The 143,961-nt window shown below is 40.4% G+C and overlaps 1 protein-coding gene and 2 pseudogenes across 1 annotated transcript; 2 read left to right on the top strand and 1 right to left on the bottom strand.

Moving 5' to 3' along the window:
* Positions 1 to 2,277, bottom strand: part of LOC147463115 (putative serine/threonine-protein kinase PBL23) — a 2,777-nt pseudogene extending 500 nt beyond the window's left edge.
* A 20,348-nt stretch (positions 2,278 to 22,625) lies between these two features.
* LOC147463114 (uncharacterized) lies at positions 22,626 to 92,525 on the top strand (annotated as a pseudogene).
* A 26,719-nt stretch (positions 92,526 to 119,244) lies between these two features.
* Positions 119,245 to 121,013, top strand: LOC147463113 (putative UPF0481 protein At3g02645). Its single transcript, XM_086528053.1, has one exon. The coding sequence runs from the start codon at positions 119,260 to 119,262 to the stop codon at positions 120,826 to 120,828; it is 1,569 nt and encodes a 522-aa protein (XP_086384179.1). The 5' UTR covers positions 119,245 to 119,259; the 3' UTR covers positions 120,829 to 121,013.
* Positions 121,014 to 143,961: the final 22,948 nt, after the last annotated feature.

Below are 143,961 nucleotides of genomic sequence, written 5' to 3'. Positions count from 1 at the left end.
ATGTCAACTGGGACGCGTCCTGTGAGAAGTTCCTGTAAAACCACGCCATAGCTATATACATCGGACTTGGTTGTCAAATGCCCCGTTAGTGCATACCTTCGGAGACATTGGAGCACATCAAGAAACTCTAAAAGAGCTCAAAGACCTACAAAGCCTATACATAATTTCTCTTCATTCTTACTTTGGGGCAACATAGCCGTGGGCTTCCAAAACACGAGTTGAAACCAGACCTCCAACCTTGTTAGATCCAAGCTTAGCTAAACCGAAGTCGGACACTTTGGCATTGAAATTGGAATCTAGAAGTATGTTGCTGCTTTTGAAATCGTGATGTATTACCGGAGGACTCACGCACTCATGGAGGTACTCAAGACCCTTTGCAGAGTCTAGAGCTATTCTCATGCGAGTTTCCCAGTTGAGAATTGGAGGATTGCCAGATGTTCCTGCACCATTTAACGATAAGTTGAGAGCAAAACATGGAAAATTGACGTATGTTTGTTAAAACATGTCGGGAGCTAACACATCATGAGCCTCAGATTGGCTGCATTAGTGAACACAATCTCCGCGCTTTTCGTTTCTTGTGAAGGACATAAGTTCAGGAAAACACGAGGGCCCACACCATTTGAATACAAGTGTTCTTGAAGGTTTCCATTCGGCATGTACTCATAGACCAGTAACTGGTGATCTTGATCGGCGCAACAACCAAGCAAACCAACAAGGTATGGAGAATGAAGGTGGCTGAGCATGTCAACCTGTCCCACAATTAGGAAAGGTCACCACTTCGGTAAATTTGATCACAAAATCACTTTTTGATAAGTGCTAAGACTGCAATTTTGCTCATACAGAATATCTTCCATCTTCCATCTTCCATAAACCTATAGCTAGCTTCACATAGAATGCCAGCATTCAACATATGTCCACTCACACCCACATGAACCGTACTCCACATGTAGACAGACATGTTTTACATCGAATACAAGAATATGCACCTCTATGCGAAACTCATGATCGCCTTGCTTGCTTGACCGATCTAGCTGCTTGATGACAGCTTATCGCCTGTCTGGAAGCACTCCTCGGAAAACAGATCCAAATCCACCATGACCGACTACATTGCCCTGATTGAAATTACAGGTAGCTCCCTGTAATTTTTGAAGGTAAACAATTGAGACTCTCTCTGCTCCAAGCTTACAGTTGAGACCGTGGTAGAATTTGGCAATTGCACATTCTTGCTCTTGAACCCTACTCATGCAGAGAATTACATAATCAGGAAGGCAATCTTGATATAAACCAAATAGGCATCGCATAACAACAAAGAAACTAGTATCAAAGTGCGTTCTCTATCTTTGTTAATGCATGAAATGGAAACACACACACAAAAAGCTTGGTACCATATGGTAACGTACACACACAATTAACCTATTACATAGTTAAGAGCCTACACTAAACACATGCATATTAGTGTATGCTTGTGAATAAAATTATTGAAAAAACTCTTCGTAGCTCTTTGTCTTATAAAGGTAATCAAAACAATACACTGCACTCTAATTTACAAAGCAGTTATGTACATACATTATTGATTGAAGCAATTACTAGCTCTTGTTGCTCAAACCTCATAAAGGGAAAACCCAAAAAATGGAAAAGGCACATCAATGAGAAGACAAATTAGCTATCCCAAACTCCCATCATCACTTTGATTGTGCACATGACTCTGTATTCCTCCAACCATTACTGGACTCTATATGGGATCATCGTCATTTCGGTCGGTCCTGTCAATGCCATCTTGAGAGATTTTACTAGAGAATATCCAAAAACATCCTTAACCAAATAATTTTTTTGCCTACCTTTGTCCTCTATATCCACAAATTGACTGGTTCCCTTTACAGGACACTCTCTCTTTATTGAGAAGCCTCGCTCAATTTTTCGGAACACTACTGGCATGATCTCTCTCTCTCTCTCTCTCTCTCTCTCTCTCTCTCTCTCTCTCTCTCTCTCTCTCTCTCTCTCTCTCTCTCTCTCTCTCTCTCTCTCTCTCTCTCACACACACACACACACACACACACACACACACACACAGTCTGAGACTCTGCATCTAATTGCGTCAACAACCCTGTACGAACCCTTGCGGACTACGGAGTGCCATGTAGCTGCAGCCAGTTACTGTGTAGAGGTACTACTAGAGAGAGAGATCGAGGAACTCATGCTCTCCAGCCGTGATTCCGACAACCAGAGAGAGGCCTTTGTCGCCCTCCGCAACCCAGTCACTAGCTCCACGGCACGCATCGACTATCGAGCTTGAGTTGGACGCAGTCGCCGAGTACAGCAGTAGACTCCCACACGCACACGAACTTCTAAGTTCTAAGGCTCGATTGTCCAAGTTGAACTCCGCACACAAATCGCAGGCTCTACAAACTTGGTGGTCATCCAGGTGGACGTCATCGATTGAAGGATGCCCAAGCAAGCCCAACACTAAGGCCTTTCCTTAGCAGGCCAATAAGAAGAAGGTTTGATTGTACTTTTCCAGACTTTACTTTTCCTTTTGAAAGCCAATTGAGGGTGGCTCAATTTTGCTTTTGAACAGCCAATGGACATAAAAGTTCAAAATTTAAGAAAATTGTTCGTATGTACACTAGCAAGATTTTACGAGTTTACTTCAAGGAAAACTTGGAATCTAGCTAAGATTTTTCAATTAATACACTAAACTCTAATTTTAATTGAATATCGATCTTGAATAGCCTCAAAATGGAAGGGTGTGCATGCGTGCGTGCGTGCGTGTATGAGAGAGAGAGAGAGAGAGAGAGAGAGGTCTCAAAAAGAGTGCCAAATCTTTTTTCCTTGATCGAAATAATTTTAAAGTAAATCTATCTATTCTATCTCTTTATGGAATTCTCAAGCTCTTATCCATGCCACACGTCAAAGAATAGAGAACCTCTCAAATGTGTGCACACACGTAGTTGATTTATGGCAACAGAAGCTTGGAGAAGCTGATGCAATTCCATGGCCTACCTATAGAGAGAGAGAGAGAGAGAGAGAGAGAGAGAGAGAGAGAGAGAGAGAGAGTTGCTCCACGTCAATTGCAAACATGGTAGCACACGCCAATCAAAGCATATGTGTGTGTGTGTGTGGGTTGGAGAGAGAGAGAGAGAGAGAGAGAGAGAGAGAGAGAGAGAGAGAGAGAGAGAGAGATGTGGCATTAAGTTGGATTGTAAAGAGCAATAGCTTAGGTAGGAACCATTCAGACACTAGGTGCTCTCCCTCATGAGCCTATCTAGTGCTCACGTGGGCAATCTATCCTGTGTGAGTCGAGCAAGAAATCTTAGGGGTGGGAAATGGGCGTTTAGTGGTGTCAAGAGTGGCAGGGCTAGTCATCATATTGTGGGCTACCCTATTTGTTGGCTTGGCAACGTTCAATAGTTTGAGTGACATGTCATCATGTCGGCTCCCTTTGTTTAACCATGAGATGTAACTCTTCACTTAGCTAGCTTGTTTATGTAGCCAAACTGCATTGCAAATTGAGGGGGGGGGGGGGGGGGGGGGGGGGGGGGGGGGGGGGAGGGGGAGAGAGAGAGAGAGAGAGAGAGAGAAGACTTTTATTGATGTGTATGTGGGTATGAGGGCGTGAGTGTGTGATAGGAGAGAGAGATAGGGAGATAGATAGAGAATTTCATTAAGGTGTGTGTGGGTGTGAGGGGTCGTCTGTGTATGTGGAGAGAGAGAGAGAGAGAGAGAGAGAGAGAGAGAGAGAGAGAGAGAGAGAGAGAGGAAGCTAGGTGCATCCATGCTTCTCTCCTCTACCATTTCCAGAGATGGAGATGTGTGATCTATTCTGCAAGAGAGGTTAATTATGTGTGCATTGTCTACCTTCTTTTTTCTCAAGAAAATCTTGGCTAGATTCTAAGCTTGCGATCAAGAAAATCGACAAAATTTTACAAGTTTTAGTGTGAACATCAGAAAATGCTTCAAATTTGGACCAAAAAAATTGAAAGAATTTCAAGGGTGTTCTTATTTTAAAAATGATTTTGGCAAGCATTGGGAGCGGCATAATAACACCATGGACAAACATTACTCACAAAAGTTAGATATTTCACCAGATACAAAAATTGAAGCAAAGAAGAAAGAGCTTGGAGAGGCTAAATATAAGTCTATGGACACAACTAGAGAGAGAGAGAGAGAGAGAGAGAGGTTAGATAAATAGAGAAGGTTGAAGTTTTGTTTCACCAAAGGCTTTGGGAGGCATATGTGGAACCAATGTATCAAGGGTTGGAAACACCATTCTCAAACCTTCGTGCTACACCTCCTTTTGTATTGAACTCTTCACACCTCCCATGGAACCTGCTGAAGGCTCTTTTACTATACCTACAACAACAATATTATGCATTTTTTGATACTATTATAGATTTAAAAATCCCTCTTTATACCTCAACTTCAACTTGATGTTCTACTACAGAATTTGCTATCTAGAGTAGATCATTCTAGAGATGATCACCTCTTAGGATCTAAAAACTAAAGCCACCCAAAAAAATAAAGGCAAAGGATGATGACACTCCATTGTTCAAGAGTCTTAGGCCTTTTCACTCCTCTTTCTGTTTAATCACAGTTCATTATCCCAACTTTTTCACAAGTAGATGTATAGTTCTATTGCATGGCCATACCACAAAAAGAGGGAGAGACAAAGAGAGAAGAGAGTTCTTCTCTTTTGTTAAAATAATCCAAGAGACCCTATAGGTTTATCAACAACAAGTCATCAATTCAAGACGAGTAACTCAAAATAAAATTGAGAGAACCAATCTATTGCACTTAGTTTAGAGAGAGAGAGAGAGAGAGAGATAGAGAGAGAAATCATATTGTCTCTTCAAATATCAAGTATGACCTATGGAGCCAAATAAAGCATGTCACATACAATTTTGAGCTTATCAAAGACTCTCAAACTTGCAAGGGCATATTGTGCATAAACTAAGGGGCTCAGCACACTAATGCCCTATCTCGCACCAAAGAGTGTGGGAGATGAGTCAGATTGTTACCATGATGTGGATTACAAATAAGGGGATATGCTCAAGCATATATACGTATGCGAGAGAGAGAGAGAGAGAGAGAGAGAGAGATTCCATACAACAATAAGAGAAAAAAGAAGAAGAGGGGAAATTTTTAATGTCAGAAGAGCAATCGAAAGAGACCTCAAAGCTTGAGGAGAAAAAGCCTGAACTCAAAACGGTGATACTCAATGTGGATACTCCACATGGATACCAAAAAGGTAGGTTTGATCTTAGTCACCGCGGCAATACGCCGGTCACATACTAGTTACATTTGAAAAGGCTTGTCAGTTCTTACATTCTGCAAAGTGCAAAGGCTGTCATCTCTTACAATCTTACCTTTTACTTTTGCATTTTAGATTAGACTAGTACGTGATCCACGCATTGCTGCGGCATAAAAAAAGTGGTTTTTTTTCTTATGAAACTAATTTCTTTTTCAAAGAACAAAAATATCAATGTTGGATTTATGTTCATGTCGTGCAATTTGAATTATAAATTGGGTGGTGCATCAATATATCAATTTTTTATCATATACGATAATACATTTTTTAATCTACTAATGACGGTAACACCAACACGAAGAAGGAATTAAGGTGGACTTATGTACCATTGCATGCACTCAAGTACGCTATAAGGTCACCTTTGATGAATATCGTAGAAGACTCTCTGCCTCTCTTTCTATCTCTCTCTCTCTCTCTCTCTCTCCCTCTCTCTCTCTCTCTCTCTCTCTCCACATAACCTTGAGTTGAAGACTCCTCACATAAGTCTTGAGGTCTATTTGGAAGTGTTCATATAAATCTCGTTCTCTCGTTCTCCCTCTCTCTCTCTCTCTCTCTCTCTCTCTCTCTCTCTCTCTCTCTCTCTCTCTCTCTCTCTCCACACACACACACACACGCACACATCTTGAGTTAAAAAAGACTTGTTGCCTAGATCTTTAAGGTCACTTGTAACAACTCTTAATTTTAACACTTATCAGATAAAACATAAGCTCTATTAGGAATTTCCAAATGAATCTCTCTCTCTCTCTCTCTCTCTCTCTCTCTCTCTCTCACACACACACACACACACACACACACACACACACACAACACAACACACCACACAACAAAAATTGTGCTCAACTTGTGCGCATCATCCCTTGTGTTGATCCAATTTTATCATCTCTCTCTCTCTCTCTCTCTCTCTCTCTCTCTCTCTCTCTCTCTCTCTCTCATTCTCTTTCCCATCCAAAACTTGAGTTCAAGTTTTATCCAGTGGATCTTAAGATCTTTGGATTGTTCCAACTATGTTGTAATATCTTTTCTCCTCCTCCTCCTCTCTCTCTCTCTCTCTCTCTCTCTCTCTCTCTCTCTCTCTCTCTCTCTCTCTCACACACACACACACACACACACACACATACTGTTAGCAGCAAGCTAACGTGGACACCATTTTTCGGAGTTCTCCTTGTAAAACAATTATTATTATGATAAATCGAGAATATTGTAACTCTTGTTTTCTTGATAAACCTTGTAATTAATGAGCCAGGGCTACAAGCTTCCAGATAGTATGAGCCATTCAATACCCAGCTTTGGTAGAACTCCAGATTATTACTTTTGACTACTCAAAAACCTTGGCTAATGTATAAAAGCCAATTTTTGTAAGTTTTTAACAAGCTTTTGGATAAGAAATACACAGCGTGAGCTAACAGCGGTCACTTCTCTCCTTCTCGCACTTCCTACTCCCTCTCCGGTTGTCACATTACGAATGCGTTTGTTGCATTGCAACCACAGGTAAGAGCTCTACGCATTAACATAAGCCATTCACAGTATTTCGTAGTTTTTAGCGTCGCCAACCTGCGGCCTAATTTCATCATAACTAGAAATTTATACTTTTAAAACAAAAACTAAGCATAGGCGGGGTATTGGGGCATCATTGCTAAACATTTAGATGTATTCTGCGTCGAAAATCATTAGGTCAAAAATCCATTACTGTTATTAATCATGATTTTGAAACTTGACCTAAAGTGGGATTTGAGGCAATAGGCATGTGTGCTTAGGTCTTGTAAACTTGTCCTAGAAGTTTTGTTACGTTTCGATGTCATTTGATGCTGTAACGGATGTGATTTACTTGCCAATGAGCGATTGGCTTTTGGTGATTTCAGTCACTTGAGTGTAGTCTGAGTTAGATGCGAGTTGTTAGTTGTTTTCTGAGAGATTGAAAACCTCTTGTAGCCTCTATGCACTAGTAGAGTCAGCTTCATCCCATGGTTTGACAAATTAATCGTGGTTCTCGCTAGTACTGCAATAAGATAGTATGGTGAGGTTAGACATGCATCCCACATTTGGCGCCGTTGCTGGGGATCGAAGAAACCTAAACTATGGAAAAACACGAGCGTCTTCTGTAATTGTCCTTTAATTTCCTATTTTCGCCTAGAGTTCAAAACTCTCTTTTAGAAACTGCATAGCTTAAGATTGCCGTCTTTTGCTGTGTAGAGGTAGCTTGGAGGTAAGTTGTACTTGCCGAATTTGTAGATTTAGATTAGGATTTGAAGAATGATTGGTAGACGAGACAAGTCTTAAGATCAAGACTCTGAAAAACATAAAAAAAACACAAGAAAACAAATGTTTGTGAACACTTTCCACAACTCCATTGCATGAGAAATTAGGAGTAGGGGTAAGTAGGATCCCAGGTGGATTTCATAGCATTGCTCTCTCTGCAAGAATCAAGTGTGAGTTGTTATATAAAGTTGCAGAATTTGAGGTCTACGGCTAGAAATAGCATGAAAAGACTTGAATTCACTCAATCGAACTGGGGAGTAAGCCTAAGAGTTGTCTGAACCAGTGGATAAGCTCAAGGACACTTCAAGGTAAAAATTTCAAGAAGTTGACCAAAACTCAGATTATTTACTTTTTTTTGACATTTTAGGCCAAATTAAGTTTTGACTTGATTTATGGGCTTAAAAAACATTATAGAAGGACTGTCTTTGAGAAAATTGTAAAAAAGTGCTCATTTCAAGCTTCAAGTTAATAATCGCGATTATTAACTTTTTGCTCTAAATTAGCCAAGACTCATATCATTGACTCATTGCATGTGTACAAACAACTTTTGTAAAGACCTAAGAGATTTGGATTACTAAACTAACAAAAAACGGGGTGAAAACTAAAGTTTGTACTGACTTTTTGAATCTTGAGTGTGAATTGAGGAAAAATTTATCCAAACTTGTTGAAAATTGGTTCATAGGCTTATATTGATGTAATAAACATGTGTATATGCTCAATTGACCAAAAACTTACAAAATTTTGACAAAAGTAAATAATCGCGATTATTTACTTCTGCCCTGTTTTTGCACTTTTTGACCAAGTTGGCATACCACTAGCTTTACGTTGTAATAAGCCCACAAACCAAATTTGGTAAGATTTGGATCACTGGAGTGAAAACTATGACAAAAAATGCAAAGTTAGTCTGCGGACAGATAATTGATGATCATTTGACCAAAAATTATCCTAACTTGATGAAAATTGGCTGGTGACCTTAACATAAGGTGCCTAACAGATCTGTGTCAAAGTTGGGATAGAAATTTGTAAAAAAATTATCAAGAGTAAATAATAGTGATTATTTACATTTACTTCAAAACTTGGTAATTTTGAAAATTTGAGTATATCACAAGGTTAAGCACATCAAGTAGACCCCACAAATCAATTTTGGTGAAATTTGGACCACAAAAGTGAGACTTAAGCCAAATTCTCGAAATCCGAGTCTGCGGACACGGAACAGTGGGTAAACTTGATCAAATTTTGTCCAAACTTGTTGAAACTTGCCCAAGGGCTATAACAAGTTGTATACTTGCCAAACCAATCCAAAAAGTGGAAAAAAGTGACAAAAGTAAATAATCGCTATTACTTACTTCTTCCATCTAGAGACTTCAATTTTGATCTTTGGGCTTATACAATGTTACACCAGCATAATATAAGGCCACAGGGAAATTTTGGGTTCAATTGGATCAAAATTGGTACAGATACACTCAGTTTACAGATTGCAGATTAGAACTTTGATTTTGTTAAGCTGAATCTGAAAGTCAAAATTTTGACTTCCATAGCACGAATTGAAGTGAAATATAGAGACCAGTCACTGGAGTTCTCAAGAGATCTACTGTCCTTATAGAAAAATAGCTAATTTGATAAATTTTGTATAGGAATCGGGTTGCCGACGAGGAATCAGTGGCTTGACAGAACTTGTAATTGAATCAAGCGGACATTGACGACAAGTCAATCCCAGGTGAGTACTCTATCATGGGCTTCATACGTCTATATAAACCTTAGATCCGGTCGTGTAATAGGAAATCAAGGCCTATTCGGGGAAAACACCAGTAGAGTATCCACTGAAGAAAGCGTGAATCAAGGCAATTCCTTGCACACAATTCCTGAAGAAGTCTCGGACACTTTTTCAGATTCAACATCCGAAATGTCTTCTTACTCAACTCACTCGAGAACCGGAACGACAATGCGCTATAAGCATATACTCTCTTTTTACAAGACTAATCGTCATGGAGCCCAGGTTTACTTGGATCCTAATGAAAAGTATGCTATTCGCATTGATGATCATGGTATTGAGTTAGAAGAAGAGGTTAGGGCAAATAAACAAGGAAAATTATACATAGATTGAAATGGAACTCAATATGTACAGGTTGAAAATCCAGATGTGATAGACAAATGGGGCTTAGAAGTAAACACTATAATCCCAAATATGTCAACAAAAGAAGGACCACCAACTTTGGAATTCGAGAGATACGATCAAGTAGACCTCAAGCCTTTGAAACGGCTTAGTACGGATAATCCTACGATCGGAGTCTATTGTTGGGAAGATAGAAACATAAAAGATCTTTTGTGGACTTCTCATGCTAGACCAGGGAAATTAACGGCCATGAAGATCATCTATATCTTCAAAATCAAATATAAAGGATCTGTGGATCTACCAACTTACTTGTTTAGGGATTGTTATAACAACAATTTTGCTATGATGACTTTTGAGGAAGTAGAACAAACCAAATACTAGGGGTATTCCATACACAATTGGATATTGGTTCAAGGACCAGAAACCACTACAAGATACAAAAATTGTGAGGGATCATCTGAGAGTAATGTGAAGAAACCAGAAACCACCTCATCACGTAGAAAAATGGGTGACACTAAGGCCAGCCCAGGGCTACACGAGTCACTATTTTCGATAGACTAGTTTGAAGGACTCGAAACAAGATCAACTCCTAGAAGAACTGGAGTTGAACCAAATAGACGTGTCAGACCAGCTGATTTTCAAAAATGGGTCAGAAAATACAGTGGGTCAGGGGATCCATATGACCACTTAGCAAGCTTCAAGCAAGTGCTAAGAGCAGAGCGTATGTTAGACTTCCACACTCAATTCGAGGGGTTTGAAATGACATTAGAACGAAAAGCTTTGACATGGTTCCAAAACATCCCACCAAGGTCAATCATGGATTTGAATACATTAGCTCACGGATTTGTAGCTGCTTGTTCTAAAACAGGGATTAAACATAATACGGTAGCTCAAATCTACAGCTTCAAACAGAAACATGGTGAGTCTATTAGGGATTATGCAACTCGAATGAAACAATACATTGCCAGATGCCCAGAGATGGAGATACCGAGATACCTGTAGAGGAGCGACTTGTATCATTGTTTCTGGAGGGATTGCTAAACAAAGAACTTCATGCTATACTCTATAGTAAGAAGCATACAACCCTAGAAGTGTGTGTGTCTAATGCTATCGACCTAGGAGACAATTGTGAGATCTTTAATGAAGGGGATGTCCCTAAGGATAACCAAAGAGAGAAGACTACATCCACAAAACCAGCACAAGTGGGAACGGCTGTTGTGGCACCACTCTCAGCCATAGAAGATATGCTAAAAAGGATGAATGACATGATGAACAATATGCAAAAAGCACCTATGAGAGGACCAGGACAGGGGATATCCCCACAAGGACAACCAATTAGGCTGCAAAAATGGTGTGCAATCGAGGGTAAATGGACCAACCACGAGACCCACGAGTGCTACTTCAGACCAAAGTATGATGGGAATGTTCAGTACTTGCCCATGAGGCCACCAGGACAACCCATGTACAGATATCAACCTAATATGGCTCAAGTTCAAAGACCACCAATGGGTATGGAGAGACCTCAACCTGTGTTGGGACAACAACCTCCTTATTTAGGACATAATGCGGTGCCTATAAAGTACATGCACTCAGAAGGAGTCATAGATGAACAAGCATTAGTGCCTGTTACAACCTATGCAGAGTCTAGTCCATCTACAATAATGATAGAGGGAGATTGGTATAGTCCATAACCACCACCAATGGAGGAAACAATGAATTATTCTCCACAAGAGCTCGCACCAATGTATTATGTAGCTAATCAAGGTGTCAGACCTCCCATGGGAAGACCCATGATGAAGCCCAAAACACGAAACTGTCATAATTGTGGTGTTGATGACCATTGGAAGAACGAATGTCCACAGCCTGACAAAAACCTCAAACCAATTGAAGCCTATTGCATACAATGTTGCAAAAAGAGAGGACACTTTTCGAAAGATTGTCCTAAGAACCCTTTGAATAAGGGAAAAACTGTAGTCAACGTAGTCCAAGTGATGCCTAGTAGCTCATTAGAGAGCGAACCAATTTGTTCCAATCAAGGTAATCAATAGAGTCCATGCAAAGAAAAAGAAACACAATTCCTCTGATGATTCGAAGAACACGAAAGTTTTTTCTCAAAGAATCAAAAGGAGCAGAAGCAAAAGATATGAGGAGAGAAAACAGAAACAATGGGTTGAAAACAAAGAGAAAGCAAAAATTCTAGCCCAGGACAAGTTGAAAGAAACTGGCAGTGAATTCAAGGAAACAACCGTGAAATCTGGAGGATCCATTCTGGTTGATAAAATTTTTGAGCCTATCAATGCTGTCATGGAAGCCTGCCAAGCAGGCCAAAACATAAAAACAAATGGAAAGACTATCCATCCCCACACATGGAAGCAGCTAAGCTGGAAGCTTATCAAAATTTGGTAAGAATCACGTAGGAAATGTTGGATAAACAGAAACCCAAGCTTGAAAGTATTGCAAAAGTGGAAGAGCTTGCGTTAGAAGAAATAAAAGAAAAACCCAAGGTGGTGGCAAAACCCCACCTTGAAACAATGAACCAGAGCTCATAGTGTCGGACAGTGAAGATGCCTTAGACGGAATTTCATTCGTGGAGGAAGACTAGCCAGGACACTTATGGGAAAAGGTAAGGGAGATCAATGATGGGAGCCTAACTTTAAAGTCGGCTCCTATAGAGGAAGTCTCGTTGGATAACCTACCATCTGATATAAACATGGATATACAATCCTTATACGGGGATTGCGGATTACCTTCTTACTTGGGAGATAATGAAGATGAATCTATCATTTGTAAAACGCTCAAGTCAAAAGAGCCAAACAGACCCTAGAAGTGGACAACATTCATGCAATCATGTCTACACCTATCCAATGCACTCTTACTTTGGGAGAACTGTTGAAACTCAGGCCATACTTACGGAATGATTTACAAAAAACCCTAGAAAAGGTGGGGATAGCGAGGTTAATCTCTAAGAATCTGGAAAACTTGAAAAATGGAACGGAAAACAAAGAGATACAGTTAGTTCCTATGAACAAGGTCGGAGAATATTATGAAGGGGAAGAAGGAAACACTACCCTCCCAGTGAAATATAATGACATTGAAACCATGGCAATACTAGATAGTGGAGCGGGCTTAGCCATAGAAACTAAAGCAGTATGGGAATCCTGGGGACATCCAGCCATTAGACAAACGTGAATGAAATTACAGTTGGCTGACGGACACATTGAAAGACCATTAGGGCTATTAGAAAAAGTGATACTCAACTCCTGTGGAATTGAATATCAACACACTTTTGCCATAGTAGACTTTGGAAAAAAACTCAACTATGAAATCATATTGGGAAGACCTTTCATGCGACAGGTACAGCTTATCCAAGATTGGAAAAACGACTATCTGTACTTAAAGCGGGTGGGATCTATAACAAGAGTCAAGCTAAAGGACCACACCTATAGAGACTTCTTGACACTCATCCAAGAGTTTGATTCAGTCTCTTCGGCTGAAACTAAAATTCCATCTTGGCTAAACAAAGACACTCCTATTTGGATGTGCCGAGCTTCAAAAAATGGAAGCTTAAGGCGAGAGGAATGTATCCTAGAAAGTGATTGCACAGACGAAGCCTACATACCAGAACCCTTTCCAGAACATTTATTTGAACCATTTGAGTGGACTCAAATATTAGCGAAAATGGATGTTTGTGTGAATACATCTATGCCTACTCAATTTTGCAATGAGGATGGCTATGAAATAATTCCCATCCAAATGATGTCAGTCCTTAACATTGAAAATAAGGATGAGGAAACAGAAGACTTGATGAAAGCTCAACAAGTCTTTTTTGACCTCTATTACGATGCATCTAATGAGTTGGATGAACACTCAGCTACCTCCGAAGATTCGGGATCCGAAAAAGAACATACAAGAGCTCAACTACTCTTAAGGGGAACGGAGGAAAAGTTTTTTGACTTTCCAAACCAAAAATCAAGACGACAAAAATGGTATAGAAGAAAGAGGGACACTAAAATTGTGAAAGCATGACCTATGCCATCAGTCTCCAGTAAAACACAATTCCTGATGCAGATAGATGCTAATGATTGTGTCAAGGACAAAATAACTGGAGGATATCCTTCAAACGGAGACTCAAAAATGTCTCAAACATCGATAAAAACAAGGAAGGGTACTCAAGAAGAACATCAGGATAAAAAAGCACTCATGACCAAAGTCGAGCAGAAAAAAAAATATCAAGAGTTGAAAAAAGCTCTAAAGGAGATGTACATCACCGAAATGAAAACCACGGAAGAGGATGGGAAGGATGTAATGCATGCTCCATCCCATTAGAAAAAGTATACTCTCCAAGATCGGAAAATCATAATTGAACAACCTGTTAGGGAACTACGGAAACAAGGCAAGTCTTATGAAGGACCTGAAAACGCTAAAAGGGTAGACTTGGTTGAACTAGGGGAAGAGCCTAGACCGTCCTACATTGCAAATGACCTCACAGAAGAAGAAGAAGAGCTTTTGCTAAGCTTGTTAAAGGAATACCGGGATATCTTTTCTTGGTTTTACAAGGGTCTCAAGGGTGTTGATCTAGAAATTTGTCAACATACTATACCCATGAGAGATGATGCAAAACCAAGTAGACAGAGACCATACACTTATAACAAAACATTTCCCATGAATTTCAAAGAAGAAATTGAAAAACCAAAGGAAGCTGAATTCATTTACAAAATTGAACACACTGATTGGGTGTCCCCAATTGTGGTAGTACCTAAGAAGAATGGGAAATTACGAGTGTGCGTTATTCTCAAAAAAGTGAATGCAACTACCATTAGAGACAACTTTCCGCTTCCGATAATGGAGCACGTTTTAGAACGAGTGGCAGGAAAAGAAGCTTACAGCTTCCTAGATGGTTTTTCGAGATACAATACTTTTGGTTGACCCAAAAGATCAACATAAAACTACTTTTGCAACAGAATGGGGTATATTTTCCTATCGGGTTATGCCATGGGTTAACTAATGCTCCAGCCACATTTCAGAGATTGATGAGCCATGCTTTCAAAGAGTATCTTTGGAAATTCTTGGAGGTGTACATGGATGATTTATGCGTACATTCGTTAATCCGAGCTGATCATTTTGAACACCTCAAAAAGGTATTCAAGAAATGTAGACTTTAGAGGATTTGCTTAAACCCTGAAGAGTGCATATTCATGGGAAGACAAGGGAAAATTCTTAGACATATAGTTTCTAAAAATGGCATAGCTACCGATATTGAAAAGATTCATGTCATTGCTGATTTGCCTAGACCAACAATAGTCAAAGGGGTACAAGCTTTCATGGGACATTGTGGATATTACCGACGGTTCATCTACATGTATGCCATAATTACAAAACCCATGTATAGCTTGATTACGCACTTTGAATGGACTGAGGCATGTGAAGAATCCTTCATGAAGCTTAAGAAAGCTCTCACCTCAGCTCCAATATTGAAAGCACCCAATTGGGATAAAGCATTCCATGTGCACGTAGATGCTTCAAACTTTGCTATTGGTTGTATACTAGCCCAACCAGGAGATGGAAAAATTGACTTTCCTATTTCTTATGGTAGCCGACAATTAAATTTGGCAGAAAAGAATTACACCACCACTGAAAGAGAAGGACTAGGAATGATCTATGCCGTTCAAAAGTATAAACATTACCTATTGGCCAACAAGTTTGTGTTATTTGTGGACCACCAAGCTTTGTTATATTTGGTCAACAAACCATGCAGCACACGGAGAATAGTGAGATGGTTCATCATTCTTCTCGAATTTGATTTCACTGTGGTTGTTAAAAAAGGCACTACACATCAACGAGCGGATCATTTGTCCAGGATTGTTTCGGGGGAATCACCTAAAGGGGTAGATGATGATCTACTTGATGCCTATTTGTTCTCCATGGAAATGATACCAAGATGGTTGGAAAAAATTGTGTCATTAATGACGATAGTTCAAGTGGAGTCACCACTCCCTATCATAGTTGATTTAATCAAGCAATCGGCTACGTATCAGTTACTAGCTAGGAGGCTATATAAAAGAAATCAAGACGGGATATTGCTTTTATGCATTAACCCTGAAGAAAGGGATCATTACCTAAGTCAAGCACATGTTACCATAGTAGGACTTCACTTTGCGGAAGACCAAACTATGCAACGAATCTTAAGACCTGGAGTATTTTGGCTGACTATGAGGAGAGATGTTCGATCTTTTGTAAGAGATTGTCCTCAATGTCAGAAACAACAACCCATTCATCATGTAACATTGTCTCAAATGTCACCTGTTCCTAAGTGGAGTAACTATCTGGTTACTTACTTATCATGTCGAACATTTCCTGAGGATATGAGTAAACACCGTGAAAGAGAAATTGAAATGGAAGCAAGAGACTATGCTCTTATTGGGAACCAATTATATCAGCGAGGTAAAGATCAACATTTGCGTCTTTGTGCAAATGAAAACGAGTATATTCCGATTATAGAACAAGCACATGTTGGATTAGCTGGAGGTCACTTTTCTAGTGAGACCACCGCAAGAGAAATCTTTATGGCAGGCATATGGTGGCCAACACTTTTTGCAGATGCCAAAGAATATCTTCGAAGGTGTGATGCTTGTCAACGAGTAAAAATGCCAACACGAGAAGACAACATGCCCTTAAGACCAATGATGGGGGCCAGAGCCTTCGCAAAATGGGGTATAGATTTTGTGGGACTGATACAACGACCTGCGTATAGAACCCAAGCTCAATATATCATTGTAGCTATGGACTATTTGACCAAATGAGCAGAGGCTAAAGCGACTCAAAAGAATGATACCAGAACCACTGTTGCATTCTTATATGAGTATGTATTCGTAAGGTATGGACTGCCAATAGAGATTGTCAGTGATTGGGGAACTCATTTCCTCAACGAGGTAATAAAGTATCTTCTAAATGAGTTTATGGTTATCCATAACAAATCAGGCTCCCTATCACCCACAAGAAAACGGACAAGCTGAGCATACGAATAAAATTCTTAGCTCAGTACTGACCAAAGTGGTTAGTTATGGAAGGACCGACTGGGAAATGAATCTCCATGCTACTCTATGGGCTTATCGAGTTTCATTCAAAATAGCTTTAAATGCTACACCCTTTAATCTTGTTTATGCTCTTGATGCCATACTACCAATAGAATTTCTATTGTTGACATTAAGGGTAGCACAAACTCTTGAGTGGACTGGACATGAATTTTCAGAAAGACTTGAAGATTTGGAAAAGCTAGACGAGCAAAGGCTAACTAATGTAGCTCGTATCTATGCACAAAAGAGGAAACAAAAATAGTTTTTTGATTCCTACTTAATCACCAAAATTTTCAAGAAAGGGGACTTAGTTCTAGTCAATTCCCTTAAGCAACACATTCCCAAGTTTAAGAAAAAGGGAAATGGACCATTTATCATTGAAGATGTATCTCCAAGTGGAGCAGTAAAATTGTCAACCTTGGATGGTGAATCAATGGCTAATTGGATTAGTGGATGTCGTTTAAAGAAAGACAATTTGCCACTAACCAATGAATTGCTAGAGAGAATGCATGCAGCCAAAGAAAGGAAGATCAAGCGATAGCAGGTTATTGATGAATCCCAAGAGGAAGCTAGACTTCGGGTACTCAAGCGTAAAGCTGCTCTCAAGAATCAACAGATACCGATTCCCATCAACACTTTGGAACTAGATGATCGACAGTGGGAATTACCTAAAGATGTAGTTTCAAGAGATGACGATTGGTTAGATGGAATGGATCTGTGCATCAAAGTACACCTCAATAATCATAGCACCAATGCGCTAGAGTTATTCACATACAAGAAAGCAACAAGTCAAGCATTGACCGCAGGAATAATGACAATCAAAGGATGCAACAAGAATCCGACTCCAACATTGGGCGTGATCAACTTGAACGTGGTATTACATGGATGTTCATGTCCACATCAGTTTGTATGCTTGCCAGATAAACACATGGATGAGACTATGATTCTTGGTATTCCTTGGATGCGAACATACAAAGCAGTACCAGATTGGGATACAAATCAGCTAAAGCTATCACTTAAAGGAGGGCAACTCATTGTTCCCATTGCACCAAGCAAAGAGGAATGGAAAAGATGCAATCAAAGGACCAATCCATGAAGAAAATATTCTCCATCCCCTCGACAAACAAATGCTACAAGTAGCATGCAAGGAGTCAGGAAAATTTGGGTACCAAAAGCACAACTTGTGGATAAACCAAATCAGATCTAGGTACCTAAAATTTCACCAAAGAAACATAAGACGGTTCCAAGGATTCGAGCACAGAATCAAGCATCTATGATCAAGAAACCTAACATGAAAAATGTTTGGCAGAAAAATAAGCACATATCTTCTCCACACAACGCAAAACCAAGCAAACAGTGGCAAGTTAAGTCTCAACAGACTCTCAAAAACCATGCACCAAGCAGACCGAGCTACCAATGGCGGGAAAAAGCTCGACAACCGTCTAAAGTGATCCCAACAGCTCAAGAAATTAGTGTTCTTAAACACCCTGAGGGTACTATCAAACACAGAGCACAAAGGCTACAAGATTTTCCCTTTGGAAGATACCAATAGCAAACCTCGACATCAGAAAACCTTGAGTTATTGACTCAAGACCTAGCTCTTGCACAACATATTGAGTTGAATTGCATTGATCTTCATATCATGGTAGAGCCAATCACGGCTATGCATAGAAAAAATTGTTCAACCCATGCACACAGTCGTCCCGGAGAACGCCATCTAGGAGGGGTGGAAGAGTACGAAGTACTAAGTAATTAAGGGCAATGTTTGAAAAGGGAGGAAAAAGTTTCATATTAACGTGTGATTTTTTATGAAGTTACCTAATAATGCCCTTATAATTCATCAATTGGGCAAAAGTCATTGACAATATCTTCCCTATGAGTGTAAAAAGTGCATATACTATCAGAAAATCATCAAAAATAGGCCTTTTTCGGATATTTTTCATCATTTTTGATGATAGGAAGGCTTAAAAATGGAGAAATCCGACAAAAAAACAATAAAGTTATGTTTTTCAAGGGATTTTCTTATTTATTGGATTTTCACTTTGTTGTTTTAGAGAATTTTTCTATTTTCTTTGATTTTTTCAATAAAAAGGTCAAAAATTAATAATAATTAGCAGGGAAGCTCAGATGGAAAAATGGAAGACACGATGGTGATCAGAAAGACAAGGCGGAAAAGCACAAAATTTTCAACAAAATGAGAAGATGGAAGCGGGAAGCCTAATTTAGGCAGCAAGGCCTACTTCTGCAAAATTTTTGTAGAATGAGCTACAGGAATCCGATTTGGGAAAATTTTGAGCCTAACATAGATTTCGCAATCTAATAGGACTAACGAGGAATCTAGGAAAATTTGGTTCGGGAAGTCCGGGTATAGATACCTAGAGTAGGCTAAAACCACTTCATTTCCACTTGGAGCTTTGTAGAGAGAGCATTTTAGCTTCTTTCACGCGTCATTTTTGGAGCCCACAGTTGACCTTTTTCAGCGCCGTCTCACACGAGACATGAGGGGAAAGTTCCTTACTAATCAATGATCCATTTTGTACGCCCGGTAGCTAGTCTAAAACCCTAGAAGCCGAGCAGTGCACGAAGACCTACGACCTAAAAGTGACCATAGCGGCTTGCGAGATTGACCAAATCGGATGGGATTTGAACCATAGCATGGCATAACATAATAGAACCATTCCATACCATCAGATAATCATTCGGTTAGGGTCAAGGGGGTCCTCAGTAGAGAACTAGGTTTTTTTGGGAAAGGCCAAAATTCCGACCTGACTCCACAGATGGCTTGCTAATGAGGTTCATATACAATGTATATGATTGGTTTGGAGAAATCCATCAAGTAAAGCCCTCGAAAAGAGGAAAATGGCTCGAAGGTTACAAAGCGTCAAATTCGATATACAAGGCCAAACTGACTCCAAATGAGCCAGAATTGGACAGGTAGCTTCACGATGATGTTACGAACAAGTCCAACGCCTCAAAGCTGACCGACCAACCCAACAGACAGAGTAGTCACAAAAAACGGTGATTTTAGAGTCAACAGAGCACAAAGTGATGCCGGCATGACCAAACTTGACCAAATTCAATTTAGGGCTTGTATTAGGTGTATGAAACATGTTTAGGTCAAAATTTATGTGAAATGCAATGTTTTTGTCACTGTTGTAAATAATCACGATTATTTACTTTTGCAACATTTTTGCATGGAAATTGTCAATTCACCTCACCTATCATGTGTACACACCTATTACATGCCAAAAATCAAGTATGAGCCAAAATGATCACCCATTACTTGCAAAAATGCCAAAAAACGCAAAGAAGTCTATGAAAGCCAAAATTTGGGTTATGGACAACTATTCTTGATCCAAATCACCTCATATTTCATACCCAGGGTCTATACCATGCTTAGAACCAGTCTATGCCAAAAAATGTCAATTTTGGAAGAAAAGTTAATAATTGCGATTATTTACTTTGTGGCCAAAATGGGGCAATTTGTAAAATTTGTCATCATATATCCAAAGAGCATGTTGAAATAAGCCCATTAGCCAATTTTGAGTCAATTTGGATTTCAAAATCTCAAATTTTCTTTATATCTACTGTTTCAGAGACCTAAAGCCAAAATCTGGTATCATTTTCACCCTGTACACCCAAATGAACCCATATTTCCCTCAGAGCATGTAATTGGCATATACTTCAAGCCTATAAAGTCAAGTTTACAAAAAATTTGAAAATTTTCCCAGCTGTAAATAATCGCGATTATTTACTTTGGTTGCAAATTTTTGTTTTGACCATACAGTTTTGTTCCTTGCATGATTTTATGCATCTTTGCTTGTTCAAAAATTGATTTGAAGCAATTTGGACCATATTATCAGCATTTCAGTCTAAAAGGACATTCCGGAGAAAAATTTGACAACTCTGCTAACTTTGCACTCTTTTCACTAAACAAGAGCAATGCAACCTGCGGAGAAAGCCAAGAAAAAGTTAAACCAAAAGGAGAAACCGCAAGAGCTGCCCCCGTATCAACTGGACCCCGAGTCAGTAAAAGCTGCAAAGGCATCTTATCTTTCTAAAGAGCAGTGAGAAGAACATCACACCACAGTCTTCACTGATGACAGATTTAAAAGTGAGGAAGGACATCCGGTGGAGTTGCAGCTCTTGCCTAAAGAGGTTTATGATGTTGCAGCAAAGCCAAAAAGCAAAGAGGCTAACTGTAGGTTGGGACTCCAAGACTTCTATGAACAAGAGCCCTGCGGAGTAGACTTTCAGAAAGCGTACGAGCTTCTGTCCACCATAAAGGAAGACGGAACTGCCCAAATCTCAGACAACTAAGGAAATAAGGTAGAGGTTGTAATTACAAAGGAAATAGTGGCAGAGGCACTCAGATTTCCCACTGAAGGGATGACCATGTGGGCAAGAGATAGGAAAACAGCGGGCACATTTACAAAGAAAACAGTTGTGCCTACATTTGCCGATCTCATCCACAAGTAGGTGGAAGCGCCAGCCCGTCTGTACCACCAACATTTCCATTTCCTGGCAAAAAGGCCACCAAGGTACATGACACCAAATCATGCTGTGGCCACCACTTTTACACAAGTTCTAAATTCAACCACTAGACAACCTGTGGACCACGTGCAGTATGTGTTGACAACATTGAAGTCCACCAAGAAGGAGGGAAAGATAACATACTTGGGCGCGCCAGAAGTATTGACCAGAATAGCATATCATGCCATCGGCATGGCCGACAACCTAGCGCCTGCCCCGGATCAGAACACATGGATCTTGGCAGCTCAACCCTCTTTGAGATCTACAAGATTTGGTAAGCGATCATTTAAATCAGGTGATGAGTCCGATGACATGTCATCGGAGTAGCATAGCAGTGAAAGCTCTGACAACGAAGAAAAAAGAGCTAGGAGGGCAGAGATGAAGAGGAAAGCAGTGGCTACCCACCAAGAGGAGCCAACTCAAAAGCAAGCAAGATCTGAAAGAGAAAAACAGGTGTATCAGTGCACTAGGCAAGTGCAGGGAAAAGACCCAGAAAAGTGGGTACCCACCGACTTGAAGGGACTTCGAACGAAACATCATTCAAGGAAAGAGGCCAAGGATCCAAAGGATCATTTAGAAAGAATGTACCGAGAGGCATAGGTCTTGAAGCTGAAAGAGGCGGAAGAAGCGGCCAAGGAAGCTGAAGAAGCAGCAACTCAAGAGCAAGGCCAGGCATCTCCCCGACCCACCTCACCGCTGCCGGAACAACAGGACCAACCCATGCCCACTCCACCATCATCACCGCCAAGCCAAGAGACCACTGAAGAGGCCTAGACCGACAAGGAAAAAGAGTCTGATTTCACCCACCAAACGGAAGCTACACAACAAACTAACCGCGCAGAGCAACATGAAGATAAGGGAGCTGAACCAGCACCAGAGCAGACAACCGAGGATACTCACAAGGAGGCTGGTGAAACTGATAAAGAGAAATATACAGAAAAAGAGAAAACCACTACACATGAAGAAGAAACTAAGACTGAGAAGGCGGAAAGGCCTGCAACCGAAGAAATTGTAAGGGTTGAGACCACACAGGTTATTTGTGACTCAGCCAGAAACTGCTGAGGTTTTAAAACCTCAAGATGGCAAAGGAGAAGAAACCATCTCTATAGAAACACCAGCAATAACAACACAGCAAGAAGCAACACAAGAGGCTGCCGGCACATCGCAACTTGCAAGACAGGAGGAGTGGCATTCCAATGATGAAGTCATTCTACAAGTGAACAAGTATGTAAGGCAGATGCAAATCATGACGGAGAAACTCCGCTCAGCAGCCTTTAACCCCAGTACTAAAGCCAAAGAATTATAAATGGTCATCGATGCTCTTCAAGGAGAGCTCGATGATAGAATGGCTACAATTACTGATCTCCGAAATCAAGTACAAGAGCTAAAGACTGAAGCCGAACGACATCAGATAGCCAGGGACAGCCAACAGAAGGAAATGGAAGAGTTCGGCAACCTCCTGACTAAGTTATCTGATGCCTGCAAAGTGAAAGATGAGCAATTGACACAGGTGACAAATGAACTTCTTACCACCTCTCTGTCCGCTCAGAAGATTCAAGTACAATTAGATGTAGCAAACGCATCTCTGCAGTATTCGGAACAAAGAATTAATGATCAGGCCACTTTCTTGCGGCAATTAAGAGAAAATCGAGCCGTGGCCTCGATCAAGGGAACAGATGAGGTGTATAAATTACTTGAAAAGAAAAACAAAGATTTAGAGCTGGAGTTGAAGCTCGAACAGTCACAACGCAGAGACCTGGCACTCATGCGGGTCCAAAGAGAGGAGGAGCTCCTTAAAGAGATTGCAAAATTGAAAAGAGTGAACCAACTCCTCAGAGATGAAAGGCCGGATATACAGGAAGAGGTAGGCACTTCAAAGCCGCCCCAAGTGGAAATCCCCTTGGTCTCATTTGCTGTCTTTGAGATGCAGTCTACAGCAGAGCCGAGTGAAAGAGAAGATTTTCAAGACAAATCACAGAGGAAGACATAGTGTCGATAGTCCACCTGTCAAAGGCTGAAGAAGATGCACTGAAGGAAAATATTGCATTGGAGGTAGATGAGCAGTGGAAGGCAGCTATGGATTGGGAGTTGAGAGTTTTACACTCTATCAACATCACACAGCTCACTCCCAATCAAATCAATGCTCAATGGCACCAACAATCCCTGCCATACCCTCTCATCAAGGTTGAACTCTTACATGTAAAGGAAAGATTATACAAGGATATGCAAGAAGATGGCGCCGATCAAGACCACCCGAAGTGGAGGCTCAGCTGGCTGAACAAGAATCCAAGATACTTGATTCTGTTCATGAGAGCACCTGCGGCCATACAAAAAGATCTCACATTTTGTCATGTACCACGAGAAAGGACGTGGCAAGCACACGAAGCACTGCAGAAGAAGAGGCCAACATGGCTGAATTTTCCCAGGCTGCCAGCTCAAGAGAGAGGCCAAGCAACAGAATAATACATGGTGAAAACCCTAACGAGCGCCATGACATTCTTCAAAAGTCTGTCAGATCTCTCCTGCGCAATGCTATTAAAAATCTGTCGGATGCTACTCACTTCCATACAAGTCTTCAATGATCTTGAGCACACAGGAGCCCCATGGCTCTCATTTTTGAAGGAAACAAAGGCCTCTGCTATGATCTAAGTGGGCAACCCTCAGAAGAAGTTCTTTATGGCTTTTACGCCCGATGCATGTTTCTGCCCTCGCACAATATGTGAGCTTTTGAGGAGGCATTTTACACTGGCTTCTTCACCCGGCAAACAAATATTTTTGCGCCGGTGATAAGCAACCTCACAGCAAGGTTTGTAGGCTACTTGGCAGTAGAACTAAAAAACAAAGTCACCATGCAGTTTTTGCAAGTGCCAGACAAAGAACGCAAAATTAGATATGAAAAAGCACTCAAAGCACTAAAGGACCGCCTCGCCCGCCGTCAACCTGAAGATTACTTCAGCCCATAAAGCTGTATCAAGGGACGACACATGCGAGGAGGGGGGGAATGTTAGTAGCAAGCTCCATTTTTCGGAGTTCTCCTTGTAAAACAATTATTATTTTGATAAATCGAGAATATTGTAACTCTTGTTTTCTTGATAAACCTTGTAATTAATGAGCCGGGGCTACAAGATTCCAGATTTTATTAGCCATTCAATTCTTAGCTTTGGTAGAACTCCATATTATTAGTTTTGACCACCCAAAAACCTTGGCTAAGGTATAAAAGCCAAATTTTTTGTAAGTTTTTTACAAGTTTTTGGATAAGAAATACACAGCGTGAGCTAACGGCGCTCAATTCTCTTCTTCTTGCACTTTCTACTCCCTCTCCATTTGTCACATTGCGAATGCGTTTGTTGCATTGCAACCACAGGTAAGAGCTTTACGCATTGACGTAAGCCATTCACAGTATTTTGTAGCTTTTGGTGTCGTCGACCCACGGTCTAATTTCATCATAACTAGGAATTTACACTTTTAAAACAAAAACTAAGCATAGGCAGGGTATTGGGGCATCATTGCTAACCATTTAGATGCATTCTGGGTCAAAAACAACTAGGTAAAAAATCCACTACTATTAATAATCCCGATTTTGGAACTTGACCTAAAGTGGGATTTGAGGCTATAGGCATGCGTGCTTAGGTCTTGTAAACTTGTCCTAGAAGTTTCATTACGTTTGGATGTCATTTGATGCTGTAACGGATGTAATTTACTTGCCGATGAGCGATTGGCTTTTAGTGATTTCAGCCACTTGAGTGTAGCCTAAGTTAGATGCAAGTTGTTAGTTGTTTTCTGAGAGATTGACAACCTCTTGTAGCCTCTATACACTAGTCGAGTCAGCTTTGTCCCATGGTTTGACAAATTAATCGTGGTTCCCGCTAATACTGCAATAAGATAGGATGGTGAGGTTAGACATGCGTCCCACACACACACACACACACACACACACACAATGTGCACCTGTGTTCAAGACTATCAATACAAATTTTAGAGCACTTGCGATTGCTCTTCCAATGTCACTGTGTGTGTGCGTGTGTGTGTGTATGCACATCCACTCAAATCATCAAAGACTTGTAGCACAGATCTTGAGACCTTGTGATATTGTTCCTAGTACTCTTTTCTAGTCCCCCACACCCATCTCTCTCTCTCTCTCTCTCTCTCTCTCTCTCTCTCTCTCTCTCTCTCTCACACACACACACACACACACACCTTACTCATTACAATCAAGAGATAGAGGCTTCTCTCCTCCAAAACATTTTCCCTAGCGAAAGAAATTAGGGGGCACTTAAAACTCTTCGCGTTTTTAGGTATAATTTGAAGTGTGTCATTATTTACTCTAAATCTTGTAAAATTTAGTCGATCTTCTTCAAGATAGACTCAAAATCTAGCTAGAATTTGGGCACAATGGCAACAACTCTCTTTTTCCAATAGAAGCCTCAAAAGCCGATATCCACAGCTACCTACCTCCCCCCCCTCTCTATCTCTATGATGAATTTGGGATGCACAGGAAGATGACACGTGGAACACGGAAAGCGGGGGTGCATTGTGCTAGGATGCACGTCATGTTATATAGCTCAACATCGAGGAAATGCACCAAAATTGCCTCAGGTAGGCTTTGTGATCACATGCAACATCCAATTTTGCGGCCTCCTCTAACAGATGATGCATGGAGGAACCCGTTGGCCTTGAAACTTTTAATCTCTTTAGTAAACTTACCTTTCTTGAGGCCTTGAGAGTCTCTCTCTCTCTCTCTCTCTCTCTCTCTCTCTCTCTCTCTCTCTCTCTCTCTCTCTCTCTCTCTCTCTCTCTCTATACAGTGGCAAGAGCAATGCTTGACTTTTTCCCTCAAAAACTTGGCAAGTGTACAGATTTTGTAGCTTTTGGCATCGTCGACCCGCGGTCTAATTTCATCATAACTAGAAATTTACACTTTTAAAACAAAAACTAAGCATAGGCAGGGTATTGGGGCATCATTCCTAACCATTTAGATGCATTCTGGGTCGAAAACGACTAGGTCAAAAATCCACTGTTGTTAATAATCGCGATTTTGGAACTTGACCTAAAGTGGGATTTGAGGCCATAGGCATCTGTGGTTAGGTCTTGTAAACTTATCCTAGAAGTTTCTTTACGTTTGGATGTCATTTGATGCTGTAACGGATGTGATTTGCTTGCCGATGAGCGATTGGCTTTTGGTGATTTCAGTCACTTGAGTGTAGCCTGAGTTAGATGCGAGTTGTTAGTCGTTTTCCGAGAGATTGATAACCTCTTGTAGCCTCTATACACTAGTCGAGTCAGCTTCGTCCCATGGTTTGACAAATTAATCGTGGTTCCCGCTAATAATGCAATAAGATAGGATGGTGAGGTTAGACATGCCTCCCACACACACACACAATGTGCACCTGTGTTCAAGACTATCAATACAAATTTTAGAGCACTTGCGATTGCTCTTCCAATGTCATTGTGTGTGTGCGTGTGTGTGTGTACGCACATGCACTCAAATCATCAAAGACTTGTAGCACAAATCATGAGACCTTGTGATATTGTTCCTAGTACTCTTTTTCAATCCCCCACACCCAGCTCTCTCTCTCTCTCTCTCTCTCACACACACACACACACACACACACACACACACACCTTACTCATTACAATCAAGAGATAGAGGCTTCTCTCCTCCAAAACATTTTCCCTAGCGAAAGAAATTAAGGGGCACTTAAAACTCTTCGCGTTTTTATGTATAATTTGAAGTGTGTCATTATTTACTCTAAATCTTGTAAAATTTAGTCGATCTTCTTCAAGATAGACTCAAAATCTAGCTAAAATTTGGGCACAATGGCAACAACTCTCTTTGTCCAATAGAAGCCACAAAAGCTGATATGCGCAGCTACCTACCTCCCTCCCCTCACCCCCCTCTCTCTCTATGATGAATTTGGGATGCACAAGAAGATGGCACGTGGAACACGGAAAGTGGGGGTGCATTGTGCTAGGATGCACGTCATGTTATATAGCTCAACATTGAGGAAATGCACCAAAATTTCCTCAGGTAGGCTGTGATCACGTGCAACATCCATTTTTCCGGCCTGCTCTAACAGATGATGCATGGAGGAACCTGTTGGCCTTGAAACTTTTAATCTCTTTAATAAACTTACCTTTCTTGAGGCCTTGAGAGTCTCTCTCTCTCTCTCTCTCTCTCTCTCTCTCTCTCTCTCTCTCTCTCCAGTGGCAAGAGCAATGCTTGACTTTTTTCCCCAAAAACTTGTCAAGTGTACAGATGATTAATTTTAGAGGTAAATTGACTTTGAAGGCTTCCACAAAAACTTTCTCTGAATATGGTAGGATTTCTCACCTTCAAATTGAAAAGTTGGAGGTAAATCTGTAAGTTTGTAGATTACACTAAACCTATTTTTTGCAAGCACAAGGCGAGGGTCTCTCTCTCTCTCTCTCTCTCTCTCTCTCTCTCTCTCTCTCTCTCTCTCACACACACACACACACACACACACACACACACACACATGTGCGCGCACACACACATGTGAAGTAGCAACAATAGTGCTCTCTCTCTCTCTCTCTCTCTCTCTCTCTCTCTCTCTCTCTCTCTCTCTCTCTCTCTCTCTCTCACACACACACACACACACACACACACACACACATGTGCGCGCACACACACATGTGAAGTAGCAACAATAGTGCTCTCTCTCTCTCTCTCTCTCTCTCTCTCTCTCTCTCTCTCTCACACACACACACACACACACACACACACACACACACACATAAAACGATAGTGGCGAGAGGCTTCTCTCTCTTTCTCTCTCTCTCTCTCTCTCTCTCTCTCTCTCTCTCTCTCTCTCTCTCTCACGAGTACCATAGCCTAGATACACAGACACACATACGTGGATGCGACTATGGATGTTAGGACTCTTTGGAAAAATGTTGCAAATGCGTGCAAGAGAAAAGGCCTCCAAGTTGCACTCATGTTGGAGAGTTAGCTCCAAATTTGGTGACCAATGTTCAGAAAAAGTGTGCCTCAACTTAGCCTTGAGCCAGTTGAAAACTCATAACGACCAGTCGAAGGGAGGGGAGGAACAAAAAAACCCGCTTGAAAATTTTCAAAAAATAGAGTCAAAAAAACCTTTGGTTATTTTAAAAATTTCCTCTTTGAATCTACCCTAAAGTGAATTTTCTATGTTTGCAAAATTGATTTTTCCGGAACGTTGTTGGCTATATATGTTAGTGCTCGTTGCTCGAGAGTTTCTTAAGTTCCATATGATGTAGTATGTGCATCCTTCAAAAAGCAAAGTTGAGGCACCCTTCAATTGGCTTTTAACAGGGAAAGTGAAGTATACCTTCAAAAGGAAAAGTACAAACAACCTATTTTTTTAACTTCAACTAGTAAAACGGCGCCACCTTCGGTGGCGGCATGACCCCTCTTTCCCTCAAGCTCTTCACTCTTGACAAATTTCACAAAACAAGATCAAGAAAATTACTCTCTCTTCTTCTTTCTTTCTTATCTCCCCCAGTGTCCCCCCCCCCCCCCCCCCCTCTCTCTCTCTCTCTCTCTCTCTCTCTCTCTCTCTCTCTCTCTCTCTCTCTCTCTCTCTCTCTCTCTCTCTCGTCTGGAGTCTGGAGTCTGGAGTCTTTCTAGGTTCATGGCAAGGGGAAAAGGAGAAATTTCACCCCAAAATAGAGTAAAATAGTGTAAAAACCCAAAAAATAAACCTAAGTTTTTCCAATTTCCTCTTGGAAAATGTGCCTCAGCTTAATGTCATGCAGTTTTGAATTTCAAAACTGCCGGTTCAAGGCAAGGGGAAAAGGAGAAATTCCACCCCAAAATAGAGTGAAATAGTGTAAAAACCCAAAAAATAAACCTAAGTTTCTAAAATTTCCTCCTGCAAAATTCAAGGAAAGGAGCCGTCTTTGAGTCTGCTGCCTCTGTGTATGTGTGTGTGTGTCCGCGCTCAGAGAGCACTACCCGCGCTCAGAATCTCTCTCTCTCTCTCTCTCTCTCTCTCTCTCTCTCTCTCTCTCTCTCTCTCTCTCTCTCTCTCTGAGCCTGCCTTTGTGTCTGCCGGATGATTGTCGTGCTGCCATGCGTCAGGGGGGGGGACTGGAATTCCCTCCCCCTTTCACCTTTGTAAAGATATGATAATTTTAGTGTGATTATCCACCAGGTCCACCAAAAATGTTTCGCGAACCCTGCTTGGCCTCTGAAGATTTCAGCATTTTTATTTTTTGGGGTCTAGTGATGGCAGCTTGATCACATGAAATGGCCCTCCTCTTTCTTGCCCGTGATGGATCACATCTTGGTCGTCGAGGTAGGGAAGAAGGGTGCCTTGCACGATCGTGGAGGACTGCTCGAAAAAAACCTAGGTGCAGTGTAATCCCACCTACAAATATTGAAATTTACCTCTAAATTTTATTTTTGAAAGTGGAAAAAACTACAAAATTTTGCGAAAATGTTTCGCAAACCCTTCTTGGCCTTTGAAGATTTCACCTTTTTTATTTTTTGGGGTCTAGCGATGGCAGCTTGATTGCATGAAATGGCCCTCCACTTTCTTGCCCGCGATGGATTGCATCTTGCTCGTCAAGGTAGGGAGGTAGGGCGCCTTGCACGACCGTGGAGAAATGCTCGAAAAAAACCTAGGTGTGGTGTAATCCCACCTACAAAGTGCAATCTAAATTTTATTTTTGAAAGTGGGAAAATCTACGAAACTTTGAAAAGTGTAATTTGGTGAAAAAACCTTCAAGTTTTGTCAATTTACCTATGTTGTTTCACATATGTAGGTTTGCCAAGTTTTTGGAAAAAAGTTTTTTTCGAGCAGTGCCGTGGAGCTCAGGCCGGACTCCGGAGGAGATCGTGCGCAGAGGTTGGCATGAAGGCCGCCTCTCTCTCTCTCTCTCTCTCTCTCTCTCTCTCTCTCTCTCTCTCTCTCTCTCTCTCTCTCTCTCTCTCTCTCTCTCTCTCTCTCTCTCTCTCTCTCTCTCTCTCTCTCTCTCCGCACGATGCGGCTTTTGAAAACGCAAAGGCAGGAAATGCTCCCACTGTCCACATCAAATGAACCCCGCACTGCTTTTAAGGAAGCTCTCTCTCTCTCTCTCTCTCTCTCTCTCTCTCTCTCTCTCTCTCTCTCTCTTCGCGTTGTCCGCCTGTGCGATCCAGACTACAGAGGGCACTGCCGGATTAATCTATTGTTGACGCGTCAGGGGGGAAATCGGGAACATCAGCGATATCGTGCCGTTTTCAATTTCAAAAATTCCGATCGAAGGCAAGGGGAAAGGGAGAAATTCGGACCCAAAATAGAGAAATGACCTAATTTTAAAAAATTTCCCCTTGATTGTTTGGAATTTTGCATGTTTGGGAAAATGATTTTTTGCGAGCACTGACTGGAAGTCGTCTCTTTGTTCCTCTCTCTCTCTCTCTCTCTCTCTCTCTCTCTCTCTCTCTCTCTCTCTCTCTCTCTCTCTCCATCAAAACACTGGAAGCAGTCTTTGAAAAAAATATCGTGTCGTTTTCAATTTCAAAAATGTTGATTGAGAGCAAGGGGAAAGGGACAAATTCTGACCCAAAATAGACAAAAATAGTGTAAAAAACGGAAGAAAATTACCTACGGTGGCTGTCACATGCATCCAGCCGGACGTGTGTGCAAATGCGATGGCAAGAGGTCATTGGTTGGCAGGTGTGTCCGTTAGATCTCGCAGCTAGATGGCCTTACCCCCTTGCCCATAATCAGCAAGCTACGGACATGAGCAAAATCCAACGCGCGAAACTTGCCGAATAAACGTGACGCGCACACATGTCGCACCTTGAGTTGAGCCGTAGCCAGTAGGCTGCATATTGTTACATTTGTTTGTCCGCCCCTGTGTGACACTGCAAGCATCCAAACATGCTCTTTTTGAGCATGTCCGGCGTCCATGTGTGACATGAGCCTAAGTTTAAAAAAGTTCTTCTTAAAAAGTAAAGGTAAATAGATAGGCTTGCCAAGGTTTGCTGAGTCGTTGACTGAAGGCGGAGCCAGATTCCCACGCACACGTGGTACACTGCTGACACAAAACGCAGCCAGCGGAGCAACATCTCTCTCTCTCTCTCTCTCTCTCTCTCTCTCTCTCTCTCTCTCTCTCTCTCTCAAGCATTGACCCGGGGGGAGGGGCCGCTTCTGCCTACCGTTTGTAGGGCACACTACCGGACATCTCTCTCTCTCTCACACACACACATTGACTTGTCTCGCCGTTTGTAGGGCACACTGCCAGACATCTCTCTCTCTCTCTCTCTCTCTCTCTCTCTCTCTCTCTCTCTCTCTCTCTCACGCACTGGCCCGAGGGGAGGGGCTGCTTCCAGATATGGGTGCACCAGGCGCTCTCTCTCTCTCTCTCTCTCTCTCTCTCTCTCTCTCTCTCTCTCTCTCTCTCACTCTCAGCGATGTCCTGTCTAGCTGTTTGCAAGGCACACTGCCGAAAAATTCTCCTACTGCCACGTGTTGGGGGGGGGGGAGCCGGAATTCCCTCCCCCATTATCTATTAGTATAGAAGGTTGAAAGTTGAAAGTTGAAGGTTGAAAAGTTTTATAGGTTCCAACCTTCATAAAAATGAGACATTTGGAAGGCTTCTTTTGCCTTGAAATTTTTAAGCTGCATTTATATATAGTATAGATGTTTTTTAGGTGTTTTTTGAAATGAACTAGAGAGTGACACGTGGACACCCTCTTCTTTCTTGAAAATTTTAAGCTGCATTATAAAGAGTATAGAAATTCTTTCCAAACATCATAAATGCAGAAGTGAAGGCTCAATTTAGGAAATGAAAAGCCTCAAAATACAAAACTCATTAGGCTTGCAATTGGATCACGATTACATTCCGAATTACAATCGATTGTATTGTTTTGTCTCTCTTAATATAATTCTCCCGCTCTTTATGAAAAAAAAAGAAAGAAATGAAAAGCCTCATGGAATTGGAAAGCTAAAATACTTTTCATGTCCATCTATCTACTAACATAATATGGCGGAAGGGGGAGCCCTTTACACGTGTCGCACTCTGCGACTTGAAGGCTAAAGTCCAAAACTAAACAAGTGAAAGGGTCACGACGGCTTTCAAAAACAATAAGAAAGTGATAAAATTGTTAGGTTGAATTAAACTGGTATCATTATTTAGGAAAGGATTGCCTCAACTTAATCTTGAGCCGATTGAAAATCGAGACTAGCTAGTTGCAGACCATGATAAACGGAAGAAAAACCGATGAAATATGTGATAAAGTCGTGCAATAATTCTGCAAATCTCAAAATTTCTGCTAGTATTTTCAGGCTTTTTCTTTGTGAGGAGGAAACTCGACCAGTAGCCGCTTAATAAAAGAGACTTTCTCAAACGTTAACACTGATTGTAATCAAGCTATAGAATGCAAGAAATGTAAAGCCATGTGAAGTTGTAAAATGAAAGGTGAAATAAAAAGAACTAATAAATATATGTGTGTGTATAGAATTTATTAGAATTATGCAAGGTCAAGCTTCACTTTAGCATTTTAAAACAATAGAATGCAAAAAAAAACATGTGTGTATGTGTGTGTGTGTAAAATTTACTAAAATTATGCAAGGTGAAGCTTCACTTTAGCATTCTTTTTTTTCTTTTTTTTGCAAAACTCACAATTGTGAGTGTATAGTATTAAGAACAGAAATATACACCAATCCTCAAGCTCAGACCGAGCCTTGAGGGTCAAAGGATTACAAGTAATCTTCTTGGCAAAGAAACCATTCCTACCCCTCGGTTTTACTTATTACAAGATGTTATGTATTGTTCTTGACTAGTCCTCTGAGGCTTGTTTACATCCGATCATGTGGATCATCAATCTGCTCTCTTGAGTTATTTCACGAAAGCTTGCCACAACTAGATCCCCTCAAACACGCGGCGGTTCCTTGCTTGCCAAATATGGTGCAAGAAGTAGTACATGATTAGCAGACTAGAAGAGTAGGACTTCCCATCCTGTTACTCCCAAAGAACAGATCATTCTTGAAGAACTTAATTTGCCATGTCCTTTGAATCCACTTGCATATTTTCCCAGCCATGCCCATGATTGCCTGGCATTCCATGAACAGATGGGCTAGGTCTTCACTGGCTATTCTTCACCCTGAGCAACGATTCGACCCGATGCCTCTTTCTTGTATCTTTATGGGTCCAATCGTTGCTCGGGGAGATAAGAAAGAAAGATACAAGAAAGAGCACCCCACATCACTTTCCACACGAATATTTTCATATACTGAGGCCATCTTGGCATCCAGATGTTCTTCATGATTGCCTCCCATTGTTTTTCCTTCCAGTGCCTCTTCCATAATTTGTTGAGGGGGCTACACCAATTAGCCTCGCGCATTAATGCATGGTAAATGCCTTTAGAGTGTGTTTCCAAAAGAGGCTACTCCCAGGCCATCTCCAAGCTTCCCATTAAAAGTTGGATTCACAAATTGGCTTCACCACCTTATCAAGCTCTTTCATCACCCTATAGACTAGTAAGATCTCAAAGCCATCCAGACGAAATTGGATGGCTAAAGAGTCAGCAGTTTTCCAGCACTTCTTGTTGCCATCCCAGAATTTCTCTAGTCGAACGAGCCCCTTATTATTCACCTTCCTGGCCATTTCTATCCAATAAGGGCTTTGCGGCGGCCCCAATATTTTAGAGAGCCAAGGGGACCAGTGTAATATGGAGTTCTTAAAGTATCTGGTTACTTCCCCCCATTCCAGAATCTCAACAACACTTTTGCACTTCCTCATCAGCTCCCTTGAGAGTCCACCAGATCTAAGATAAGACCACTTTGGGGCGAGAAGTTTGTCCTGCATCACAACCCCCTTCCACTTTCCCCCTTTTGATCCCAGTTTTGCTGCATCAAGCATTTCCTTGGTCATGATAGCCCAAGCTTGGTTCTGTTTAGCCAATGAGACCATAAATTTGGCACAAAGGGCCTCCGCATGAGACATAGGGTTAAGAATGCCGAGATTTCCTTGGTCTATTGGGTGAGCAACTACCTCCCTTCTAGCCCACTGCCATGGCCGGGAGGATTTCGTATTGTTCTTCCAAAGAAACCTTTTCACCACTAGTTTTAAGAATTCTTTCCAGTTACACTTAGACATCTTGAGCACCTGGCTGAGGAAAGTAATATATGGGATCATAAAAGCATTGATCACTCTAATCCGGCTTTGGAAGGGTAGGAGAACAAACTCCCACCTTCTCATTTTGGCACTTATTTTTTCAATGACCCATTGAAATCTTTGACTGTGGTTTACGTCCACACCTACGGGCTACCCAGGTGTCTAAATATACTCCCTTTTGAGATAATCTCTCCTGACCAGATTGTAGGGTCAAAAGAGACGTTCTCCGACAGGGAGATTAGTCTTGACTTCTCTATATTGCACTTGGATCCCGAGGCCACGGAAAATGTTTGCACAATCTCCAGAGCTCTCCTGACAACTTGAGGGCATACCTTCAACAATAGGAGAGAATCATCTGTGAAAATTTTGACTAGTAGCTGGTCGTTGCCCGGCAATGCCAGACCTTGAATCTCTCCCCGCGCAGCACTGGCTTCAAGCATTGTAATGAGAGGATGCGACCCGATGGCAAACAACAAGGGGGCCAGGGGACATCCTTGCTTAATAGACCGTTTAACCTCAAACGATCCCACAATTATGTCATTAAACTGGAGCTCTGATTGGTTGCCACCGCCTAGTGTGCGTATGAGGCGACAAAGGCGGGGCCCAAAGCCCAGAGCTCCCATGACTTCTTCTATATAGGACCATTCTATCCTATCATAGGCTTTGTCGAGGTCCAGCTACTGATGCAAGATGCACTCTTGCTTGGAAAAGGATGCATACTCTATTCCTACCATTGCTGCCAAGATATTGTCATATATAGATCTCCCTTTGATGAACCTGTGTTGATGGGGAGAGATGATCCAACTCAGGAGAGGGGCAAGTCTGAGAGCTATCACCTTGGCAATAATTTTGTATGCTATTGACATCATCGTAATGGGATGCCAATGTTTAAGTTGAGAACAACAAATCTGTTTGGGGATGGGTTTGATAAGCCCTCTCTTAACACTTGCATCCAATGACTCTTCGGAAATAGCTAGATTGGCCATCCGTGTGACTGGACCCTTGAGATCGTCCCAAAATTCCTTGAAAAATTCAGCTGTCAGTCCATCCCAGCTGGGGGACTCTTCATTGCCAAGAGCTTTTAGTGCCGCTGAGCATTCTTCCTCAGAGAAGGCCTTTTCCATGCAGTTGGCTTCCTCCTGGAGAACCTTCTTTTCAACACTTCCAAGTAAAGCGCTCGGACTTCTTTCACTTCCTAAGATTGGGTCTGTGGCTAGCCGATAATTAGACTAAGATACTTGAGCATAAGTGCAGCCATCTCATCTTGGTTTTGAATTGTATTCCCTTTCTCATCATCGAGCACTTGCACGCGGCCTCAACTTTTCCTCTCACCTTCAGAGCCCTAAAAAAATGTGCTTGGTTAGCAGGCTCTGGTGCAGGAAAGTTTCCCTAGATAGCAGTCTTGCCAATGAGGCACATTTCAAACATCCCACTTTAACATTCTAAAACAATAATAGAATGCAAGAAAATTAAAGACATGTCAGGATGTGAAATGAAAGATAAGTCTTCATCATGCACGGAAAAAAATGAAGTCCCCCTAACCCAACACAACACTAAGGGTTTCTTTTAGAAAGCCAAAAAACCCCCTTTGCACGCGATAAAGAAGGAGAGAGGGAGAGGCCGCCGAAGGTGGCCGGCCGTACTAGTACTATCTATAATGCAGCTTAAAAATTTCAAGCAAGAAGAAGGCCTCCACGTGGTTCACTTCACAAAAATTTAGAGCAAACATCTATTGTAAAATGCAAAAGTAGAGGGTAAGATTTGACATGCACAAAGAAATGAAAAGGCTTTCACAATGTACATTGTAAAGACGAAAGAAAGACTGTAAGATTTGACATGCACAGAGAGAAATGAAAAGGATTTCACAATGTACAGTGTAAATACAAAAGACTTTAAGATTTGACATGCACATAAAAATCAAAAGGCTTTCACAATGTACGTTGTAAAGATAAAAGACTTTCAATTGTACATATCATAAATATATAAGTTGAGTTTTACTCCACCTAGGCAAGTAAAGATAATTTTCGTGGAGATTTTGTTATTTAACAAAAAATCTGATTTTAATATATTTGGTTTTGTTTTATCAAGAAGCTTTTTTCAAGACCAATATTGATACTTTTTAGAAATTTGTGTAAGTTTTTATTTTTAAAAACGGTTGAAAAAAAGGAGAAGATTCGCATGTTCGCGCATTGATTTAGGTCGGTCTCGCTTTGAGTGCATGCATGCAAATGAAGGGGTTGTTATCTACATTATTCACACACACACAGACACACACATTTTACGATTGAGCTCATGGGGACTCCTACTCACCAAGGACACCTTTGCCCTTCAAATTTCCAAGACATTGTTATTTTCATGATATTATCATGTATTTTTAAAAGAGTAGCTAACATTGTTTTCCTAGACGAAACAGAAAAATGCCTTGAAATGGGTAAATGACTGACAAAACCAACCCTAACATTGGCATCCCAAATAGGGAGAGAGATTTCCCAATCGACGGGCCTTTTATCAATTCAGAGTTATTTTATCCTTTTTATTTTTGAGAGTTCAACCATGTACCACCCTAAAAAATCTATAAATCTTTTAAATTATGATGGACACACGCACGAAAACACACACACACACACACACATATACATGTATATATATACATACATATATATATATATATATATATATATATATATATATATTCTCTAAATTATGATTCACACACACACACAAACTAATCTCAAACATCTATCCCTAGCAAAAAAAGGGAAGATTTGTGTGTCTGTGCGTCGACTTCAATATGTATTGCTTTGGGGACATGCATGCAAATGACAGGGTTATTATACTTGTCATTGGCCATAAGAGAGAGAGAGAGAGAGAGAGAGAGAGAGAGAGAGAGTATCACCAAGCTCATGGGGACTCCTACTCACCAGGGGCACCCTTGCCAATTTCCAAGAAATTATAGTGTATTTTTGAGAGAGTGGCTAACATTTTCTCCCATAGAAAACAAAAAAATGCCTTAAAATGCGTAAAATGCACCAACCTTGACATTGGCATCCCAAATGAGAAGAGAGATTGCCAAGTTGACAGGCCTTTTACCTGTTCTAAGGTATTTTATCCCCTTTTATTTTTAGGAGTTAAACTATGTGCCACCCTTAAAAAATCCATAAATTCTCTCAATTATGACGAGCCTAAATAAATAAATATATCCATATAAGAGAGAGAGAGAGAGAGAGAGAGAGAGAGAGAGAGAGAGAGAGAGAGAGAGTTTGATATCATCAGAATAGTTGTAAATAGTTGCTCTCAAATATCTATACGTAGAGTCTTGAGCTCAAGCGCACAGTTTGTGTGTGTGTGTGTGTGTGTGTGTGTGTGTGTGTGTGTGTGTGTGTGTGTGTGTGTGTGTGTGTGTGTGTGTGTGTGTGAGAGAGAGAGAGAGAGAGAGGAAACGCCTCACTGCTCGGTGCCAGCTTCTAAAGTTCTGAGTTATTATTACTCAAGACAGGCACCCTTATACTCTTTCTTAGCTCTTGAAAAATTGACACCTCCAAGTGTCGCAACCAAACATGCTACCCTGTCCCCTCTCCCACGGAGTTGTTGATTGTTACGATGAGTGTGTGTAGCAGGCGTGAGAGAGAGAGAGAGAGACAGAGAGAGAGAGAGAGAGAGAGAGGAAAAATTAAGGGTTGATTATGTTTCTATGACTAGAGGAAAACTTGCATATCGCAAAGTTAAGTAAACCACATGCCAGATCCAAATGTAGTTTAAGTTTATCACTTGGGGGGGGGGGGGGAGAGAGAGAGAGAGAGAGAGAGAGAGAGAGAGTTGATAAAGAGAGGTGGTTTGTGGAAAGGCTATTGTCATATTCAACAATAGTGCACTTGGTTATGTGAATCTGCTTCTAAGATCATGGATAGGCCACTGCCAACGCATGAGCATTCATGTGTGTGTGTGTGTGACATATATATATATATATATATAGAGAGAGAGAGAGAGAGAGAGAGAGAGAGAGAGGAGAAGAAGAAGATTAGTTCTACCTCCAATAAATCTAGGACTCTGAATATGTTCCTTAGAAGGAAATTTGGATAACCAATCTACTACATGTTGGCAATAAAAATGAATTTTTAATCTCTCTCTCTCTCTCTCTCTCTCTCTCTCTCTCTCTCTCTCTCTCTCTCTCAAAAGAGGCTTATTCGTATTACTTGAAAAATCTATGAGAGTGCCCAGATTATGATGAATCTGACTGAACTAAAGCAACAAATTGGAGCTGTGAGAACCAAGTACAGCTAGCTACATGCGCAAATTAAAAAAACCAAAAACTACAAGAAAAGCCTTTCCTAAAGATAGTAAAATTCCATGGTAGGATAAATGGAGATAAGATGACAACAACCTTGAAACATAGGCCATTCCACCAAAAAACACTCTGCAAAAACTCTCTCTCTCTCTCTCTCTTAAAATATTTCCATATATATACAACACACACATACACGCGCACACACACACACACACACACACACATATGTGTGTGTGTGTGTGTGTGTGTGTGTGTGTGTGTGTGTGTGTGTGTGTGAGAGAGAGAGAGAGAGAGAAGGGTAAGATTGCATGAATGAAAAGCAAATTGTATGAATGTAAATCCTTTTGACAATGAAAAATGAAAAGACTTTCTACTCTACTAGAGTAAATCATAGAAAAAAGATAATTTTGAGGGGGATTTTTCTTCTCAATGCAAATTTGTCTTTTGAATTTAAACAGAAAATTTGTCAAGATCAAATTTGATATTATTTTTACAAATTGTTTAGTTTTATATTTTAAAATTTTAGAAAATTATTCTAAAGAGGCACTCCTATACTCTTTCTTAAAGTTCTTGAAAAATTGACACCTCCACGTGTCACGAGCAATTGTGCGACCCCCTTCCCTCCCCTCCCCCACTGAGTTGTTGATTATTGCGGTGAGTGTGTGTATGCATGTGTACACGAGACGTGCGTACATGAGAGATAGACTGAGGAAAACGTGAAGGCTAAGTATGTTTCTACAAATAGAGAGGGACTCGCTTGCTTATGGCAAAGTTAATCTGTCCACATACCAACTCCAAATGTAGTTCAAGTTTGTCACGGGTGGGGGGGGGGGGGGGGGGGGGAGAGAGAGAGAGAGAGAGTTGATAAAGAGAGAAGGTATGTGAAAATCCCATTATCATATTTGACAAGAGTGTATTTGATTGTGTGAATCGTCCTCTAAGATCATGGCTAGGCCATTGTCAACGCAGGGGCATGAGCGCGTGTGTGTGTGTGCCTTTGCACACACACACACACACACACACACACACACACACATGTTGCCACTTTCAAAGAAGGTGAGGGAGGAGAGTGCCACAGTTACTTCTTCACAACCACAACAATGCACGGGTCACATACTACTGTATATATGTACATGTTGCCACCTTTGGGGGAAGGTGAGGGAGGAGAGTGTCATGATTGCTTCTTCTTAGTTGCAGCACCGATCTTCATCCATCGATCATAAATAGGATCAGAGTAAGTGACCATATGAGCTTGTTTGGTGATGAAAGATATAGCAACAAAAATCCTTTACATTTTGAGAAATGCCTGCAAAACCAAAATAAATTAAATATAATATTTTCAGTTGTTTTCTCATTATATAACCATGAGAGGGAAAGAAAAAGAAAACTTACATCCCAAGGTGTGCGATATTCTACACCTTCCTTTTCTCCAATGTTTGGACGTGATGGGCGCTTTTGAAATATCGATTGATTGCGAAGATGCTTGAAAATGTCACTGTAAGGTTACTTAACATATAGCACCTTGGCCTCCTTATTTGCTATGGATGATATGGCTGTTGCAACTTCTGGGTATGGATCTACAACAATTCGGGCCTTTCTTTTCTCATAAACTTGTATAAACTTGTATTAGATCCTGGGAGCCACCATCCTTTTTCATTTCTTGAAATAGTAACATTTTGGCTGCATCAATTGAGTGTTGTCCATCAATGATCCAAAAGTTGTATTCAACAAGTCTTTCTTCTTCTACCTCAGCACGACGTGTCATTGGAACTCCATACTTTTGACCACAATTCTTTATAGGAATTAGATAAGCACATGATGAAGGCCGATTTTCACTTGCTCCAAAGAAGAGCATACAATTTTGTACTTGATCAGGCTTTAGCTAATGACCATTATATTGATCAGGAGCAAGAAAACAATTAGTGACAAGAATCTAGTACTCCTTATACTTGAAAGGGAAGTATGCCGAATACTTTTCCATGCCTCCTGTAGCACTCTTTTTTGCTTTTTAGACCTCGTTCTCTAAGCAATCAGGCTCTACAAACCTTAATAAGAGTTGATTGCTTGTGTCCTTTGATCTCAAAATGGCCTTATCTACATCTGCAACACCAGCAGTTGTAACACCCCTTGGCCTTTTAGTTGTGGTCTTCTTATTTGATTTCTTATTCTTGACTTGCTTTCCTTTTAAAGCAATAATAATTGCATCTTGCAGCCTATCTACACTAATATCAAATAAATATTCATTAACATCCCAACCTCGTGAAAACATTGTCTCTTCCTTGTCTTTGACCATTTTTTCAATGACATAGGAATTTTCCAATAGTTGGTACTCAGAATTTCCAGGTATCCCAATGTTAATGCACTAAATGTCAGAATGTCCTTCAACTGTTGAAGCACTTGCAGAGACTACCTGCCCTAGATCATCAAATCTATTCTCATCTTTGTCACTAGCCACAAAGACATGCACTTTATGAAATTGTGTACCTTGCACTCCATAAACGTCTAACTACTATTTTCTCTTATCATCACTTGCAAAGTCGACATTAACAAGAATCATCACAGATTTTTGTTTTTTGAACCATTTTTTCTCTAAAATCAAAGAAAACACAAATAACTAGTTAGAATCTATAATCACATATTGAATGTAATAATGTTTTGAAAGCGTATAAAACTTAGTTGACACATAACATTTTATTTACACTCTTCAAGACTTTTTATTTCTAAAATCAAATATCTATCCAATTAAGATATTTGATAACCAAAGTAGATGTATCCTAGATCCCATAAGTCATTTAGAATAATTTTTCAAGATAGGTCATCTTGAATTTTTTAAAATAAATTTTCAAGATTGTATCCATCTTAGATCCGCCACTTGTCCATTCTAACCAAGCCTTGAAAGGTGGTGTTAGCAAATAAGGCGTAGCTAAAAAGATAATTGAGTAGATTACTTAATGGAGAGAGACAGATTTATATACACGAGATTATAGAGTAAAGAGAGAGAGAGAGAGAGAGAGAGAGAGAGAGAGAGAGAGAGAGTACACACGATATACGTGGTTCACCCAATGTGGGCTACGTCCACGGAAAGCAGCCACTCAATGGCTTTAGTACTTCAAAACAAGAAGTAGTTTACAAAGGGATTATACCCTTAATGGAGCTTCCACCTTGCTTCACTCTCATCACCTCACACTCACCTTGTTGCATCAACTTCACACTATGAAATGTGTGTAGAAATGGCCTCCTTTTATAGGCCAAAAGGGCTGCCCTCTCTTATGAGAGACAGCCATGTGTAGTCGCCCTTGTGCGAATAAGTCCAAATCGGACCCTCCAATCCGCCCATGTGTGGCCGCCCTTGAGAAGACAAGTCCGCTTTTGAATTTGGCCACCGGCCATTGACTTCCGACCACCGGCCAACCGACCGGTTGTTTTTCGACCACTTTCCGGCCGCCATCCGGCCATAATATTCCGGCGAAAAAGAATATTCCGGCGAAAAAAAAGTCTCGGGGGCCTCTGCCCCCGAGGCCTTTAAAGTTGCCCCTGATTCTTGTCCGTGAAAAATTTGGTTTCCGGTGAGTGATTTTCCTTCACGCACGATGGCTTCTCCTCATAATGGGGGCCTTACAAATGTGCGCTTTTACCACAGAAAATTACAAGGGTAAATCAGGCTCCATACTTAACAGGTGGATGCATCAAAGATCCACCACTTGGCCATTCTAAGCAAGTTTTTGAAAGGCGGGTCAATTGTTGGTGTATCTTAGATCCATCACATTGAATCTTCAAATAAAGTATGTAAGGTAGGTAGATACTAGATTCACTATTTGGCCATTCTAGTCAATTCTTGGAAGGTGGGTGCATCCAAGATCTACCACTTGGCCATTCTAATTAGGTCTTCCAAGGTGGATGCAATGGTTTCTCCTACATCTACCAACTTCTTATTTTAAACAAAATGTGTGCAATATGCACACCTTAGATCCACCACCTAACCATTCTAACCAAGTTTTGAAGGTGGCTGTAATTTAGATCCACCACTTGGTCATTCTAAGCACATCTTGCAAGGTGGATGCAATGGTTGGTTTCTCCTACATCCACCAACTTCCTATTCTAAACAAAGTGTGTACAATATGTAGACCTTAGATCCACCACTTGGCCATTCTAACCAAGTCTTGATGGTGGTTGCAATTCAGATCCACCACATGGCCATTCTAAGCACGTCTTGCAAGGTGGATTCAATGGTTGGTTTCTCCTACATCCACCAACTTCCTATTCTAAACAAAGTGTGTGCAATATGTAGACCTTAGATCCATCACTTGGCCTTTCTAACCAAATTTTGAAGGTGGCTACAATTAAGATCCACCACTTGGCCTTTCTAACCAAGTTTTGAAGGTGGCTACAATTAAGATCCACCACTTGGCCATTCTAAACAAATCTTACAAGGTGGATGCAATTGTTGGTTTCTCTTACATCCATCAACCTTCCATTTTAAACAACGTGTGTGCAATATGTCCTCAGATCCACCACTTGGCCATTCTAATGTAATATTAGAAGGTGGGTACATCCATGATCCAAGTATTGGTAGGTGGGTGCATCCATCATCCACCTCTTGGTCATTCTAACAAAGAATTGGGAAGTAGGTGCATCAAAGATCCACCACTTGGACATTATAACGAATGCTTGAAATGTGGATCCAATTGTTGGTGTCTCCTAGATCCACCATCTTGCAATCTCAAATAAAGTGTGTGAAATAGGTAGACCTTAGATTCCCTATTGGGCCATTCTAACCAACTCCTAAAGGGTAATTGCATCCAACATCCAACAGTTGGCCATTCAAACCAAGTTTTGGAAGGTGGGTGCAACGGTTGGTGTCTTCTAATCCTCCAGTTTACAACTTTCAACAAAGTGTGTAAGAAAGGTAGACCTTAGATCCTTAGCCATCCTAGCCAATTCCTGAAGGTGGGTGCATCCAAGATCAACAAGGTGGCCATTCTTACCAAAATTTTCAAGGTGGATGCAATGGTTGGTTTCTCCTACATCCACCAACTTTCTATTTTTCAAGGTGAGTGCATCCAAGATCCACCAATTGGCCATTCTAACCAGATTTTTCAAGGTAGATGGAATGGTTGGTTTCTCCTACATCCAACAACTTTGTATTTTCAACAAAGTGTGTGTAATATGCAGACCTTAGATCCACCACCTGGCCATTCTAACCAAGGCGCAAAGGTGGCTGCAATTTAGATCCACCACTTGTCCATTCAAGCCAAATCTTTCAAGGTGGATGCAATGGTTCGTTTCTCATATGTCCACCATCTATCAATTTTAAATAGTGTTTATAGGACAGATAGACCATAGATCCACCACTTGGCCATTCTAACCAAGTATTTGTAGGTGGGTGTAAACCATATATCCATCACTTGGCCATTCTAACCATGTATTAAAGTTAGGTGCATTCAACACTTGACCATCATAACACATGTAATTTTACACAATGTTTGTGAGATGAGTCGATCCTAGATCCACCAATTGGCCATTTAGACTAAGAACTGGAAAGTAGGTGCATCAAAGGTTCACCACTTGGTCATTATAATGAAGGCTTTAAATGTGGATCCAATTTTAGGTGTCTCCTAGATCCACCACCTTGCAATCTCAAATAAAGTGTGTGAAATAGGTAGACCTTAGATTCCCATTGGGCCATTCTAACCAACTCCTAAAGGTTAAGTGCATACAAGATCCAACAGTTGACAATTCAAACCAAGTTTTGGAAGGTGGGTGCAATGGTTGGTATCCTCTAATCCTCCAATTTATAACTTTTAACAAAGTGTGTAAAAAAGGTAGATCTTAGATCCTTTGCCATTCTAGCTAATTCCTGAAGGTGGGTGCATCCAAGATCCAACAGTTGGCCATTCTAGCCAGATTTTTCAAGGTTGATGCAATGGTTGGTTTCTCCTACATCCACCAACTTTCTATTTTTCAAGGTGAGTGCATCCAAGATCCACCAATTGGCCATTCTAACAAGATTTTTCAAGGTAGATATAATGTTTGGTTTCTCCTACATCCACCAACTTCTTATTTTAAACAAAGTGTGTGCAATATGCAGACCTTAGATCCACCACCTCGCCATTTTCTAACCAACGCTCAAAGGTGACTGCAGTTTAGATCCACCACTTGACATTCAAACCAAATCTTGCAAGGTGGATGCAATGGTTGGTTTCTCCTACATCCACCATCTATAAATTTTAACTAGTGTTTATAGGAAATATAGACCATAGATCCACCACTAATCCATTATAACCAAGTATTGGTAGGTGGGTGTAGACCGTAGATCCACCACTTGCACATTCTAACCATGTCTTAAAGCTAGGTGCATTCAACACTTGCCCATCATAACGCTTGTAATTTTACACAATGTTTGTGGGAAGAGTAGATTCTAGATCCACCACTTGGCCATTTAGACTAAGAATTATAAATTAGGTGCATTGAAGATCCACCACTTGGCCATTATAACGAAGTCTTGAAATGTAATTAAATCCAAATTGTTGGTGTCGCGTAGATCCAACACCTTGAAATCTAAAATAAAGTGTGTGACATAGATAGACCTTAGATTACCCATTGGGCCATTCTAAACAACTCCTAGAGAGTGAGTGCATCCAAGATCCTAGAGAGTGAGTGCATCCAAGATCCAATAGTTGGCAATGTTTGTTGTCTTCTAAATCCTCCAATTTACAACTTTCAACAAAGTGTGTAAGAAAGGTAGACCTTAGATCCTTATGCGTGCTAGCCAATTCCTGAAGGTGGGTGGATCCAAGATCCACCACTTGGCCATTCTTATCAAATTTTTCAAGGTGGATGAAATGGTTCATTTCTGCTACATCCACCAACTTCCTATTTTTCCAGGTGAGTGCATCCAAGATCCACCACTTGGCCATTCTTACCAGATTTTTCAAGGTGGATGAAATGGTTGGTTTCTCCCACCTACACAAAATTCTTATTCTAAACAAAGTGTGTGCAATATGCAGACCTTACATTCACCACCTGGCCATTTGAACCAAGGCTTGAAGGTGGCTGCAATTTAAATCCACCACTTATCCATTCAAACAAATCTTGCAAGGTGGATGCAATGGTTGGTTTCTCCTACGTCCACCATCTATCACTTTTAAATAGTGTTTAAAGGAAATATAGACCATTGAAACACCACTTGGCCATTCTAACCAAGTATTGGTAGGTGGGTGTAGACCGTAGATTCACCACTTGGCCATTTTAACCATGTCTTAAAGTTAGGTGCATTCAACACTTGCCCATCATAACACTTGTAATTTTACACAATGTTTGTGGGATGAGTAGATCCTAGATCCACCACTTGACCATTTAGACTAAGAATTGGAAAGTAGATGCATCAACGATCCACCACTTGTCCATTATAACAAAGGCTTAAAATGTGGATCCAATTGTTGGTGTCTTGTAGAAACAACACCTTGCAATCTCAAATAAAGTGTGTGGAATAGGTAGACCTTAGATTCCCGAGTGGGCCATTCTAACCAGCTCCTAGAGGGTAAGTGCATCCAAGATCCAACAGTTGGCCATTCAAGCTAAGTTTTGAAGGATAGGTGGTAGGGTGTAATATTTGGTGTCTTCCAAATCTTCCGATTTACAACTTTCAACAAAGTGTGTAAAAAAGTAGACCTTAGATCCTTAGACATGCTAGTCAATTCCGAAGGTGGGTGTATCCAAGATCCACCACTTCGCCATTCTAACCAGATTTTTCAAGGTGAATGCAATGGTTGGTTTCTACTACATTCACCAACTACCTAATTTTCAAGGTGAGTGCATCCAAGATCCACCACTTGACCATTATTACCATATTTTCCAATCTGCATGCAATGGTTGGTTTCTCCTATCTCCACCAACTTCTTAATCTATACAAAATGTTACAATATGCAGATCTTAGATTCACCACCTGGACATTCTAACCAAGGCTTGAAGGTGGATGCAATTTAGATCCACCACTTGGTCATTCAAACCAAATCGTACAAGGTGGATGCAATGGTTGGATTCTCCTATGTCCACCATCTATCAATTTTAAATAGTGTTCATAGGAAAGATAGACCATAGATCCACCACTTGTCCATTCTAACCAAGTATTGGTGGGTGGGTGTAGATCCACCACTTGGTCATTCTAACCATGTCTTAAAGTTGTGTGCATTCAACACTTGGCCATCATAACACTTGTAATTTTACACAATATTTGTGAGATGAGTAGATCCTAGATCCACCACTTGGCCATTTACACTAATAATTGGGAGGTAAGTGCATCAAGTATCCACCACCATTAGGAAAATTTTGAACTCATTTTTGGGCCTTTTAAGAGTGCCACATCATCAAAGTTGTACAAAAGAAAGCAACCGGTAGACCCCTCTAAATATTTCCTAGAACCCTATGATATGACCTATCATTGGAAAGTTCTTGAAAAATGGATTCTAAAGATCCAAGGTCCGAAAAGTTTGGATGACTTCTATGAAAGTTATGCCATTTTGTTTTCAATCACCCAGGTTTTGTTACCGTTACGGTAATCTAAAATCATCTTTTTCTAGATCTACATGAAGGCAATGTCCGATACATGCATGCTATATATCAACAGATATCATTTGAAGAGTAGATTCTAAATATCCAACCTCCGACAAGTTTGGATCTTATTTCCAAAAAAATTATCGATCCCCACTTTTTGAAAGCTATGCCACATCAACAATTCTTACAAGGCCCATTTTTGAGTCCAAACTTTTGTGGATCCAATTTTTGGTGTCTCCTATATCCACCACCTTGCAATCTCAAATAAAGTGGTGAAATAGGTAGATCTTAGATTCGCCAGTGGGCCATTCTAACCAACTCCTGAAGGGGAAGTGCATCCAAGATCCAACAATTGGCCATTCAAGCCAAGTTTTGGAAGATGGGTGCAATGGTTGGTGTTTTCTAAATCTTCTAATTTAAAACTTTCAAGAAAGTGTGTAAGAAAAGTAGACCTTAGATCCTTAGGCATGCTAGCCAATTCCTGAAGGTGGGTGCATCCAAGATCCACCAGCTGGCCATTCTAGCCAGATTTTTCAAGGTGGATGTGAAATGGTTGGTTTTTGCCTAGCCATTCTAACCAAGGCTTGAAAGTGGCTCAATTTAGATCCACCACTTGGCCATTCAAACCAAATCTTGCAAGGTGTATGCAATGGTTGGTTTCTTCTACATCCACCATCTATCAATTTTAAATAGTGTTTATAGGAAAGATAGATCATAGATCCACCAATTGGCCATTATAACCAAGTATTGGTAGGTGGGTGTAGACCGTAGATCCACCACTTGCACATTCTAACCATGTCTTAAAGCTAGGTGAATTCATCACTTGGCCATCATAACACTTGTAAGTTTACAGTTTGTGGGATAAGTAGATCCTAGAGCCACCACTTGGCCATTTCGACTAATTATCTGGAAGTAGGTGCATCAAATATCCACCACTTGGCCATTATAACGAAGGCTTGAAATGTGGATCCAATTGTTGGTGTCTCCCAGATCCACCATGTTGCAATTTCAAATAAAGTGTGTAGAATAGGTAGACCTTAGATTCCCTAGTGGGCCATTCTGATCAACTCCTAGAGGGGAAGTGAATCCGAGATCCAACAATTGGCCATTCAAGCCAAGTTTTGGAATGTGGGTGCAATGGTTGGTTTCTTCTAGATCCTCCAATTCATAACTTTCAACAAAGTGTGTAAGAAAGGTAGACCTTAGATCCTTAGCCGTTCTAGCCAATTCCTATAGGTGGGTGCATCCAAGATCCACCACTTGGCCATTCTAACTAGATTTTTCAAGGTGGATGCAATGGTTGGTTTCTCCTACATCTACCAACTTCCTATTTTTCAAGGTGAGTGCATCCAAGATCTAGCACTGGGCCATTCTTGCCACTTTTTTCAAGGTGGATGCAATGGTTGGTTTCTCCTATCTCCACCAACTTCTTCTTTTCAATAAAGTGTTTGCAATATGCAGACTTGAGATCCACAACCTAGCCATTCTGACCAAGGCTTGAAGGTGGCTGCAATTTATATCCATCACTTGGCCATTCTAACCAAATCTTGCAAGGTGGATGCAATGGTTGGTTTCTCCTACGTCCACCATCTGTCAATTTTAAATAATGTTTATAGGAAAGATAGACTATGTATCCACTACTTGGTCATTCTAACCAAGTATTGGCAGGGGAGTGTAGACCGTAGATCCATCACTTGGCCATTCTAAACATGTTTTAAAGTTAGGTGCATTCAATACTTGGCCATCATAACACTTGTAATTTTTACACAATGTTTGTGGGATGAGTAGATCTTAGATCCACCACTTGGCCATTTAGACTAAGAATTGGGAAGTAAGTCATCAAATATCCACCACTTGGCCATTATAACAAAGTCTTGAAATGTGGATCCAATTGTTGGTGTCTCCTAGATCCACCACCTTGCAATCTCAAATAAAGTCTGTGAAATATGTAGACCTTAGATTCCCCAGTGGGCCATTCTAACCAACTCCTAGAGGAGAAGTGAATCCAAGATCCAACAGTTGGGTATTCAAGCCAAGTTTTGGAATGTGGATGCAATAATTGGTTTCTTATAAATCCTTCAATTTACAACTTTCAACAAAGTGTGTAAGAAAGGTAGACCTTAGATCCTTAGCCATTCTAGCCAATTCTTGAAGGTGGGTGCATCCAAGATCCACCACTTGGCCATTTTATCTAGATTTTTCAAGGTGAATGCAATGGTTGGTTTCCCCTACATCTATCAACTTCCTATTTTTCAAGGTGCGTGCATCCAAGATCCACCACTTGCCCATTCTTACCAGATTTTTCAAGTTGGATGGATTGGTATGTTTCTCCTACATCCATCAACTTCTTATTTTAAAAACCTTGTGTGCAATATGTAGACCTTAGGCCCACCACCTGGCCATTCTAACCAAGGCTTGAAGGTGGCTCAACTTTAGATCCATCACTTAGACATTAAAACCAAATCTTGCAAGGTAGATGCAATGGTTGATTTATCCTACATCCACCATCTATCAATTTTAAATAGTGTTTTTAAGAAAGATAGATCATAGATCCACCAATTGGCCATTCTAACCAAGTATTGGTAGGTGGGTGTAGACCGTAGATCCACCACTTGCACATTATAACCATGTCTTAAAGTTAGGTGCATTCAACACTTGGCCATCATAACACTTGTAATTTTACAGAATTTTTGTGGGATGAGTAGAACCTAGATCCACCACTTGGCCATTTAGACTAAGTATTGGGAAGTAGGTGCATCAAATATCCACCACTTGGCCATTTAGACTAAGTATTGGGAAGTAGGTGCATCAAATATCCACCACTTGGCCATTATAATGAAGGATTGAAATGTGGATCCAATTGTTGGTGTCTCCAAGATCCAACCCATTGCAATCTCAAATAAAGTGTGTAAAATAGGTAGACCTTAGATTCCCTAGTGGGCCATTCTGATCAACTCCTAGAGGGGAAGTAAATCCAAGATCCAATAGTTGGCCATTCAAGCCAACTTTTATAATGTGGGTGCAATGGTTGGTTTTTTCTAAATCCTCCAATTTACAACTTTCAACACAGTGTGTAAGAAAGGTAGACCTTAGATCCTTAGACATTCTAGCCAATTCGTGTAGGTGGGTGCATCCAAGATCCACCACTTGACCATTTTAACTAGTTTTTTCAAGGTGGATGCAATGGTTAATTTCTCCTACATCTACCAACTTCCTATTTTTCAAGGTGAGTGCATCCAAGATCCACCACTTGCCCATTCTTACCACAGTTTTCAAGGTGGATGCAATGGTTGGTTTCTCATACCTCCACCAACTTCTTCTTTTAAACAAAGTGTGTGCAATATGCAGACCTTAGATCCACAACCTTGCCATTCTAACCAAGGCTTGAAGGTGCCTGCAATTTATATCCATCACTTGGCCATTCTAACCAAATCTTGCAAGGTGGATGCAATGGTTGTTTCCTCCTACGTCCACCATCTGTTAATTTCAAATAGAGTTTATACGAAAGATATGTTGGAGCTACATATGGCTCACTCTACTAAACTTGGTCTCACCTATATATTTGTATCTTGTCCTGAATATGAATCAGTCTTTGGCAACGTATATGGTGTGTCTCTTCTCTCTTCTCTCTCTCTTTCTCTCTACATCTCAACATGGTATCAGAGCGGTAACGATCACACACCGATTCAATGCATGGTGACACAATAGTATGTGTATGCGATCCGCATGTAAGATTCAAAATTGCTACAAATTTTATTTTTGAGCGTTGATTCTTGTTAACTATGGTTGTTTTGTGTTAAGAATAATATGATTAGTGTTTTATGTGGCGTTTATTTCTAATCAATCTAATCGTTGATTACGTTTTCTAGTTGATGACACCCTGAACTTCATCTCAATTTTTCTTGCTGTTCTGCTCAAAATTTGGAGAAACAAGAAAAGCGTGATGGAGCGTAGCGCAATGACACTTTTCATTCAAAACTTGTTCGTCTCCTCGAGCTCTTCGATTTGAGTTCTAGGTTTGCGTCAATCGAAGTTCGCAGCAGAAAGTTATGCTGTTTTTACTGCAATTGAGCTTGACGCAGCTTTCTTCGTCCTACTTCTTCGTGAATCATCCGCGATCATTTTTCTTATTTTGGTGTTAACTTTTTCGAGAAGATTTAGCTTTTTGCTATTCATATTGTGGCCGTCAATCTTGCGTCTCATGCCACTCTATTTTGAGGACTCGTTTATTATTAACGTCTCCTTTACCCTCCCTTTTTTGGGTGCGTCTCTCACATCTTTGGACATTCCTTGAGCATCCTTCTTACATTTATCGTTGACAAAACGCAGTACACATATCTCTCTCATTCTCAATTGCGGCCTTCACCATATATGGTGTGCAGATTTTGCGATCTTATCTTATACGTCTTCTCGCAACAATATATGGCTATGAATATTCTCGTCAATGGCTTTCCTTCTGGCCAACGTTCTGTTCCTCCTTTCCAAGGTCAAGGATTTCCAGGCTGGAAAGCAAAGATGTTGTTAATTCTTGAAGGCTATGAACTCTCCGATGTTGTTCTTGGAAATCGTGTTTGTCCGCCTCAGCCTGTTGATACGGATAATGATAACGTGCTTATCATTGAAGGACCTATATTTGAAGATTGGAATGTTGCCTATACGGATTGGCAACGACGTAATAAAGCAGCTCGCCGGTATATTCTTTTTGCTCTTACTGATTCCCTTTTGCTTGATATGTATGAACTGCCTACTTCCCACGACGTATGGAAGTACCTTATTGCAAACTTTCAGAAGAAATCTGTTACAAAAATACTTTATTTGAGAGGGTTTCTTAACAAGTTACAATATGAAGTTGGTACTGCCATGACGGGACATATTGAATCTTTCAAATCTATTATTAATCAACTTGCTGCTACCGATGATCCTGTTCCACAAAAGCAATTGATTACACTTCTCCTTGATACGGTGAAGGACTCTTCTTATGATAACATTGTTACTATTCTCTCTAATAAAGATGGTCTTGATTTCAACCAAGCCTGCATGTCTTTAATTGAATACTCTCAACGTCAAGAACGTCGGAATGCTGGTCACGATACAGCTATGATTTCACAAGAGGAGACTGAGTCACAACAGATGGAACATGATTTTTATGCTCGAAGGCGTCCATTTCAACGAGGAAACCGCACAGGTGGCCGTCGCGGTAATATTTTCTCTCGTCTTAAATTTCCTAATAAGCAATGTTCTTACTCCAACAGAAATGGCCATACTGAAGATGATTGTTGGGCACGTCAATATGATGAAGAACACAATATTACCACGAAACAACCACGCTTATCTAGAGACTCTTCTTCTTCTTCTTGTGAATATTGTGGACGATCTGATCATCCCACTCATATGTGCTATAAGCGTCGATTCGACATAGATCAAAATAGAGCATATGCTACTGAACATCGAAACAACATTGTACCAGAAACAAGCTGCGTCCTATGTTCAGTTGCTCCAGACAGAATACTTCATGTACGTGATGGATCACTTTTTATTGTCGATTCTGGTGCTACAGGAAATATGACATATCAGTCTAAGTGGCTCCATAACTATCGTCCATTGCCAGTTCAACGTGTTGTTTATCTTGTTGATGATACTACTTGTCAAGTAAAGGGTATTGGAGACTTATATCTTGGTACCTTATCTTCTTCCACTCGAATTTTGCGAGTAGTATTACATGTACCAGATCTTCAACGTAATCTTCTTTCAATTGCTAGACTTGTTGATCTTGGTCTGTTTGTTGGATTTGATCATACCAAATGCCGAATTGAGAAAGATGGACAGACTATAGCCACTGCTCCTCAAAACAGTAATTTGTTTGAACTCTCTCTCAACGATGCTGTAGCAAATATTGTCACTGCTCCAGGTGATCATGATTGCAAAGTATGGCATCACCGTTTTGTTCATGATGATTTCTCAAAACTCCTTGATCTTCAACGTCGTGATCTTGTTCATGGCATGGATCTTAAAGCCCATCCCCATATGGGAATTTGTGAATTTTGTGCTCTCGAGAAACACAATCGTAAACCCTTTCCTCTTTCAAATACAACTCATTCTCATGACATATTGGATCTTGTTCATACTGATATATGTGGACCTCTACCTTCTTCGAGATCACAACATCGCTACTTCATTACTTTCATTGATGATTTCTCAAGGTATACGACTGTATTTCTACTTAGACAAAAATCTGAAGCCTTATCTGTTTTCAAACAATTCCACAAGGCTGCGGAACTTCAAACTGGTCATCGCCTTAAGAAGCTTCGTAGTGACAATGGAGGCGAATATGTTTCTCGAGAGTTTGTGAGTTACTGTGCTGACAGTGGAATTCATCATGAACACACTATTCCATATTCGCCTCAACAAAACGGTGTTGCTGAACGAAAGAATCGTACTATTCTCAATGCTGTAAGATGTATGCCGATTCATTCTGGCTTATCTCGTGTTTTTTGGGCTGAAGCTACTTTGACAGTAACATTTATTCAGAATCATCTTCCTACTACTGCACCCTCTGGTAAGATACCCATCACAGCATGGACAGGTGACATTCCTTCTGTATCTCATTTTCGAACCTTTGGATGTATTGCTTATATTCATGTTCCCAAAGAAACACGAACAAAGCTTGATGCCCCTGGTCTTAAAGTTATTTTTATTGGATATTCTGACACTTCCAAAGGCTACAAATTTTATGACCCTTCCTCCAAGAAAGTAATTGTGAATCGTGATGCTACTTTTAAAGAATAGCTTATGGGAGGCTCATGGTCCATGGATGATTCTGATGATACTAAATCATTGCTTCAGGCTTTTCCATTTCTTTCAGAAGATGAAACTCTTCCTATAGAGCAACTTTCCTCTTCACAACCATCCATTCCAAATGTTGCCAATGATGATATTGATATTTTTGTTGATCTGCCTATTGATTTTGAACATGGCTCATGTCATGTTTATGATGACGATATTGCTGATAATGCTTTTTCTACTTCTAAAGATCCCGTTACTTATGATGAAGCTATCTCTTCACCACAAAAGGATCAATGGCAAGAGGCTATGGAAGCAGAGTACGATTATCTTATCTCTAAAGGTACATGGATACTAACTGAATTACCTCCTGGTCGTACAACTATTAAATGTAAGTGGGTGTATAAGAAAAAAGTAAAAGAAGATGGATCTTTTGACAAGTTCAAGGCGCGTTTAGTTGCAAAAGGTTACTCCCAAGTAGCTGGTGTTGATTATCAAGATACTTTTTCACCACTTGTTCGCATTACAATTGTTCGAGTTTTATTGGCATTTGTTGTTCAATTTGATTTAGAAGCTCATCAAATGGATGTGCGAACTGCTTTTCTTAATGGTGACTTGGAAGAGAAAATTTATATGGAACAACCAGAAGGGTTTGTTATTCCAGGTAAAGAAGACCTTGTTGCTCAACTCCATAAGGCACTATATGGTCTCAAACAAGCTTCGTGAGCCTGGTATACAAAATTTGATCTTTTTCTCACCTCTAAAGGATTCATCTCTTGCTCGTCAGACCCCAACTTATACATAAAACGCCAAGGTAGCAGTTTTGTGATTCTTGCTCTTTATGTGGATGATACTATCCTTGTTTCCAATGATTTGGGATTTCTTCAGCAAGTGAAAAAGTTATTGTCTTCTGCATTTGATATGGTGGATCTTGGAGAGATTCACTCTTGTCTTGACATTCAAATCCAACGGAACCGTACAAAAGATATTTTATTCCTTCGATAGTCAAAGTTTATTGCAGATACTATTCAAAAATTTTGTATGGAATCTGCACATTCAGCCAACACACCTTGTCTTGCGAGCTCTACGAAGAACACTTCTGACAATGGCGGTCAACTTGTCACAAATCAACCTTATGCTAACTTGATTGGATGTCTTTAGTTTGTTGGCATGAACACTCGTCCTGATATTCTGTTTGCTGCTAATTATCTTGGACAACATCTTGCATGTCCTTCTCTTAAGCATTGGTATGCTGCAAAGCGTGTATTAAAATACTTGAAAGGCACTACAGATTTTGGTTTAGTCTATCGATGACAACTCACATCAGATTCTATGCAATCTCTTTCTCTTTTGGGTTACACAGATGCAGACTGGGAAAGCTCACATTTATCTATGCGATCTACTAGTGGAAATTGCTTCTTTATAAGTGGTTGTCTTGTTTCTTGGACCAGCAAGAAACAACGTTGTGTTGCAATTTCTACGACTGAGTCAGAATATGTTGCGGCATCACTTGCAGCTCGTGAGTTGATTTGGCTTCGACAAATGCTGGTTGATATTGGTCACTCTCCTCTTTCTAGCACACCCTTGCGGTGTGACAACCAAAGTGCTATTAGTCTTGCAAAAGACTATGTTCAACATAATAAGTCAAAGCACATTGCTGTCCATTATCATTATGTTAGGTATGAAGTACGCAAAGGAACCATTATGGTTGAACACTGTCCAAGTGACCAGATGATTGAAGACATTTTGACCAAAGGCCTCAATGAGTCACGTTTCATCCTCTTGCGCTCGGAGCTTGGAGTTGCTTCGGCCTCACTCTTTCTAGATTAGCTTCTTTGCTATTGTAATAGCTTTGTACATATGACATTGTAATCTTTTAGGTACCATGCACTATGCACACTCCACATTTGCACATTGTGATATCTAAGTCACTTGAATATTTGTACATAGATGCACAATTCACTCTCACATCATCACCGCTAGTTCATATTTTCACATCGTATAGGGGCTTGGGTTTTTCCCTTGAACTCCCCAAGGGTTTTTTCATCCAAATCTAGAGACTTTTGTTTGAGTGGGGGGTGCTGGAGCTATATATGGATCACTCTATTGAACTTGGTCTCACCTATATATTTGTATCTTGTCCTCAATATGAATCAGTCTTTGAGAGCGTATATGGTGTGCCTCTTGTCTCGTCTCTCTCTCTTTCTCTCTACATCTCAACAAGATAGACCATAGATCCACTACTTGGCCATTCTAACCAAGTATTGGCAGGGGACTAGTGTAGACCGTAGATCCACCACTTGGCCATTCTAAACATGTTTTAAAGCTAGGTGCATTCAATACTTGGCCATCATCACACTTGTAATTTCACACAATGTTTGTGGGATGAGTAGAACCTAGATCCACCACTTGGCCATTTACACTAAGTATTGGGAAGTAGGTGCATCAAATATCCACCACTTGGCCATTACAATGGAGGCTTGAAATGTGGACCCAATTGTTGGTGTCTCCAAGGTCCACCACATTGCAATCTCAAATAAAGTGTATAAAATAGGTAGACCTTAGATTCCCTAGTGGGCCATTCTGACCAACTCCTAGAGGGGAAGTGAATACAAGATCCAACAGTTGGCCATTCAAGCCAAGTTTTATAATGTGGGTGCAATGGTTGGTTTTTTCTAAATCCTCCAATTTACAACTTTCAACATAGTGTGCAAGAAAGGTAGACCTTAGATCCTTAGACACTCTAGCCAATTCGTGTAGGTGGGTGCATCCAAGATCAACCACTTGGCCATTTTTAAGGTAGATGCAATGGTTGGTTTCTCCTACATCTACCAACTTCCTTTTTTTCAAGGTGAGTGCATCCAAGATCCACCACTTGCCCATTCTTACCATAGTTTTCAAGGTGGATGCAATGGTTGGTTTCTCCTACCTCCACCAACTTCTTCTTTTAAACAAAGTGTGTGCAATATGCAAACCTTAGATCCACAACCTTTCCATTCTAACCAAGGCTTGAAGGTCCCGCAATTTATATCCATCACTTGGCCATTCTAACCAAATCTTGCAAGGTGGATGCAATGGTTTTTTTCTCCTACATCCACCATCTATCAATTTTAAATAGAGTTTATAGGAAAGATAGACCATAGATCCACTACTTGGCCATTCTAATCAAGTATTGGCAGGGGAGTGTAGACCGTAGATCCACCACTTGGCCATTCTCACCATGTTTTAAAGCTAGGTGCATTCAATACTTGACCATCATAACACTTGTAATTTCACACAATGTTTGTGGTATGAGTAGATCCTAGATCCACCACTTGGCCATTTAGACTAAGAATTGGGAAGTAGGTGCATCAAATATCCACCACTTGGCCATTATAACAAAGGCTTGAAATGTGGATCCAATTGTTGGTGTCTCCTAGATCCTCCACCTTGCAATCTCCAATAAAGTCTATGAAATATGTAGACCTTAGATTCCCAGTGGGCCATTCTAACCAACTCCTAGAGGGGAAGTGAATCCAAGATCCAACAATTTTCCATTCAAGCCAAGTTTTGGAATGTGGATGCAATGGTTGGTTTCTTATAAATCCTTCAATTTACAACTTTCAACAAAGAAGTGTGTAAGAAAGGTAGACCTTAGATCCTTAGCCATTCTAGCCAATTCTTGAAGGTGGGTGCATCCAAGATCCACCACTTTGCCATTCTACCTAGATTTGTCAAGGTGAATGCAATGGTTGGTTTCTTTACATCTACCAACTTCCTATTTTTCAAGGTGAGTGCGTCCAAGATCCACCACTTACACATTCTTACCAGATTTTCCAAGGTGGATGCAGTGGTTGGTTTCTCCTACCTCCACCAACTTCCTTTTTTAAGCAAAGTGTGTGCAATATGCAGACCTTAGATCCATCACCTGGCCATTCTAACCAAGGCTCAAAGGTGGCTACAATTTAGATCCACCACTTGGTCATTCTAGCAAAATCTTGCAAGGTGGATGCAATGATTGGTTTCTCCTACGTCCACCATCTACCAATTTTAAATAGTGTCTATAGGAAAGATAGACCATAGATCCATAAATTGGCCATTCTAGGCTCCAAGTATTGGTAGGTGGGTGTGGACCGTAGATCCACCACTTGGACAGTCTAACCATGTCTTAAAGTTAGGTGAATTCAACACTTGGTCATCATAAGATTTGTAATTTTACACAATGTTTGTGGGATGAGTAGTTCCTAGATCCACCAGTTGGCCATTTAGACTAAGAACTGGGAAGTAGATGCATCAAAGATCCACCACTTGGCCATTATCACCAAGGCTTGAAATGTGGATCCAATTGTTGGTGTCTCCTTGATCCACCACCTTGAAATATCAAATAAAGTGTGTGAAATAGGTAGACCTTAGATTCCCCAATGGTCCATTCTAAATAACTCCTAGAGGAGAAGTGCGCATGCATCCAAGATCCAATAGTTGGTCATTCAAGCCATGTTTTGGAAGGTGGGTGCAATAGTTGGCATCTCCTAAATCCTCCAATTTACAAATTTCAAGAAAGGGTGTAAGAAAGGTAGACCTTAGATCCTTAGCCATTCTAGCCAATTCCTGAAGGTGGGTGCATCCAAGATCCATCACTTGGCCATTCTAATTAGATACATTCTTGACACTTCAAATAAAGTGTTTGAAAAAGGTACATCCTAGATCCACCACTTGGCCATTCTAGCCAGGTCTTGAAGGGTGGATCCAATCATTGGTGTCTTCTATATCCACCACCTTTCAATTTTAAATAAATTTTTTGGTATAACTAGACCCTAGATCCACTACTTCTCCATTCTTAGCACTCCTCCCCTGACCTTAAATCCACCACTTGGCCATTCTAACCAAGTGTTGAAAGGTAGATGCAATGATTAGTGTTCCCTAAATCCACCTCATTGGAATTTTGAACAAAGTGAATTCAAACTGACCATGCAACTTCAAATTTCCCCTCTCGAGTTCAAATTTTTCCACCTAAATTCAAATTACTGGGTTCTAGTTCATATTTTGCCGCTAGAATTCAAACTTTCCCACTTAAATTTAAATTTCCTTGTAGAGTGAAACTTAAACCCGAGATCCACCACTTGGCCAACCTTAACATATAAGCACTTGTGAAGAAAACATATGAGACCATGCCTCATAGAGATATTACAACATGAGAGCAAGGTCCACCACTTGTCTAATCTGAATTTCAACCCAAACCTCAACCCTAAACCATAGGGCCAACTAGCAGCATAGATGAATTAATATGATAGCTAGTCTCCTAGATCCACCTCATTGGAATCTTGAACAAAGTGATTTTAAACTTTCCCACGTAAATTTAACTTTTCCCGCTCGAATTCAACTTTTCTCGCTTGAGTTCAAATTTTCCCGCTTCAATTTGAATGTCCCGCCTAAATTCAAATTACTAGGCTCCAATTCAAATTTTTTTGCTAGAATGTTCTCGCTTGAAATCAAAATTTTCCGCCTAAATTTAAAGTTTCTTACAAAGTAAAACTCAAACCCCAGATCCACCACGGGCAACCTTAATACATGAGCACTTGTGAAGAAAACATATGAGACCATGCCTCACCTGGATGTTACAACACGAGAGTAAGTTCCACCACTAGTCCAATCTCAATTTCAACCTGAACCTCAATCCTAAACCATAGGGCCAACTAGCAGTCTAGGTGAAATTAATATGATAGTTGATCTTTCTTTATGTTAAAATCTTTTCTCATTTTATCCCACTAGGTCTTTGTCACCAAGCTATAATAAATTTGTTGAGAGCGGCCCCTTGAAAGTCAAATTTTGAGACATATCGAACAAAAAGAAAAACAATACCAAAGCATACCTCAGTGCAAGAATCAGCCTCACCAAAACTCACCAGTAAGCCTACTCAAACTTACACTATCGTGTACATTATTGTTTTCACCTATAAGTATGTATACTTAAGTATGTACATATAACCTTTACAGAGGAGTATGTGCAAGAGAGAGAGGGAAACAACACTTAAATACTCAAAAATAAAACTCAATCATAATTTGAATCGAAAGTGAATGACAGAGTCATTAGCTGCACATGAAAATAGCAAAACAGAGAGAGATGTAGAGAGTGGGAGAGAGGGTTGGACCTTGTTGGAATTAGGGTTGCAGAGAAACACACAGAGCTTGGAGAAGACGAAGGAAGCTCAAGGCACACAATAGAGAGTGTGTTACTTAGTGTGCAATGGAAAGATAGATAGCCCTAGAGTGATGGGCGTATATACAATGCACGGGGGAAAAAACCTCCTAAAGAGGGAAAAAATGCCCCAGCGGTCCTAGTGTGTTCACACACATCACAACCACATGTATATGGTAACAAATCCCCCCTGGAGTGATGCGGTGAACGAGAGCTGGCACATGAGTAAAGGGAAGTGCCATGCCCTAAGGACAGGATCAGTCCACAAAGGGGAGTAAGCCCAAAGCTTTGCGGAAAGCTTCAAGCTTCTCACGAGACAATGCCTTTGTGAAAAGATCTGCAAGGTTGTCCTGTGTTGGCACATAAGCCAAGCTGATCTCTCCCGCTGAGAGCCTCTCCCTGACATAGTGGTAATGCACCTCAATGTGCTTTGTGCGAGCATGAAAAACTGGGTTTCTCGCAACTGCCAATGCGCTCTGACTGTCAGTGTAGATAGTGTTGGCAGTGTCCTGTCCAACACCCAAATCAGCCATAAGGCGTCTGAGCCATACACACTCAACCATAGCTATGAAGACTGCCCTGTACTCAGCCTCACAACTAGAAGTGGCCACAGTAGGTTGCTTCTTGCTCAACCATGATATACATGAACTGCCAAGCATGAAACAAAAACCACTTGTGGACACTCTCGTGTCAAAACAACCAGCCCAATCTGAGTCCGAAAAAGCATGTAAGTCTGGCGGCAATGATCCCCCCTTGGGATAAAACAAGCCAAGATGTAAAGTGCCACTAAGGTAGCGGAAAATCCTCTTGACATCCTACCAATGCTTAGACCCTGGGCTATGCATAAATCTGCTGACCTGTGAGACTGCAAACTGAATATCTGGCCTCGTGTTGCATACATAAATGAGGCAGCCAACAGCAGTTTGGTAAAGAGTGACATCAGCAGGATCACCAGCATCATGTAGACTCAACTTCAAACCTGTCTCCATGGGAGTGGAAATAGGTTTGCAATCCTCAAGTCCAAACTTACATAGCAATGTCTCTATGTAACTTTTCTGACACAAGGCAATACCACCATCACACTGCTTAAACTGTATACCCAAATAATGATGCAACAGCCCCAAATATTTCATCTTGAAAGTAGCATTCAAATCAGCCTTAAATTCAGCAATATGTCTCTCATTTGGTCCAGTGATCAGCAAATCATCAACATAAAGAACCACGATGAGAAATACATCACCCTCACGCTTTACATACAATGTGATTTCTGTTGGACTGTTACGAAAGCCTTGTTTGACCAAATCAGTGTCAGCTTTCTCATACCAAGCACGAGGAGATTGCTTCAACCCATACAAAGCCTTGTTACATTTGCACACTTTGTCCTCTTGTCCTTTTATGACAAAACCGCGAGGCTGCGTTACATAAACTTCCTCAAATATGTCACCATTCAAGAAAGCAGTAACAATGTCTGATTGATGTACATCCCAACCAAAATGAGCTGCCAATGCACATAGAAAACGCACAGTAGTCATACGACAAGTGGGAGCAAAAGTCTCTTCATAATCTATGCCTTTTTGCTGTGCATAACCCTTTGCAACAAGTCGAGCCTTATGGCGATCGATCTCACGATCCGGCTTGCGTTTCAACTTGTAAACCCACTTCGTACCAATGGCCTTTTTGCCAAGAGGCAAATCACATAAAGTCCATGTGTCATTTTCTATAAGTGCATCATATTCTAATTGCATGGCAGCCATCCAATTTTCTGAATTTTGTGCTTCATCAAAAGTCAGAGGCTCCTCAACATCATGTAAGCTAGACACAGCCAAAGCATAACAATCTGATGCATAAGATGCATGGCGAGATCCTGAACGAGTACGACTAGACAAAGGTGCATCCAATTGACTGTCACGCAAAGTGTGCACTAGCCATTTTGGCATACCTCTAGCCTGCTCATTTTCAGCCCTTTCCTCATCAAGTACATCATGTACATCTGCATCAGTAATAGGCTGATCTACGACATTTTCAGAAACCCCCATAGGCTGTACATTTTCCTCATTGGAACTTACATTCGTATTTCCACCACTGAAAAGAGGCAACAAAGTGTCATAAATGTCATGTGAGCTTACATTACTGTCTCTAGTACATGACAGCAAGGTCTGAACAGAATCTTCCACAAACACCAGATCCCAAGAAACCAGAATACGTTTTGTTTGCGGATGATACAACCTATAACCTTTGCTTTCAGCACTATAACCAACAAAAATACATTTGACAGCCTTATCATCCAATTTTCTGCGCTGCACTTGTGGCACCAAAGCATATGCCAAACAGCCAAAAACACGCATGTGCTCAATAGAAGGATTTCTATCATGACATGCTTCATATGGAGTAATATACTGCAAAGCTTTTGTAGGACACCTGTTAAGTACATAAGTAGCACACATGATGGCCTCAATCCAAAAAGAATGCGGTAAAGCTTGACTTTTGACCATACATCGTGCCATTTCCGTCAGTGACCTGTTTTTCCTCTTAGCAACACCATTTTGCCGAGGTGTATAAGGCACTGTACATTGGTGTTTTATCCCACGACTAGCCAGAAATGCATTAAATTCATGAGACATATACTCCCCCCCTCGATCGGAACGGAGGGTGCCCATAGTACATTTCGAGACATTTTCAGCCATAGCCAGAAATTGTTTGAAGCACATAAAAACTTCGGATTTCACTTTAAGCGGAAATACCCATGCATGCCTGGAGTAATCATCAATGAAAGTCACGAAGTACAGGTAATTGCCCAAGGACGGAGTTTGCATGGGCCCACAAACATCACTATGCACAAGCTGCAACCTGCATGTGGCCCGAACTGAACCATCCTTTGGAAACTTAGAACGCTGCATCTTACCCAAAATACAGCCTTCACAAACATGTTTGACAGGTGCTTCAAGAGGTGGCAAAGAAGCAACCATATCAGATTTTTGCAAACGCAGCAAACTAGCAAAATTCAGATGACCAAAACGTGCATGCCAAAGTTTTGCATCTGAAATAGCCCTTGAATCTGCAACAGCATTTGCAAAATTTTGTCCACACTTGTCATACAAAGTGATCTTATATAGCCCACGGCACAGAAGCCCAGATGCAACAATTTCATCACCAAAACTGAGATCATGAACTGTACATCTGTCATCCACAAATTTGACTACAAGTCCAAGTCTAGCAAGTGCGGATACAGATAAGAGATTCTTCTTGATCCCATGTACATAAAGTGCATCAACAAGTATGAAGGAACTGCCATTAGCAGCAGTGAGCACAATCTTTCCAACTCCCTGAACTGGATAAGAGGCGTTGTTGGCACAAGTGACTGAATTCCCATGAGGGACAGACTCGAGAGAGGTAAACAATTCACGATGTGAGGTAATGTGCTTTGTAGCACCACTGTCGAAATACCACACATGTGAATCTGCACCAACTGACAAGCATGCATCATGGACAACAGGATTGTAAGTGCACTCTGCGCTAAAAGCCCATTCTGCATCAACATCAGCAACACAATCTCCTTTCACAAAAGACTCAACAATGGCTGCATTTGTAGTGGAACCAGCATTTGCAGTGGAGCCACCCTCTTTCTTCTTAGCCTCTTTGGCCTTCAACTTAGGACACGACTTGATCAAGTGATCATTGGCTTTACAATAATGGCAACGCATCTTCTTTTTGCCCTTATCACCAGAATTGCCAGACGAAGTGCTGCCAGCAGAAGCATTAGGAACATAATTTTTGCCACTCGCAGCAGAACCATAAGAAGTGGCTGCATTACTGTTACCACCCTTTCTTTGAGAAGCAATAAAAGCATGTTCAACTGCACGCTGTCTAGTCCTTTTTTTTCTGGACAATCACTCTTTCAACTTGACCACTTCTGGATTTCCTTGGGTCATCAGTCTCCAAGTACTAGCAAAAGTCTGGTAGGAATCTGGTAAGGCATCAAGAACAGTCTGCACAAGGGAACTGTCTGAAATGACTTCACCTGCAGAAATAAGCTGCTCATTGATATCCTTGACACTAGCAAGGAAAGTGTCCATATCATCCTCCTCATGCATAATCTTCGACTCCAGCTCTTTACGCAGCAAAGCAATTTTAGCCTCATTGCGGCTTGCATAAAGACCTGCTAAAATATCCCAAGCCTGTTTTGCAGATTTTTTTGAACAGATGTGAGGAACAATGGTGCGCTTCACAGACAACGCAATCAATGCATGAGCCTGCGCATCCTTAACATCCCAACGAGCTTGTTATGCCGTAGGCAAAACAACTCTAACAGCTGCAATCCTTGCAGCAAGACCTGCAACATCCTCAACATCGCCTACATCCTCAGAACCAGGACGTACATCAATGCCCTGCACAATGTTCCAGACACCTTTTGACACAAGAACATGTTGCATCATATAAGCCCACATAGGGTAGTTGTCCCCATCCAACCTATCCTCAACAGCAAACATCTTGAACACATTTGTGTTGTTGTTGTCAGCCATGGTAAATGCTGCACCTGATGTGAAAATTGCCCGAAAATAGGATAAATGGATCGGGAACAACCTGTGCTATATAGCACAAACCGTAGAAGACTATAAGGCACCTGTTATGCAGAAAACGGCACTGACAGAAATTTTGCACAAAATGACAAAATAGCCTGTGCAGTACTACCTGTAGTGGAAACGGAGGCCGAAATGAGCCCAAACCAAACTATTTGTCGACGTGCGAACGCTCGCCAAAGCTCACTGAAATCGGAGAAATTGAGCAGGCGTGTGCTGGAGCAGCTGGCGACTAAGCCCGGGAGGACGTGACCTACTCTGATACCAATTGTTGGAATTAGGGTTGCAGAGAAACACACAGAGCTTGGAGAAGACGAAGGAAGCTCAAGGCACACAATAGAGAGTGTGTTACTTAGTGTGCAATGGAAAGATAGATAGCCCTAGAGTGATGGGCATATATACAATGAACAGGGGAAAAAACCTCCTAAAGAGGGAAAAAATGCCCCGGCGGTCCTAGTGTGTTCACACACATCACTACCACATGTATATGGTAACAGACCTTTCAAAAGCTCTCCTCTATTGAGCATGATGATGTTCTCAAGCTTGCCTTTGCCAGTCAAAGAATCTTCCCTCTATCAGGCAAACAAGCTTGCTTATGTCTTTCCGCGGTGATGTTCTCTTGTAGCGTCTACGCTGCAGCAACCCCATATCTCGTACGTGTGGATGGTCTCCTTCATGTGCTGAGCATGATGGAGACTTCGCTGTGCATCCTCCTATGTCTCCTGCGTGTGATGCGTGTGTGGATTTTCTATGGTTTTTGACCTCTGTGCGCGTAACTCTGTGCATGTTTTTTTCTTTCCATGTTTGATAGGGTTCGCTTACTAAAATGCCACGTAAGCATTTTAGACAAGGGACTGCTACCCCTTGACCCTGCTTGGGGTGCTGGCCCAACCGCCACTCTTACCTCTTGTTGCACCACCCTATTCCACTTTCTCAATTGTGGTCTAGATTAGATAAGCTATGTATATAAAACTCAGTCTCTTTCCTTGCTTCACAACTCACCAAGGACAATCAACATAAATAAGTGGTGGAAAATGACTCTATTTGGATCTCAGAACTCAATTTTTTCTTGGACATTGACCTTATCCGCAACATTTCCAAACTATGCTCAAAGCTATTCTCATCATATCAAGCTTGGGGTTTTTTTTTTCAAATTTCACAAATTGTCAAATCTTTCTTATCAAGAGAAGCAAGGGCTAGGTCGTGCACTAATTCACCTTGGACCTTGCCCCAAATCTTGAGTCTACCACAGTTCCAAGCCATAATCTAATATAGCAAGGTGTCTTCTATTTGAAATCTACACTATAATAGAGTATTGTAGTATAATCTAATATAGGGTTCAAGCTCCACCACTTGTCAAACCTTACTTCCATTAAAAGAATCAAGGGCTACTTGGACATTGAGAACCAAGGCCCTACAATAGTTCACCTTGTACATTAACTAGGTCCACCACCTGTCCAAGCTTTACTCTCATATAGAAAGGGACTTTTGGTTTTGAGATCCATCACTTGTCCAACCATACTTCCATTGAAAGAAGCAAGAGATACTTGCACATTGGGAATCAAGTTCCTACAATACCACCTTGAGCACTGGACATTAAAACTAGGTCCATCACTTGTCCAAGCTATACTCTTATATAGAAAAGGGACTTTTGGTTTCAAGCTCCACCACTTGTACAACCTTACTTCCATTGAAATAAGCAAGGGATGCTTGGACATTGGGAAGCAAGTTCCTACAATACCACCTTGGACATTGGACATTAAAACTAGGTCCATCACTTGTCCAAGCTTTACTCTCATATAGAAAATGGGACTTTTGGCTTCAAGCTCCACCACTTGTCCAGCCTTACTTCCACTGAAAGAAGCAAGGGATACTTGGACATTGAGAAGAAGTTTCTACAATAGCACCTTGAACAATAGCCATTAGAACTAGGTCCACCATTTCTCCAAGCTTTACCTCATATAGAAAGGGGTTTTGGTTTCAAGATGACCCCTTGTCCATCCTTAGTTCCATTGAAAGAAGTAAGAGACACTTGGACATTGAGAAGCAAGTTCCTAAAATAGCCCAAGCTATGATCTAATATATATTCACAACCCTTGTCATGTGTAATGTAACTTATACATTTTTTTTCAAAGAGAATTTATCCCTAAATATGAACTTAACAAGACGTTTCTTTTCAACTTACACGATGGACTTTAAATCTGGTGAGAAAGTGCATATGGTACTTGATAATGAAATTGTTGGTATAATTGGTTGTGTGTGAAGAATATATCCCAATATCACTTGTGGTGGTACAAAGATAGGTCAAGGAAATGTATCTATACTAGTGGATGAATGTTTGAAGGATGTGGTCCTCCCTTTTTCTACAATGGATAATACATCTCTCCAAAGCTCATTATGGAGTGATGTTTGATGGCCTAAGCTTCATTTGCAAAAATCCATAATAAATGACAATGTAATTGACACAAATGAAATTACAGTGGTGATGAACACGGGGATCATCTAGATCCTCTAGTTACAGATGCAATACCTATTACAAGCCCAGAGTTTGAAATGTCAATACGAGAATCTAGGAGAAATCAAAGGGTCCTTTTAAAGGACGACACAATGATGCACATTGTGAATGAAGGGACCATCTTTTATGTATTTCCACATGCTTATGTCAATTATCAGGCACTTGGTGATGACTTTGTGGTCAAAGGTATTGAAAGGGAGAATGAAATCAGTGAGAATATGCCTGAAGTGGGAAGCATTACTTTGCTAAAGTGTCCCATCCAACAGACAACCATGTTGGATGGAAGTCCACTACAACGCTTTGTTCCTGTTGATGGGATGCATACTAGATGTGAGGATGTATCCAATGATGACAATGTTGGGAAAAAAACTTGATGGTAGTGTTGATGCTAAGGAAGAGAGATACATTTTCATCAACGAGACTCAAAAAGTGCAAGCAGCACCAGCTTCTACTTTTTATCTTTCAGTTGAGTCAATTCAAAGGGTTTCATGCATTGATTGTTGTGGGAAAAAATGTTGTCAGTTTGCAGATCATGATTTGGTGACAAGATTATGGCAAGAATTTTGGGGAGAGTCTCAAAAAGCACGCACAAATTATTTAGATGATGTTCTATCTATATCTTATCAGAAAGATGGGAAGATGCGATACCAATTCAAGATAAATGGCTCTATTTTTTGCTGCAGAGCATGGTATGAGCTACGTGGAATACCAAAGACATCATTTTACTGCTACAAGGAAAAAATTTAAAATGGTGTGCACCAATATGTGCGTGGTAGCACATGTAGATTGAGAAGAGAACTTCAAGATACTAGTTTAGCAAGAGCACTATTAAATGAATTTGTGGATAATAACTCTGAGAAGATGCCACATAGAAGCAGAACACTACTAGATGGCTCAAGAGAGACTCAACTAGTGATTCCTTCAATGTATAAACAAGTTGACATTATGTACCATCTTTTTTTTTCACTAAAAGGACTAGAGAACAAAAGGGAGAGGAGCTAGGCCTCACCATCACTTTGTCCACCAATTCTTGTACTTGCCTCATGATCTCCTCTTGTTGATCTTGGAAAACTCAATAAGGAGGCTTGCTAGGTGGTGAGCTTCCTGGTAGGAGATCAATTTGATGGTCATCATCCCCTCGTTTTGGAGATAAGTCCATAGGGATCTCATCAATTAACACATCTTGGTACCCTTTAAGAAACTTAGACATTTCTAACTCTTATTGATTTCTACCATTTACATTTGATGAAATCATGCACACAAAAACTAAACTTTTCATTGATTTATCAAAAGCAAAATGATTTACAAGTGGTATAGTACGACCAGGCTCGGTAGCATCTATATACATGCTCCTTTTCCTGTAGGTGAAGTAGATTCTCCTTTCAAGGAACTTCATGTTGGCATCCATGCAGTTGAACCATGGTACCCCTAGGATAACATCCTCATGTTGGAGAGGAGAGATGAAAAAGTCTTCTTTGTCAATGTAGCTTTGGACATGAGGCCTCAACTTCCCAATCAAGGGAGTACTGGAGGCTTTATGTCCCTTGAAAGCTGTATCGACAGCTACATTATCTCCTATCTCAAAATCTTGAATGCCCAACTTGGTGGCCAGCTTCATTGATATGAAGTTGTGAGTAGATCCAGGGTCAAACAAGATGAAAGCATCATACTCCCTTACCTTTTCCCAAGCATAGGAGAGAGGTGATCCTTTGCAAATGAGCATCCTCTCTTGGAGCTTTGATAGTGTAAGCTCTAGGAGTCTCATTGCGGGCATTTCTCTTGGGGAAAGAACGGTAGACACGTCCTTGCTCCCCACAGTTAAAAAATTTACGGTCCTTGCGAAAAGCTTCAAGATCTTCAAGAGAGAGTTTATTTTTACCTTTGTAAACTCCCTTATCCTTGGACCGATTGTTGTTGTTGTTGTTGTTGGAATTGCCTTGGAAAGAATTTTGGGCATAGGTTTTTCCCTTTGCATCACTTTGTATTTGCTTTCCATGGGCTTGAAATTCCTTCTACTCCTTGTTGGAAATTGATGTGCGAAGAAACCATAGTGTGGTGTATTACTTCGATGATAGACCCAGGCCATTGGGAGTTGACGTACTGGCCATATCTTCAGGTAATTCCACACAAAATTGTTGCTTTTTCTCGGCAAAGTCTATCTTTTGAAAGACAATAGCCTTGAGATGTAAATCCCAAAACTTTTCTACATATTTGTGGATAGACTCATGTAGGAGAAGCTTTAAACCATGTTGATGATTTATAAGGGCATTATTAGGTAATTTTGCAAAAAATCACACGTTAACATCAAACTTTTTCCTCCCTCTTCAAACATTTCCCTTAATTACTTAGTACTCTTCCACCCCTCCTAGATGGCATACTCCGGGACGACTGTGTGCATGGGTTGAACAATTGTGTCTATGCATAGCCTTGGCTGTCTCTACCATGCTTTGAAGATCAATGCAATTCAAACCATTATGTTGTGCAAGAGATGGGTCTTGAGTGATTAACTCAAGGGTTTTTGATGTCGAGGCTTGTTGTTACTGTCTTCAAAGAGAAAATTTTGTAGCTTGTGTGCTCTTTGCTTGATTGTACCATCAGGATGCTTTAGCATGCTGATTGCCTGAGCTGTTGGTACACTTTTGATAGTTGTTGATCTTTTTCTTTCTATTGATACCTTGGTTTTCTTGGTGTAGAACGACGTGGTTGAGGTTTCTAAGGCTTAACGCTCCATTGATTGTTTGGTTTTCCCATTTGCGAAGAAGATAAGTGCTCTTTTTTCTACCAAATCCATTTTGTCTTAGGTTCCCTGCTCGGAGATGCTCGTCTCTGTGTTTGAACCTTTGGAACGGTCTTTGGTATTGTCGATGATGTTTTAGGCATCCATAATTGAATTTGCTTGTCCTTAAGCTGTGCTTTCAGTACCAAAATTTGCCAGACTCCTTGCATGCTACCTATAGCATTTGCTTGTCAATAGGATGGAGAAGATTTGATTACTTTGTGGTTTGGTCTGCTGATTGTTTCCTTTCCATTCATACTTGCTTGGTGCAATTGTAACAATGAGTTGTCCGCCTTTAGGTGATAGCTTGAGTTGATTTGTATCCCGATTTGGTATTGCCTTGTATGTCCACATCCATGGAGTTCCAAGAATCATCTTCTCATTCATGTGTTCATTTGGTAAGCATACAAACTTACGAGGGCATGAACATCCATGTACTATCACGTTTAAGTTGACTACTCCCAATGTTGGTGTTGGGTTCTTGTTGCATCCTTTTATTGTCGATATTCCTGCTGTCAAAGATTGACTTATTGTTTTCTTGTACGTGGAATAACTGACTGCATTTACTCAAGCTCTTGTATCGACCAATGCATTTTTGTTATGATTGTTGAGCTACACTTTGATGTGAAGGTCCATTTCATCTAGCCATTCATCATCTGTTGACACTGCATCTTTTGGCAGTTCCCATTGTCCGTCATCTATTTTCCAGCGTGTTGATGGGAATAGGTATTTGTTGATTGTTGAAAGCAGCTTTCCATTTGAGTACCCGAAGCCGAGCTTCCTCTTGGGATTCATCAATAACCTGCTGTCCTTTTATATTTCTTTGCTTAGCTACATGCATTCTTTCTAGCAATCATTGGTTAGAGGCAAATTGTATTTCTTTAAACGACATCCACTAATCCAATTAGCCATTGGTTCACCATCTAGGGTGGACAGCTTTACTGCTCCACTTGGAGATACATCTTCAATGATAAACGGTCCGTTTCCCTTTTTCTTAAACTTGGGAATGTGTTGCTTAAGGGAATAGACTAAAACTAACCCCCCTTTCTTGAAGATTTTTGTGATGAGATGGGAATCAAAAAATTGTTTTTGTTTTTGCTTTTGTGCATAGATGTGAGCTACAGCAGTTATCCTTTGCTTATCTAGCTTTTCTAAATCTTCTAGTATTTCTGAAAATTCATGTCCAGTCCACTCAAGATCCTTAGCTACCCTTAGTGTCGGCAATAGAAATTCTATTGGCAGTATGGCATGAAGACCATAGACAAGGTTAAAGGGTGTAGCATTCAAAGCTGTTTTGAATGAAACTGGATAAGCCCATAGAGCAGCATGGAGATCCATTTCCCAGTCTGCCCTTCCTAAATTAACCACTTTAGTCAATACCGAGCTAAGAATTTTGTTTGTATGCTCACCTTGTCCGTTTTCTTGTGGGCGATAGGGAACTGATTTTTTATGGATCCATAAATTCATTAAGCAAATACTTGATTACCTCATTGAGGAAATGAGTTCCCCAATCACTGATAATTTCTATTGGTAGTCCATATCTCGTGAATACATACTCAAATAAGAATGTGGAAGTGGTTTTGGCATCATTCTTTTGAGTTGCTTTAGCCTCGGCCCACTTGGTCAAATAGTCCATAGCTACAATGATATATTGAGCTTGGGTTCTATAAGCAGGTGACTTTACTGGCCCAACAAAATCTATACCCCATTTTGCGAAAGCTCTAGCTCCCATCATTGGTCTTAAGGGCATGTTATCTACTCGTGTTGGCGTTTTTGCTCGTTTGACAAGCATCACATCTTCGAATGTATTCTTTGGCATATGCAAAAAGTGTTGGCCACCATATGCCCGCCATCAAGATTGCTCTTGCGGTGGTCTCACTAGAAAAGTGACCTCCAGCTAATCCGGCATGTGCTTGTTCTATAATTGGAATATATTAGTCTTCATTTTCACAAAGACACAAATGTTGATCCTTACCTCTTTGATACAATTGATTTAATTTTCCAATAAGAGCATAGTCTCTGGCTTCAATTTCAATTGCTCTTGATGGCGTTTACTCATATCCTCAGGAAATGTTTGGCTTGATAAGTAAGTAACTAGATAGTTACTCCAATTAGGAGCAAGCAACATTTGGAACAACGTTACCTGAGATATGGGTGTGTGTTTTTGACATTGAGGACAATCCTTTATAAAAGAGTGAACATCACTCTTCATAGTTGGCCAAAATACTCCAAGTCTTAAAAATCGTTGCATAGTTTGGTCTTCCCCAGAGTGAAGTCCTACTATGGTAATATGTGCTTGACTTAGGTACTGGTTTTTTTATTTAGGATTAATGCATAAGAGCAATATTCTATCTCAATTTCTTTTGTATAGCCTACCAGCTATTAATTGATACATAGCCGATTGCTTGATTAATCAGACCGTAATAGGGAATGGTATTTGTGAATCCACTTGAGCTATGGTCATCAATGACACCATGTTTTCAAACCATCGAGGTATCATTTCCACAGAGAGCAAATAAGCATTCTGGTAGATCATCGTCTACCCCTCTAGGTGATTCTCTTGAAACAATCCTTGACAAATGATCTACTCTTTGATGAGTAGTTTCCTTTTTTACAACTATAGTGAAATCAAATTCCAGAAGAATGATGAACCATCTCACTATTCTTCCTGTGCTTCATGGCTTGTTGACCAAGTATAATAAATCTTGGTGGTCCATGAAGAACACAAATTTGTTTGCTAATAGGTAATGTTTATACTTTTTTATGGCATAGATCATTCCTAACCCTTCCCTTTCGGTGGTGGTGTAGTTCTTTTCTTCCATGTTCAACTGTTGTCTAGCATAAGAAACAGAAAAATCAATTTTCCTGTCTCTTGGTTGAGATAGTATACACCCTATGGAAAAATTGGAAGCATCTACATGTATGTGAAATACCTTATTCCAATCTGGTGCTTTCAATATTGGAGCTGAAGTGAGAGATTGTTTAAGCTTCATGAAGGATTCTTTACATGCTTCAGTCCACTCAAAGTGTGTAATCAAGCTATACATGGGTTTTGCAATTATAGCGTAAATGAACCGTCTGTAATATCCACAATATCCCATGAAGGCTTGAGCCCCCTTGACTGTTGTTGGTCTAGGCAAATCAGCAATAACATGAATTTTCTCCATATCAGTAGCTATGCCATTTTTAGACGCTATATGTAAAAGAATTTTTCCTTGTCTACCCATGAATGTGCACTTTCAGGATTTCAGAAAATCCCATGAAGTCTATATTTCTCAAATACCTTTTTGAGGTGTTCAAAATGATCAGCCCGGATTCATGAATGTACACATAGATCATCCATATACACTTCCAAGAATTTCCTAAGATATTCTTTAACACTAGGTTGGTAACCTAACAGGACATAAAAGTGTCCTTTCAGGGTTTTGAAAAAAACCTCCAAAACCATAGTAGATCCACTCATTTTGTAAAATCCTTTCATGAGGTTATAGTTCAAGGCCTACTACACATGAAAAAAATAAGAAACTTGTAAAATTTCTCATCTTTTGGTCACACCAAGCCTCCAAAGTTGATGGACTAGTATATTTTCATCAAAACAGTCATTTCTTACGTTTTGTTGCATAAAAATAAGATTAGGGATTTTTGTAGGGCTTGAGATAAATTCCCTAGTTAAATTCAATGGGTTGGTGATCAGAACATATGATTGCTTCTCACTCACTATTTTTTGTTTTGCCAAAATAAATAGGTACAAAAAAGTTGAATTTTTACCATTCTGCAGACCTATCATCAAAGTTTCTATAGCCACACTCAATACAAATAATATATGTATGTTTGTCCTTCAGGTTCATAAGGATCCATGGAGCATGTCAAAAGAATAATACATCTCTTACCAAGGGGAATCTTGGGGACAAAGATGAAGTGCTAAATACAGCAAACATGAAAAAATTGGTTTAACATTATGAGTTGTAGAATCCCATAGAAAGTATTCAGTATCTAGCCAAATTTGATCCTTATGACTAGATATGGTTACTAACTACAAAATGCATGTAGTTGTCACAAGAAACTAAAAATATTGAAAAAGCTATACTTGATATACTAGAATGTTTCGTTTTCTTCTATAATTGGAAAAATCAACCATCGTTGTCTACTATGCAAAATAGGGTATTAGGTGCCCCAAAACTCAAGGAATATTAGCTTTATGTTACAATATGCGACATAGAAAATCAAAACTGCATTTGGATATCATGAAAGCCACCAAAAAAATCATAGAAGAGCTAAAATTGGCTAAAAAACAGGATTTGACAATTTTTGTAATTTGGTCATAACTTACGACTTTAACATTTATTTCTCCCTAGAAGCATCAGGACATGTTTAGGACTACTAAAGATAGTTCTCTAGCATTATAGACCTCACAAACATGAATTCTAGAGTGGTATAGTTGCAAAAAGTTGAAAAAAGCCAAAAATAGGACACGTTTTTTCACACAGTTTAGGTTGTGAAATGTTGTGCAAGGACAAGGTTAAAGATGGAATTGATATTCCAAAAAAATGTCGAGTTTTTTTCAGCTCATGAGACAACTTTCTAGACAGATAGCACCTCAAAATCCATTTTGAAACTCTTGACATAATTCAAGGAAAATGGTCACTTAACAGGACATAAAAGTGTCCCATTACCAACCTAGTGTTAAAAGCATGGCTCATCAATCTTTGAAAGGTGGCAGAAGCATTAGTTAACCCAAAGGGCATAACCCGATAGGAAAAAATACCCCATTCTGTTGCAAAAGCAGTTTTATTCTGATCTTTTGGGTCAACCAAAAGTTGATTGTATCCCAAAAAGCCATCTAAGAAGCTGGAAGCTTCTTTTCCTGCAACTAGTTCTAACACATGCTCAGTGATTGGAAGAGGAAAGCTGTCTCTAATGGTAGCTGCATTCACTTTTTTGAGGTTGAACGCATTCGTAATTTTCCATTCTTCTTGGGTATCACCACAATTGGAGACACCCAAACTGTGTGTTCAATTGCATAAATGAATTTGGTTTCCTTTAGTTTCTCAATTTCTTCATCTCTCTCTCTCTCTCTCTCTCTCTCTCTCTCTCTCTCTCTCTCTCTCTCTCTCTCTCTCTCTTTCTCTCTCTCTCTCTCTCTCTCTCTCTCTCTCTCTCTCTCTCTCTCTCATATCTCATAGCTAGATGCCCCATGCCTTCGTGACTCACCTTCCAAACACATACCCCAAGACAACATGCTTCAAAGCACGTAATGCATTGAAAAACACAAAACCGGTTTTCTATTGAGGGTAGAGGGAACTTCTGTAGACTGATGTTTCTTAGTCATACACCAATATATACAAACCCGAGCATCTACACTTTAAACTTATGAGTTTTTAATATTACCTTATGGTTCCATATACTACCAGAAACGCTAGGGATTGACCAATCCTAGATCTAGGTGTTCAATTCAAAGGCTTTTTTCTAAGACCTTGATAAATATATGTCCATCGAGAGTCTCCACATTATGCATTGGACCTAGCCAAATATTGTATATGTGAGAATGCATGGGGATTACCCCAGATGATGATTGAGACACCCAATATGTAAATTTGTAAAGGGATCCCTAAGATTTTAAGAAAATTGATGTCGGTTTATGATTGATATGGACTTGATCATTTGAGGAAGTTAGATGGAAAATTGAGGTGGGCTAGTAGGCAGTGTACCTTGCAAGTGAGTAGATGAAAAGTTAACTCTCGTGCAGGAGCATAGAAAGAGGCAAAGAGAGATAGAAAAAAGGAATGGTCGTAAGCTTGAGATAAGGAAATATCATCTAAAAAAGTATATTGCCAAGTAGGTGAGAAAAGCTTCAACACCATAAGATATTGTATGTAAGTGTGCGTGCGCGTGCGTTTGTGTGGATTTGAACTTTGGTTTAAATGTGTGTGGGTGTGTACGTACATACATACTAAGGCGGTCCGAGGCAGGCAACAAGAAGAGAAGCCTCTAAACACCCTTCGAGGCTCCCGTGCTGCTCAATTGGGGCTGGGGCAAGCACAATCAGAGACAAAAACAACCCACATCCAGAAACCAAACAAGAAAAGGGGCACCACCTAGTTGTAGATGCGAACTAGGACGCACGTGATATCTCCTTGTACTCAAACGCACAAAGAGAGGGGAATGCAAGATAGCCACACACACCAAACACAAACATTCACCACGCCAAAGAGAGGTGAAGAGCACATATTAACTTGAGCAACTCAGTCTTAGCCTTAAAGACTAGATGCACACAAAGATTGATGAGAAATAGAGGGACAACACAAAACCTGACCTTGTTGCCAATACACAAATTGTCTTAGGGTCACGGGAGCCCTCTCACCGAGCACCCTCTTACAATTTACCTTTTAGGCAAACAATTCAACAAGCCCTCAAACCACCAAGCATGAAATGGCACAACAAACTTCAAGGACAATATACCTTCAACCACCTGATGAGCCAACTTATCAAGTCAATTTGGAGAGAGGAGTCGTAGTTGCAGCATACAACTGCACCCAAAACTATGAATCTTATTTATGGATAAGAGTAGGCTACAAGTGTGATTGTAGAGTATAGTATCACTCCACTCCTCTAGATGGCATAACTAACTTCAAGCTTTGCCATGCACCTATGTGTAGTGATGGAATAGAGCACTCACAATGCAGACACTCTACACAACTAGGCTTGAATAGTGGTGTGTTATGTGTTGAGAATGGTGTGGTGTAGTGTGATCATGTGATGTTCTACAAGGGAGAGAAGGGCTCTATTTATAGGTTTTAGAAGCCCCGATTAGGATTAGGCCTAATCAAGTTTATTTGAAGGAATAAAAGATTATGCATATTTTTATTTTTCTTAATGAGGATGGGTCTCTCTTGTCCTTTGAGTCACATGGATGTGGGCTCAAGGGAAGAGAATTATTGAGGATGACAGGAGAGAGGATTGAGTGAATAATTTGGGAGTGCCTACTCTAGTAGAGGGTGCATTTTACAATAAGGTTAGTGGTTAGTAGTTAGTAATTATCACTAAAAAATATTTACAAAATCATTCACCAAATGGTGAGATATATGATGAGAAAAGTTAGAGAAGGGATAAGCTTGTAAATCAAGGTTGAAGCTTGGAGAAGTTGACATTCACCTCTTTACAGCACCGGTAGAAGAAGCAGTCAGCATGGCGAAGTAACGCGTGTCGATGAAGCTATGTTATCTTCAAACCTTGAAAATTTCATGATAAAGCCTTCATTTGCAGAGGTTAACCTTGGATTTTGGTTGATTTTTTGAAGTTCTTTACAAAGTTGAAGAGAGTATGGTAATATGGACATACATGTAGAGAGAAAGGGGAACACATAGGGTGTAGAAATGGAGGATGAAGGCTATGGAGGTGTGAGAGATGTGGCAATAATTAAGAGGGTGAATTAGGACATGGGAGTTGCAGGTTTGGGAGTGGGAAGGAGAGGGAGGAGTGTGTGTGAAAGAGGAAAATGATAAAGTGGAAGAGGGAGTGTGGCTGCATAGCATGGGCAAACTGGGGTCCACCAATAAAATCATAGCTCACAGCTCGTAGCTAAAAAAAATATGAAAAAACTTGAGGTAAAATTTCAGCTCACGAGCTACAACTTTTGTTTGTATCACCTTTTCAAATCCGGGGAGCATGTGATCTTTAAAAATTCAGCAAAACTGACTGTTTTTTCCACTGCACAAGGTCCTTGTGAGGTCCTTCTTTGGATGATTCTTTTGAATACCTCCAAGAGTGAGCTCCCCATGGTGCATGCATGCATTCCACATACCCTTGACCTTATTTGGTAGGTCTATAATTGAAGATATTGTTGAGATCATGATATAAGTGAATAGTACAACTAAGAAAATCAAATATTGAGGGGTCGAAAAATATGTACATGTCAAATATAAATAATATAGGTGGAAAAAATATAAAGGGGTCAAAATAAATCTCTCATTATAAGTCTACCATAGAAATATGAATATTTTTGGTGTTCTAATTTGTGAGAGTAAAAGAGAATAGATGTAAAAAGGAAAAAATCACAATAGTGAAAAAATATACACATAAATAGAATTAGTTTTTTAGGATTTTTTTTGGGATGGAGTTCACCAAAAATAAGAGAAGCTTGCATGAAATTATTTTTATATGGAATAAAGAGTATGCAAAATGGTAAGAAAAAATATGTTAATGGTGAGTCAATGTACATAGCGTAAATAACACACCATAGGTAGAAATATTTAAATAAATACCAAAATAATTATGAAAATTCCTTTTATTTAGGCCCTATATACAATGAAATATTTACACACAAATGGGCCATAATATACTTATATTTTTTATTTTTTTGGCTCAACTAGGGCAGTGACTAGCTAGCTGAGGGTTTTTAAGAAGATATGGGAAAAGTCCCCTAACTCACACACGCCTATGTACAGTGAAATGGTAGGGATAACCAAAATATTTGAGTAATTTGATAGGGTGAGGTAGCTTACTATGGCAATTATGGAAAGCCAAAAAACGGCTATCATTAGCCCCCCCCTTAGATAATGGTACATTCATGTACCATTTATCCGACCATACAACATGTAGATAGTGTAACGTCTATCTTTGTCTGCTCTCATGTTTGAAGAACCTTTGTTGTATGATTAAAAAACCTTGTGTGATATGAAAGGTTCTCAGAGCCAATAGCAGGATGTAATGAAGTGGCTGAGTAAACCTCCTCCATTGAGAAAGTTTCCATAAGCACCCCCCAGGATCAAAGATCTTGAGATATCTTTCCCAAAGAGAGATGTATGGTATGGAATCACTTACTGATTTTGGTTGAAGAAACTTGTAGATTCTATTGTTGTCCATCATTGCATCTATCACTATGAATGTGACATAAAAGATTGGTTGTTCTTCCTCCTGTGTAAAGTTGATGTATCTGCTACGATCTTCAAGAGCTTGTATGAGCAAATTCATGAACTGTAGCTCATAAAATTCATTCAACCTGGGTAGGCTCATCAAGTCAAAAATTCTATGACCTTCATGATTTAGGAAATCTTGATCCATGCTTCCAACTACTATTGGAAGATATTGCAAATAGTTTACCACATAAGTAGATAATAGACGAAGGTTTCTACTGCTTCCAACACATTGAAAGAGAATAGATTTTGGTACTGGTTGATGAAATATCCACATGTAGTAATCAACAAGTTTTTCATCTATGATGAAGACCAGAAGCATCACAATTTGAGACCTCCATACACCAAAGAACCAAATGAAGAAGGGTTGGAAACATTCGTTCATCACCAAGTATTCATGTCCTCTTCCACTTAAGAAGGTATGGTGCCCCCGATGAAAGGTATATGTGAAGAGAGGAGAAGTTGACTTTAAAGAGGTTAAACCCAATGTGAAGATGATTTGGGCTTCAAAACCTTGGACTTTCTTGCTAAGAGATTGTCCCATGAATGAAGAGCCACCCTCTAAAACACCATTGGAGAGAATGATACCCCTCTGACAGTTTCCTTTTATGAGTTTATTTTTTGCTACTCTTCCATGTTCTTCATCCCCTTCTAAGCCCCCCCTTTGGCAAGGTTGTAACTCCTCACATTGTACCACCTCAAAGGTTGATGGATTACTGTTTGATTTTGTGAAAACTTTGGCTTCTTTCATGATAGGTTCCTCCATGATTAATATACATGGGTCATACCAATGCTTTTCAACATCCTCAAACACTTCTTGAAGATTATCCTCACATGGATTCAACTCACACTCTTCTGCTTTGTTTTGCAGTTGGCATTCCATGTACACAATCATCTCTTTATGATCAATGTGGTCCATGATCTCCCCACCTATGATTTCATCTTCTTCTTCACTCTCTTCTTTTAGACAAGATACACTCTCAGAACATTCCATAAGATCAAGGTTACCTTCAAGGTCTTCATTCTCCATGGAGTCATGTTGCACAAAAGCTTCATCTACTCGGACTAGAAATTGATCCTCCGCCAAAAGGTTGGATGTATCCATTATTGAATCATCAATGCCATTTGAGATATCTTGTGTCAATTTTTGCATGCTTGTGATAAAGGTAGAAGAAAGAGATTCCACATTTGAATCTTGGCCACACACTTTAGCACTTGAATAATCAATTGACATGTAAGTAACTTCTTCAACATTTGTCGGAGTAGAAGGAGACAAGTATGGCAAAGGAGATGACTCCTTGATAGAAACACTTTCATGATGGTTGGTTCTTCCAGCATGATGGAAACCATTTTTGATGTAGAAGTACTTGTGAAACTTCCTTCGGGAAATAGTGACCACTTCTTCAAAGGTAGAGGGTCCACTACAAGTAACCTTAGTCTTTAGGAAAGGAGACAAACCCGAAATAAATTACTCCATTTTTACACAATCTAAAAATGTAGAACTAAACCGACGTCCTCCCCATTGACGAGAAAAAATATCCTCATAAGCATAGTAGTCTTCACCATGTTGTTGAAGTCTCCCTAATGAAGCCCATGCTTTCTCCGTTGTTGGAAATTTAGAGAATCTGGTCTTCAAAGCTTTGGAAATTTGGGTATACCCATCTTCAATCTGAGAAGACATACTCCAAAACCATTGCTCAGCGTTGCCTCTAAGGCATAGCAATAGAAAATCCCCTTTTTCAATGTCATCCCTTTTACCAAGGATACGACAAACCATTCTAAAATCAGCAAGAAAATCATCAACATCTTCTTCTAGATTTTTGAAGAAGATTGGGATATCATCAAAGGTATAGCATGTCATAGTCTCTCAATGCTAGAACCACACAAAGATTAGTTCCAAACAATCATTTCCTCTCATGACATCAACTAACTACACAAAGTTTTGAAAGGTCTTTCAGCATGAATTCTAGATTCTTATGTAAAAATGTTTTTTTCATTTCTTATGTTATGCTAATCCAAACCATATTCTAGATCAATTTTTGTTGCCTTGAAATTAAACTCGGCCATACAAGTTTCATGATTCATATAATCTACTTGATTATGCTAAAATTCAAGCATTCATGCAATACAACAACAATAAGGATAAAGTCAGTCCTCCGTGGGGGCACCAATTTGAGGCGGTCCGGGGTGGGCAACAAGAAGAGCGGCCTGTAAACACCCTTCGAGGCTCCCGTGCTGCTCAATTAGGGTTGGGGCAAGCACAATCAGAGACAGCAACAACCCACAACCAGAAACCAAACAAGAAAAGGGGCACCACCTAGTTGTAGATGCAAACTAGGATGCACGTGATATCTCTTTGTACTCAAACGCACAAAGAGAGGGGAATGCAAGATAGCCGCACACACCAAACACAAACATTCACCACGCCAAAGAGAGGTGAAGAGCACAAATTAACTTGAGCAACTCATTCTTAGCCTTAAAGACTAGATGCACACAAAGATTGATGAGAAATAGAGGGACAACACAAAACTTGACTTTGTTGCCAATACACAAATTGTCTTAGGGTCACGGGAGCCCTCTCACCGAGCACCCTCTTACAACTTACCTTTTAGGCAAGCAATTCAACAAGCCCTCAAACCACCAAGCATGAAATGGCACAACAAACTTCAAGGACAATATACCTTCAACCACCTGATGAGCCAACTTATCAAGTGAATTTGGAGATAAGAATCGTAGTTGCGGCATACAACTGCACCCAAAACTATGAATCTTATTTATGGATAAGAGTAGGCTACAAGTGTGATTGCAGAGTATAGTATCACTCCACTCCTCTAGATGGCATAACTAACTTCAAGCTTCTCCATGCACCTATGTGTAGTGATGGAATAGAGCACTCACAATGCACACACTCTACACAACTAGGCTTGAATAGTGGTGTGTTATGTGTTGAGAATGGTGTGGTGTAGTGTGATCATGTGATGTTCTACAAGGGAGAGAAGGGCTCTATTTATAGGTTTTAGAAGCCCCGATTAGGATTAGGCCTAATCAAGTTTATTTGAAGGAATAAAAGATTATGCATATTTTTATTTTTTTTAATGAGGGTGGGTCTCTCTTGTCCTTTGAGTCACATGGATGTGGGCTCAAGGGAAGAGAATTATTGAGGATGATAGGAGAGAGGATTGAGTGAATAATTTGGGAGTGCCTACTCTAGTAGAGGGTGCATTTTACAATAAGGTTAGTGGTTAGTAGTTAGTAATTATCACTAAAAAATATTTACAAAATCATTCACCAAATGGTGAGATATATGATGAGAAAATTTAGAGAAGGGATAAGCTTGTAAATCAAGGTTGAAGCTTGGAGAAGTTGACATTCACCTCTTTACAGCACCGGTAGAAGAAGCGGTCAGCATGGCGAAGTAACACGTGTCGATGAAGCTATGCTATCTTCAAACCTTGAAAATTTTATGATAAAGCCTTCATTTGCAGAGATTAACCTTGGATTTTGGCTGATTTTTTGAAGTTCTTTACAAAGTTGAAGAGAGTATGGTAATATGGACATACATGTAGAGAGAAAGGGGGACACATAGGGTGTAGAAATGGAGGATGAAGGCTATGGAGGTGTGAGAGATGTGGTAATAATGAAGACGGTAAATTAGGACATGGGAGTTGCAGGTTTGGGAGTGGGAAGGAGAGAGAGGAGTGTGTGTGAAAGAGGAAAATGATAAAGTGGAAGAGGGAGTGTGGCTGCATAGCATGGGCAAACTGGGGTCCACCAATAAAATCATAGCTTACAGCTCGTAGCTAAAAAAAATATGAAAAAACTTGAGGTAAAATTTCAGCTCACGAGCTACAACTTTTGTTTGTATCACCTTTTCAAATCCGGGGAGCATGTGATCTTTAAAAATTCAGCAAAACCGACTATTTTTTCCACTGCACAAGGTCCTTGTGAGGTCCTTCTTTGGATGATTCTTTTGAATACCTCCAAGAGTGAGCTCCCCATGGTGCATGCATGCATTCCACATACCCTTGACCTTATTTGGTAGGTCTATAATTGAAGATATTGTTGAGATCATGATATAAGTGAATAGTACAACTAAGAAAATCAAATATTGAGGGGTCTAAAAATATGTACATGTCAAATATAAATAATATAGGTGGAAAAAATATAAAGGGGTAAAAATAAATCTCTCTCATTATAAGTCTACCATAAAAAGATGAATATATTTGGTTTTCTAATTTATGAGAGTAATAGAGAATAGATGTAGGAAGGAAAAAATCACAATAGTGAAAAAATATACACATAAATAGAATTAGTTTTTTAGGATTTTTGTTGGGATGGAGTTACACCAAAAATAAGAGAAGCTTGCATGAAATTATTTTTATATGGAATAAAGAGTATGCAAAATGGTAAGAAAAAATATGTTAATGGTGAGTCAATGTACATAGCGTAAATTACACACCATAGGTAGAAATATTTAAATAAATACCAAAATAATTATGAAAAATCCTTTTATTTAGGCCCTATATACAATGAAATATTTACACACAAATGGGCCATAATATACTTATATTTTTTATTTTTTTGGCTCAACTAGCGCAGTGACTAGCTAGCTGAGGGTTTTTAAGAAGATATGGGAAAAGTCCCCTAACTTACACACAACTATGTACAGTGAAATGGTAGGGATAACCAAAATGTTTGAGTGATTTGATAGGGTGAGGTAGCTTACTATGGCAATTATGGAAAGCCGAAAAACGGCTATCAATACATACATACATACATACATACATACATACATATATATATATATATATATATATATATATATATATATATATATATTAGTGAGAGAGAGAGAGAGAGAGAGAGAGAGAGAGGGGGGGGGGGGGGGGGGGGGGGGGGGGGGGGGGGGGGGATGTGGAGGTAGGTGGAGGAAGAGAGAGCAACCTACAAAAGAGTAGAGGACAGAGGGTAGGGAGGATGAGAGGCAATAGATGGAGGTGGAGAGGGTGGAAATGGAGAAGAAGAGGAGGAAAAGAGTCGGTGACATTGGTGTCCAAGGAGGGCAGCGACAGTGGTGCACTAATTGCCTTTCCCCTTCCAAATAAAAAAAGGCTCGCTCCATATCCTAACTCCATGCATGGTGGGGATTTTCACCTTGAAGACTAAGTTCCATATAGATGATAACAATGAATTTCCAATTGGCAATTGTGCCTTTTTGTTGCTTGTGTTGGATCCCCAATCTCAATTTCTTCCCGCTCTCCTTCTCTTTTGCAATGTCCAAGCTAATAAGACCCCATTATAGGATTGAAAACATTCAACTTGATGCTTGCTAAGGCCTCGATTGGGGTTAGAGAGGATTGATATTTCAACCCCCTTGATTTGAAACAAACCCCTTATCAGTGCACCAATACATGCAATATTTTAGTGGGTGAAGATTTGCACTTTAGAACAATTAATTGCTAATCCCCATGGTTGTAGAAGTTTGAGTACCCTAGAATTTTGCAACTATGCTTTGAAAAGTTTATACATTGTTCACTAGTAGTTTACATATAGGTTCACAGTGAGTTGACAACTAGTAAGTTCACATGTAATGTACAATTGGGTCAGGCCACTTTAGACACAAATGCCCTCGAAATGAGAGAAGGGGGAGGGGGGGGGGGGGGGGGGGGATCATATTCATAAAGTTATCTGTAACTTTTAAATTTGAAGGTGGGAAAGTCTACAAAATTTAAATAATTATAGTGGGAAAACCTTCTGCTATAATCACACATACACAATGGCTTGGATGATATTAAAATACAAGAATTAGGGAGAATCCCCCCCCCCCCCCCCCCCCCCCCCCCCAAACCTGCGAAAAGTGTCCCTCTGCTCACCCTCACCCTGCTTGATACCCCCATCACGCTCTGCAGAACACGCATTGTTGCCAAGGCTGCTGCTACTGCTGCTGCTATTCGCTCGAACCTGAGGGTTTACACGGGCAGCCTCACGCAAGTAAAGGGCCTGGGGAGAGAGAGAGAGAGAGAGAGAGAGAGAGAGAGAGAGAGAGAGAGAGAGAGACCCTACGTTCTCTGAACGAGACAGAGAGAGAGAGGCACCAACCTCGTTGGTTGAGAGAGAGTGAGAGACATCTAGCTCTCTCTTGTAATTCCACACACACACACACACAGAGAAGGGAATATCCAAGAACATCATCGATTTTCTTAATTTTTTGTCGTGGTGCAAACAGAATCAATTTAAAATTAAAAGGTATACCCAATGGTTTCAAAAGAAATAAATTGACTAACTGCATGCTCCATCATGCAAGGAAGCTCATAAGGAAAGAAAATGTTAGAGGAAAGGTAGACAAGCAAGGAAGCTCATAAGGAAAGAAAATGCTAGAGGAAAGGTAGACAAAGAGAAAAAAAGTAAATTTATCAATGCACACTTTAAGTTATAACACCTTTACATATACTAGTATGTGACCCAAGTTTAATCGAATACTCTCTAAGATCAAAAAATTATAGGAGAACAACATGTTAGAGAACTACGAAAACAAGGCGAATCCTACAAAGGGTCTGAAAACGTGAAAAAGATAGATTTGGCTAAACCAGGAGAAGAACCTAGGCATGCCTACATTGTAAATGACCTAACAGAGGAAGAAGAAGAGCTTTTTCTAAGCTTGCTAAAAGAATACTGAGATATCTTGGCTTGATCTTACAAGGATGTCCCAACTATCCGGTAGCGGCGATAGTATAAGGAGAGCTCGCACTTTGTCATTGAAAGTTATTTTCACCGATCAAAGTTGACTTACATTGGTGTTAAATTCATTTAGGTGTTCTGCAAGTGAACCATTCTCTACCATCTTTAGATTGAACAAGCGCATCATGAAAAATACCTTATTGGATGCTGATGGTTTCTCGTAGAAGTTGTCAAGTGACTTCATCAAGTCCTCCATGGTCTTCATCTCTGAAATGTTGAAGGTCACCATTGACACCAAGCTTAACAGGATTGTTCCCAATGCCTTTTGATCAAGGATAATCCATGCTTCATGTGCCATCGTTGCAGGCTTCTTTGCAAGGCCTAGTGGCAAATAGAGGTCCTTCTGGTAGAGATAGTCTTCAATCTGCATCTTCCAATGTTGGTAGTTTTTTCCGTTGAACTTCACGATCTTGAGCTTCCCTTCCTCCGCCATTACTCGCACTGAATTCAAGTAATCCTTTCCTTGAGATAATTTAGCTACGAGCAAACCTTGCTCTGATACCAGTTTTGTCAGGAAATATGACGTAGCTAAGTAGATAATTGAGTAGATTACTTAATGGAGAGAGATAATTTTCACTCACAAGAGATTATAGAGTAGAGAGAGAGAGAGAGTACACATGATATATATGGTTCATGTTAGGAAATAAGACGTAGCAAAATAGATAATTGAGTAGATTACTTAATGGAGAGAGACAGATTTATATACACGAGATTATAGAGTAGAGAGAGAGAGAGATAGTACACACGATATACGTGGTTCACCCAATGTGGGCTACGTCCACGGGAAAGCAGCCACTCAATGGCTTTAGTACTTCAAAACAAGAAGTAGTTTACAAAGGGATTATACCCTTAATGGAGTTCCCGTCTTGCTTCACTCTCACCACCTCACACTCACCTTGTTGCATCAACTTCACACTATGAAATGTGTGTAGAAATGGCCTCCTTTTATAGGCCAAAAGGGCTACCCTCTCTTATGAGAGACAGCCATATGTAGCCACCCTTGTGCGAATAAGTCCAAATCGGACCCTCCAATCCGCCCATGTGTGGCCGCCCTTGAGAAGACAAGTCCGCTTTTGAATTCGGCCACCGGCCACCGGCCATTGACTTCCGACCACCGGCCATCGGCCATTGACTACCGGTCACCGGCCAACCGACCGGTTGTTTTCCGACCACTTTCCGGCCGCTGTCCGGCCATAATATTCCGGCGAAAAAAGAATATTCCGGCGAAAAAAAGTCTCGGGGGCCTTTAAAGTTGCCCCTTATTCTTGTCCGTGAAAATTTTGGTTTTCGGTGACTGATTTTCCTTCACGCACGATGGCTTCTCCTCATAATGGGGGCCTTACAAATGTGGGATTTTACCACAGAAAATTACAAGGGTAAATCAGGCTCCATACTTAACAATCTCCCACTTGGAGACTGATCTCCAAACCAAACCTGTGACTGCTTTCCATTCTGGCTTCTTATCCTTGAATGCCGATTGAAGATGAGCAAAAGGTCAACTTCTCCTTGTTGACCACCTTTGTAAACATGTCTACAGGATTTTCACTTGTATGCACCTTTCCTAGCTTTAGTTGTCCCTCTTCCAAAAGAGTGCGTATGAAGTGATATCTCACCTCAATGTGCTTTGTCCTTGAATGAAAGGCTGAGTTCTTCGCAAGATGGATAGCGCTTTGTCTATCACTGTACAAGACACAATTGTCTTGTTTGAATCCAAGCTCTTCTAAGAATCTGTGAAGCCACAGAATTTATTTGCTTGCCTCCGTCATTGCTACATACTCTGCTTCCGTGGTAGAAAGTGAAACCACTTTCTGCAACTTTGAAGCCCAGCTTACTGTTGTGCCTCCAACCGTGAACACATAGCCAGTAGTGCTCCTTCGAGTATCTTTGTCACCTGCCATATCTGCATCAGCATACCCTTCTAGAAAAATATCAATTCCTCCAAAATACAAAGCATTCGTTGTTGTCCCTTTTAGATACCTAAGTATCCACTTCACAGCTTGCCAATGCTCTTTACCTGGGTTGTCCATGAACCTTCTCACAACTCCCACTGCATGTGCAATGTCTGGCCTTGTCCAGACCATAGCATACATTAGAGAACCTACCGCTGCAGCATATGGAACTTTAGACATATAGGCTATCTCCTCTCGTGTCTTTGGACACATATCCTTCGTTAGTTCAAAATGACCAGCCAAAGGTGTAGAAACTGGTTTTGGATTTTGCATTGCAAACCTTTCTACTACCTTCTTGATGTAATCTTCTTGAGATAGCTTTATTGTCTTCTTCGTCCTATCCCTTGATATTTTCATACCAAGTATCCTCTTTGCAGCACCTAAATCTTTTAGGTCCTCTTTTAGGTCTTTGATGTCCTGCATGTTAGCACTTGCAATCAACATGTCATCAATATACAACATTAGGATGATGAATTTCCCATCTCCCAAATTCTCCGTGTAGACGCAGTGATCCGAGTTGCATCTTGTGAATCCATGATCCAACATCCATCGATCAAACTTCAAGTACCATTGTCTTGATGCTTGCTTTAAACCATACAAGCTCTTCTTTAATCTGCAAACCAATTTCTCCTTACCTTTTACTTCATACCCCTTTGGTTAAAGCATGTAGATTTCCTCCTCTAAGTCACCGTGAGGGAATGTCATATTTACATCCATTTGCTCGAGATTTAGATCATGAGCAGCCACAAGGCTTAAGAAAAGCCTAATTGAGTTCATTTTTACAACAGGAGAAAATATTTCATTGAAGTCAATACCTTTCTTTTGAGAAAAACCTTTTACCACAAGCCTAGACTTGTACCTTTTCTTCCCACCTTCTTCTTCCTTTAGCTTGTACACCCATTTGTTTTGAAGTGCCCGCTTACCTTTAGGCAACTTAACCAACTCCCATGTTTGGTTGCGATGCAGTGAGTCCATCTCCACTTGCATGCTCTTCGTCCATTCTTCTTTGGATTCATGTTGCATAGCTTCTTCCTATGATTCCGGCTCTCCAGAATCTGAGATCAAGAGATGGTTGAAGGAAGGAACAAAACTTTCTGGAGGTCTACTTGCTCTTGTAGATCTTCGGGGAATAGGTTGAGGCTCCTCATTTGGTTGATGTTGTTGCACATTGCCACTGTTTGCAGTCCTTGAGTCTTCACCGTCCTCAAGCTCCATGTACTCATCACCTGTTTCTTTTGTTTGTTTTCTTTCCAAGTAATCTTTGTACATATTTTGTTCGTTAAAAATTACATCCCTACTCCTTAAGATTTTACCATCTTCAGGATTCCATAGGCGATACCCAAAGTCTCCTTCTCCATAGCCAATGAAGAAACACTTTTTGGACTTTGCATCTAACTTTGATCTTAGGCTTCTATCTATGTGCATGAAAGCCTCACACCCAAACACTTTGAGAAATGCATAATTCACCTGTTTACCTGTCCATGCCTCTTCTGGAACTCCCCCATCCAATGCCGTTGAGGGTGACCGATTGATTAAGTACACAGATGTACTTAAAGCTTCCGCCCAAAGCTCAAGTGGTAGGCGTGCATGTAGCCGCATGCTTCGTGCTCGTTCCATGATTGTCCTGTTCATCCTTTCCGAAATCCCATTTTGTTGAGGTGTCCTTGGGGTTGTCCTTTGCCTCCGAATGCCATTGCTAGCACAAAAGCTTTCAAAAGCTTGGCTACAATATTCGCCTCCATTGTCGGATCTGAGGCATTTAACCTTGGTACCTGTTTCATTCTCCACAAAGGCTTTCCACCTTTGAAATATGGAAAATACATCGGATTTATTCTTCATGACATAAACCCATGTTTTTCTAGTCGCATCGTCTATGAATGTTACATAGTACAATGAGCCACCAAGTGATGGTGTACTTGCAGGACCCCAAACATCAGAATGAACCAACTCAAGTTTTTTTATTTTTTCTTTCATTTCCTGATTTTTGAAATTTTACCCTCTTTTGTTTACCATAAACACAATCTTCACAGAACTCTAAGTCCACTTCTTTCAAACCTGGTAGAAGCTTCTTTGTTTGAAGGATTTGCATTCCTTTGGCACTCATATGCCCAAGTCGGTAGTGCCACACCGCACTGTCAACTTCTGTAGTTGCTGCACAAGCTGAAGGTTGCGTGCTAACAGTACACAAGTAAAGCGTACCGACTTTTTCACCCTTGGCAACCACCAAAGATCCCTTTGAGATCTTCCACCGTTTGTTTCCGAATGCAATGTTGTGACCTTCATCGTCCAATTGTCCTATAGAGATCAAATTTTTGCGAAGAGAAGGAACATGCCTAACATCTTTAAGCTTCCATTCATTTCCGTTAGCAGTTTTGACAGAAACTGTACCTTTGCCGACAATCTCACAAGCTTCATCATCTCCCAAGTATACATACCCAAAATTACCTTTGGTGTAGTCTTGGAAATGTTGCTTGTGCGGTGTCGCATGGAATGAAGCCCCGGAATCTACTATCCAGGAATTAGACACATTGTCTAATGAGAGAATTAGAGCATCTTGCTCTACTTTACCTGCCACATTGGCCTCCGATGTTGGCTTGTTGTCTTGAGACTCTGTCTCCTTCTTCTTCTTGGACCAGCAATCCTTCTTGACGTGGCCCTTCTTGCCGCAGTTCCAACATTCAAGAACTGACTTTGTGCGTGAGTTGCTCCGCCTTGAGCGATCACGACCCTTTTGGTTTTTGAACCTCTCCTTAAGCCTTCCTCTTGTTTCCACTGATAGTGCAACACTTGATGATTCTCCTGTGCTTCTCCTTCGCATTTCCTCGCTTAGGAGAACACCCACAACATCATCAAACTTAAGAGTATTTGTGCCAGAGATAGAATTACTTACAGCCATCACAAGGCTGTCCCAACTATCCGGTAGAGATGATAATATAAGGAGAGCTCGCACTTCTTCATCGAAATTGATTTTCACTGATCGAAGTTGACTTATGTTTGTGTTAAAGTCATTTAGGTGTTCTCCAACTGAACCATTCTCTGCCATCTTTAGATTGAACAAGCGGTTCATAAGAAATACCTTATTGGATGCCGATGGTTTCTCGTAGAAGTCGTCAAGTGACTTCATCAAGTCCTCCGTGGTCTTCATCTCCGAAACATTGAAGGCCACCGTTGACGCCAAGCTTAACCGGATTGTTCCCAGTGTCTTTCGATCAAGGACAATCCATGCTTCATCTGCCATTGTTGCGAGCTTCTTCGCAAGACCGCCTAGTGGAAAATAGAGGTCCTTCTGGTAGAGATAGTCTTCAGTCTGCATCTTCCAATGTTGGTAGTTTTTGCCGTTGAACTTCTCAATCTTAAGATTCCCTTCCTCCGCCATAACTCCCACTCAATTCAAAGAATCCTTTCCTTGAGATAATTTAGCTACGACCAAACCTTGCTCTGATACCAGTTTTGTCAGGAAATATGATGTAGCTAAGTAGATAATTGAGTAGATTACTTAATGGAGAGAGACAGATTTATATACACGAGATTATAGAGTAGAGAGAGAGAGAGATAGTACACACGATATACGTGGCTCACCCAATGTGGGCTATGTCCATGGGAAAGCAGCCACTCAATGGCTTTAGTACTTCAAAACAAGAAGTAGTTTACAAAGGGATTATACCCTTAATGGAGCTCCCGTCTTGCTTCACTATCACCACCTCACACTCACCTTGTTGCATCAACTTCACACTATGAAATGTGTGTAGAAATGGCCTCCTTTTATAGGCCAAAAGGGCTGCCCTCTCTTATGAGAGACAGCCATGTGTAGCTGCCCTTGTGCGAATAAGTCCAAATCGGACCCTCCAATCCGCCCATGTGTGGCCGCCCTTGAGAAGACAAGTCCGCTTTTGAATTCGGCCACCGGCCATTGAATTCGGCCACCAGCCACCAGCCATTGACTTTCGACCACCGGCCACCGGCCATCGGCCATTGACTACCGGCCACCGGCCAACCGACCGGTTGTTTTCCGACCACTTTCCAGCTGCCGTCCGGCCATAATATTCCGGAGAAAAAGAATATTCCGGCGAAAAAAAAGTCTCAGGGGCCTCCACCCCGAGGCCTTTAAAGTTGCCCCTGATTCTTGTCCGTGAAAATTTTGGTTTCCGGTGAGTGATTTTCCTTCACGCACGATGGCTTCTCCTCATAATGGAGGCCTTACAAATGTGCGCTTTTACCACAGAAAATTACAAGGGTAAATCAGGATCCATACTTAACAGTTCACCCAATGTGGGCTACATCCAAGAATCCAGCTGCTATTCATCTTACACAACAATTATCTGCAATTCACAAAGAACTTACAATTCATATCAAAGAAGCTCAATCCAAGTATAAGGAAAGTGCAGATCTCCATCGCATCCAGCATCCAAAATACAAAGAAGGGGATAAAGTGTGGCTCCTCCGACATGATCTGCGTTCATCTCGTCCCTATCAAAATCTTGATTATCCAAGGCTTGGCCCGTTTAAAATTATCTCTCAAGTCAATCCAATCACCTATCGACTTCGATTTCCCTCATCCATGAAAATCCACCCAGTCTTTCATTTCTCAATCCTAGAACCTTGTCACACATCTAAGATCCCAGGAAGAGCCCTACAACCACCTCCTCCGGTTGAGATTCAATGACATGACGAATAAGAGGTCGAGAAAGTCCTAGATTCTCGAGTTTCGCGTGGCAGGCTACAGTACTTGGTGCATTGGAAAGGCAATGATGTTAGTGAATGAACCTGGGAACCAGCACACAATCTACGGCATGCATCTCTCAAAGTCCAAGAGTTCCATAAAAAACATCTATGGAAGCCCAACTCAAGGAACACCACTGCTCCTCGTGGAACTCGTTGCTAGAGGAGGGGGTAATGTCATGGATGCTTGAGAGTCAGTCCTGCCTGCATCATCGCCTACATCATCGCTAGAAGGCTCTAGAAGAATCTAGAAGGATCTAGAAGATTCTAACCTCCTCAAGAAGAACCTAGAAAGTCCTAACCTCCTCAAGCACTAGTATAAATAGGGGTCTTGGGCCACAAGCCCCTTAGTCTTGCCAACACCAGTTGAGGCTCCTATGAGAAAATCCCTCTTCTAGTTCTTATGTTCAAGTCTTGTCCTTGCAGTCAAGCCTTGTCTTGTACTCAAGTCATGTAATCTAAGTCTTGTATCTAGCTCTCTTAATAATTTATTAAGTCTTATAATCAATATTAAGCTTATCATCAAGTCCAAGTTCTTGTACATTGTGAGCACCTCCTCTTGCTCTCTTCTAGCTCTATACGCGCTCGTAACACTCCTGGGATAATCTCTATTACATTGCTTGGGTGGTAACTGTGAAAGTTTTGCAAGAAACACATCATCAAATTTTGTTATCTACTCAGGTTCGGGTGTTCTTGACTTTTTCTTTGCTGTGTTAAGCTTTATCGCATAAATCATCTCATTATTTCTATAGTCTTGTGTTAGTTTAGTGAAGTTTACAAGTTAAGATTTAGATTTTCCTCACTTTATGGTAACACTAACCCTAGAGCATCATTTGTCTTAAGCCAATCCATCCCTAAAATTTCATCATACACTTCTATGGGTAATGCATTATAATCCAAAATGAGCTGAAGTATTGTAGCCATCCAAAACAAAAGTTAAGTCATGCACTAAAGTAGAAGATTTAACTTTCCTGCCCATAGCTAATTCCACTGTGATGTCAGTATTAGGGTGTTTGGGAAAATTAAGTTTTTTGATGCATCTAGGAGAGAAGAAAGAAGGTGTACTCCCTGAATCAATTAATAAGGTAGAATGTTTACCTTGTTGATACTTTGCTCGTGTCTAAACTACTAAAAATTGTTCATTCACTCTCTTCAAGACAAGGTCTTTTGATCTGACAAATAGAAGCAGGTTGTGGTTTTCACTTCCCACTCTAGTTGGATAGGTTTAATTGCATCAAGGACATCTGCACAGTTTATAAGCCGAAGAATCTAAAGTGTAGGCTTCATAGGATTATGTAAACCTGACACAAATCGTGCTAATTTGACTTTCTTGTTACCATATACATGTGGTAGTGATGTGTGTGAACACACTAGGACCGTCCGGGCATTTTTTCCCTCTTTAGGAGGTTTTTTTCCCCCGTGCATTGTATATACGCCCATCACTCTAGGGATATCAATCTTTCCATTGCACACTAAGTAATACACTCTCCATTGTGTGCCTTGAGCTTCCTTCGTCTTCTCCAAGCTGTGTGTCTCTATCTACAACCCTAATTCCAACAATTGGTATCAAAGCAGGTTGCATCCTCCCGGGCTTAGTCCCAAGCTGCTCCAGTACATGCCTGCTCACTTTCTCCGATTTCGGTGAGCTTTGGCTAGCATTCGCAGGTCGACAAATACTTCGGGAAAGCTCTTACAGCTTGGTTTGCTCAAATTTTTGATTTGGGCTCATTTAGGCCTTTGTTTCCACTACTGGCAGTACTGCATAGGCTATTTCGTCATTTTGTGCAAAATTTCTGTCAGTGCCATTTTCTGCATAATAGGTGCCTTTTAGTCTTCTACGGTTTGTGCTCTATAGCACGTGTTGTTCTCGCTCCGTTTCTCCTATTTTCGGGCAGTTTTCACATCAGGTGCAGCATTTACCATGGCTAACAACAACAACACAAATGTGTTCAAGATGTTTGCTGTTGAGGACAGGTTGGATGGGGACAATTACCCTATGTGGGCTTATATGATGCAACATGTTCTTGTGTCAAAGGGCGTCTGGAATATTGTGCAGGGCACTGATGTACGTCCTGGTCCTGAAGATGTAGGCGATGTTGAGGATGTTGCAGGTCTTTCTGCGAGGATTGCTGCTGTTAGAGTTGTTTTGCCTACGGCAGAACAAGCTCGTTGGGATGTTAAGGATGTGCAAGCTCATGCATTAATTGCATTTTCTGTGAAGCGCACCATTGTTCCTCACATCCATTCAACAAAATTTGCAAAACATGCTTGGGATATTTTAGCAGGTCTTTATGCAAGCGAGGCTAAAATTGCTTTGCTGTATAAAGAGCTAGAGTCGAAGATTATGCATGAGGAAGATGATATGGAAACTTTCCTTGCTAGTGTCAATGATATCAATGAGCAACTTATTTTTGCAGGTGAAGTCATTTCAGACAGTTCACTTGTGCAGACTGTTCTTCATGCCTTACCATATTCTTACCAGACTTTTGCTAGTACTTGGAGACTTATGACCCAACGAAATCCAGAAGTTGTCAAGTTTGATGCATTATGCACATTGTTGTTGCAAGAGTCACTTTCTAGAAAAAATAGGACTAGGCAGCGTGCACTTGAACAGGATTTTATTGCTTCTCAAAAAAAGGGTGGTAACAACAATACAGCCACTTCTTATGGTTCTGCTGCAAGTGGAAAAAATTATGTTCCTAATGATTATGTTGGCAGCAATTCTTCTGGAAATTCTGGTGATAAGGGAAAAAAGAAGATGCGTTGCCATTATTGTAAAGCTAATGATCACTTGATCAAGCAGTGTCCTAAGTTGAAGGAAAAAGAGGCTAAGAAGAAAGAGGGTGGTTCCACTCCAAATGCTGGTTCCACTACAAATGCAGCCATTGTTGAGTCTTCTGTGAAAGAAGACTGTGATGCTGATGTTGATGCAGAATGGGCTTTTAGCACAGAGTGCACTTACAATCCTGCTGTCCATGATGCATGCTTGTCAGGCTACATATTCACATGTGTGGTATTTTGACAGTGGTGCTACAAAGCACATTCGTGAATTTTTTACCTCTCGCGAGTCTATCCCTCATGGGAATTCAATCACTTGTGCCAACAATGCCTCTTATCCAGTTCATGGAGTTGGAAAGATTGTGCTCACTGCTTCTAATGGCATCTCCTTCACACTTGTTGATGCACTTTATGTACCTCGGATCAAGAAGAATCTCTTTTCTGTATCCCCACTTGCTAGACTTGGACTTGTAGTCAAATTTGTGGATGACAGATGTAGAGTTCATGATCTCAGTTTTGGTGATGAAATTGTTGCATCTGGCCTTTTGTGTCGTGGGTTGTATAAGCTCACTTTGTATGACAAGTGTGGACAAAATTTTGCAAATGTTGTTGCAGATTCAAGGGCTATTTCAGATGCAAAACTTTGGCATGCACGTTTTGGTCATCTGAATTTTGTCAGTTTGCTGCGTTTGCAGAAATTTGATATGGTTGCTTCTTTGCCACCTCTTGAAGAACCTGTCAAACATGTTTGTGAAGGCTGTATTTTGGGTAAGATGCAGTGTTCTAAGTTTCCAAAGGATGGTTCAGTTCGGGCCACATGCAGGTTGCAACTTGTGCATAGTGATGTTTGTGGGCCCATGCAAACTCCGTCCTTGGGCAATTACCTGTACTTCGTGACTTTCATTGATGACTACTCCAAGCATGCATGGGTATTTCCGCTTAAAGAAAAGTCCGAAGTTTTTATGGGCTTCAAACAATTTCTGGCTATGGCTGAGAATGTCTCGAAATCTACTATGGAAACCCTCCGTTCCAATTGAGGGGGGGAGTATATGTCTCATGAATTTAATGCATTTCTGGGTAGTCGTGGGATAAAACATCAATCTACAGTGCCTTATACACCTCAACAAAATGGTGTTGCTAAGAGGAAAAACAGGTCACTTATGGAAATGGCACGATGTATGGTCAAAAGTCAAGCTTTGCCGCATTCTTTTTGGCTTGAGGCCATCATGTGTGCCACTTATGTACTTAACAGGTGTGCTACAAAAGCTTTGCAGTATATTACTCCATATGAAGCATGGCATGATAGAAAGCCTTCTATTGAGCACATGCGTGGTTTTGGTTGTTTGGAATATGCTTTGGTGCCACAAGTGTAGCACAAAAAATTGGATGATAAGGCTGTCAAATGTATTTTTGCTGGTTATAGTGCTGAAAGCAAAGGTTACAGGTTGTATCATCCGCAAACAAAACGTATTCTGGTTTCTCGGAATGTAGTGTTTGTGGAAGATTCTGTTCAGCCCTTGTTGTCATGTACTAGAGACAGTAATGTAAGCTCACATGACATTTATGACACTTTGTTGCCTCTTTTCAGTGGTGGAAATACGAATGTAAGTTCCAATGAGCCAAATGTTCAGCCTACGGGGGTTTCTGAAAATGTTATAGATCAGCCTATTACTGATGCAGATGTACATGTTGTACTTGATGAGGAAAGGGCTGAAAATGAGCAGTCTAGAGGTATGCCAAAATGGCTGGTGCACACTTTGCGTGACAGTAAATTGGATGCACCTTTGTCTAGTCGTACTCGTTCAGTCTCTCGCCTTGCATCTTATGCATCAGATTGTTATGCTTTGGCTGTGTCTAGCTTACATGATGTTGAGGAGCCTCTGTCTTTTGATGAAGCATAGAATTCGGAAAATTGGATGGCTGCCATGCAATCAGAATATGATGCACTCATAGAAAATGACACATGGATTTTATGTGATTTGTCTCCTGGCAAAAAGGCCATTGGTACGAAGTGGGTTTATAAGTTGAAACGCAAGCCGGATGGTGAGATTGATCGCCATAAGGCTCGACTTGTTGCAAAGGGTTATGCACAGCAAAAAGGCATAGATTATGAAGAGACTTTTGCTCCCACTTGTCGTATGACTACTATGCGTTTTCTATGTGCATTGGCAGCTCATTTTGGTTGGGATGTACATCAATCAGACATTGTTACTGCTTTCTTGAATGGTGACATATTTGAGGAAGTTTATGTAATGCAGCCTCGTGGTTTTGTCATAAACGGACAAGAGGACAAAGTGTGCAAATGTAACAAGGCTTTGTATGGGTTGAAGCAATCTCCTGTGCTTGGTATGAGAAAGCTGACACTCATTTGGTTAAATGAGGCTTTCATAACAGTCCAACAGAAAGCACATTGTATGTAAAGTGTGAGGGTGATGTACTTCTCATTGTGGTTCTTTATGTCAATGATTTGCTGATCACTGGACCAAATGAGACACATATTGCTGAATTTAAGGCTGATTTGAATGCTACTTTGAAGATGAAAGATTTGGGGCTGTTGCATCATTACTTGGGTATACAGTTTAAGCAGTGTGATGGTGGTATTGCCTTGTGTCAGAAAAGTTACAGAGAGAAATTGCTATGTAATTTTGGACTTGAGGATTGCAAACCTATTGCCACTCCCATGGAAACAGGTTTGAAGTTGAGTCAACATGATGCTGGCGATCTTGCTGATGCCACTCTTTACCAAACTGCTATTGGCTGCCTCATTTATGTATGCAACACGAGGCCGGATATGTTAGGAAATAAGACGTAGCTAAATAGATAATTGAGTAGATTACTTAATGGAGAGAGACAGATTTATATACACGAGATTATAGAGTAGAGAGAGAGAGAAAGAGTACACACGATATACGTGGTTCACCCAATGTGGGCTACGTCCACGGGAAAGCAGCCACTCAATGGCTTTAGTACTTTAAAACAAGAAGTAGTTTACAAAGGGATTATACCCTTAATGGAGCTCCCGCCTTGCTTCACTCTCACCACCTCACACTCACCTTGTTGCATCAACTTCACACTATGAAATGTGTGTAGAAATGGCCTCCTTTTATAGGCCAAAAGAGCTGCCCTCTCTTATGAGAGACAGCCATGTGTAGCCGCCCTTGTGCGAATAAGTCCAAATCGGACCCTCCAATCCGCCCATGTGTGGCCGCCCTTGAGAAGACAAGTCCGCTTTTGAATTCGGCCACCGGCCATTGAATTCGGCCACCGGCCACCGGCTATTGACTTCCGACCACCGGCCACCGGCCATTGACTTCCGACCACCGGCCATCGGCCATTGACTACCGGCCACCGGCCAACCGACCGGTTGTTTTCCGACCACTTTCCGGCCGCTGTCCGGCCATAATATTCCGGAGAAAAAGAATATTCCGGCGAAAAAAAAGTCTGAGGGGCCTCCGCCCCCGAGGCCTTTAAAGTTTCCCCTGATTCTTGTCCGTGAAAGTTTTGGTTTCCGGTGAGTGATTTTCCTTCACGCACGATGGCTTCTCCTCATAATGGGGGCCTTACAAATGTGCGCTTTTACCACAGAAGATTACAAGGGTAAATCAGGCTCCATACTTAACAGGATATTCAGTTTGCAGTCTCACAGGTTAGCAGATTTATGCATAGCCCAGGGTCTAAGAATTGGCAGGCTGTCAAGAGGATTTTCCGCTACCTTAGTGGCACTTTACATCTTGGCTTGTTTTATCCCAAGGGGGGATCATTGCCGCCAGACTTACATGCTTTTTCGGACTCAGATTGGGCTGGTTGTTTTGACACGCGAGTGTCCACAAGTGGTTTTTGTTTCATGCTTGGCAGTTCATGTATATCATGGTTGAGCAAGAAGCAACCTACTATGGCCACTTCGAGTTGTGAGGCTGAGTACATGGCAGTCTTCACAGCTACGGTTGAGTGTGTATGGCTCAGACGCCTTATGGCTTATTTGGGTGTTGGACAGGACACTGCCAACACTATCTACATTGACAGTCAAAGCGCATTGGTAGTTGCGAGGAACCTAGTTTTTCATGCTCGCACAAAGCACATTGAGGTGCATTACCACTATGTCAGGGAGAGGCTCTCAGCAAGAGAGATCAGCTTGGCTTATGTGCCAACACAGGACAACCTTACAGATCTTTTCACAAAGGCATTGTCTCGTGAGAAGCTTGAATCTTTCAACCAAAGCTTTGGTCTTACTCCCCTTTGTGGATTGATCATGTCCTCAGGGCATGGAACTTCCCTTTACTCATGTCCCAGCTCTCGTTCACCGCATCACTCCAGGGGGGATTTGTTACCATATACATGTGGTAGTGATGTGTGTGAACACACTAGGACCTCCGGGGCACTTTTTCCCTCTTTAGGAGATTTTTTTCCCCCGTGCATTGTATATACACCCATAACTCTATGGCTATCAATCTTTCCATTGCACACTAAGTAATACACTCTCCATTGTGTGCTAGTGATGTGTGTGAACACAGTAGGACCGCCGGGGCATTTTTTCCCTCTTTAGGAGGTTTTTTTCCCCCGTGCATTGTATATACGTCCATCACTCTAGGGCTATCAATCTTTCCATTGCACACTAAGTAATACACTCTCCATTGTGTGCCTTGAGCTTCCTTCGTCTTCTCCAAGATGTGTGTGTCTCTCTGCAACCCTATTTCCAACATTTCTAAGTCATTCCTGTGGAGCTTACTTCAAGAAACGTTGATAATATGACTCAAGATCTTTGGTTTCTTGAATACAATCAAGAAACTCATTCATGAGGTCCTTGAATTAGGGTCAACATTTCTCTCAGTACAATGATCTCTCCACCAAAGCTTGGCTGTTGTTTCCAATTTTAATGTAGAAGTAATAGCTTTTTCCATACACTCAATCCAATATTATAAATATTTTCCCACATCTTTTCTATCCTTGCTAAAGTTCCTAGGTTGACATCTCCAGGGCATAGCATTGATGTCTCAATCAATGATTGTTTGTTGAGGTGCGATTGGGACATTGACATTTGCAGCCACTTATTTTTTCTAAGAGGCATGTTTATCTACTACATCATCTCATCCAAGATCACTCTCAGTACAATACATCCTATTCTGCCTTAAAGTATCTCATGGGAAAATAAAATTGACAATGGAGAGTACGACAAGAGAGAGTATAATAAATAAATTAAACCAGTTCTACATTGGAAAATTTTTGTGGTTCCAAATTAAGATTTCCATTCAAAGGCCATCAATAATCTCTAATGGTTCTAACATAGTGTACTCTATGATAATCCTTATGACATCCTTTGACTATTGGATCATAGTGGTCCCGTTCTAGAAGTATATCCGGTGGACTATTCCATCGCTCTCAAAATTGTTGGTGTGAACCTTGCTCTATTTGCGTGTGAAATGTACCACGCTTATGAGAGTGAGAAATTTTTCATACACACTACCCTGCTGCTATGGACCGTTGCATTCTTAAATCTTAAGTCATTATCGAAGAAAGCATAATTGTAAGGAAACTTGTCAAGTATCTCCCATCCATCCATACTTTGTATATTGACACAATCTACTAAGCATTGGGGGTCTATTCTAGCATTGTATATGATCTTTATATTATGTGGGTTATGGATAGTGGAATTTCCAAAAATGTCAAATAATAATTTCCAAGGTGTTGGGTGAAAGGAATATGTGTCATTGTGTAAACATTTTCGACCCCACACATTAATCATAACAATGTCAAAGCATCCTGAGACCATTATTAGAGGAAATATTATCCTAGCTAACCATTGATAGCCGTTTTTCGGCTTTCCATAATTGCCATAGTAAGCTACCTCACCCTACCAAATTTACCCAAACACTATGGCTATCCCTACCATTTCACTGTACATAGGCGTGTGTGAGTTAGGGGGCTTTTCCGATATTTTCTTTAAAAACCCTCAACTAGCTAGTCACTGGGCTAGTTAAGCCAAAAAAATAAAAATAATAAAAAAATAAAAGTATATTATGGCCTCTTTGTGTGTAAATATTTCATTGTATATATGGCCTAAATATAGGGATTTTTTATAATTATTTTGGTATTTTATTTAAATATTTCTACTTAGGTGTGTGTTTTATTAAACCTATGTACACCTTCTTTCATCCTCTTACACCATAATTATATTTTTTTCCAATATGTACATACTCTAACCTCATATTTTTCCTTTATACAAATCACTCCCACATTTTCACCCTCACCCTCGTGAAAACAAAAAATTGATTTCTACTCATTGGTTACGTTTATTATATTATTTACTTGCATACCTTTTCCTCTTTCACCCAAAATAATTCAAGGAGGGACCATATCATATGATTTCAATATCTTTCCATATCCATAACTTCTCCATATTTTTATTATTATTTTTACTCATTATTCTAACACCATATGCTCATTGAGCTAAAGTCCATGAATAGTCCATACACTAGTCCCACCATGTATATATTTCTTTATTCACCAATAATCCTCCTCCATGCATGTGTCAAGGGCAACTTGGATGCTTTGTATTATGATATGACAAAGGAGGGGCTCACTCTTAGATGCATTGTACAAATTCAACAAAGGAGGGGGCCACTGAAGACTTTTTTTGAAGAAAAAACAGGTCTTTTGGTGGGATTTTTAATATCCATCTCCACTCCGAATTTGGAGCGGTGGTCAAAAGAGAAAATGTAGCCCACGCTTTGAATAATCACCTCAAATGTTTTCATGATTTTTGGAGCTACCAGCGGTGAGATATGATGTTTTGAGTGGACCCCAGTCTGCCCACTTTTCTCACAAGTAGCCCATAGTCTTCTCTCACCTCTTTCCACACTTCTACACACACACACACACACACACACACACACACACATTTCTCTCAATCCCTCACTCAAACCTGCACCTTCAATGGTTTCTCTCACCTTCTTCACCATTAACCTCCCCACTTACTCCCATAGCTCTCATATGAGCTCTCCATGTACATACACCCTCTCCATGTCTCTCTCTATTGCTTCTATGTTACAATTTCATTTACCTCTCCTAAAAATATCTAAAATTCAGCATCTTAACCATGATAACTTCTGCAAATTGAGGATTTTTCATCAACAAATCCTCTTTTCATCGTGGTGGTCAACCGTGGCGGCGGCGTAAAGAAGCGAAGAAGAAGAAGAAGACCAGCGGTCATTTTTTCCACAATCTACACAAGGGTGAGTTCAAGCTTCTTCAAAGCTTCACCATCTCAATGATTCTCTTTTAATTCACCCCTCTTCCTTCATCAAATCAACTCATCCTACCCATTGTAAATGTATCACTAACAATTCTAGTGATTATTACCACTAACAACTAACTTCTCTTGTAAAAATGCACCCACACTATCAACATATGGAGTAGGCAACCGCACAAGTAAACCAAATTCACTCACTCCTATGGAAGTTTCTCTCCTTTCACCACATCAATAATTCTCTTACTTGAGCCCACATCCATGTGACTCAAGAGAAAAGAGAGACCCCATTCTCATTTGAAATTCATAAAAATTCATAATCCTTGATCTTTCCTAATAAAATTGATTAGGCTTAATCCTAATCAAAGCTTCTAAAACCTATAAATAGAACCCATTCCTCCTTGTAAAAGATATCACTATACCATTGCACACTAGATTGAGCGTACCACACGCCAGTTCTATCTTGGTTGTAAAGAGAGAGTAAGCTTTCTATACACCATCACCTTGGTGCATAGAAAAGCTTGAGCTAGTTTGAGTGAGTGCGAGTAGAAGATATTCTTCCTACCATTGTTGTATCTACCCCAACATCAATGAATTGGTAGTTTTGGGTGCAATTCGTGTCCAAAGGCTCACGCTTCTCCTCCAATTTGGCTTGGCAAACTCATTTAGCTTCATAAGGTGACTTGTGTATTTTGAGTTTTTATCGATTGATCTTGATTTTAGAGAGTGTTTTAGTGTGTTTTTCATTGCCAGTTTTTTGTCCATTGTAAGAGGGTATTGTGGTGAGAGGTCTCCCACACCCTAAGACAGTGTGTGTGTGTGTGTGTTTTGGCAATGTTTAGCAATCACTAAGCATTGAGTGAGTTTTGTACAAGTTCTACGATAGCATCATAACGAACCATCTCCATTTGCAAGTCACAAATAAGGTATTACGCAAGATCCTTTCCTCTCTCTCTCTTCCCTTTGCTCTAGCTCTCTCTGGTCCATTTCATGTGTGTCTTGGTGTGAGGTTGCTTGTGCGTGTTGTGTGGTACATCTTCTTGGTTGTGCCAAAATCTCTCTTGCGTCCTAGTTCGCATACCATAACTAGGTGGTGCCCCTATCTTGTTTGGGTTTGGCTGTGGGTTTGTTGTTGTGTTGTGCTTGTGGTTGCCCCAGCCCCAACTGAGCAGCACGGGAGCCTTGAGGGGTGTTTAGAGGTCGCCTCTCTTGTTGCCCGCCCCGGACCGCCTCACCATGTATCCCTTGTTGGTCTTAGGGTAATCTCATAGGCATTGACGTATAACAACTAGTTAGTGATGATGATATCCTTTCCTATCTTGGCATGTATCCAGTTGATGCTTTGTGTCATGGTGACCTGAACATCGCGTTCTCTACAGCGTAATGATAGCATGCTTGGAAGGTATTTAGTACAACACAATTTGTCAAAAATTGTCGCTTCTTCTTGATCACATAGTGTATGTTCATAACAAGATAATGTACCTTAACTCCCATATGAATATTCTCTTTGATTATCAACTGCAAAAGTATGTTTACCTATATTTGTTGAGGTAAAATGTCAGTTAGCTACACACACAACATCACTCAAGCTAGTCAAGAAATGACAAAACATAGATTGCAACTCATAGATTACTATCATAAAACAATGTAAATCAGCTCAAAAATAAATTTCTCTAATTATAAATGATAAATGATAAATAGTTACATGCTACTTTGGAGGTGATACATAAATGTGCAAAGGTCTAAACAAATTCTTGGTTCCTATGATTTTGATTCTACCCTTTTATTTACTTATGTTAGGGGCTTCAAAGTTTGAAACTTTTACTTGGGTAATTAAATTTACATCCTCTTCCTTATACCACTCCTCCCCACCAGGAGAGATATATGTCGCCAATAATGCACAGATACAGTTTACATGAACATGCCCTTCATTGACATCCTCTCTAAAGAAATATATCATGAAAGGATATATTTGAGCAAGTACCAAACACATCTTGGGTTCTCATAGTTATCAAAATCGATGGTGACATTGTGAGGATTGTACTTAAACATAGGGAAACAGACTTTACTAAACCACTTTTGAGTTACATAGTATAATTGATTCTTGCTACTTGAACTCTTTTAAACCCTAAATACAACCAGGTAGCATCATATTAGTGAATTTGGGAATTTCTCAATTCTAACTTTCAAAAAGAGCTTAAGATTAGAACACATGGTAAAGTCTCAACCAAATCTTTGAGAGCATGACTCAGAAGATCTTTTCAAGTACTAACTTGTGGAAGGCTTTGGTCTTTAAAAACACTTCTCAAGGGGTTTATCGTTCAGTACCCCCCTATATAATGTGTGTTCACGGGGTATTAAAAAAAACCCCTCTTTTAACTTGCGTGAATGAATAAAATGATCCTTTATTTAAGGACTTTTTGCTAAAATTGAAAATAAAAACCCCTTATTTTAATGTATCTTTGTTAAATTGCCTAAAGTTTTTGCATTTCAAAACCCCTCCTTCCTAACTCACGCTATACATTAACATGTTTACATAGTGCACCCCCCGAGAAACACTTTGAGATGTTTCCATATGGCTAAATCTTCAAGACATTGGTAATTCCCAAATTGATTCTAAAGTATCAAACTCTCTAATATGGTGTTACCTTTTCATAGAAACTATAATGGAAATGACCTATGAACTTTGAAAATAGATGTATTAGGAGAATCATAGTGAGAATTTTTATAAGACTACTTTGAGAACTTAGAGGGTGAACTTAATTAGCGGTAGCAGCACAACCATTATACTTAATTTACCTGGCATTAACAATACTTTTGCAAGAGAGATAATTAGAGAATATGACAACAATTGAGGACCCGATTTATGTGGAGCCGGTCACCCCTCCAATAGGCTTTTTTATTATAGATTTGCCCATAAAGGGAGACTTGGTACAATACAATCTTTGTGTTCCTTGTGACCTAGGTCATGCAATGAATATGAGAAGATTCATGCATCACGAGCATACCATAAAATTTATAAAATCATTAATCATCCTTGGCCCCAGTCCCAAGGCCTCAAACACCTTCTCCTCTTGTATTATTTAGGAGAATAGCTATTTCTTTCATCAAAAGAGGAGGAAGGTGAAGAAGAAGGAGAGGAAGGTTGCCTCTTTCTTGCCTTTTTCTTCCTTTTTTTCCTTTCTTCCCTTTCAGAGTGACAAGGAGAAGCACTATGGGTTGACCATTTCCTCTTGGGAGGAGTTGGCAACCGTCTAAACCGTTGTCTTTGTGGAGACACATCTTCGAAGGAACTTAATGATTCGCTTCTTTCTCATTCTTTGGATTCCTCCTCTCTTATGGGAGAGAGTCTTCAATTGGGAGACTAATCAAGAGGCCTCCTAAGCTCTCTCTCTCTCCTCTTGGAGAGGAAGGGAAATCCCATAAGCATGAAGTTGTTGAGTAACTTTGGCTTTCAAAGCAGGGTTTCACATAGCTTGCTACAACCTAGTAACAAGATAATTAACAAACATGGGGACATCATCATTAGCACCTTCATGTGCAAAATCAAAGTTGTCAATATTCATTCTACTCTCTTGGTTATTGTCAGCCATGCTAATTAAACTTATGTAGAAATTACTTTGTTCTTTGGTACCTTCAAAACCTAAGTCTCTACTCTTCTTTACCATAGGGTCTAACATTGCTCAATTGATTATGATCCTGCTGTTGAGCTTGCTAGTGGCTTAAAAATGGTTAAACCAAAGGCAAGTCTTGAGAGAATCCATTATTAAGACTATAGTTCCCTATAGTGTCCCTCAAACTAAGTCCTTTGCAACCAAGATAATAGATCCCCATCCCACTTACCCTATTGCAATGAACAGGTCCAACCTTTCATGCACAAATTAAGGAGTCTCTTCTTAAGACTAAGAAAACAGAAACCAATAGCATTGATACCATTGTAATGGAAATGGCATATGAAGTTTGAGAATAACACAACTAAGAAAAATTATAGTGAGCATTTTTTATGAGACTACTTTGAGAACATAGAGGGTGAACTTAATTATCGGTGGCAACACAACCATTATACTTAATAAACTTGGAATGAACAATAATTTTGCAAGAGAAATAATTAGAGAACATGACAATAGTTGAGGACCGGATTAATGTGGAGCCAGTCCCCCCATCAATAGGCTTTTGTATTATAGATTCTCCCATAAGAAGAGACTTGGTACAATACAAGCTTTGTGTTCCTTGTAACCTAGACGATGCATTAAATATGGAAAGGTTCATGCATCACGAGCATAACATAAACTTTGTAAAAGCATTAACCATCCCCGGCCTCAGTCCGAAGGCCTCAAACACCTTTGAAGGTGGAGAGAGCTAGCAAGGAATGAGGATAGGGAAGAGGAAGAAGAAGTAACATACGAGAAAAAGATAGTTCCTTGCTTATCATCACTCTTCTCGAAAAGCATAGCATAATAATGATGATGAATAAGATGTAAAGCTTAAGCATTGAATCATGGCTCTTGGTTGGATTTGCACTGCATAGCCAAGAGTGTTGGTGTAGGCTCTAACCTTCTCAACAAGCTTGGAGAAGGATATGGATCTCTTGCACTTTGCCAAGAAATAATGAGCATGTGAGTGTGTGTGAGAGAGAGTTTACCCCCCAAGCACACCCACAACTTGCTTTGGTTGAGCCCACCTTGTATCTCATGCTAGAAGTTGATTGGATCCCTACAAGCTGAAGCTACCCTTCGGCATGAAGACAAGGTACTAAGACATGGTACACCATAGTATCTTTGCTAGTTTAGCATAATACTTATGATGGCCCGTAGGATTATTTCCCATTTTTTTCCTCAACTAAGCCTTGGTAAACTTAAGTAAGACCCTGTCATTTTCCTTGAACATTAAGACCCTTATGTGCTTATTAGCACCAGCCTTTTGCCTTTGTTGAGAGATGGATATAGCTTCCTTAAACTTTTGGAAATATTCTTGTAGGTCATGACTATACTCACCAGTAGCAAAGATCTTCCTATGTACTTTAAGTAGCAAGGGACTTTTAGGTCTTCCCTCTATGATCTCAAACGGTGCCTTTCCGGTAATATTATGGACATTATTATTGTACGCATACTCTACAAGGGGTAAGTACTTCTCCCATTGTGAACGTTGATCTACTTTTGTAACATAAGTCTTTAGTAGATCAAGTATTGTAAGATTGGCTATTTCACTTTGGCCATCCGTTTGTGGGTGATAGGCTGAAGAGAAAGTAAATCTTGTACCTAGATTTTCAAAGAGACCTTTCTAGAATTACTGGTCATTCTAGGATCTCTATCTTACACGATGGATGTTGGCAATCCATGGTGTTTGAAAATATAGGATATGAAGAGGATTGCCATTTGGTGTGCCATTTGAGTGCTAAAATTGTCTACTATTGTCCATATTCCCATGGGTAGACTTAGGTAATCCAAAGATAAAATCCATGGATATACTCTCCCATGGTAAATTAGGGATTGGCTATGGCTGGAGTAATCCAAGTTGCTTCCCTCTATCATACTTGGTCTTTTGGCATACCACATATTTTGAAACATACTCTCGTAAGTCTAATTTCATGGTAGGCCAAAATAGAAGTACGTCTCTAGTCCTCAATGTGTAGGTTGAATGTCTTTTCTTCTTGCATAGGGAGGAGCATGGGATTCATACATGACTTTCTGACGAAGGGAGTGGGTAACACATAGCCTATTGCCATGGAGAAATTAACCATGGTGCAAGGTGAATGTTTCTTCTTTCTTCCCCAATGAAAGGGCTAACATTATGTCTTTAAATTCAGGGCCAGTAGCATACTCATCTATCATAGAAGATAGATCATTGTGGCTTGCTATAGACATCGCATTTACTCTTGGTCATCGTGAGAGTGCATCGGTCACTTGATTGTGGTTACCAGCAATGTGAGCAATATGAAAATAAAATTGCAAAAGAAAGTTGTCCCACTCATTTTTTTGTCGGAGAGCTTGGTTTGCGTCATGAAATATTTGACACTTTGGTGGTCCCCAATAGATAGTGCTGCCATGTGTCTAGGGCATGTAGAATAGCTAAAAGCTCTTTTTCATATATTCCCAATACCCGTTCATCGGTATTGAGTCTTCGGCTCTCGTATGCTATGGCATGCCCTTCTTGAAGAAATACTACTCCAAGGCAATTACCACAAGCATCACATTGGACCCCAAATGGTTTTGAGTGATCCAAAAGCATCTGGATGGGTTGAAAGGTAAGCTTCTCTTTGAGCTAATCAGAATCATTTTTCTCTTTAGCAATCCATGAGTACTTAAAGTTCTCCTTTGTTAAGTCATGTAATGGTCCTACTTTTTGAGAGAATTTTTCTATGAAGCATCTATAGTATGCACACATACAAATAAAGCTTCTTAGCACATGTAGACTCCTTGGATTAGGCCATGATTCTATTACCTCCAACTTTGATGGATCCATATGGATATCATCTTGAGAGATAATATGACCTAAGTATTGAATCTCTTGAAGGATAAAATTTCTCTTCTTTGATTGATAAAAATCTTATTATCCCTCAAAGATTTAAAAATTACATGGAGATGTTGCTTGTACTCCTCGAAGGACATCAATTAGATGATGATATCATCAAAGAACACTCCAATGTATTTGCGGTAGGATCTAAATATTTTCTCCATCAAATGATTGAACATGGTTGGTGCATTAGTCAAGCCAAAAGGTATGACAAGATATTCATAAAGAACAAAGGTTGTACAAAACGTGGTCTTTACGATATCTTCATTCACTATCCTTATTTGACGATAGATACTTTTAAGGTCAATTGTACTGAAGTAGGTCAAACCTTGCAGCTTATCAAGCTGATCTTTGAAGAACGATACGGGAAATTTATTCTTGAAAGCGATATGGTTTAGCACTTGATAGTCCACACACATGCGGTATGTACCATCTTTCTTTTGCACTAATGGATTGGAGAACAAAGGGAGGAGCTAGGCCTCACCATCTCTTTGTCTACCTATTCTTGTAATTGCCTCATGATCTCCTCTTGTTGAGATTGGGAAACTCGATAAGGCTTGTTAGGTGGTGAGCTTCATGGTAGGAGCTTAATTCAATAGTCATCATCCCCTCGTTTTGGAGGTAAGTCCAAAGGGATATCATCGATAAAAACATCTTGGAATCCATGTAGAAAATTAGACAAGTCTAAATCTTCTTGATTCCTACCACTTTGCTTTGTTAAATCATTAGCATCATTTAGAGACTCTTTGATGAAAATCATGTACGCAAAAACTGATATTTTCATTGGCACTATTAAATGCAAAAACTAGTTGAGAGGGTCTAATATTGCTCGATTGATTATGGATCCTCTTGGGCTTGCTAGTAGCTTAATAATGGTTATGCCAAAGGCAAGCCCCAATAGACTCCATTATTGAGACTATTTTTCCCAATGGAGTACCTCGAACTAAGTCCTTTTCAACCAAGATAATAGATCCTTCTCCCACTTATCCTATTGCATTGAACAAGTCCAAACTTTCATGGACAATGTAAGGAAGTCTCTTCTTACGTAAGAAAAGAGAAACCAATAGCTCTGATACCAATGTAATAGAAATGGCCTATGAACTTTGAGAATAGTGGAATTAAGAGAATTATAGTGAGCATTTTTTATGAGACTACTTTGAGAACATAGAGAGAGAACTTGCAACACAACCATTGTTGTAGTTCATCAACATAGAGAAAAATTAAACTAAAATACTACCCTTGACCTCACATAACTCAAGACTACATTCAGATACAACAAGTGATACACATATGAGATATAATTGAGCAAGAATATAATTTAGAACAACACTCAGATCCACTCTATTCACCAAGAAAGAACTACAACCTTAACCCATTTCAGTCGAATCCATACATGCACAGAGTGAGCTTATAAGCCTGCTTCACCTGAATGTGGTTATAACAACCTCAGTCTTGGAATACAACTAATTGTTAAGTATCCGATTTACTACAATGCGATTGACCATACTTTGATCTATTACAATCCAACAAAGCATGTCAGACTAACCATCAAACTACATCCGTTTGACCAACAAACTGACATACTAGTGTGCCTATCAACACATGGCACGACCCGGTGGTGGATTTTTGAGAAATCTGACTCGAATCCATATATCCCTTGATAAAAAATAAATAGACAAAAAGAAATTGAGCTTAGACCACCCTAGACTGTAGAATTTTCTTTAACAACTTCTTCAGATATAACTTCAGATTTTGATTCCAACATAGCATGATCTTTCAACACCTCAGTCATATCTTGTATTCCAACATTCTCAACAACTTCAAACACCTACTCAGGTTCAAAATCCACTAAATCCTCATCAGCACTTGACTTTTGAACTTTATTATCTGTCTCCAAAGTTTGGACAGATACACCAACCAATTCCTTTTGCTCAAAAAATGATTTCAATAATTGTGCTTCATATTTGTGCAAACCCTATATTTTGTATTTCTCAAGATGTTTTAAACAAAGTTCTTTCTCCTTCTGGAATTGCTCTACCTCGTGTAACAAATTAGCTTCATAAGTACTCACAAAACCATTTTTTACAACTTCATAGGGATATTTGACTATAGAAGTCAATCTCTCCCTCATAGTTTTCCAGACATCCTACATTCCTTCCATCAGTTTGTTGTCTCGTCACATCCAAATCCCCTTCATCCATAATAACCCCAATGATAGTAATCTCTTCAAGAGCTAAAACTTGTTTCTCCAATTCCTCTAAAGGCTTCAACCTCTACTGCAACATCTCATTCTCAACTTGTAATTTTTTATTTCTCACAGCAATCTATTCTAACTCAGAATTCACCCTGCCCTCCAATTCCTTGGTCCAATCCTGAAACATACCCAAGGAAATCTTTAATTTTTCCACTTCATGATCATGTAGCTGCAATTGACTCTGCAAATCTTTCTGATGTTTCCCCTTTACTTCCTCCAATTCTAGTTTCAAGGCCTCTACTAAATCCGTTTGCTGCTGCGACAAGACCTTAGATACCCCTGAATCTGCTACATTTTGTAGGTGCTCTTCCATTTGCTGTTGTTGATGAGTAACAAAACCTTGCAAAGCTTTTAACATTTTGACAGCTGATGGTACATCAAAAAATAGCATTTTCAGATACTTTTGAAGAACTTGGCCCAACTTCAAAAAAATCCAATGATTTAGCTATATCATGAATAGTAGCATCCAACCTCCTTTTCTTAGTTATTGAGAAAGTTTTCCCAATCACTTTATTAGGAGTCTGAGCTTCCACATCTAGCTCCATTAATAGGTCACCTAATATTATCTTCCGGCCAGGACTGACCAAAACTTTCCTAGCCTCTTCTTTAGAGTAACCAGCTGCAGGTAGTCCTGAAAAGTCTTTACTTTCTCTGACAATATTGTAGGCACATTTGATTTCTCAATTATTTCCCCTAATCAGGCACCTCTTCTAACTCAATGATTAGAGTCTTGTTAGGCACAGACACCTCACTTGCATCCACCCTCATAGCAAAAGAAAATAATGCTGACAAAAACGCAGACAATCTGCTGCTAGACTTAGTTTTCCTTTTGTCAGTGCTAAAAATCTCAACATGAATTCTAGCATAGACCCAATGGCCCAGCTCATCTTTCCACCACTTTCAGTAAAACGCGAAGGAGCATAATTATCTTTTGACATATAAGCATACTTTGCTAAAAAACACACTCTTTCCAGAAACCACTTAATTTGTTCATGTCTACAGTTCGCAACATTCTTAAGCATGTAATATTGTCTTCCTCCCTCTCTAGGAACAAATTACTTCTTTAAATCATCATCTAAACATCTAGGAGCTACTACAACAGAAGTAAAAGGTAGCTGCAATACCTTAGAGATTAGCCCAGACTCAGAGTTAGCTTTTTTAAAATTGCTCCCCTTGTTTTTCTCAATAACTCCACCAGCATATATGTTAGCTTTCCACTGAGCCCAAGGTAAAGTTGCAAAATCATATAACCCAATAGTCTTCAACCACTGTACATTCCTATCAGCCTGACAATCGATTTCCACCTTAAAATCTGTAAAAGGCTCCATCAAATTGTGCAACATCTTGCTAGAAGACAAAGGAGTTGCATCCTCCTCAGGTGGTAAATTGGCTTCATCCTCAGGGTCTGATATGTCGACCCTCATGGTAACTCCTTTTTCTCTGCGATCGCAACTTGCCAGATTTCCCTTGATCATCATCAAGGGAAGGTTTCATAGCTGGAACTGGTTTAGCTCTTGGCATGGTGGGTGTGAAGGGTGAAGAAACCTTGAAAGGATGCTGTGGGTACATGCAAGATCGATGGATGTGAATAGTCACACAAACACTTGCACTGAAAAGCAAGTGAGGTGATTGATCTTCCCTCACTCTCATAATAACCCTTAGTGGAGAATAATTCTCATCAGCCACAACAAATGTACCTTGACCCAAATTCTAAACAATCTAATAAGGTCCTTTATATCTCAAATTCAACTTACCAGGATGAGGACCCAACCTGGAATTGTAAAGCATAACCCAATCTCCAACCTGAAAAACTTTGAAGTTTACATTCATACTAACCCAGCTTTCTTCTTCTTTGAATTACCTTTGTGATGTAAGAACTGACCAACCTGTCTTCCTCCAATTGCATCAAATACTTACTTGTGTGTTGAGCTGATAATTTAGAAGTCATTTTCTCACCAGTAACTCTGAGACTAGGGACCACAAATTCCATAGGTACCACAACTTCAAGACCATAGACCAATCTGAAAGGAGTCATACATGTTGTCACCTTAAAGCCTATTCTGAAGACCATAAAGCAAAATCCAACTTTTCATCCCAGTCCTTATTCTCCTGAACAATCTTCTTCAAAATCTTAATAAGTGTTTTATTGGTACCCTCAGCTTGTCCATTTTCTTGAGTATGATAAGCTGTAGATTTTTTGTGCATAATCATGTGAGTTTTGGTAATCTTAGAAATAACTTCATTCAAAAAATGTGTCCCCCTGTCACTTACCAACTCAATAAGACATCCAAACCTGGTCATATTGTTGTGATACAGAAACTTAGCTACACTCCAAGCCTTATTGTGTTTTAAAGCAGCAACTTCCACCCACTTAGTTCAATAATCAGTGGCAATCAAAATATACTTGCATCCTTTACTAGTAGTAGGTTTTACAAGTCCAACAAAATCCATATCCCACTTTTGAAATGGTTCCAATGGTAAAATGGGATGATCTGTCATCCTATCCCTGGAATCAGCCTGACCAAACTACTGACATACAACAAAACTCTTAGCATAGGAATGAGCATCCTTTAATACAGTAGGCCACCATAAACCAGCCTATAAAATATTTTTACCTGTAATGTCACCTGAAAAATGACCTCCTGCTGCCCCAAAATGAGCTTCTTGCAACACAGATGACTTCTCAAAATCATGTACATATCTCCTCCTTTTTGATGTAAGGATCCAACAATAACCAGAAAAGGTCTTCTATTAAGAGAAATTTTCCTCCTTTGATTTGTAGAAAACTCAATGAGCATGATACCATCAGTTAAGAAAATTAGCATCTGATCATACCAAGAATCAGAAATAGAACTTTGTACTTCAAGTAATTCTACATCTGGTAAATTGTTCGGAACTCCTATAGGTTCTTCTGCTATCTCAATCTGACTTAAATAATAAGCTATGGCATGCTCTTTTCAGGTGTATGTACGATCACAAAGTCAGACTCCTGTAACATCAACATCCACCTTGCCAACCTTTCTGTAAGTAAAGGCTTCTTGATAAGATATAACAAAGCTTGGTGGTCAGCATGAAAAATAACCCTATTGTGTAGAAGATAATTCTTGAATTTAGTTAAGGCATAAACCATTTCTAAGGCTTCTCTTTCAGTAACTGCATAGTTCCTTTCAGCAGGAGTTAACACCCTCCTTGCATAATAGACAGGTCAGAACCATCCTCTGATCTTTTCCTGCATCAAAACAGCTCCAATAGCCACATCCGAGGCATCAACAAAAACATGGAATGGCAATATCCAATCAGAAGGTTGCAAAATAGGAGCAACTAACAACATCTTCTTCAGCATTTGGAATGATTTTTCTTAGGTTCAAACCATAAAAAAGCTACATGCTTTTTGGTCAAGTGAGTAAGAGGCATGCACACATTGGCTAGATATCTGATATACCTGCTATGCCATTTGACTTGACCCACAAACCTGCTCAATTATTTAATATTGATAGGTTTTTGAGCTAATTAAATCACCTCGATCTTTTTTGCATCAATGGACATCCCCTTATGAGATACCACATGGCCTAACAAAACACCACTTCTGACAGCCATTACACTTTTGTAAGGATTCAACGAGAGTCTGAACATCCGACATCTTTCAAAGCACAACTTCAGATGATGAAGATGCAAATCCCTTTTCCCAAATATTGAGAATTCATCCACAAAAACTCTCATAAAAGCCTGCAGATATGGCTCAAATGCTCTATAAGTTGTAAAATTAAATGATGGTGGTCCGTTCTTGAGACCAAAATTCATAATTGTAGATGCAAAAGCTCCCCAATCTGTTAAAAATGTTGTTTTTTGTTGATCCTCCTCTACCACTGTAATTTGATTGTAGCCTGAAAAACCATCCAAAAAACTATACACTTCTTTTCCTACTAGTGCATCCAAGATGACATCACAAAATGGCATTGGAAATGGATCAGTGGTAGTGGCTGCATTCAACTTTTTGTACTCAACACACACTCTAATTTTCCCATTTTTCTTGGGTACCACAATGGTTGGTGACAACCATGTAACTTCATGGAGTGGTTTGATAAACCCAACTACTAACAACTTATCAATCTCCTGCTTAACCTGTTGTGCAAAATTAGGATTCATCCTATATCTTTGTTGCACAATCGGAACTGCATCTTCTCCTAGATTAAAATGATATTGATGCACCATTGGATCAATCTTTGACATCTGAGTAATCCCGGACAAATACATTCTTATACTCAGAGAACATAGACTTAACAATTGGAGCAGCCAATGGATCACCATGTCGCATAGACGAAATCCTCCAAGATGAAGAAGGAGGCGTCAAAGCAATCAAAGTCACACTCAACACATCCAAACAGGAACTTACACTTCGACGGTCAAAGCATAGCAAACGGACATTCAATGGGCACTGGTACCATAAATCCACATTCCCACTAGCTCTCGCCTACGCTATGAGTGGACACAAGTCCCAAGGCACAACAATCAACTCCAACGTCTTGCTCATTGTAAAAGAAGTTTTCACCCCTGGCCTTCTATACGTGATGCTATCACGCGTCACTGAGCGAACCCGGCTACATTTACTAGAGCTACCTACACCAGAGATGTTCACACCATCTAGATTTTTGAACTTCTAGCCGGGAATGTTTCCTACGCCCTCTTCAGTATCAATTCCTCTTTCTATTAAATAGATGAAATCGCCTTGTAACTGCCTTCTATATAAAGCAGGAATTTTTGTTTAACTGCTTGTCTTCTCTTCTGTGGACTTCTCATGTTCAATATGTTGCACATCTGAGACACCTTCCCTATCACCCCTGCTCACTCTGATCCACCTTTTGTAAATTTACTGCTCTTCCCTTTTTCACTTCATTCATTTGTGTTTGAACGTTTGTCGGATCTTATGCTTCAGAAATACTGCAAGAGGTCATCAAAATAAATTTTTTTACGTGTAGGAAACTGAATCAAACAATGGATCACAACACGGTACATTTTGCACGCTTAACTGATCTTGCATCTGCCTGTGTATACACATGCAAATCAATCACTCATCTTACTGTGCATCTCTTCAAGCAATACACGAACAACGCAAAGGAAACGCAACCAGCGATACAACCTAAGAGATTTTACCTCACGACTAAGCAGATGAGATTGACAAACTCAGAAGGCGAGAAACCCCATGCGTATATTGAGGGGTTCCATACTTTTCAAGAGCGTCGCAACTTCATGAATAAGTGCGACGCAAGATATAAAGCTCTAGACCAAACTATGGCCACACCAAGCACGGACAGAATGACAACAGGTACTATTACAAAAGAAAAATATAATGCCTTCTATCTGTCGTGCTAACCAGCTTGCTCCTACATCCTGCAGGTCTCATGAAGCAAATACTTGAAGAGCTTGACATCCAGTACGAGGATGATGAGAGTATGTTGCGTAATGTTGAAGGACAACAACTCCTCGACACAAAAACTGAAGGAGTTACACTGTACACGATGGAGCAGCTGCGGTTTGGTTACAACATTGATTTGGCTGAACTTTCAAAAGCTACTCAACAAAACTGTGCCGCTATCTTGACAAATAACTCTTAGAAATCGAGTAATGAGGGAACATTTTGTAAAGTGGAAAGATTATCCCACTGAAGATGCCACCTGGGAAGATGAAACCTCTCTTCTCAAAGACTTACCCAATTTTGGTTGAGATGAGGGCATCTCAAATTCTTAAGTTGGTGAGATTGTAAGGTTTCCACCTTTCTAGTTGCAGGGAAATGAATTCAAAGCTTTAAGAGAAAGCATTGGACGTACAAACATGTAAAAAATTATCTCAAAAGTAGTTAATATTGGTTTTTTGTCAAATCTTAAGCACAGCAAACCTATAGCTAGGAGCTGTGAGAACATAATTCGGGTAAAAATTGACACCGCTATCCCTTCTAAAAGATTCACTGTCACTTTGAATTGTTGGATGTTTTTTAGTCATCATTAAAGCACAAGAATTTCATAATAACCCTTAGAATTTTCCCAAATATTTATTAAAATACCACAAAAAATTAGCATGCTTGATTTTCAAAGTAGGCACGTACTGGGAGAGAGTATCTAAACCTGCGAGGGACTGTTTTAGTAGTAGGGGGTGCCTTCTTGAGGATGGGGGGCTGCTTAGCTACAAGTAACTACCATATTCAGCCCAAGAGAGCTTGTGAGTGCCAGAAAAAGCTATAAATAGAACCCTATGCTTCTCATTTTCACTTAGACTGAGAGTCCTAGCCGAAAATCTCTTGTGCAAGAGAGATACTTCACAAAAATCACTAAGAGAGCAAAATATAAGTGATTAAGCAAGGTGATTATGTTAATCTCAATTAATTAGCCATTCATATCTAGTTTTACTAAATTAATCTATTAATTAAGTAAGAGTACATTATTCTCTATTAATTAAGCTCTATTATATTTTATTTATCAACTGAGTACTTAATCTTATTAAAGATTAATAATCTACTTAATTATTAACCCTAATTAAGACTAAAATTGACTAATTTTTGCCTTAATTAATGGTAATTATATTAAACAAGCTTAGTTAGCTCTACGATAATTATCAAAACTTAATCATGTTGTTAATAAGCTAGGAAGATTACTTCATAATTTTTTGATTAATTTTTGTAATTACTTGCTAACTTATTGCTAACAGATGCATCTTTATGAGGCAAGAAACTATGTTGTTCATACTAAAAGTGGAGATGTCTGAAGCTGTCATAATTGGAAGTTTATAATCTAAGAACTGCAATACACAAAGTTCTCTATGGGTCTGTCTTTGCGTCTCATTGATTGGAGCTATGGTAAGGAAGTTATGAATGTTTGAAGTTTGAGCAGTTTGTAGATTTGTACCAAATTGGGCAACTACAGATGAAGGGTCAAGGATGAACTAAGTGCATGGGCCTGAACTGCTCATCTTGTAGAGTGCTTCAATCTTTTCAGATTGGTAATTGGAGTTCTCATTGCCAAGATATTGTTCGTTAAAGTGGGGCCAATTCTTTACAATTTGGACACCTCAGCCAATGCGACATCTGGGAGTTTTTGGGCTTCAACAAGGTCACTTAATAGAGCAATAAGTTCTCGAGGAGCATCTTGTCCAAAATGTCATATCATACACTGTATTGATAATTGGGTGTGCAGGAGGACTTGTGTAAGCACTACCATGATCGAGATATACGCGTAATGTGGTGATTTGGGAATAAACGATATGGTAGTGGAAAGAACCAGCAAGATTTGATTTGCTTAGAAATGATTGGGTCATTGTGTATGTTAAATGTGATGCCCTTAATATGAAAGCACATGAAGTTAGTAATGAGAAAGTTTTATTCAAAAGGTCATGTCTTGGAACACATTAGTTGCGGGAAATGCCCAACACGGCTGTGGCAAGGAAACTACGGGCAGTTTCAAGCGGATGCAAATTGAGGGCCTCTTTCGAAATGCTATCATTTGTGCATGTTGCACTTTCAATCCATTCATGACCGCCCAAGGGGCTGTCCCCGTTGAATTGAGCTTAATTTGGCCGCCCATTGAGTAAAATAGGGCATATGGGTGTGAAGGGAAGGAAGAAAAGAAGGCATAGAGGGCGTCAACCAGTGAGCAGTGCAAGGGAGGGAGAGTGGAGGCACTCATGGTGCCCACTATGTTTCTTGGACGAGATCGATCCTGAAGAGAAAGAGGCTCAGTACCTCCTTGCACAGCATTTTGACCCCAATCATGCCACATTTGGAGCAGGTCGGCCGTCGTCATGCCACATCAACAAAGGTTGTGCCCGCGCAACAACTAGTGCTAGCGCTAGTGGTAGTGATAGGAAGGAGAGGGGGGGGGGGGGGGGGGGGGGGGGGGGGGGGGTATGAAAGGAAGTATAAGCTCATTATGAAGAACTCTCAGATTTTGGAGGGGGAAGCCATATCCCAAGCTCCTATCATGAGCTCTCTCGAGTATTATGATCTAAAATCCTTAACCTTGAGCCATAACCTTGACTTACATAAGCTCTCTTATCTCTCTCCCATGAGCCCTTAGCTTTCATATCTCTCTCTTCATTCGTAACTCCGATGGTAGAGTTTCCATGGCTCGATTAACCATAGCTTGTTACTCTCTTTTCCTTTATAAAGCTCAATCTATTGCATCCTTAACCCCCCATATCTCCTTCACACTCGACATCAAGGAGAATAAGCAGGGAAGAGGATTACGAGGAGAATTGAATGGAGGAGGAGAGAGCAATGGTTCAATGGTTCGGAATTTCTTAGCCGAATTCGATTCCCCCACTAAATTAAAGGTGGTCGAGGCTCATGATCAGGGCGCCGTTGTAATTAATGTTGGCAGCTCCCGCTTTCATCACTATCCCCGCTTGTATAAGGTGCCTCTGGATCAACGCAGGGCCAACCCCCATGCCTACTCCCCTTTTCTCTTCTCCTTCGGCCCCTACCACGCCTACCCGCCCGATTGCCCTCTCCTTGCCCATGCCCTTCTCGACGGGGCTCACCTCAAGCGCATGACCGCCTCTGCCCTCATCCTCTCCGACACCCAACTCTCCACCCTCTTCCACTCCATTCAGCAGCTTGAACCCCAAATTCGTGCCCAGTATGTCCAATGGCTGGACGGCGGGACCTCCGATTTCGGCCCTCTCGCCCGCATCCTCGCCCTGGACGCCATCACTATCGTCGCCGCCACATTCAGCCACCATCAGCTGCAGAGGCACCAGTCTCCGCTCATCTATCCCTTGGCTCGGCTTGTTCTCAGTGATGCCATGCTCTTGGAGAATCAAGTCCCCGTCATTTTGCTCGAGTCTGCTCTAAAGACCATAGCACAAAATGGGGCCACCTCACCCGGTGATCTACAAGGCAAGAGCCAGCTGCGGCCAGGCGCAGATGACCCTCTCCCTTCTCTAGAGGATGTCATACTCTGGTATTGCAAGCGTTCAAGCCCCTTCCCTGAATGGACCCTGCACAAGTTGCCTCCCTTGGAAGACAAGGCTAAGGGAGAGCCTCTTCTTTCTTTCCTCTATGATTATGTTTCTGATCGCCTCACACAATCCCCTCACTCAGATCATGATCAGGGCTGCTTACCGATCAAGTCTCCTATGATCGATGCAGATCCTTCCTTACCCACAGCTTTGCAACTCTCAAAAAGTGGAGTGCGGTTTCGACCCTGCGACACCGGCGACATCCGTTTCGATGAAGAAGATGATGTGCTCCTCTTGCCAAGAATCACAGTGAGTGACACCACCGTGCGAGTGTTGCACAACCTCCTCGCTTATGAGGCCACTCTACGACATCCAGAGCAATACACTATCATCTCCTATGTGCATTTTTTGGACTGCCTCATTGACAATGTGGATGATGTTCATATCTTGACAGAGAGTGGCATTATCTGCAACAAGCTTGGCAGCCATGAAGAGCTCGCAAAAATGTGGAACAAGCTTTGTATGTACGTCTCGTGCCGCAACACAGTCTCCAACCGTATGGTTATGGCCCAGCTAGACGCACTCTCCAAACAGAAATGGCGTCAATGGAGGGCATCATTTGTGGAGACATATTGGGAAAAGCAGCCTTGGCTTCTCCTTTCCATCTTTGCAGCTATGGTTCTTTTTGTTCTCTCTCTCCTTCAAACCATCTACACCATCCTGGCTTATTAGAGGAGAGCTCCTATCTAGTAATACTCATTCACTCGCAAATATAAACCTATTTCGTAGCTTAAAAAATATCAGCGTTTTGTATAGCCTTACCATTGTACATTCATTTTATATGCTCTGCTACTTTGAAGTAGTAGAGCCTTCAAAATAAGTCGAATGGGGAGTACTTCTCATGGTTTTGTGAAAAGGGTATTTTATTTCCTTGGTTACACTAAATATGTATGTGAGGAGTGCCAAAATATTCCAATAATATATTTCGTCAAGTCTTATCTAATTGTGGCATCCCATGCAAGTCTACAACAAGATCTCATGACCAGTGTTCAGGAAAAGTGTGCCTCAGCTTAGCCTTGAGCCGGTTGCAAAATCAAAGTAGCCGGTTGGGGGGAGGGCAAGAAGGAGAAAATTCCACTTAAAATACATGGAAAATAGTGTAATTTTGCGAAAATATTGGCTAGTATTGTAAAATTTCCGGTTCAAATTTGTCTTAAGAGGGATTTTTGTATGTTTGTGAAAATGATTTTTCCCAAACACTGCTTATGACCCTAGTTTTCTACATACACATGAAAAGCAAAAATAAAGACATGATTATTGGCATCCGCATGATGTGCATGGAGACCATGATGCTCCAAAATAAGATATTTTAAGCCCTGGTTTTTCTTTTTAATACGCAAAGACAAAAATGCTAGGCATGATTTTCAGCATGTGCATGAAGGCCATGATACTTCAAAGCATGGAGTACTGAAGAAGATAAAGGTGTAATTCATACACAATATCAGAGTGTGAGACTCAACATTATGTGAAACAAGATAGAGGTGTAATTCCTACACAATATCCAAGTGTGAGACTAAATGACCTATCTGGATCTAAGGTTCAATCAATCCTTCCATGGATATACTCCAAGAAAGCATACTGTTATTTGACAATTGGATCACAACAACAGATAGTCCAGAGATAGTTGCTCATATTGGAAATTTGTAGCCCATCATTAATATGACCCTACACAATATCCAAGTCTGAGACTCAACAACCCTATGTGGATTCAATATTCAATCAATCCTTCTATGGATACTCCAAGAAAGCATACTTTTTATTTGACTCTTGAATCAGTGGATGAAAGCATGTATACCACTTTTTGTACTTTTTGGTAGTACCCTTATAAAAAGTGGAGAGCGGTAAATTTTTTGCAAAAAAAAATCAAAACTTCTCGGACTTTATAGTTACAGATTCTACATGAAAAATCTATCCATTGATATATAACAAGCTAGTTTATTTTACATGTAACACATGAAGATGGGGCTTACAAAGTGCTACCAAAGGAATGTCCAAGACACCCCTTTTTGGTACTACCAATACATGCTTTGACTCCACTACAAGAGACACTTCAAAGACGGTTGCTCATATTGGCACTTTGAAATGACTATAAATTTGTTCCAGAATTAATATGACCCTTGATATAAGCATTGGGGTCATACTGTTGGTATTTACATCGGTATAATTGTTGGTATAAGAGTCGATATATATAAATGCAAACATTGACACTTATACCAATGACCAAAATTGTAAATTCTTTTGGCGGTAGAGTGCACATCTCCTTCCTGTAGCCTCTATAAATGGTCCAATGCAAATAAAATACATAACCACCACGTACAACAATGAAAAATGTATATCCTATTAGCGTGAATAAACAATTGACTCTCTAATGAATCATATGACCATATCATCATCGATAAAAATACTAAAATCTCCATCAACATACAATACCTATAGCCGATACCAAAGATGGAGAGAAAGAGTATAGAGAGAGATAGGTGGAGTAGAGAGAGAGAGAGAGAGAGAGAGAGAGAGAGAGAGAGAGAGAGAGAGAGAGAGAGAGAGAGATAGAAAAAAAAAGAGGGAGAGGGAGAGAAAGAGAAGGAGGGAGGGGGGGGGGGGGGGGGGGGGGGAGGGGGGAGAATAGAGAGGGAGATAGGGAGAGAAAGTGAAAGGGGGGGAGGGAGGGAGAGAATAGAGAAAGAGAGAGAGATAGAGATAGAACAAATAGCAATAATATGAAGTGACAAAAGAACCATGTTTTTTGAACACCCACGACCATGCTTGTATTTATTAATGCTTTGCAAATTACAAAATTGTTAAAAATTGGGAGTGAGAGAGATAGAGTGTGTAGAGTAGCTTTGCCTTGAGCCTCCACTTGTTACACCATTAAGTAAAGAAACCGTTGTTAACTGTCACCATCACCATAAAACAGCAAGAATTTAAACACCATATTAGAGATTTTGGGAATCTCCTAATTCCCACTTTGTAAATGTGGTGAAGTTTTATCCACGATATAGTACTTTGCTATGCGTTTCAATCATCATTATTTGCTTTCCAACCATAAAAAATGTCGATGAGATACTACTTGTTTGAATCGTGTCATTAACTTATTATCATAAATGTGGATAAATGTGTAGAGAAAACTTTCAGAAAGATCATGGATCTTTAAATCAGACTATGGTAAATCACTATGGGAACTTCAAAATGCACCCAAAATGCATTACTTTTTGAGTAATCACTTCAACTCCATGAGATCCATTGTTGAGTAGGTTTGACATTGTGAGAGAATTTTTTGTGCCGAACTATTTGATCAAGCCCAAGCAATGTCATGTCTCTCTAGAATTCTTAATACATACGTATTGTTTACTCTAGTCCTTTCATATTGTCCCAAAATCATCATCAAACTATATCAACAAGATTGTGAAATGTCTAAAGCAAAAAGGAAGGTACAATATGCTTTTTTACTTAGTTCACTAATGAGACAAGGTACAACAAATGATGGAAATAGTATACAACTAGCAATGTGTGACAATGTGTTTGTGTACATACAGCGTTAAAATGCTTAAGGAGTAAATTCACTCATACACATAGAGGTTTACTCTCCAATAAATTTTACATGGGTGACCACAACATGTATGACAAATTTGTTTGTCATGAAGCATGATGACACATTATCTAGGTCATTTATGACGCAACCAAGTGTGATAAGTTCTTAAGTAAATCTTTTTCTTGGGCATAAGAGTAGATTATCTTCTCTTTTAAAAGGTAGTGCTAAGAAAACCAAACAATCATACAAAATAAAGCAATGTACAAGTATACCTACTTGAAATCACAAAAGTAAAAAATACAAAGTAACCTAAAAATGTGTTGGCAAAGGTGCATCTTGATGAAAATCTGTTGTGTGAAGTTTCAAGTTTTTACAACTTAGCATTGTTCACACTATCAGAGTGGAATCTACATCACGGGGCTTTGATATCATCCTTGGTGGGAGTACATTTTTCGTAAGCTATCTATGAAATGTTTAGCAGATCCTCCATTTATGTAACTCTTGTTATAGCCCAACTCTTGAGCTATGTGCATAGCTTCCATGTCCTTTAAAGTTGAGGTCAAAGGAAGTTTATGTAGCTTCAATCTTTGGGACCACTTGATGGAAAAAGAGCATGCTTTGTTGTGGTCGTGATTAATGAAGCGAATCCTTGTGATATAGAAGGCCCTTTAAAGGAAGAGGTGATAGAGGAATGAACAAATCTTCCATGCTTACTGCCAAGACGTTCGGATTGAACTGATTAAGAAGATGAGACATCACTATTTCTAGGTTTGGTCCAGCCATCAATGACCTCTTAAATTGCTCATACAATGCATGTCCAATTTGAATACGCTCTTGACCATAGCAATAAAATTTGACAACCGCACGTGCATCACTTGATTGGCTTAATGCACCAAGTATGGCAAAATTTCTTCAATCAAAATTGCATCAGCAACATTGACATCAAAGGAGGTGGGAAATATACAATTCTCGACTGGATTTGGACATCCCTTGTAAGGGCTATCATCATGTAGAATTGTCCTTGTTTGTTTGCAAACATCTCCAAACTGATTCCAAATATACTCAAGAGGTTTAAGCATTGCTTCCACCCCCATGGGTGAAAGCATGTTAACCTGTCATGCATTTTCATGTCCCAGACAATGCTAGCTAGCACAATTTTGACATATGCTAACTAGTACAATAACTTGAGCTACATCTCCAAGATCTATGACATATGATATATCAATAGAAAGCACTTGAAACAAGGAATCCAAATGTACAACCTCCGACAAATTTTGATATTATTTATAAAAAATTTACCGGACGCCCAACTTTTTGAAGATGTGCTAACTTGAAACTGCTAACTAGCACAAAAAGCACGTCAGGTTAACATGCTTTCACCCCCATTTTATCGGGTCGATATATGATGGTCTTTGAATGCTTGTGGCAATTTTCTTGATTCCATATCATGAAGAAAGGAAAATTCTTCATTGCATGAGTCTCTAAACACCTTATTATTGCCAACACCTTGTGGAGCAAAGCTATTGACCAATTTCCAACATGAAATCTATCAAACAAGGCATTCAGAAACTCCATACACCTTGGCCGAAGAACCACCCAATTTTTTCCAACTTGGAGACTTTAGAACTTTTTTATTTTGCAAAACAACGTTGTAATAGTAGGCCATTAAGATCCAAGATAACACATAGCTTTGATGAAGTTTTAGATAACGATGAAGTTGTCATGATACCATGTGCTACATCTATCAAAATCCAAAAAGACATTGCTTAGTCAAAATTCCATAATCATATCTTTCTTGGAGGCTTATGCTTGACAAAAGGTACCATCTACAAGTTCTCCTTGCAACCAAATAGTTTCACTCAACAATGCACATTTAAACAATTGTTTGAGGGGTGATAGCTCTCTTCTATACTTAACAATTATATTTTAAACTTTGGGGTCATTAACAAATCAATGCAATAAGGCAAATATGTATTTCGATGTTAAGTTTGCTCAAGTAGATGTCTTTTTCATATCCCAAGGATAATTTGTGCATATAGTTAGAGCTACTCTCATGCCCATAAGTCATTTTGTACTATGTCAAGAATGTCTAGCCAAGGATTCTTCAACAAGGTAGACTTACACAAATGCACCTTGCTTATGTCTATAGCTTGCTTGATTATTGACAACTCATACCTCGTACACAAAGGAAGGTATAACAGGCTATTTGAAAAATAAATCCCTTTCATCTTTGAAGATGAAATTTGTGTCAAAAAGTCCTTGGTTAAATACCAACAAATACTTAGGTTTTGAGAATGTGAGCAAACTTGTTCATTTGGATTTTGAACACTTGAAAACACACTCACTTAGGTTTTGAGCATGTGGACAAAACTTGCTCACTTAGTTTTTGACCATGTGGTCAGAACGAGCACATGGTTGATTGGGGAGAAAGTTTCTCTTTTGAGGTTTCAGTATTAAAAAATGCACTTGCTTACCTTGTCAACACGTGGTAAAAATATTTTTAAACATTCTCTTTTGTTTTTTGACCACTCTTTTTGAACTATAACTACTCCCTCCACATGGTCAAAACCTAGGTGAGTGTATTCTTTCACATGTTCAAAACCTATGAGTGAGTGTATCTTGTTTTTGAAGTGCAATAGCTACTCTCTCCACACTGTCAACTACTCTCTTTTTGAAGTGCGACGACTCTCTCCACATGGTCAAAACCTAGGTGAGTGTGTTCTTCTACATGTTCAAAACCTATGAGTGATTTTTCCAATTGGTAAACACATAATTTGATGATTGTGAGAAGGAGATTATTTAAAGAAACAATGGTTGCAATTGAACATAGTAAAAGAATTTGACCATAAGGTCAAAACTGACATGTTACCATGACTGCAAGAGGTAAGGAATGTCTCATATACCTAAGATGACTAATCAAATGGCTTAATATCTACCTATTTTTGCATTCTCCTCTAAGCATGTGGTTAAGTTTTTTTGGCTACCTTGAAAATTTTGATATTTGAAAAATGTAAGAAATGTGGAATACAATAAGGATCTACTAGCAGGGAGAGTAGAGAGAGATAAAATGCAAACTAGATTAGTGGCAAATCAAAAACTTTAGATTAGCACTCTATTACAAATTGATAGCGTCATCCACCCATGCTCTCTCAAGGTAGAGCTTAGATGGCAATTTAGACAACTAGAGCAAGTAGGAATACAAGGGACTAACAATCCTTACACAAAGATGTGTTATGTGCGTCAAGTGTGCACACCATTCTACCGAATTACTCATGAAAAGGCCTCCTTATATAGATGTAAGGGAGCCTCTAAACGCCCATGTGCAGCCACCCTTAGATAGCCAAGTCCAAGTAGGACTCTCCCATGCACCCATGTGTAGCTGCTTTTGGGTAGACAAGTCCTCCTAGAAATTAGCCACCGGCCAAGGAAATTTCGCCACCGACCAAAGCCGCCAACCACCGGCTAAAGACCACGGGCCACCAGACGGTCATTTTTCGATGCCGTCGTCTGGCCAAGATATTTCGAAGAAAAGGAATATTCTGGCCCGCAAAGTTTCCCCTGAATTTGCTCCGCACCATACACGATCACAAATAGAGATCTCATTAGCGTGCAAATCTGGAATCCACCAAATATATGTGCATCATTGGCTTCTCCTCATATGGGGGCCTTACAAACTGTGCAGCATATATTGTGGTGGCAAAACTAAGAGAGGTGGGCATTGCAAGTATACCAACACCCCCCCTCAATGAACACCCAAAGATGCTCTATGTTGGCTGCGTGACAACTCCAAGTTGATGAAGATGTCGAAGTAGGTGGTCTTTCCCTAGAGCTTTGGTGAAGATATATGCACAATTATCTTTAGTAGGACAATACTCTAGCTCCACAATTTCTTCCTCAATTATCTCTTGAACATAATGATACTGAACCTCAATATGCTTTGTGTGTGCATGAAAGACAAAGTTCTTGGCAATCGCTATGCAACTCTGGTTGTCGCATTGAAGTGTTGTTGCTGAATGAAGAGAAACACCTAAGTCCATGAGGACTCGCCTTAGCCAAACTGCTTCACAACCTGCAAAAAACAAGCATCTTTATACTCTGTTCCTGTTGAAGAAAGAGCAATTGTTGGCTGCTTCTTGCTAATCCAAGAAAACACACCAGAACCAAGTGAGAAACAAAATCCAGAAACCAACTTTCTAGAGTCACAATCCCCTGCCCAATCAGAGTCACAATACCCACTAAGAGTATTTATGCCAATGCCATAGGAAATACCATGGCTCAAAGTACCTTTGATGTACTTACGAACTCGCATACCTGCCTTTTAGTGAGATTATCTTGGTTGGTTGGAAAACCTGCTTAAAACACCTACTCCAAAAGAAGTATCCGACCTAGTGTTGCACAAGAAAATTAAGCTTCCCAAAAGTTTTCTGTACTTTTTAATGTTTACTAAGGGAGAAGAATCTTCCATGGAGAGTTTTGCATTTACCTCCGTTGGAGTGCTCACAGGTTTGTAATCCATCATGCCAAAAGCTTTTAGGATCTCTGTTGCATACTTTTGTTGAGAGATGAAGATGCCTTTTGAGGATTCCCAAACCTCAATCCCCAAACAATAATGCAACAAACATAAATCTGTCATTTCAAATTCAGAACTCAAACTCTCACAAGTTTGTTAGATGAGCTCTTTGTGGTCACCTATGATTATCAAGTCATCAACATACAACATAATAATGACTTGTTTTCCATTCTCTCTAAGCACATATAAATTCCCTTCAAAAACACTTCTTCTAAAGCCAAGTTTTTTTAAAAACTTATCAATTATGACATACATGCTCTTGGCGATTGTTTCAGGCCATATAAAGCCTTCTTCAATCTACAAACCTTTTGTTTTGAATGGGGCGTCTCAAACCCTGGTGGTTGCTCCATATACACCTCCTCCTTGAGAATTCCATTCAAAAATGCAGACACAACATCCATTTGGTAAACAACCCATAAATAGATAGCAGCAAGAGCAAGCACAAGACGAATTGTAACATTTAATGGTCTAGTAACTTGTGTGTAGCGGAAAATAGCATGAACATAGTGAGCATTTCATTAGAATAGCTTCCTAATGAAAATAACAAGAGTGCTTGGGTGGAGAGAGCAAAAAAAAGCATAACACCTAGTTAGATAGCATGAACAATACTTAAAAAGAGAGAGAAATTAAGCGATTGACAACAGTTGAGGACCGGATTTTCATAGAGCCGGTCCCCCCTCCAAAAGGCTTTGTATTATGGTTTCTCCCAGCAAGAGAGACATTTTACAATACAATTTCTTGTGTTCCTTCAATACTAGCTAGTGCAATGAAGATGGAAACTTCATGCACTAAGCAAAACACTTATCAAACACAACATCAATTCCCTCACACTCTCAGACCCAAGACCTCACACACCTTCGAAGATGGTGAGAGCTAGCGGGGTATGAGAGTAGATTGAGAGGAAGAAGGAGTATTCTTACGAGAAAGATGTACATCTCCTCACATAATCACTCCTATTAGCATAGCTTAGCTTAGTAATTAGCATGGTAGAGGAGATGAGCATGCATTGAAGCTTGGCTCTTGGTTGGATTTTCATCACAAAGCCAAGAATTGTTGGTGTAGGCCTCCCTTCTCACAAGCTTGGAGTAGGAGATAAGCTTTCCATTAAAGCTTGAGAATGAGAGAGAGAGAGAGAGAGTCTTCTTGCTCCACACATTGATTGTGTGAGTGTGTGTGTCAATAATGCCTTGCAAAAATCAGCCCCCCCTCTCTCTTGGTCGACCCCCCTTGCTAATTACTCATGCTAGCATCCTATTGGACCTCCCCAAGCTTAGCCAATGACAATTAAGCAGTATAAGTGATAGCCTTTTGACATGTGTACCCCTTTCCCCTTTTGTGAGAGCTTTAGGTAATTTGATAATTCAACTAAACTCTCATTGGACCCCTTTGCCTCCTGGCCAATAGGAATCAGGTAAGCCATTGGGTTGATGAATGCTCATTAGTCCCCTGGGGAGACTGTCCAATAGTCTTCTAGAGAGCTTAATTCTTATTGGTTCTTTTAATAAGTGTTTTTAAAATTAATTAAACTAGATTTACTCTAGCCCAATTCTCATTGGTCCACCTCCAAGGCCATCCAATAGGAATTGGGTACACCTTGTGGGCGTCTGGGCTAGGGAGCTGACATGTGTCCCTCATTCCCTTTGTGTAAAGGGAGCTTGTGTGTATGTGTGTGTGTGTGAGAGAGAGAGAGAGAGAGTTTCTCTCTCATCCCCTACTTGCAAGGCTTGCCCCCTCCTATGTAGGGATTTCCAAAGACTTTTGGGACACAAACAAAGCATCAAATTCCCCCAATGTTTGACCTTTGGACACAACCTTTGAATTTTGGAACCTTAGCATTTTGGAAGTTTTAATGGGCTGAACCTTGGGTCTTTTAAGCTCATTGTTGCACATGGATCTTTTACAGATGGCCCCCCCTTTGGATCCCTATTTTCCCTCCTTTGGATCCCTATTGTGGCCAGTCTGCTAGCTTAACCAATATTCTAGCTTTTTCTCCCCTGGCACTTCCCCATATTAAATGATCAGTTTAACATGAGAAAATCATTTAGGAGAATTAGATATTGATTATTATGATATTACCTCTCTCTTGAAATCACAGTCGTCCTCGACTATGGGGTAGAGAAGATAAAGCATATTCATAAGTCCTTTTCTTAGCGGGTAGAGGATCCCTATGTTACCCTACAACATCATTCCACAATGGATGACTAGTCCATTTGGCGCTTGAGAGCCTGAGGCTGCCGCAAGCATGTCTGCACATTAGTCCTATCATCTTCCATGGTAGAGTGACAAGCTCTACTTGGTGTTTGGGAGACGTCGTCTCCGCAAACTTGATATAAGCATGCATACTACTTCATTTTTGAACAATAAAGAAAAAGAGTCTTATAAGACAAAAATTTTGTTCATTTTTAACATTTGTACATTTGCTTACTCTTGGGAAGCATTGTAAGCATTGACAAGGTTTAGGTTATCCTTTAATTGTATGCCTTGCATCCATCTAGCATCTTCAAAAGGATAATTCTTAAACTTAGTAAGATATCATCGGATAGTCTTACCGCCTCTTAGTACCTTGTCTTCATGTCAGAGAATGGACTCGAGCTGCAGCACCTCTTCTTGGTCCTCGATCTCCGATGGGACTTCAATATATAGTTGGTTCTTGAGGTGGCTCTCCTTTGTAAGGCTTTAGTAGGCTCACATGGAAAGCATTGTGTATGAGCCAATGGTTGGGCAACTTGAGTTGATAGGCCATCTCATTGATTGTCCTAAGAATCTAGAAGGGACCATAGTACCTTTTTGCTAACTTAGCATAGTACTTTTGGTGTCCCATAGGATTCTTGCCCGTTGTGTGCCTTAATTGAACCTTGGGAAATTTGAGTAAGTTAGCAAAATGAAAGGAGTCCCCAATATATAGTGCTTCCATGAGTCTAAGGCATGTAGAACTGGAAGGAGTTCCTTTTCATATATGCCTAGAGCTTGCTCAACAGGGTCAAGCCTTCGACTTTCATAGCCTATGGCGTGCCCTTCTTGAAGCAAAACAGCTCCAAGGCAATCACCACAAGCATCACATTGGACATCAAATGGCTTTGAGAGATTCAGTAGTGTAAGCACAGATTGAGAGATAAGCTTTTCTTTAATATTTTTGAAAGCATTGTTCTCTTTGGCAGACCATGTGTACCTAACGTTTTTCCTTGTTAGGTCATGTAATGGTCCTGCTATTAGTGAGAACGTTTCTATGAAGCGTCTATAGTATGCACACATATCTATAAAGCTTCTTAACTCATGAAGATTCTTTGGTTTAGGCCATCCTTAACTTTGATGGATCCATTTGGATGCCATCTTGAGAGATAATGTGACCTAAATACTGAATCTCTTGTAAGAAAAATTCACTTCTCTTTCGATTAACATAAAGTTATTCTCTCTTAGAACTTGTTATATTACCTGGAGGTGTCGCTTGTGTTCGTCTAATGAATTAGAGTAGATGATGATATCATCAAAGAACACTCCAGTAAACGTTCGGTGAGGCTTGAATAGCTTCTCCATCAAATGGTTGAATGTGGCCGGTGCATTGGTCAAGCCAAAAGGCATGACAATGTATTCATAAAGACCAAATGTAGTGCAAAATGCGGTCTTTACAATGTCTTGATTAACTATCCTTATTTGATGATAGCCACTTTTTAGGTCAATCCTACTGAAGTAGGTGGAGCCTTGTAGCTTATCAAATGGGTCTTCTACCCGTGGAACGTCTTTCTTTTGCACTAGTAGCACAGGAGAACAAAATGGAGATGAGCTAGGCCTAACCATGCCCTTCTCAACTAAGTCATGCACTTGCCGCATAATCTCCTCTTGTTGAGCTTGAGAAACTCTATAAGGAGGTTTGTTAGGCGGTGAACTTCCTGGAAGAAGTTCAATTGCATGGTCATCATTGCCTCGTTTAGGAGGTAGCTCACAAGGGATGTCGTCAATAAAGACATCTTGAAACCCCTTGAGAAAATTGGATAACTCTAACTCCTTTTGATTGTGTATATTTTCTTTTGCTAAATCATTAGGTTCATTTTGAGAATCTTTAACAAAAATCATGTACACGGAAATAGATCTCTTTATTGACTTGTTGAAAGCTTGTGTATGTACAATGGGTATAGTGTTACGCATTTCCTTAGCATCTATATACATATCTTTTTCCCTGAACTTAAAGGAGATTCTCCTTTCAGGGAATTTAACATTGGCAGCCATGCGATCAAACCATGGTGCCCCTAGGATTAAATCCTCATGCTTGAGAGGAGAGATAAAGAAGTCCTCTTTGTCCACATAGCTTTGGACATGGATCCTCAATTTCCCGATTAAGGGAATGACTGAAGCTTCTTGCCCCTTGAAAGCACCGTCTACGGGTAGGACATCTCCCATCTCGTAGGCTTGTATGCCTAGCTTGGTGGCCAACTCTATAGATATAAAATTGTCAGTAGAACAGGGGTCAAAGAGAATAAAATCATCATGTTCTCTTACCTTTCCCCAAGCATGGCATAGAGGAGATCCTTTGTGGTGAGTTTTCTCCTCTTGGATTTTGACCAAGGTAGCTCTAGGAGGATCATGGTGGTTGTTCTCTTGGGGACAAGCGCGGTACGCATGCCCTTGTTCCCCGCACTTGAAACATCCGTTATCCTTGAGATAATGCTCAAGCTCTTCAGGAGAGAGTTTATTTTTGCCTTTATAAACTCCCTTCTCTTTAACTTTGTTGGAGTTGCCCTTAGGAGACTTTTGGACATTGTCCTTCCCCTTAGGCTCATTGGAACCCTTGTTTTTAGGGGGCTTAGAATTCCTCTTAGCCCCTATTTGGAAATTGATTCGAGAGGCCACCATAGTATGATGTATTACCGCCAATATGGTGCGAGGCCTTTGGGAGTTGACATAATTCGCCATTTCTTCGGTTAAGCCCGCACTAAATTGCTGTTTTTGCTCTCCAAAATCCAACTTTTTGAAGACAGTGGCTTTGAGTTGTAAGTCCCAAAACTTATCTACATATTTGTGGATAGATTCATAGGGAGAGAGCTTTAAGCTTCGCCATTCGGTGAGTAACTTTGTCTTTGGCATCGGTGGCCAAAAACTGCTTCATAATGAAAGTTCTAAAAGCTTTCCATGTTTGTGGAGCTTCACCGTTGGCCCGTAGGCTAGACCACCATTGTCTGGCGGACTTTTGAAAGTGCATAGGTACATGGTGTAGCTTAGAGGACTTCGTGAAGCCCTCATCTCCGAACGCCGCATCGAATTGTTGGATAAAGGCCAAGACTTTGTCCATAGCACCAAAAGTGCCATCGTAGGTAAGGAAAGATGCTTTTCCCTCCCTCTTTGAACTTCTTGAGCTTGGATGACCTCTTCCGCGCGGCATATGATTTCCTATGGACTCTTCTTTTTGATGGTTCAAAGGTTGCACCATCACTTTGTTCAGAAGATGAAGAATTTTAGGAAGATGGAGGAGAGGGTGACCTCTTTCTAGACTTTTTCTTGCCTTGATCTTCATTGTCTTGACCATCACTTTCATAAGAGGAAGAAGATGGAGAAGAGGGTGTCCTCTTTCTCGCCTTTGTCTTCTCTTGCTTTTTTGTCATCCCTCTTTGAAGTATGGTGTGGAGAAGTATGCGATGAGCTTCTCCGTTTTGGAGGTGATGGAGAGCATTTAGCCCACCGTCTTCGTGGAGCCATCTCCGCCGAGGTGGTGGGAGACTCACTTCTTTCTTGTTCCTTCGGTAGAGGTTCTTGAATTCTCCTTTGAGAAGGAGATGCATCATCAAGGAGCAAATTTCTGAGACCTTCATAGGGATCCTCTTCTTCTTCCCGAATCGGAGAGAGACCTCTTTTGGAAGTCTCGCAAGGAGGCTTCCTAGGTGTTCTCTCGTCATGGTGGGTAGCTTGGAGAATCCCATGAGCACGAAGCTTCCATTGCACTTCACTTTGAAGGGATGGATTGCCCATGGCTTGTTGAAGCCTAGAAACAAGATAGCTAACAAGCATCGGGGCATCATTAGTAGCTTTCTCATTAGCAAATTCAAACTTATCAACATTAATTTCACTCTCTTTACTATTGTCAGCCATTCTAACAACCTTTAGTGTAAACTTTTTAGGTTTATTGTGGCACTTCAAGCCTAGTTGCTACTCCTCTTTACCCCTTTAAAAAAAGCACTCAAGCTACTGTACCCGTGACTCGATTACCATTAATTGCAAGGAATAGAAGAGAGGGTCGTTCAACACCAAAACAGCACCGGCTCCTGTGAAGCTTCTAATAGCTCAATAGTGGTTAAGCCGTAGGCAAGCCCCGTACGACTCCACTATTAAGACCATAGCTCTCGACGGTGATGCCCCGCACAAAGGCAGGCACACTGCAAGGCTGAAAAATCCCTATTCTACTTACTCACATGCAATTAATAGTACCAACCATTTGTAGCTAGCTTGAGGACCTCCCTTCTTGAGCAAGAAAAGAGAAACCTTGTGGTCTAATACCAATGTAACATTTAATGTTCTAGTAACTTGTGTGTAGCGGAAAATAGCATGAACATAGTGAGCATTTCATTAGAATAGCTTCCTAATGAGAATAACAAGAGTGCTTGGGTGGAGAGAGAAACAAAAAGCATAACACCTAGTTAGATAGCATGAACAATACTTAAAAAGAGAGAGAAATTAAGCGATTGACAACAGTTGAGAACCGGATTTGCATGGAGCCGGTCCCCCCTCCAAAAGTCTTTGTATTATAGTTTCTCCCATCAAGAGAGACATTTTACAATACAATTTCTTGTGTTCCTTCAATACTAGCTAGTGCAATGAAGATGGAAACTTCATGCACTAAGCAAAACACTTATCAAACACAACGTCAATTCCCTCATGGTCTCAGACCCAAGACCTCACACACCTTCGAAGATGGTGAGAGCTAGCGGAGTATGAGAGTAGATTGAGAGGAAGAAGGAGTATTCTTACGAGAAAGATGTACATCTCCTCACATAATCACTCATATTAGCATAGCTTAGCTTAGTAATTAGCATGGTAGAGGAGATGATCATGCATTGAAGCTTGGCTCTTGGTTGGATTCGCATCACAAATCCAAGAGTTGTTGGTGTAGGCCTCCCTTCTCACAAGCTTGGAGTAGGAGATAAGCTTTCCATTAAAGCTTGAGAATGAGAGAGAGAGAGAGAGAGAGTCTTCTTGCTCCACACATTGATTGTGTGAGTGTGTGTGTGTCAATAATGCCTTGCAAAAATCAGCCCCCCCTCTCTCTTGGTCGACCCCCCTTGCTAATTACTCATGCTAGCATCCTATTGGACCTCCCCAAGCTTAGCCAATGACAATTAAGCAGTATAAGTGATAGCCTTTTGACATGTGTACCCCTTTCCCCTTTTGTGAGAGCTTTAGGTAATTTGATAATTCAACTAAACTCTCATTGGACCCCTTTGCCTCCTGGCCAATAGGAATCAGGTAAGCCATTGGGCTGATGAATGCTCATTAGTCCCCTGGGGAGACTATCCAATAGTCTTCTAGAGAGCTTAATTCTTATTGGTTCTTTTAATAAGTGTTTTTAAAATTAATTAAACTAGATTTACTCTAGCCCAATTCTCATTGGTCCACCTCCAAGGCCATCCAATAGGAATTGGGTACACCTTGTGGGCGTCTGGGCTAGGGAGCTGACATGTGTCCCTCATTCCCTTTGTGTAAAGGGAGCTTGTGTGTATGTGTGTGTGTGTGTGTGTGTGTGTGATTTTCTCTCTCATACCCTACTTGCAAGGCTCGCTCCCTCCTATGTAGGGATTGCCACACACAAAGCATCCAATTCCCCCAATGTTTCACCTTTGGACACAACCTTTGAATTTTGAAACCTTAGCATTTTGGAAGTCTTAATGGGCTGAAGCTTAGGGTCTTTTAAGCCCATTGTTGCACATGGCTCTTTTACAGATGTCCCCCCCTTTGGATCCCTATTTTCCCTCCTTTGGATCCCTACTGTGGCGAGTCTGCTAGCTTAACGAATATTCTAGCGTTTTCTCCCCTGGCACTTCCCCATATTAAATGATCAGTTTAACATGAGAAATCATTTAGGAGAATTAGATATTGATTATTATGACACGAATAGTTTTCATTCGAGTTGTGGGAGCAAAGGTGTCACTAACATCAAACCCTTCAACTTGAAAGAATCCTTGTGCTCCTAACTGGCTTTGTACTTTTGCAAAGAGCCATCAGCTTTATGCTTGAGCTTGTACACCCATTTTGTGCCGATGACTTTCTTCTTTGAAGGCGATCCACTACTTCCCAAGTGTCATTATTTGTGATGCTGTCGTATTCAGACTGCATCACTTCCTTCCACTTTGGATCAGCCGTTTCCTCATCCAAGGAGGCTGGCTCCTTCACAGAGCCCACAATTTCTGTCATGAGAGCCATGTTGACAATATGTTCCGAGGCTCTCCTTTTCTCTTTTTTACCGATGCAACCCCCCCTCCTCTTCATGAGGGTTTGAACTTGAGGGTTTTGAGAGCGTCAAAAAGCTGTTGAGCCCACTTTGGTAGTGGCTTTTCCTGTGATGCTCCAAAATAGGTTGGTTAGATTTATTTGAGTCATCAACAGACATCTCCTCCTCTTGATTTTTTACATGACTTTGGTCTGGCTCATGGTGAGTTATTTCTTCATTTGATGAGAAAGTGGACGAACCTGGTTTCTCCATCATATGATGTGGCCCTTCTTCAAATACCACATCCCGACTCGTGAGTATTTTCTTTGCCTCTGGATCATAGAGTCTATAAGCCTTAGACTCTTCACTGTATCCGAGAAATACATACTTCTTGCTTTTGGCTTCTAACTTTGTTCTTTGTAAATCAGGAATATGTGCATAACAAAAACACCCAAATGTTTTGAAATGCAAGACTGACGGTTTTTTACTAGAATAGGCTTCTTGAGGCATTTTCCCTTTCAAAGCCTTTTTGTAGCTTCGATTGAGAATGCACACTGCTTTATTTACTGCTTCTGCCCAAAAAGAATCTGTCATACCCTTGGCTTTGAGCATACACCTTGCCATTTCTACCACCGTCCGATTGAATCGCTCCACAACTCCATTTTGTTGTGGTGTGTAAGATGTAGTAAGGCGTCGTTTTATGCAATGCTCGTTGCAGTAATTGTTGACTTCATTTGAGATGAATTCTCCTCCTCGATCTGTGCGAAGCTTCTTCGCCTTCTTTCTTGTTTCATTTTCTATAAGCTTTTGCCACACTTTAAACTTTCCAAAAGCTTCAGACTTCTCACGAATGAAATTCACCCACATCTTTTTACTAAAGTCGTTGACTAACAGCACAAAGTAGAAAGATCCACCCAAAGCGGATGTAGACATTTTTCCACAGAGATCTGCGTGTACCAACTCTAGAGGAGACTGAGCTCGATTACTACTCTCTTGTGGAAATACCTTTCTTTGTTGCTTGCCCATCATGCAAGCTTCAGAAACATTCATATCTGAGATTTGAGGCATGTGTGCCATTATCCCAGATTTTTGCATCTCTTTTAGCACAGCAATGCTTAAGTGACCAAATCTCTCATGCCATAATTGAGTTGTACCTTTCTCTGTAGTGATCATAAGTGCAGAAAGTTTGTAGAGGTTGTTGCGCCTTACATCCTTTCCCACTGTGTTCCCTTTAGAATACAGATTTTTGCTCCACTTTTCTTGAAACGGACTTCAAGATCGCGATCAGTGATTGCGGCAATGGACGACAAATTCTTCTTGATTTGAGGCACGTACAACACATTAGAGAGCTCTTTAGTTTCATTAGTAGCTGCTAAAAAAGAAATTGTCCCAGACCCTTCGGGTGGACATTTGGAATTATTTCCAAAAATTACACTTATGGGTTCCTGTAGAGGCTTCCAGGAACTATTTACTAGTCATATGTCGGGATGCACCACTATCTAGAATCCACGAACCATCAACAAGCAGAGTTTGTGTTGATGAGCATACCTCTTATATGACGGCCCATAGTTCAAGATCTATTTCAGAATTGTTGGTGGATTCTCTTTCCTTCCAAGAAGCTTTCATGGTGCCGTTCTTCTCGTCTGCTTTCTTCTTTCTACATTCTTTAATAGCATGACCCTTATTGTCATAGTAAAAACAGCTACCTGAAAATTTCCTCTTCTTGGGCTTCTTCTTAGAATCATTTGACGTAGTCCCCTTGCCTTTTGCATTGGCTGTGAAGGCAGCATCACCTATGACCATCCCTGGTTCTGAGTCACAACTCCTCTTCAAGCAACATTGCACTCAGTTCTTCAAACATAAGAGGGGTTGGATGAACCTGAGTGTTGAGTGCCATAACGAGACCATTATATCTCGCTGGTAGTATGAAAATGCAGCGTCGAGCTAAATCTTTCGAAGAAATAGCCACACCAATAGCAGCTAATTGATCTTGGAGGTCCTTAATCTGCTCGATAAAGGCCTCCATTTTCTCTCCATCAGCAAGTTTCTCAGCCAGCAAGCTAATTTTCTAGATTTTGAATTCTAGTGTGATTGTGCGCCTCCTATTGGTGAGCCAATATGTTCCAAGTTTCATGTGCTTTAGTGGTATGCTGAATCAAAGTGAGGACAGAATCACTTACACACATGACAATGGTGCATAATGCATCTACATTCCTTCTTTTCCAGGCAGTAGAAGAGTAGCATCCGGGGGAATTACAATGCTTGGATTTGTCGGATCATTTGTTGCAGTGGGCTCTGGGTCTGCACCATTTGGCCCCAACACCATATCAAGCAATTCATATGAATCCAAAATTGCAAAAATTTTGAATTTCCACAATGTGTAGTTGTTTCCGTTAAGCTTTCCTTCGCTGAATGTTGTTGGACGAATGCGAAGCGGAGTAGCACCGGCAACAGCACTTGAAGACGCCAACATAATTGATTTTACAAATTCATACAAGTACTTGTCGTACTTTCTTAGCTACGAGCACCTAGTGCTCTGAAACCATGTAACAAATGCGGAATACAATAAGGATCTAGTAGCAGGGAGAGTAGAGAGAGATACGATGCAAAGTAGATTAGTGGAAAATCAAAAACTTTAGATTAGCACATTATTACAAAGTGATGGCATCATCCACCCATGCGCTCTCAAGGTAGAGCTTAGATGGCAATTTAGACAACTAGAGCAACTAGGAATACAAGGGACTAACAATCCTTACACAAGGATGTGTTGTGTGCATCAAGTGTGCACACCATTCTACCAAATTACTCATGAGAAGGACTCCTTATATAGATGTAAGGGAGCCTCTAAATGCCCATGTGCAGTCGTGCTTAGATAGCCAAGTCCAAGTAGGACTCTCCTATGCGCCCATGTGTAGCCGCTTTTGGGTAGACAAGTCCTCCTAGAAATCGGCCACCAGCCAAGAAAATCCGACCACTGGCCAAAGACCATTGGCCGCCGACCACGGGCCACCAGTCACCGGACGGCCACTTTCCGATTGTCTTCCGACCGTCATCCGGCCAAGATATTCCAGCGAAAAGGAATATTCTAGCGAAAGGTCCCCAAAGTTGCCCCTGAATTTTCTCCATACCATCCACGATCACAAATAGAGATCTCATCAGCGTGCAAAGTTGGAATCCACCAAATATATGTGCACCATTGGCTTCTCCTCATATGGGGGCCTTACAAACTGTGCAGCATATATTGTGGTGGAAAAACTGAGAGAGGTGGGCATTGCAAGTATACCAACAAAAAATACTATTTGAAAAATACGATTTAAAAATTCTATTTGAATATAGTTAGAAAATCATATGAACGCATTTGACAAGATCATTTAGTTTCACTTCTTCAGCTTGTGGGTTTTTAAGTAAATGGATAAACCACTTGCACAAATATAACTTAAGGCATTGAATCCTAGCAAACTCTCTATTTTGAGTGGTGTGAAACAAACAAAAGTGAATTCATAGGCAATAGTTTCCATTTTAACTTTTGTTGCCATATGATTATGGTTAACAATAAATTGGAGCCACTACATTAAGAAGTTCTTTTAAGAACAGACCCATTAAGATGTATTGCAAACCAGTTTGTGGTATGAAACAGTACATAAACTTAAGGGACACACTTGAGAGAGAGAGAGAGAGAGAGAGAGAGAGAGAGAGAGAGAGAGAGAGAGAGATAGGGAGAGAGAGAGAGAGAGAGAGATGACCAAGGTCATACACTTAGGGAGAGTGTCAAGAAGCATCTGCACTAAAATGTTGACCGTGTGGACAAGAGAGAGAGAGAGAGAGAGAGAGAGAGAGAGAGAGAGAGAGAGAGAGAGAGAGAGAGAGAGAGAGAGAGAGAGAGAGAGAATCAATCTTATTCATATAGGTGGAGTGAGGAGGAACATCCTCACTGCACTTTTGACCATGTGAACACAACTTTGGGCAGAGAGAGAGAGAGAGAGAGAGAGAGAGAGAGAGAGAGAGAGAGAGAGAGAGAATGATGAAACCATTCACACACACACAAAGAAGAGTAGAATCACTCACTTAGGGAGAGTAAGGAGAACATCCTTACTCATATTTGACCATGTGGACAAGAGAGAGAGAGAGAGAGAGAGAGATAGAGAGAGAGAGCACCAAATGTAGTCATTGAGGCTTTGAAAACTTAGTCACTTAGCGAAAACTAGGAGAGACATTCTCACCAAATTTTTCACCATGTGGACATAATATTGAGAGAGAGAGAGAGAGAGAGAGAGAGAGAGAGAGAGAGAGAGAGAGAGAGAGAGAGAGATCTTACTTAGGGAGAGTGAAGAGAACTAGGAGAGATAACCTCACTAACGTTTTGACCATGTGGACAAAAATGAGGGATTGAGGGGGGGGGGAGAGAGAGAGAGAGAGAGATAGATAGTTCTATTATTGTCCTGGGAGGTCAAATATGACCTATGGGACCAAATGAACATGTCACGTGGTGTGAGTGGAGTTCATAAGTGACTCTCGATGCTCAAAAATGGCTGAAATGAGCGTCGCAATAGAGAGTCCACATCGTGGTTGGGAGAGGAAGGTATGTAGGGAGAGATCATGGCTGAATATATGGGGAAAAGAGGACCTAATGTGGTCAAAAGCTGAGCACTCAAGTAGTGTGTGGTACTCACTCTCTTGCACTTGACGAGGGCATAAGGTGCAAAGTCGATGACACTCCTCGCCAGTGCCCCAACGTCCTGTCTCGCAGCGTAGAGAATGGGAGCTAAGACGAATGGAGGCAATGGTGCGGATCGCACTCAATGGGATGGGCTCAAGGATGTAGGAATGGGTTCGGTTACCTCGTTCCGAGAAGAAGAGAGATTTGTAGTTTGGGGCAACCTGTGTGGTGTAATGGCTGAAGCGAGAACCTCCGGATTTCTCCCAAGCCGTGATACATTGGCGTTGTAAGAAGGCCTCATTAACTTGGGAGTCGATCGACGCATCCTTGACCAAGTGACATGCATCCCATCTTCCAAACCATTTCTTGATATCAAGCATGCACCCCGAACTTAGTATTTTGCTCTTGCATGTCTTTTGAACCATTTGACTTGCTTCATATGCGATTCTAGGAAGTCGATGCAAAGGGCTACGTTGTGTCTTACGCATGTACTCCACAACCCTTTGCATGCCCAAGACCTCAATGGGAAGCAATCCGGACTCAAGAAGTAAGAACATGTAGGGTGTTTGTGTCTTGACTTGGAGAAAGTTGGTGAGAAAATGCTTTTGGACATTCTCAAACTCTTTCGAAGTAGACTTCCCGATGCTTCCACCCCACACCTCCACTCCATAAAGAAGCACCGGTGTCACCAATGTGTCAAAGAGGTACTTTTTGAGAGCCCAATACTTGATCTCTCTTGCATTGCACATGTTTTCAAATGCATAATAGGCCCTCTTTCTGGCTTCCAAGCGACGCATTGCACAATCCTTCCATTTATGATTGGATGGAACCTCAAGGCCAAGGTACTTGAAGTGATCTACCACTTCAAGTTTCTCATTGTTATATACAATGCATGGATTTTCATCATTGAGGGTCTTTACAAGCATAACCTTGGTTTTGGATCCATTCACGATCAGCCCGCTATGTAGGCAAAAGCGTTCCAAGACACTCATAAGCTTTTGTGCATCTTCTAAGGTATGTGCCAAGAGCACTACATCATCGGCATAAAGCAAAAGCATGATCACCGCATTTCCAATCTTAACCTCTTCTATGCCTTGTTGCTGCATAAAGTCAAGAACCATGCATTCCAATTCATCAATGAGTAGCCCAAAGAGGGTTGGGGAAAGTGGGCATCCTTGTTTGACACCAATAGTGCTTGCAAAAAATTCTGAAATTCCATCTCCCATACATAATCGATATATCACTTTTTGGTAGATGCGAAAGACTGCATGCGTAAATTCTCTCGGCACTTGAAGGCTTTGCATACTTCTCCAAAGATTTCCTCGCGGTACCATGTCAAAAGCTTTCTTGAAATCCACAAAGCAACAATACAACTTTTTTCCTTTCAATCGAGACGCTTCCATAAGAACTCGAAGAGTGACAAGGTGATCAATAGTGCTATGATGCTTTCGAAAACCTGCTTGGCCAAGTGCACGTTTGCCATTCTTTTCAGCCCATTCACTTATCTTCATCTCCATGATACATCCAAATAACTTTGCCATTAAAGAACCAACCATTATAGTACGATAGTTGTTCACATTGTTTACATCTCCTCCTTTGTGCAAAGGTTTGATCCAATTTGCACTCCAATCATGAGGCATTCCATACTGAAGTGCAAGGTTAAACATATCGCATATCCAATATCGTGTTTTCTTGCTTGTCCATTTAATCATTTCAGCCTTGACACCTTGAAGGTCACCTGCCTTACGAGTAGCAAGTTTCTCAAGCGCGCGGCATACATCTTCAATGGTAAAGAAGGGATACATAAACGGAAGGGAGCTACAACACTCCATCTTATCAACATTGGGTTGCTCATAGAGATTCTTACAATGCATATACATATCCTCAAGAGTCAAGTCACCAAAGCTCTCAACACGCTTGCCTTTTAGATTTTGCCAAAACTTGCCACATGCATGTGCTTTCTCTTGTGCTAAAATAAGTTGTTTTTCGACTTCCCACCTTCTCCTCTTCTTTTGAACAAGTGCTTTGTATGTGTGTGAACATTCCAAGTAAACTTCCTTGTCTTTGATTGCATCTAATCTTAGCAAGTGTTTTCGGGCTTGACTACATTCCATGTCAAGCCATTTCTTCTTGGTGCTACCCTTCTTAGACCTTTTGCAAGACATGTGTTTCACCGAAAAGCATTCCTTCGCACAAGAGAAAATTACTTCTTTGAAAACTTTCCACTTGCATTCTAATATTGGGCTCTCTTGATGCTCTATCATGCTTAACATTTGGTCCACCATATCAGCATATATAAGTGCTCGTTTGAAGTCTAGACGTAGGTACAAATGATTCACATCATGATTGGAGGCTACATGCTCGGGCCGTTTACCACACTTGAGGTCAATACATAACATCCTATGATCCGATTCCGGATTCTATTCGCCAAGTGTAAAGCTTTGTATGCATTCTAGAGTGGCTTCCGAGAACAACATATAGTCAATCACGCTAGCACCGTTGTGCTTTCTACATGTAAAGTCATTGGTGCCTTGCCATAGAGATACACCATTTGCAATGAGCATTCCGGTACTATTGCACATATGTAGAAGTGACTTTCCATAGTGATCCACTTCTTTTGCATCATTAGAACTTCGATT

This window comes from Adiantum capillus-veneris, chromosome 2 (assembly GCF_014529385.1).
Source record: "Adiantum capillus-veneris isolate H3 chromosome 2, ASM1452938v2, whole genome shotgun sequence".
In the NCBI taxonomy this organism is placed as follows: domain Eukaryota; kingdom Viridiplantae; phylum Streptophyta; class Polypodiopsida; order Polypodiales; family Pteridaceae; genus Adiantum; species Adiantum capillus-veneris.
Note: the sequence above shows the minus strand (reverse complement) of the source record. Positions and strands in the feature narration are given on the sequence as shown.

Coding starts and splice junctions, on each gene's coding strand:
- LOC147463113 (XM_086528053.1), top strand. CDS start 119,260: ATGGCTCGATTAACCATAGCTTGTTACTCTCTTTTCCTTTATAAAGCT.